Source organism: Phaseolus vulgaris, chromosome 5, assembly GCF_051622355.1.
Source record: "Phaseolus vulgaris cultivar YP4 chromosome 5, ASM5162235v1, whole genome shotgun sequence".
In the NCBI taxonomy this organism is placed as follows: domain Eukaryota; kingdom Viridiplantae; phylum Streptophyta; class Magnoliopsida; order Fabales; family Fabaceae; genus Phaseolus; species Phaseolus vulgaris.
In genome coordinates this window covers 20,763,522-20,907,700 of record NC_143502.1, presented here as the reverse complement: position 1 = coordinate 20,907,700, position 144,179 = coordinate 20,763,522, and the positions used below count along the sequence as shown (strand labels likewise).

Genomic DNA, 144,179 nt, shown 5'->3' with positions numbered 1-144,179 from the left:
AATGTAGTTAAGATAAAAGATAAAGAGATATTTTATCTGTTATCATATTATGCAGAAGATGAAAGATATAATTATTATTGTTTAAATCTGTTATCATATTATTCTAAAGATGAAGAGATATTTTATCTCTTGTGATAATATGCAACTTAGTTATTTATTAATTAATACATATTAGTTACATATTAATTAATAGTTGTTCGTTGAAAAGATAAAGTTGTTAAATAAGAGAAGCATCGTGAGTAAGGGTGCACACGTAAACAAAATATTTTCCTGCTGTTAGCACCTGAAGATAAGTGGTGCCCCGTTAGCATGTGGTTTTTCTGTTGTTATTTTATGCTTTCAGTAGAGATAAGACTCTCATGAGAGAAAGTTGTTAAACGAGTAAGCTATAAAAGGTGCTTGAGACCGCAGGTAAAGGGACATTGTTTCTAAGACTGAAACTGAATACTTATTTGATTTTAGTAAGCTCTTACTGACTTGACAATCGGAGTGTGATAAACAGGTAGAACCTCCTCTATTTCAATGGAGCCACATTCCACTACAACGCTACGTAGAACAGATTGCAGTGGAAACAGACCGGAGCTAAAGCTTGTCACCAGAGTTAACTAGTGAGAAAGTTAACCAACGAGAACATTTGGCGCCCACCGTGGGGCCCGATAAAACTTGATCCCTTAATTGTGTTTGAGTTTTCTAGCGATATGAGGAACACTAGGCAAGGATCTGTGGGATCTGAAAGAAGTGAGGTCACCACCTTACAACAGCTCATGGACACCGTAAGAGCTCTCCAGGAAGCCAACGAGCAGTACAAACGAAAACAGGAGTGGATCCAACAAGAAGCTAAAGCCGAGCAGAAGAGGCTAATGGCAGAAGCTAAAGCTGAGCAGGAGAAGCTCATTGCGAAACTCAAGATGAGCAAGTACTTAGGCAAAATCAACTTATGGCTGAGATAGATGTAAGTCACTGCCAGATACTCCCATTCGTCTTTATTTTGCAGGCAAAAATCGGGAAATTAGCTCGGTCATTGTGTAAGAGAAAGATAGGGTCTAGAAGCCGGTCTAATTTGTGAGCAAGGTGCTGCAAGAGCCAAAAGCGCGGTACCAAGCCATCGAGAAGGCCACTTTAGCGATGGTATTCACAGCTCGGTGGCTCCGCCACTACTTCCAGAGCTTTACTGTGATAATGATGATTGATCTGCCCATCCGCAAGGTTCTTCAAAAGCCCAACATAGCAGGTTGGATGGTCTGTTGATCAGTTAAGTTATCCGAATTCAATGTGCAGTATGAACCCCGGGGGCCTACCAAAGCCAAGTGTATGCTGATTTCATGGTAGAGTTGTCATCTGAGGGTCCCCAGCCTGATCCTAATGACTTCCAGTGGGTCCTTTTAGTGGAAGGATCCTCTAACCAACAGAGGAGTGGAGCTGGGGTCATTCTAGAAGGGCCAAGTGGGTTGTTAATCGAGCAAGCCTAGAGGTTTTCCTTCAAAGCCAACAACAACCAAGCTGAGTACGAAGCCTTGATAGCCAAAATGTTGGTAGCTGTTCCCACCGGTTGACCAGGGTCGTCTTCGTGCGTGGCTTGTCCTCACGAGCTATGGCACCCTCGTTCCGCTCCGTCTGTGAATACCTGAAAAGAAGTGAACAAAGGGGCGCCCTCGCGGCCGTTTGCACTCCGACGATCAAGTCAGCTAGCGAGAAACATCAAAGGTGACACACCTCCGTATCAGAACACCGTGAAAGGATGCTCTGAAGGTGGTCGAAATACTGAATAGCTAGTACTGTGTTGCCCTAATTGCCTTGTGCTCACAGTGGGTGCGCAGCGAAAACAACTAGGGTTTGTGCTCTGTGTAACTTATGAGAATTAGGTCAAAAAACTCTTTTTTTCAAACGACCCAAGGTCCCTTTTTATATACCTTCTGCATTTAAAGCGCGTTGAAGCGCATTGAAGGCTTATAAAAAATGTGCTTTGAAACATTTGATACGTAAACTAAATTATCGCGTACCTTGGCAAACTTTCACTGAAACCTTTAATGAGCATGTGTGCATTGCCACGTGCCCTTCTGACTTGATCGTTATTCTGCACAGAGGGTCCCATAGCGCCACAACCCAATCTTAGGGTTAATCGATTGTGTGGGTCCTCCTTCCTTCGAAGTGCTTTTGGCGCGTAGGTTGACTTTCTGGGTGCCAACTCATGCGTCCCAATCACTGGTCACTTGCCCTGGGGGTGTATCTACCTTTCTCTCGTACCACGCACGTGGTTCTCCCCTGGTCATGGCCCTCTCATGGGTCGTATCTGTACCAGGGTCTCCCAGCAGTGGCGTGGATACTTCACGAGTCAGGATATCCGCTACTAGTGCTAGAACTTATGGCCTTGAAGCCACCTTTTTCTTCTCCTTGCTACTGTTCTGGACTGTCGTGGCCCGAAGCCTCCTTGTGACGTCTTAGCTTGGCGACGCCCCTCTTTGGGCGATGCCTCTCTTGGGCGATGCCTTTCTTGGGCGATGCCTCTCTCGGGCGATGTCTTTCTTGGGCGATGCCTCTCTTAGGCGACGCCTTCTTTCGGAGACTGTTCTTCTTGGGCGATGTCTTTGCTCGGCGATGCCTTTGCTTGGCGATGTCAGACCACCTAATCTTCCATTATCTAACACGTTGATGACACACAAAGCGGCGACAACCGATTATGTATGCCGCAGAACGCCACTTCCATAAACGGCGACTATGTTGCCTTCTTGACCGTCCACCTTTCTCCTGTCCACGTCATCACACCCGATGACCTGATCGGTACAGTAGCCAAGGAGTTGGGTGCTCGAAGTTTGTTGGTGAAGAATGACTCGTTGTTGGTTATTGACAGGTCACGGGTGAGTACCAGGCTAAGGATTCGCAGTAAGCCGCGTACCTCAGGTATGTTATGCCTTTGAAAGCAGCTTTCTCCACGTTCGAGCTAGTGCATGTCCTTAGATAATAGAATACCCGAGCAGACTTATTGTCCAAACTGGAAAGCTCGGGGAAGGAAGGCCAACAGAGGTTAGTCATTCAGGAGACCCTGAAGTCGCCCAGGATCGCAAAAGGGGAGCTAGCCGAGATCCGTCGTGTGGAAATCTTGGGGTTAAGCTCAGGACAAGGGAGGAGGCACAGATCATTGACCCAGGAGACCTTGAAAGTTCCTAGGATAACCACCTATGGATTGTTAGGAGATGAGTCTCTGGAGGTCCTGCAAGTCAACACTGTGGAGGCATGGATAACTCCATATCAACGTTACTTTGTTGATGGTTTGCTTCCTGCAGAGCCTACAAAGGCAAAAATGGTTAAGAGGAATGCGAGAAAGTATACTCTCATAGATGGAAAGTTGTTCCGTCATGGTTATACCCACCAATCCTCACTTGTGTAAGTGGGCATCAATGTACCCGCATCATGGGGGATGATGGAGGAGGGCCCAAGCTCACCACACGATGAAAGCCAAGCCTCCAAGACTAGACGGTCTAGCCTATGATGAGGAGCGTCTAGACTCAAAAATGAGCGTCTAGCCCATGAAGAGAAGCGTCTAGGCCATGATGAGGAGCGGCTACATAAGGAGCGTCTAGGCCATGATGAGGATTCCTTCTAGACCGTCTAGCTTCACATACACATGGGTCAAAGCTACGGTTTTGGGAAGAGAAGACCTTTGTAATTGTTACATAAAGGCCCATTAGGGGTGATTAGTATTTAGAATAGTGTAGAAAGCATATTTGTGTGAACATTCTAGAAAGACCATGGAGGGGGGGTGAGCATAAAAACTAGACACACCCCTCCCCATGTGCTCATTTGTGCACCCATGTGCTTCACATTTACATTTCATTTGGCTAGCATTAGGGTTGCATTATGGTCCTCCTTAGCCTATAAAAGGAGGAGCCTACACCTTGTATTTTCAAGTTTAATTGAGTAAGGTTATGCTGCCATTTTTGTGCACAAGCTTTACTTCTCCTAGAAATCTAGGCTCTAAACTTCAATCCTTTCACCTTTTTCCCTTGAGCTGGCCGAACCACTCAAACACCATACTCATCATGCACCTACAAGGCCAACACAACTCTTAGGAGGGTCTTGATCATCTCACCCATTGCTTCCGCACCTTATTTTCTACTTTGATTCAAGAAGAACACATGAAAATGCCATCATTTGGTATCATGAGCTTTTGGTTCTTCAAGATGAGTAGCTTGGTCTTTTAAATTTTCAGTTCTTCTTTATTTCATATTGTCATTTAAATTCCATACTTGTCTTGCTGTTTTTTACTTTTTAAATTGTTCTTGGTGTGCTTATGGAAGATCCAACCGAAGCACAATTGTTCAATTGATCTTGAACAAATTCTGTGCAGCTTGTGATAGGATTCCTTACACCATTGAGTGGCTGTTTTCTTTTAGGAATTTGAGTCCTTATTGCTTTCTTAATTTTGCTTCATTTTATGCTTTGAGTCTTTATTTTCTGAATCTATAAATGTTGTGTCAAGTCATGTGAATCCATATTTGTCAACAATTCTTAGTAGTCCTATTATTGGCTTGATTGTTTCTTGCTTTTGGGTCTCTTTAAATTGTTTGAATCTGCTGTTCTTTGCTCCTTTGGTGCCTTTTTAATTTTTAATTTGAGTTCATATTGTGTTTAGATCATACACAATTCTATTTCACAAATTTCCATTGTGTCTAAACTTTGGTATCTTGCTGTTTTTGTTTTCAGTTTTCAGATTCCCCTGTTTACACCTTCTCTGTTTTGGCTGTTTTAACCCAGAAAAATATTTCCACCCATAGAAAAATTCTGATTTTCTGGAAAATGCAAGTTTAAAGTGTTATAGAAAAGACAAAAAAAGAATTAGGTCAAAAGAAGCAACAGAAAAAAAATGATAAATCTTACAAAATCAGAGTGCAAATCTTGAGCACTCCAGCTGGCCTAACCGAACACCAATTTTGCAAAATTTATTAAAAAAAAATGGTGCATCCGTTTTGATTGAATCCAAAGCCAGATTTTAGATAAGATCCTGAGTATCTTGCATAACAAATTTCAGAGCCAAATTCCAAAAATACAGATCAGCATAAATCGGGGAACAAACACGTTTTCTGGCCCACAACATTTTCCAGTGGTGCTGTTTTTTTATTTGGTCATCTAATCTAGTGCTTTTCTTTAGGAATTCTTTTGTGTGCCAACCTTTTATTGAGTACCTTTAATTGTTTGCTTTAATTTCTTGAATCTCTTTCTAAGTTGTCATATTATAAATCCTTTTGGTGGTACTGTTTTCTTTCAATTAAATTTGTTTCTTGCTTTTGTTCCTTGACCTCTCTTTTTGGGTGCTGGAATTTAATTTCTCCCTTGGTGCTTATGTGCATGGAATTTGACTTGGTTTAAGGTTTAGCCCTTGTGAATAGGTGCTGGAAATTGGAGAATTAAAGGCAACATTCTAAGGAGGAGACAAAGCCAAATCCGAAACAAGCTTTCTTGAAACAAACACTACAAACACTTAGGAGATCAACAATCAAGACAACAAAGAAGTGCACTAACCAAAAGGAGGAACAACAAAGGGAGTTTTCTTATTTCCTTTGCAACTTGGTTTATTGTTAATTACCTCTTTTAATTACGTTTTAGACGGTGAGTGTGTCTTCAAGGGCTCAAAGTGTCCAAGAAGCCTCACCTAGGGCCGAATAGTATAGCATTCTTGATTAGTAATTGTTACTTGTTTGTAATTGCTTTTTCTTTTGCTTAGTTAAGTGACGCTTTGCATGGTTATTTTGTTAAGTTTGTGTTAAACCGACTAGCTTTGTTGATTAGTAGCTTGCATTGTTTTCTTGCATTGAAAAAAAAAAAATTGATTTCTCAACTTATTTGTGTTCTAAGTGTTTCACTAAGAGAAAGTCTTGTGTGAAGATATTGGAGGATAGTTTTTGGCAAGGAAAAGGCTTGGTATTTAAGTAGTCCTTTGTGACTCACCTCCCTTACCTGGAAAACTACCTTCTTTAACTTTCCTAAACTTTCTCAAAGTAAAACACCTATATACACAAAGCTTTAGCCATGTCTTCTTCTTCTCATTCTACAAAGTCTATTGGAAGTGAATTAAAATCTTTAAAAACTCTTTTGAAAGAAGTTTCACAAACGGTGCAATCAATTGCATATAGACAATTGGAGAGTGAGACTAAACTTAATGTTTTGACTAAAGCAAAGGATGAGAAGTCTCACATTCTAAAAAAATTACCTTCTCATGCATATATCTCTAAAGATCATGATTCTTTTGGGGAGGGAAGCATTAGAGTAAATGATTATTATCAAGCACCCCCTAGAAGACATAGAGGAGATAGAAAAGAACAAGAAAACCCAAGAGAGGTTAGGGTAGACCAACCCCATTTCCATGGAAAAGAAAATATAGAAGCTTGCCTAGATTGGGAAATGAGGGTAGAAAAATTGTTTGCTTCCCATAAAGAAAGAAAGGAAAGAAAAATACAAAAGAAGAGAGGGGAAGTCGAAAGGGAAGCTAAAGAAAAAGAAGAAAAAGAAAAGCATGAGAAGACCCTTGAAGAACAAAAGGCGTGGGAGAAGAATGTTCCTTCCCACAAGGTCATTCAACAAGACCAAAGATTTAAAAATACCTTTGAAAATATGTGTCTTGTTGAACAACCTCAAAGCCTTACCTTTTGTAAAGGAACACTTGCAAGCCTAAGTGAAAAAGAAGAGTCTTTAAAAGAAGCTTGCATAGATAAAAATGAAATAGATTATTTCTCATATGTGCTAGGATATCACCAAGTGAATGTCAAGTTTTTTATAAGCATCTACAAAAACAATTTTTTATGTGAAGTAGTGCCTAAAGAAACTTGTCATGTCTTATTGAGACAACCATTGCAAAGTGTACAAATCCTTATAAACAATGGTTGTCACAACGAGACTATCCTTACACATAAGAGAAAAAGTCTTCATGAAGGAGAACTCATGGGACAAATTAGAGTTGATAAAACTCTAGAGCTTTTAAAAGGAAAACTTTTGTCCCCCATGAGAAAAGAAGTTCAAAGACATTACCTTAGGTACAATTCTTGTTTTCAAAATACGCCCAAGGCAATGTCTCATAAACTCTATACTCCTTCACCTTTTGCAAATGATCCTTGGGAAGATATAAATTTCCTATTAAAACTCCCTAGGACAACAAAAGGTTGTGATTCAATCTTCATGGTTATGGATAAACTCTTCTCTAGAGAAGTGATACATCTTCATGGTTTATCTTCAAGCATAGTGTTGAATAGAGTTCCAAATTTCGCAAACCATGATTTGAGGATTTCCTTTGGAAAACTTGCAACTAAATTGCACACTTTAAATTCTTATCATCCTCAAACGCATGGTCAAAATATATTTGAAAATCTAGCTCTTTCTACTATGCCTAGAATAATCATGAAGTGCACACACAACTCTAGAGGTGAGCAAACATACCATAAAGTAGTTCACAAAACTACTTATATTTCTACTTTTAAAGTTATGTGTGGGTTCAATCATCTTTCTCCTTTTAAGTTGTTACCATCGTCTATAGGATTTATGCCTAAAGAGAAAGTAACCACAAATGAACCTTTTAAAATACATAAGATGATTAGAGACCACACACAACCATTAAAAGAGAAACTTTGTCCAAGGTTGCCAAAACCAAAAGAAAAGCAAAAATGGCAACCTAGTAAAATTAATTTGCAAACTAACACCTATGCCTTATTTGATTATTTCTATAGGTGGACGTTTGATCCAGGAGGACAAGCTTTGGCGAAGCAAAAGGTTGCTATCTGAGATCAAGTCTGTAGATCTGAGGATAGATCTTTTCCCGAAGGAGGAGATGATGGACACCATCCAGCCACAACCATCCCCCTAGTTGAAGAAAAAGCTTTGGATTTGAGGACAAATCCTTTTCAAGAGGGAGGGGATGATGGAGGAGGGCCCAAGCTCACCACACGATGAAAGCCAAGCCTCCAAGACTAGACGGTCTAGCCTATGATGAGGAGCGTCTAGACTCAAAAATGAGCGTCTAGCCCATGAAGAGAAGCGTCTAGGCCATGATGAGGAGCGGCTACATAAGGAGCGTCTAGGCCATGATGAGGATTCCTTCTAGACCGTCTAGCTTCACATACACATGGGTCAAAGCTACGGTTTTGGGAAGAGAAGACCTTTGTAATTGTTACATAAAGGCCCATTAGGGGTGATTAGTATTTAGAATAGTGTAGAAAGCATATTTGTGTGAACATTCTAGAAAGACCATGGAGGGGGGGTGAGCATAAAAACTAGACACACCCCTCCCCATGTGCTCATTTGTGCACCCATGTGCTTCACATTTACATTTCATTTGGCTAGCATTAGGGTTGCATTATGGTCCTCCTTAGCCTATAAAAGGAGGAGCCTACACCTTGTATTTTCAAGTTTAATTGAGTAAGGTTATGCTGCCATTTTTGTGCACAAGCTTTACTTCTCCTAGAAATCTAGGCTCTAAACTTCAATCCTTTCACCTTTTTCCCTTGAGCTGGCCGAACCACTCAAACACCATACTCATCATGCACCTACAAGGCCAACACAACTCTTAGGAGGGTCTTGATCATCTCACCCATTGCTTCCGCACCTTATTTTCTACTTTGATTCAAGAAGAACACATGAAAATGCCATCAGGGGAGCTCCATAAAGGCATTTACGGGAGTCACGTCGGAGGAAGGGCTCTCTCTTTGAAGGTCGTCCGAGCTGGGTATTATAGGCTGACTATTAAGGAGGATTGCCTGAAGTATGCATAATGATGCGAGTAGTGTTAGAAGCATGCTGATTGGCATCACGCACCAGTCGAGGAGTTGCGGTCAATCTATAGCCCATGGCCTTTCCATACTTGGGGGATAACAACTTGGGTCCTTTCCCTTTGGCAATTCGTCACATGAAGTATCTCATAGTAGCCATTGAATACTTCACGAAGTGGATTGAAGCCGAACCAGTCGCACAAATAAATGCTTATAAGGTGCAACATTTTGTGTGGAAAAACATTATATGCCGTTTTGGGATCCCTAAACACTTGGTGTCCAACAATGGAACCCAGTTTGCAAGTCAGTAGTTGTGCAAGCTATGCACGAAGCTTGACGTCAAACAAATATTTGCTTCGGTAGAACACCCTCAGATGAATGGTGAGGTTGGGTCTGCCAATAAAGTCTTTCTTAGAGGATTGAAGAGAAGATTGGATGATGGCGGAGCCCCAAGCCACACACAACCACATAATAAGTAGGATGAAGACCTAAAGGTTGTTTATTGATTTATTTGCAAATATGGGTCTAATTGAGCTTTTATTTATTTTTGTAGGCCCAATCAAGAGGATAACTCTAGGTTGAAGGAATTTACAAACATATCCAAGAAGACCTCCAACTCATCAAAACATAAACGAGAGCTTTGGTTAGAAGAACACAAGAAGACTGAGTTTCTACTGACTAGTCAACATTATTTCTGGGTCAAACTTTAGCTTAAACAAATTGTATAAAGTTGTTTAGGATTTCATGGACCATGTATTGGGCCTAGTAGCATAAAATAATTGGACCAAATATTTGGGCCAAGTAGCACAAGTTTTTGGGCTTGTTTTTGGGCCAATAGTAAAATAGGCCTAGTTAGGGTTAAAAGTGACTAGTTGGGGGTAACAATTGAGCTTCTTTGAGTCCAATGTAACCCTAAAACGTCTAGGGTATATTGGAGGACGAAAATTACCTTTGCATGGAGCACATGGACGTTCACATGACAGCCTAGGAGTGGAGAGGATTTAGCATGGAAGGTGTGAGCTCAACATGGAAAGAATGACTCAACATGGCACCTTCTCATTGGAGATTTTTATTTTGAATTTTCAAATTTTGGCTCCAAAATTTTCATCCCTCTCTCCTATAAATTGAGGTGCTTGGCTATCATTTTATAAGATTAATGAATGAGTGAAATTGCTGCCAAAGTTGCTAGCCTTTCTCACTCCCTTGTCTTGCCTCTTTATGATAGACACTTTAATCTTCTTCTTCACCTAGCTCAGGTGATATGGCCCAACCAATCACTCTCCCTACCTATCATGCACCTTAAAGGAAACCATATCTCTATATGAGTCATTCTTGTTCATCTCTTCCATTGAAGCTTTCGCCAATCCTCTCCAAAATTCAAGAAAAGAATTCGGTCATGAAGGCACATTTCCATCACTGGAGAAGGCCAAGGGAACCTGGTCGGAGGAAGTTCCTCGAATTTTGTGGGCTTATCACACTACTCCTCAGTCAACAACTAAGGAGACGCCCTTCAGTTTGGTATATGGGTGAGACGCTATTATACTAGTAGAGATCCAAGAGAGCTCTCTTTGGTTTCAGAACTTCGTTATTGAATAGTCTAACGAAGGAAGGAAGGTGGACCTGGATCTGCTAGACGAAGTGCGCGAGCAAGCTCGCATTAATTCTAAGGCACTAAAGAAAAGGGTGGAGTTGAGGCAAAAGACCAAGTTGAAGCCTCGTCAATTCCGGGTTGCCAACTTAGTGATACGAAAGGCTCACCCCTATCAGTTGGAGAATAAGTTGTGTCCGAAGTGGACTGACCCATTCCGTATAGTTGAGGTGCTCGGGAATGGAGTTTACAGGCTCGAAACCCTCGAGGGGGGAGCTATACCTCGAATGTGGAATGGAGAAAATCTCAAATTTTATTTCAATTAAGACATTTTGTTATTGCTTTCTTTATGAGCGATGTAATGTTTAAGGGGATACTCTTTTTCCCTTACGAGGGTTTTTTAACGAGGTCACCCAATGAAAAATTGTTCTTGAAAGATGGTGCATTAGATTTGTTTATTTGTTAGCACACATAAGACGACCTTCCTCAGAAAGATTATTTGAGTAGGCGCCATGTGTGTATAACTGATTGTTTGATGCCAGATAAGGTGACCTCTCTCGGTGAGATTATCCGAGCAGGTGCTCTGTGTGCGAATTGTGTATCTATTGACAGATAAGACGACTTGTCTCGATAAGATTTCAAGTGGGTGCCCTATGTATCTATTGACAAATAAGACAACCTGTCTCTGTAAGATTCTAAGTAAACGCCCTGTGTATCTAGTGACAGGTAAGGCGACCTGTCTTGGTGAGATTATCCATGCAGGCGCTCTGTGTCCGAGCATAAGGTAAGGCGACTTGTCTCGGTGAGATTATCCGAGTAGGCACTTAATGTGTGAATTTTTTATCCATGATCAGATAAGAAGACCTTTCTCAGTAAGATGATCCGAGTAGGCGCCCTGTGTGTTAATTGGTTATCTGTTATCAGGTAAGCCGATCTTCCTCGGTAAGATGATCCGAGTAGGCGCCCTAAGTGTAAATTGGTTATCTGTTATCAAGTAAGACGACAGTTCCTCGGTAAGATGATCCGAGTAGACGCCCTGCGTGTAAGTTGATTTTATGTTGGCAGGTAAGGCGACCTCTCTCGCTGAGATTATTCGGGTAGGCGCTCTGTGTGAAAATCGGTCATCTATAGGCAAGTAAGATGACCTAGCTCGACGTCAGTACGACCACCCGAGTTCAGACTCTCTTCAGATGAACATTGTGACTAAGTTGTCTCAATGTATGGTAAATATTCAAGTAAGCACTCCGCACAGCAAAATCGGGTGAGATCGAGATATACAACTATATATGTCGAGAAGGAGCACTGACTTGTTGTAGTTGTGGGTGTATAGTTCATCAAAAGGTTAGTTCTTTGTTAGTCGAGGACTCCATAGTTTTTCATGCTTAGATTTTGCCTAAGTTGCATTCTTGTTATCTTTATTACTTTATGCTTAAGAGGTAGAATTGGTGCACGAGATTCTCTTATGTTGTTAGCACCATGAGTAAAGGTGCCCGTAGGTAGAATATTTTTTTTATTAGTTGAGATTATATTCTCGTAAGACTCTCCACTTAGCCAAGCTCAACTTGAGCTTGGGGGGCTTATGTATTGGACAGGAATGCTCGAGACCTCAGTCCAGGTATTTGGGGAAGGTCAGCTCGTTGTTTGGGCCCAAGAGGTGGGTCATGAGCTCGACCCAGATGTTGGTCAGCCTAGAAAAGGTAGTTAAGATAAAGAGATATTTTATTTGTTATCATATTATTCTGAAGATGAAGAGCTATTTTATCTCTTGTGATAATATTCAACTTAGTTATTTATTAATTAATACATGTTAGTTACATATTAATTAATAGTTGTTGGTTGAAAAGATAAATTTGTTAAATAAGAGAAGCACAATGAGTAAGGGTGAACACGTAAACAAAATATTTTCTTGTTGTTAGCACCTGAAGATAAGTGGTACCCCGTTAGCAGGTATTTTGCTGCTGTTATGTTATGCTTTCAGTAGAGATAAGATTCTCATGAGAGAAAATTGTTAAACGAGTAAGCTATAAAAGGGGCTTGAGATCGCAGATAAAGGGACGTTGTTTCTGAGACTGAAATTGAATACTTATTTGTTTTAGTAAACTCTTACTGACTTGATCATTGGAGTGTGATCAACAGGTTGAATTCCCTTTGTTTCCCCGAAATCAAGTTCTAGTGTAACAAGATGTAGAACAGATTTCAAAGGAGACAAACCGAAACTAGAACTTATCACCATAATCAATTGGTGAAAAGATTAACCGATGAGAACAACTATAAGTAAATTTTTTGAGGTCAATAGAATAGAATAATCATCATATCTCTTTACTATAACAAAATGTCATAATTTTTCATATATATATATATATATATATATATATATTCAAATTTAGAATTTCCAAAAAAAAAATAATTTTAATTCAATCATAATCTAAAATCATTCAAACGGACTATTAGTGTTTCATTAGAAAGACTACGATAAACGTGGACCTTTTTTTACCCTCTATCTGGAAAACTCAAAAATCAAGCAGGCAAAACAATGAAAAAAACATATAAAATTGTTCCTTCCTTTTTTATCTTTTCACTTGTACACAACAAAAAAATATCCTTACCTTTTTTTTTTGTTCATTTTCCTTTAAAACAAATAATTTAATTTTTTTTTGTACTGGACTAGAGCGTTGGGCTCGATGGTCAGGTGATCGGACATCGGTGCCTGCGTGGAGGAGATAAGCTCGATGGTCTAGTCAAGTTAATGGGCCACATAAGTGGACCCTAAGAATGCGTGTGTTAAAACCCGTATATACGTAAGGCCTAATCAGCGAAAATACATGTTGTGTGTATAGTACATTTGGGTCTAGCACAAGTAAATACACACTAAAGATGCCTAGGCCCAAGAGTACTAGGGTTTTTAGGGGTAAGCTGCATGCATGATACGTAAAGGTTAGAGCGCCTACAGTGATAGATGGGCCCCATAATGCTGGTACATGAGTTGGTACCTTGACGACCAAACTGTTAAGATTATGCACTCCAAGGAGGAAGATTTTGTGCGGTTGTTACACTAAGATTGTGTGACATCGTAACAGAGTGTCTTCCCATCAAACCTACTTTCACTCGAGATAAGATTCTCGTGAGGGAATGGTTGTTACAATGAGGTAGCCTAAAGTAGTCTATAAAAGGGATTCGTAATCCCTGGTAAAGGTACACCGTTTCTAAGACTGAAACTATTCACTTACTCATTGTTTCTTAGCCCAGTACTGACTTGATTATTGGAGTGCAATCAACAGGTAGGACCCCCTTCTGTTTCAAACGGAACCGCGTTCTAACATCCTAGGGAAAGAGCAAATTCCAACAGAGACAGACAGAGTCATAACCTGTTCCCAAAGTCAACCGACGATCAAATTAACTGCCAAGAACAATTTTATTTCGCTTTTTCTTGTGAACCTAACATAACTTATCTCTGCAAGAAGTAGTTGGACCTCTTATCACTGGTTACAATATAATAATTTTTTAGAGAAAACATTGATTAAAAATAAAATATTTCAAATATTTAAATTTAAGGACCAGTAATAAATAGTAATATGCTTCGAAAATAGAAATTTATTTTTAAAAATGAAAAATCCTTTTTTTTTGAAAAAAAATATCAAAACGAGATATAAGTAATATTTTTTTGAAAAAATGTTTTTCATTGAACCATTTTTTAAACTAGTTTCTAATCCATCCATCAATTTTCATACCAATTTTATTTGTTCATAAACTAGATTAAATGGATTTATTAATTTTTTGATTGAACTAGCAAGCCTTGTTATTATAGTTTCAAACTTAAAATCCCCGCAACGAATATATGTACTACCATTAGCAATAAGATTAAATTTTGCTGCCTTATTTTTATTTTACCATTTAATGCCCCATCTTTAGAACTTTAAAATAATAAAATTTTACCAACATAGCAGAAAAATAATTATATACACAGTTAATTAATCATGGATTAAATATATTTTTCAATACTATAATATAAAATTGATTTTTTTAGTTCAGACTTTACTTTCTATATACTTATTTAAAAAATTATTGAAATTAAAAATGAAAATCAATTTTGCACTATCGAAATATCGAAAAGGATATTTAATCCATCAATTATTTGGAGACGTAAATTACGAAACGTTAATCTTTTTCTTTGTCTAGTAAATTTAATGAAATGATTAATTAACATATTCATTTATTTCAGTTCTTAAACTTTAAAAAGTAATTTAGTTCAGGGTCACATATAAAATATACTCATTCCAAAATTTTCAGTTCTGTCTTATGATTATTTTCTTTAGTGTAGAACAACTTTAGTTCAGAATAAAGGGTTAGAGCACCTTATGATATTTATTATTTTTAAGCAATATAATATTTGTTCTGTACTAAAACAACAAATATATAAGTTTATTTTATGAGTTGGTATAGATTTTTAAGTTTTTATAAAATAAAATAAAAAATAAGTTCACAATTGCATGCCTTTATAGTTGAAGTGACTATTTTTTTATATAGAAAAAATATATTATAAAAGATACAATTGTAATTAGCTTTGATCATGTAAGAGATTTAAGAGTTTGGAAAGAAAGGAGAACCAAAAAAAAAAGGACGAGAAAGGAGGAACATAGAACGTCAAAAATAAAACAGAGTGATAAAAAGAAATAATTTTTTAATTTTTTTAATTTATAGATAAAAATTAGTTTTAACTTACAGAAAAATATTTATTGTTCACTTTTATATCTTAAAAAGTCTTGAATACATATTATAAATTTCAGTAATTCATTTATAAAATTGAGTATTTTACCTGAATTTTTATTAAAAACAATTATATTAAGTGTTTAAATATTTATTTATTTATTTACGTCTTTGACGGAATGAGGTGTTATTCTTACTTTTACTTTTTAATTTTAAATTTACTAATTAATTGTTTCATTCTATCACCTTGCTCTTTCCTTTTTCTTGAAGGAGGAGACGAGTTTAAAAAGATGAAAAAAAAAATGATTTGATTGACAAGTTAAACACATATCAACGGTAGCAAAATCAAACGATAAAATACTTAAATAAAAATAAAAATGATTATAAATATCAAATAATTTTTTAATAAAAGTTAAATTAAAATATTTAAATTTATAAATTAATTGAAATAGAATTAAATCTATATTATATAATGAAACATTGACGGGGATGTTGAATAAATGATATTGGTGAAAGAAAATGTTAAATGAAGTTTAAAGTGATATGCGGCACCGACATCTTTGATTATGGATGGAGAATTTTTTACCAAACCTTACCATCACCAACTTCTGGACTTGTGGGACCATATTTCACTCACTTCATATCTAAACTTCCTTTCATGTCTTGACACTTTACATTATCCTAAATTTTATCAAACTTTTCTTTAAATAATTAACTCACTATTATTATATCACATTTATTTATTTATTACTCATTTCTATTCAACTTTCTTTCTCTATATATCTCTAACACACAATTTAAATATAAATTTTTAATTTTTCTTCTTCCATGATTTGTAGCGGTCTTTAATGTAAATTTAGAATTCACATAGTACTCAAACTTTATCTTTTATTAAAAATAATATAAAATTAGAAAATATTATTGTTCTCGCCGGTTGACTCGCTTCGTCGGTTGACTCGAACGATAGCCTTTGGCCCTCCTATCTTTGCCTAAGAATCGTACTTCCTCGATCAAAGAATCTCTCACCTGCAATCCGACGCTCAAGTCAGTATAAGGGAAAAGAAACACCAAGTGTATAAAGTAGTTTCAGTCTTAGAAACTGTGTACCTTGCTAGGGTTCTTAGCACCCTTTATATAGGTTGAAACTAGGGTTTACATCTGTTTCTGTTACCCTTGTCTAGGGTTCCTTGGGGAACGTCCTTGCATCGTTATTTACATAATCTTAGCGTATTTGGCACATAGAACTTTCCTTAACTGGAGTGCAACGACTAATAGAGTGACCGCTAGGGTACCAACTTGTGTACCTAATCTCTGGCGCCATTTGTTTCTGCAGGTGCCCTAAGTATTCACGTGCCATGCATGCAGCTTCCCCTAGAAACCCTAACCCTAATGGGCCTTAGTGTCTCCAAGGATTATTTACTCGTGTCGCGCCTGTATGTGCTATACACACCACGTGCATGAATCTCTCGTGACTTAGGCTTCCCTCTTATCTGATGTTTAACAGATAACTTAGTATAATTCTGGGACCCACCTTACGTGGCCCAATATAACTGTTCAGACCGTCATGTCCGATCTCTCCCTCTTCTGGCGAGGTCTGATGTCGATCTCCAACGTTGATGTCTATGGTACTGTTCCTGCCGGTTGACTTGCTTCGTCGGTTGACTGGACGGCAGCCTTTGGCCCTTCTATCTCAGCCTGAGAATCGTACTTCCTTGATCAAAGAATCTCTCACCTGCAAAGACAAAAGGGTGCCTTGAGGACCGTTTGCACTCCGACGCTCAAGTCAGTAAAAGGGCAAAGAAACACCAAGTGTATAAAGTAGTTTCAGTCTTAGAAACTGTGTACCTTGCTAGGGTTCTTGGCACCCTTTATATAGGTTGAAACTAGGGTTTATCTTTGTGTTGTTACCCTTGTCTAGGGTTCCTTGGGGAACGTCCTTGCGTCGCTATTTACATAATCTTAGCGTATCTGGCACATAGAACTTCCCTTAACTGGAGTGCAACGAATAACAGAGTGGCCGTCTGGGTACCAACTTGTGCACCTAATCTCTGGCGCCATCTATTTCTGCGAGTGCCCTAAGTATTCACGTGCCATGCATGCAGCTTCCCTTGGAAACCCTAACCCTAATAGGCCTCAGCGCCTCTAAGGATCATTCTCTCGTGTCGTGCCTGTATGCGCTATACACACCATGTGCATGGATCCCTCGTGACTTAGGCTTCCCTCATATCTGATGTTTTAACTGATAATTAGGATAATTCTAGGGCCCACCTTATGTGGCCCAATGTAACTGTTCAAACCGTCGACGTCCGACCTCTACCTCTATTGGCGAGGTTCTATCTCTCCTTCTAACATCGAGGTCTATAGTACCGATGTTCAAAGACTGACCAATACCCTGATAGGTGTGTCTGGGGCCCACCTAACGTGGCCCCCTTCCACTAACAGGCACCAGTGTGCGATGTCTGAGGTCAGTCACTGGAGTTGATGACCGAGGACTGGTCGGGACAGGTACCGATGTCCAAAGACTGACCAATACCATGATAGGTGCGTCTGGGGCCCACCTTACGTGGCCTACTTCCACTATCAGGCACCAATGTGCGATGTCTGAGGTTAGTCACTAGAGTGGATGACCGAGGACTGGTCAGGACACAAGCCCCCTAGTCTCGAGTTGTAACTTGTTTCAGCGAAGAGACTAAGTGATTACCCTGGGCAACCTACGTGGCACTAGGTAACTGGATGTGAACAGTACACCGAAGTGACGTCTCACCATACTTTCTAGATCAGTGTACACGTGGCAAGATCAACGGCTATCACTTGTTGGCGCTTGCGCTTCTTCGTATACTGTTCAAACCTTTAAACCCTTACGCTCTCTTCACTGTTTCATTACTTTCACTTAAGCGAATCATTTCTCAAGCATTTCTTCAAAACGCTCTCTCTTCTTCTTCCAAAACTCAGAACTTCAAACCTTGCTTGATCAAAGCTATGAACTTTACTTGTTGCTTGCTCTTGCTTTATGATTTCGCTGCCCATAACATGCCATAACTGTTCTGGGACTGTTTATGTTTTCTACATTTTAGGTTTTCTGCACTTTACATTTCCTCTGTTTTTCGTTTCGTATCTCTGTTTTTCTATGTTTTTTTGGGTCGCGCCCCCAACTTCTTCTGAACCTTCGTTTTCTTCCTTTCTCTTATCTCTTTTTAGCTTCCTTTTTTAGATGGCCAGAACAAAAACAACACCGAACCCTCCACCTTCCATTAACTACCAGGCCCTCTATCGATGGGCCCCCGAAGCCCTTCTGGCTGAGACCTCCAACTTCTCCTCCAACCAAGACGTCATAACATACAAGGAGGCTGAAGCTTATGAGAAGTGTCGTGTCTTTGGGAGGGACCTGTGAGAAGGGCGAACCAGTGTGTGTTGACGATCGTGCGAACCCAGCTGGAGGCCCTTTCTTCTTTATGTATTCCACCATTTTCAAGCGGGTCAAGCTTCGCTTGCCACTTACGGGTTCAAACGCGTGTTGCTCACGGAGGTCAACATGGCCCCTACCCAACTGCATCCCAACAGCTGGCCTTCGTAAGGGCCTTCAACATTCTGTGCAACCACCTTGGCCACACACCCTCCGTGGATGTCTTCCTGTATTTCTTCGAGGCGAAGAATCCTAGCAAGAGGCTATGGTTGAGCTTCAACGGAGTGGCGAGGAGAGTTCTCCTCACTCTATTTCAGCAATCCTACAAGGGCTTCAAGAAGAAGTTTTTCAAGGTGAGCAGCAGCGTCCACGACCCTACCCTTCTAGACGGATTTCCCCTCTATTGGGTGAAGAACCCTGGACTAAAAAAGCCTAGGAGCCTTGAGGATTTGACCCCACCAGATCGTGAGATGTGCTAACTCCTTTCGGGTTTGGGAGCGGTGTTTGACACTGCCAAGCTGATCAAGCTTGAATTCTACGCCAAAGCTCTTAAGGGCTATATTGGTACTGTTCATATATATGCTTCATCTTTGTCTTTACCTTTACTTGTTCATTATTGTCAATTGCATGCTGTGTGGAGTTAGCTTCTTACGCTTTGTTGTTTCTATGCAGACATGACTCTTAACGTGGAGAGGAAGAAAAAGTTGGTCGATCTACTCGCCAAGCGCAGGGCTGCTGTTGTCGATGTGGGCACTTCAACCCCTACAACCCTTCCTTCCCCTGCTACCTACGTGCCAAACTCATCAGCACCAGCTCATGTTGAAAAACGAAAGGGGGTGGTGGTGGAGACAAGCTCAAAGGACGAGGACACCGGCTCGGGCCTTGTATTCAAGAGGCACAGGGTGATGACACCGTGGCGCCTTCGCACTCTGCATCTGGCAGACTTACTCCAACCTTTAGGGACAACCCTCCAAGTGCTTCCTCCCCTCGCGACCTTATCGTGCATGAAGGAGGGGGGCGAGCGCTCCTGAAGATCGTCAGGCTCTGCCCGCTGTTGAGCTTCCCCCATCATCCAACAAGCCCTTAGACGCTTCCAAGACACAGAAGTGGTGGAGAGCCTTGGTGGGAACCTCCTCCAAGACCGCGTGGCTCAAGGCCTTGGGGATTTCCTCATTGTGTCCAACCTTGCTCTGAGTAAGGCGGAAGACGTACAAGACTCGCAGGTTGAGACAACGAAGCTGAGGGAAGAGCTAGCTCTCCAAGCCAAGGCCCTCTCCAATCGTGAAACGACCATGTATCAGGAGCTGGCGAATCTTCGTAAATTAGAGAAGGAGGTCAAGAGGCTTCTCTTTGAAAAGTCCCAGGAAGCCCTTGAATCTGAATCGAAGATCTTGCTTCTCTGCAACAAGGTGGTCGAACTGGAGGAGAAGGTAAAGGAGGTGCAGGCCAAAATGGCCAAGCTAGAGGAGAGGGTCACCCAACGCAAAGTCCAACTGGGGCAAGTGGAGGGGGAGCTGGCTGAGAAGGTCGAACTCTTCAAGAAGACAGAAGAGAAACTCAACAATGACGTCGTTGATGCTTATGGCGAGGGGTTCCAAGATGCCATGGCTCAGTTTGCCTGGGTGCATCCTGAGGTGGATCTTTCCCCTTTCGCAGAGTCGAAGTGTGTTGTTGATGGGCAACTCGTGCCCAGGGAGTAACTTCTTTCTGTAATTTTTAACTTCTTGACGAACAGTTTTCACCTTGTGTATATGTATATATATATTTATGAGCATTTGCTCTTTCTTTGGTCTTTTTGTCTTAGTTGCCTTTTCTTGCATTAACTTCGACTAACAGCGTCTTCGACATAGATTCACCTCTTAGGTAGCGCGCTTAACTCCATATGCTTTAACTTCCTTTGACCTTTGTTGTCTTCAAGGTATGTGCGCAAACTCTCGGCCTAATCTTTGTCGTACGAGGATAAGGAAAACTCCTCCTACTGCTTTTATTTTTCTCTTGCAAGATACGAGAAAGGTCTCCTTGCCGATCTTATCCCTACCCTCTTCAGGTCGACGGGAATGCCCTGCTGGTAACACTGGTGAACCACACCACTCTCGACCTTGGCTTACAAACAAGGGAGAAGTGTATCCTTTCGATCTCGACCCTGCGTTACGAGGGTAAGGGTGAATTTAACTGGCGGACCATACTGTTCGACCCTGACGTTCCCGCAGAAGAAGGACGCTCACTCAGGAACCATACTATTCTCAGTCTTGGCGTTTCTAACCCAGGAGAATGGTCTGTAACTAACCTCGTCCTTGCCCATGGGATAGGGGAGGATGTAACTGTTGAACCATATTGTCTGACCTTGGTGTTCCCACACAAGAGGGAGGCTCACTAAGGAACCATACTATTCCCAATCTTGGTGTTTCTAACCCAAGTGAACCGTTCTTGTCTGACCTCGTCCTTGCTGTACGAAGTCAAGGGACAGGTTCTTAATAACTGACCGCTACCTTGCTATATGAAGTCAAGGGACAAGTCTGAATCACTGACCACAACCTTCCTATAAAAAGTCAAGGGACAGGTCTTTAACGGTTGAACCATACTGATGTGATTCCAATAGCCACATAGAACAAGATTCTTGACACTTTGAGGAATCACCTTGAGCTGGAAAATGTAGAGGCACTTTCTTAGAAGTTGGATCATAGTTCTAAGATCAAGAACTCACCAAAACAAGTACCAAATCCCAAACTCATTTGGATGAACCAAATATTGTCAAATTGAATCAACAAAGGAGAAGGAAAAGAGCAAACCGAACAGAAATTAAAAAACTAAACAGAAAATAGATGCTGGAAAATTAAAGAAACCGAACAAAGACAACTCAAAACTCAAGGAAACAAGAACAAATTGAAGAAGAAGAAAGGAAGGAGAAGAGAATGCTCATGAAGATGGAGGAATGGTTGGATGATCACGCCACTAGAAGAATGGATGCTCCTAGATGAGTGTGGAAGCCGCCACTTGAGGAAACCATGGTCCTTCAAGATAAGACTAGAGAAGAAGCTCAAAGCTCTCCAAATGCTCACTCCAAGTTTGAGTATAGTTTCTTTAGATAAAATTCAAATCTGAATTTTACAAAGGAAGCACCTCTATTTATAGCCTAAGGTGCTGAAAAATAGGTGGGAAATTTCAAATAAACTCATTTGAAATTCCCACCAAAAACAAGTCACATGGGAGGTGTGACCTTTTTCTACTATGACACCTCCCAAAAACTATACCTACACCACTCTCCTAAGTCACATGGACAATGTGACTTTATTTTACATTTTCACACACCTTTATTTAATAACCACACCTCCTAAAACTATACAAGAGTATTTCAAAGCTTGGCCTTGCCCCTCATGGGATGGATTTGGGCTCTTTGGGCTTTGGCCTTCTTGGGCTTGGGCTTGGGCTTTGGGCTTGGGCCTCATCTTTATTTTATGTCTTCTTTTAATTTTGAGAAGACTAGAAGGAAGAACTTCAAATGTGAGGGTGGATGTCCTCTTCCTCCATTAATAAAAGCCTCCTTTATTTGATTCTCATCATACTCCTCGAGTTGGAGAGAATTCGTCCACGAATTCTGAATCCCTGCATATAACAAAGTCAGTTTAGTTTTACAATTAAAAGTGGAAGAAAAATGTAAACATGACTTAGTATTTTTAAATAATGGGATTTCAGAAAAGGAGGTTCTATTAATCGACCAAGTTGGTAAAATTTGTTTGGGAATGATGTGATGTTTTGGAAAAAGACCTCTTAAATGGTGACAACCATTAGGAGGTATGAACAAATTATCCCTAACAGTTTTTAACCAAGATGGTGGTGAAATAGGAACCTTGGGTAAGGAAAAAGATAAGGAAGGAAAACACCTTGGAGGTGAAAGGATTAGATCCATGTCAACTTGGCCTTCTTTGTCTTTTTCATTTTTACTTGTGGGAAGTGGGTGAGTTAGGTCTTGTTTTACCTTCTTTATCTTTAAGATTTGCTTTTGTGGACAATGAAGAGCGATGTGCCCAAAACCTAAACATTTAAAACATTTGATATTTGAAGTTTTGGTAGGTGATTTAGGAGTAGAAGGATTTGTAGTAGAAACTTTTTTTGGAAACATGGTTTGTTTGGAAAAAGTGGAAGGAGAAATTTGAGTAGAAATTTTGTTTGCATCCTTCCTAGAAGAGTTGTACAAATCATCATCATGAGTATTTTTGCAAGTTTTTTTCAAAAGATATGATTCTACCTTGATGGCTTTGTGAAACACTCTCTTTAAAGAAGAATATTCTTTTAATTCTACAAAGTCTCTAATATCTCTTCTCAAACCACGTACAAACCATTTAATCTTTGACTCTTCATTAGCATGCATATTCATTTTAGTCAAAGTTGTTTCAAAATCTTTAAAGTATTCATCTACCATCCTATGTCCTTGAGGAAGCCTTTGGAACTTCAACAAGTGTTCCTTCCTAGAAGGAGGAACAAACCTCGCGCGCATACACTCTTTCAAAGCATTCCAAGAAACCACGGGAGGTTTCTTGCGATATATAATGTCCATTACAATTTTATGCCACCATTCTTTGGCATAGCCCAAAAAGGATGAAGAAACTATCCTAAGTTTATCGTCATCTTGGACCTTATACACATGAAAATAATGGTCAACCTTAGTCTCCCATTCTAAATACACATTAGGATCACTATCACCATTAAAACTAGGGACTTTTTTACAAGCAATGTTGAACACTTGGTGATATCTTTGGTCACGGTTATAGCTCTCTTCATGAGAATGATGGTGATGCCTCCTTCTTCTATGTTCTTCTTCACCAAGGACTGAAGCTTTGGAAGGAGAATGCTGTTTGTAAGATGCACCACTTGAATAGTCAGCCATTTTGCAAATAAAAAACAGCAAACACACAAAAACAGCAAACAAGTTAAAAATTAGCAAAAACAGTGAGCTTTGCAATTGAAACTGCCGAAGTGAATTTAAGGCTGAAAAAGATATCACTCTCAAAGAAATAATGCTCTTGCTCCAATCTGATCTTGAGGCCTTGGAATCCTCAAATGAAATATGTCAAAGCAAGCACACCAATCTTAAGAGCAAACCACCACAAAACCAAAGAAACAATAAAGACAAACAAGAAAAGGTATAAGCAAGGAAAGGTAATTGCAAAAGGAATACTATATGTAAGACAAACTCAAAGAGTAAGAATGAAAGACAATCAAGAAAATAAAGAACTCAATGAGAAAAGTAGGCACACAAAAGAATACTTAAGGAAAAGCACTAGAGTAGATGAAGAAAACAAAAAAATTAGCTACTGGAAATTTTTTTTTTTTTTTTTATGCAAACTGTGTTTGATATTCACTGATTTAACTGGAACGTTTTAGAGCGAACTGGATTATGAAATTTTTACCACAGAAACTTCAAGATGTTAACTCAAAAATGGCACTGGAATCAATTAAAAACAGTAAGCCAATTGAGAGAAATAAATTTTTTAAAATCACTGCCAGATTACCGTATTTTTTTCGGCAGGAATGTACACTTTTTTTATTTTATTTATCATTTTTTGTGTACTTCATATTTTTGAATGATTCTTTTTTCTATTCTTTTCTAACACTTTGAATATCTCAAATCCAGAATTTCAGAATTTTACAGTACGTAAATCAGTTGCAATAAGGAAAAACAGTAAGCACTTTTTTCAGAAACAGAGGAATCCTAATAGGAATAAAAAACAGAATGATGAACTAGCAAAGACATAATAGAAAATGATGTATTGGAACTTGTATAGGTCTAGAATACAAGTATGAACTCAATTCTAAAAAGAAAATGCACAAAGGATCAACATCAATTCAGAAAATTATATGACACTAAAGCAAGAAACAATCAAAACAATAAAAGTACTACTAGATGTAATAACATATATGGAATAACATGACTAAGACAAAACTTGACAAGATTCAAAAATTAAAAGACACAACACAAATTGTAACAAGTGAAAGGAAGCTTAAGGTAAACTCTAGGAAGGATAATGCCATTCCAAAAGAGCAACCATACTCATAAGAATTATGAGTGCTATAAACCTTTCCACAAACACTTGGAGCAAAAGAAAAAAAACAGCAAGAATACTCAATTAAAAATGCTAAAACAGAAACTTAAATTGCAAGAAATTAAAAAGCTCTTGAAATAAAGTGCACACAACTCAACAATTAAACAAGAATGAACCTAAGACTCATGATACCACATGATGTGATTCCAATAGCCACATAGAACAAGATTCTTGACACTTTGAGGAATCACCTTGAGCTGGAAAATGTAGAGGCACTTTCTTAGAAGTTGGATCATAGTTCTAAGATCAAGAACTCACCAAAACAAGTACCAAATCCCAAACTCATTTGGATGAACCAAATATTGTCAAATTGAATCAACAAAGGAGAAGGAAAAGAGCAAACCGAACAGAAATTAAAAAACTAAACAGAAAATAGATGCTGGAAAATTAAAGAAACCGAACAAAGACAACTCAAAACTCAAGGAAACAAGAACAAATTGAAGAAGAAGAAAGGAAGGAGAAGAGAATGCTCATGAAGATGGAGGAATGGTTGGATGATCACGCCACTAGAAGAATGGATGCTCCTAGATGAGTGTGGAAGCCGCCACTTGAGGAAACCATGGTCCTTCAAGATAAGACTAGAGAAGAAGCTCAAAGCTCTCCAAATGCTCACTCCAAGTTTGAGTATAGTTTCTTTAGATAAAATTCAAATCTGAATTTTACAAAGGAAGCACCTCTATTTATAGCCTAAGGTGCTGAAAAATAGGTGGGAAATTTCAAATAAACTCATTTGAAATTCCCACCAAAAACAAGTCACATGGGAGGTGTGACCTTTTTCTACTATGACACCTCCCAAAAACTATACCTACACCACTCTCCTAAGTCACATGGACAATGTGACTTTATTTTACATTTTCACACACCTTTATTTAATAACCACACCTCCTAAAACTATACAAGAGTATTTCAAAGCTTGGCCTTGCCCCTCATGGGATGGATTTGGGCTCTTTGGGCTTTGGCCTTCTTGGGCTTGGGCTTGGGCTTTGGGCTTGGGCCTCATCTTTATTTTATGTCTTCTTTTAATTTTGAGAAGACTAGAAGGAAGAACTTCAAATGTGAGGGTGGATGTCCTCTTCCTCCATTAATAAAAGCCTCCTTTATTTGATTCTCATCACATACTATTCTCAGCCTTGGTGAACTTACGCAAGAGGGATGCTCACCGAGGAACCATACTATTTCCGACCATGGTGTATCACTTCAAGGGAGAGGTTCATTAACTGCTGAACCATACTATTCTCAGCCTTGGTGAACTAACACAAGAGGGAGGCTCACCGAGAAACCATACTATTCTGACCTTGGTGTATCACTTCAAGGGAGAGGTTCATTAACTGCACTGCACAAGTTATTTCTTAACTGAATAACTGAAATTTTATTGGGTGACCTCGTTAAAAAAACCCTTATAAGGGGAAAAGAGTGTCCCCTTAAACCGTGTACAATGCAAAACATCTTAACTAAAATAAAACTTAAGGTTGATCGTGTTCCAAGTACGAGGGATCGCACCACCTTCTAACGTCTCGAGCCTGTATGCTCCATTCCCAAGGGCCTCTTTCACTCTAAAAGGACCAGTCCACTTGAGGGATAACTTGTTTTCTAGCTGGTACAGGTGGGCCTTTCGCATCATCAGGTCGACGACTTGGAACTGCCGAGGTCTCAGCTTGGAGTTGTACTTGTACTTCACCCTCCTCTTCAAGGCTTTAGCCTTAATCCTTGCTTCCTCCCTTACTTCGTCCAATAGGTCCAGGTTCACCTTTCTCTCTTCATTGGACTCTTCGACCACAAAGTTCTAGAAACGTGGCGAGTTCTCCTGGATTTCTACTGGAATCATTGCGTCCGAACCGTACACCAAGCTAAAGGGTGTTTCTTTGGTTGTGGACTGGGGAGTAGTGTCGTAAGCCCACACAATTCTAGGAACTTCTTTTGCTCAGGTCCCTTTAGCTTTGTCTAGCCTTCTCTTCAGACCCCTGAGCAGAACTCAGTTGGCAGACTCGACTTTCCCGTTTGTCTGGGGTTGTTCAACCGATGCGAACACATGCTTTACTCCCAGCTCTGTACATAACTTGTCCAATTGCTGGCTTGCAAACTGGGTACCATTTTCCAACACCAACCTCTTTGGGATTCCAAAGCAGCGGCACACTATGTTCTTCCACACAAAGTGTTGGATCTTATGAGTTGTGATCTGTGCTACTGGCTCAACCTCTATCCATCTTGTGAAGTACTCTATGGCAACCACGAGGTACTTCATCTGCTGCACTGCCAAAGGGAAGGTCCCAGAATGTCGATCCCCCACGTATGAAATGGCCATGGGCTGTAGATCGACCTAAGCTCTTCTGGAGGCGCCTTGTGCCAGTCGGCATGTTGCTGGCACTGTTTGCACCGCTGTGCATACCTCGTGCAATCTTCCCTCATGCTTGGCCAGTAATATCCTGCACGAATGGCCTTCGACGAGAGGGATTGGCCGCCGATGTGGGTACCGCATATCCCCTCATGCAATTCTTCCATAATGCGCAAGCATTGCTCATCAGTTACACATACCAACATAGGGTGGGTGAACCCATGCCTAAACAACTTTCCATCAATCAAGGTGTACTTGCTCGAATGTTTCTTTATTTTCTAGCCTTTGTGGGCTCTAGCGGGAGTATCCCATCAGTCAAATAGTGTTGGTAGGGTGTCATCCAAGTTTCTCTTGTTTCAACTTGGTAAACCTGCGACGACATCTCCCAACAACCGAGTACATGCTTATTCTGGGTGTTTTCAACGTCTCCTGCGTTAAAGACCGATGACTCCTCCTCACTCCCTCCAATGTGCTCATCTGCTAGACCTCTGCCATATTGTCTGTGATAGTTCGAGGTGTCCTCAGGGTCTCTTGAATTACTGTCCTATGTCTGCCCCCCTTGCTCGAACTAGTGAGCTTTACAAGCAAGTTTGCTCGGGCATTCTGTTCTTTGGGCACGTGGACTAACTCGAACACCTCAAATGTCTCCTTCAGAACTTGGATGTACTTTAGGTATGCGACCATCTGAGGGTATTTAGCTTGGTATTCCTTCGTGACCTGACCTGTGACTAAACTCTTCGCCAACAAACCTTTCGCTCCCATCTCCTTAGCCAGCAGCATTCCAGCGATCAGGGCCTCATACTCTGCTTGGTTGTTACTGGCCTTGAAAGCGAACCGTAGGCCTGCTCAATTAGCAACCCATCTGGTCCTTCCAAGATGACACCAACCCCACTACCTTGTTGGTTGGAGGAACCATCTACAGAGAGCACCCATCTAAAACCTGCTCCTTCTTGGTGTGTGGCTGCCGAGGAGAGCTCTACTACGAAGTCAGCATAAACTTGGCCTTTAATGGGGCCTCTAGGCTCATACTGCACATCGAATTCTGATAGCTCATCGCACCATCATGCCTACCATATCTGGCTTCTGTAAGACCTTGCGAATTGGAAGGTCCGTCATTACTATTACGGTAAAGCTCTGGAAGTAGTGGCAAAGTCTTTGCGCTGAGAACACTACTGCTAGAGCCACTTTCTCTAAGGCCTGGTATCTCACCTCTGAACCCTGCAACACTTTGCTAACAAAGTAAATTGGCTTCTGCACCTGGTCCTGCTTTTGCAGCAGAACCGAACTGATCGCCTTCTCTTTAACTGCAAAGTATAGGCGGAGGGGAGTACCTAGTTCTGGCTTGCACAACACTGGTGGACTGGCCAGGTACTCCTTCAATTTTAAAAACGCCTTTTCGCACTCTCTGGTCCATATGAACCTACTGTTTCTCTTCAGGCACTAGAAATAAGGATGCCCCTTATCTCCTCCTACTGCTACGAATCTGGACAGAGCAACCATGCGCCCTGCCAACTGCTGCACCTCCTTAATCGAGATCGGGCTCCTCATTGCTATTACCGTAGCGCACTTCTCAGGATTCGCCTCTATCCCATGTTCAGTGAGTAGGAACCCCAAGAACTTGCCTGTTTCAACCCCGAATACGCACTTCTCTGGGTTCAGCTTCAACCTGTACTTGGCTATTGTGGTGAATAACTCCTCCAGGTCTACTACGTGTTGTTCCCTATGCTGGGAGGTGACCACCATGTCGTCTACATACGCTTGGACATTTAGCCCTAGCATGGGCGCTAACACTCTGTCTATCAGCCTTTGGTACGTCGCCCCTGCATTTTTCAGCCCAAAGGGCATCACCTTATAACAGTAACAAGACAGCTCTGTCATGAACGCCTTCTTGCACTCGTCCCTGGGGTGCATCATGATCTAGTTGTAACCAAAAAAGGCATCCAGGAAGCTGAGCAGTCCGCAGCCGGACACACTGTCTACCAAAGCATCAATACTGGGCAACGGGTAGGAGTTCTTCGGACAGGCCTTGTTGAGGTCTGTGAAGTCAACGCACATCCTCCACATCCCGCTGGCCTTCTTCACTAGTACCACATTGGCCAGCCATTCAGGGTACTGAATTTCCCTGATGTGACCAGCCTTCAACAGTTTCTCTATCTCTTCGCGGACGACCTGACGCCTCTCCTCGTTGAACTTTCGTCTTCTCTGGCGAACAGGTCGGACCTGGGGTCCATGGTGAAACGGTGGCACAGGAAGTCAGGATTTAAGCCAGTCATGTCAGAGGCAAACCACACAAAAGCATCAAGGTGTCGTGCTATGACCTCGGCAATCTAATCCTGTGTCCCTTGGCCCAAATATTTTCCAAGCTTGAACATCTTCCCACCAATCTCTCGCTCTAGCACATTTTCGGTGGGTTCGGGTCGTCTCTCCCGGGCCATCTTTGTGCGGGTAACCCCTTCTTCCCTTGGAGGTTGAGTGGTAACAGGGAACACTCATCTCGTCGTCTTGAGGCTATTCTCGTAACATTTCTTAGCCTCTTTTTTATCAAACTTGATGGTGATCACCGTACCCTCGAGGGAAGGCAACATCATCTTCATATGCATCGTAGAGGCAATCGCTCCAATCCTGTTCAAAGCAGGTATACCTAACAGTATATTGTAGGCTGATGGGGCATTAACAACGAGATACCTGATGTTGGCAGTGCGTGAAGTTGTGCCATCTGTGAAGGTCGTCATCAGCTCTATATGCCCACGTACCTCCACTTGGTCTCCAGCGAAACCGTACAAGCAACTGGTATAAGGTCTCAACTGCTCTAGAGACAACTGCAACTTGTTAAAGGTCGACCAGAACATCACATCGACCGAACTTCCTTGGTCTACGAGGATGCGATGCACCCTTCTCCCTGCTGTAACTACCAAAATTACTACCGGGTCATTGTCATGTGGTATGACATCCTGGCGATCAGCCTTGGTGAAGACGAGGTCGACATCGGGAGTCTGATCTGTCTCCTGTACCTCCATTGCCATTACCTCTTGCGTGTACTTCTTCCGTTGGGAGGCGGTGCATCCTCCTCCTGAAAACCCTCCAGAGATGGTGTTGATTTCACCATGAATGGGCACCTCGTGCCCCTGATCTACCCCTGCGGTTTCCAACGCCTGATCGTCTTGCGGCTCCTAGAGGTAGTCCTTTAAGAAGCCGCTTTTCACTAGCTCATCCAGTTGGTGCGCCAGGGCCAAGCAATTGCGTATGTAGTGGCCATACGCTTGGTGGAATTCGCACCAAGCGTCCTTGTTGGGCCCCATCTTCCTGTCGGTCTTTGGAGGTACCTTCAATTTTGCTACTATGTTAGGAATAGCAATCAACTCCTTGAGTTCTACACGAAAATTATGTTTTGGGGCGGGTCCCTTCGCGTGCACGTCCCCGTCTAGGGCCTTTCATAGGGTTTCCCCGCACCCTTCTTCTCTGTGGTCGCCTCGTGCACCCTAATGGGCTTAAGTCGACCTGTTGATCGAGGTCAAACATAACTGACGAGACCACATTTCTTTGTGACTCGATCATCCGCAGCGATGTGCGCCAAAGCTCAACGCCTGATCTCGTTGAACGTCTTTGGGTAGAACCTTAGCAGCGATTCACTGAAAGGTCCTAGAAGTATTCCCTTGACGAAGGCGTGCACCGTCATGGCCTCATCTGTGGGTTTCAACCTCACTACTTGGACCCCAAATCTGTTCAAGAACTCCTTTAAGGACTCTTCCTAGAAGCAAGGCAAAGTAAACATTGTGGAGGATGCACTTTCTAGAAGATATACTTTGCTAAAACTTTTAAGTTCTCAATATCTTGGCTTTGATCACATTAAGGAACTTTATCATGATGACCTTGATTTTTCTCTCATCTATAAAGAGTGTCTTAAGGGAGGACACAAAGATTTTTTTATACAAGATGGCTTTCTTTTTAAAGGAAAACGTCTTTGTGTCCCTCAAAGCTCTATTAGATTATCTCTTGTTAGAGAAGCTCATGAGGGGGGTTTAATGGGTCACTTTGGGGTTGCTAAAACTTTGGATGTGTTGCATGAACATTTCTTTTGGCCTCATATGCATAAACATGTTCATAGTTTGTGTGATAAATGCTAAAGCTAAATCTAAGATGCATCCCCATGGTTTATACACTCCTCTTCCTATCCCTTCAATGCCTTGGGTTGACATATCTATGGATTTCATCTTAGGATTACCCAAGACATCAAAGGGAAAGGACTCCATTTTTGTGGTAGTGGATCGTTTTTCAAAGATGGCTCACTTTATTCCTTGCCACAAAGTGGATGATGCATGTCATATTGCAAACCTCTTCTTTCAAGAAGTGGTTCGCTTGCATGGGATCCCTAGATCTATAGTGTCCGATAGAGATCCCAAGTTCTTAAGTCACTTTTGGAAGACCTTGTGGGGCAAGCTTGGAACTAAACTTTTATTTTCTACCACTTGCAACCCACAAACTGATGGTCAAACCGAGGTGGTGAATAGAACTTTGGGACAACTATTGAGATGTTTCATTTCGGGGAATCCTAGAGTGTGGGAGAATTTACTACCCCATGTTGAGTTTGCATATAACCGTGTAGTAAATTCTACCACCTCACATTCTCCTTTTGAGGTTGTCTATGGGTTTAACCCCTTAACACCTCTTGATCTTCTTCCTATTCCCATTCTTGGAGATGTCTTGTGCAAAGATGGGGATGAAAAGGCTTCTTTTGTGAAAACTTTGCATAAAGACATCAAGAAGAGAATTGAGAAGAAGGTTGGCAAGTATGCTGAACTTGCCAATAAAAGGAGAAAAGCATTGTTGTTTAAGGAGGGTGATTGGGTGTGGCTTCACTTGAGGAAGGATCGTTTTCCTACTCAAAGGAAGTCCAAACTAATGCCTCGTGGGGATGGACCTTTCCAAGTCCTAAAGAGGATTAATGATCAGTGATCTAACTCCTTTTTCTGTAGGTCTCCAGAATTCGTGGTCGAATTCTCTCCAACTCGGGGAGTATGATGGAGATCAAGCTCAAGTGGACATGGAGGCCAATCATCAAGAGCAAGAAGAGGTTGAGGCTCAAATGGAGGACGCTCATGGAGGTCAAAGCCCACCTCAAAGGCTTACAAGGAGCATGTTCAAGGCTTTAGGAGCTAATGGACGTTTGTTTTCTCTTTTTGTAATTTCTTTGTTTGAAGGTGCTTAGAGGGAAACATAAGAAACCTCTTTTGTCAAAGCATCTTTAGGTCTTTAGTATAGGAGTCTTAAGGGGGTGTGCGTTTAGTAGAGAGGTGTAGAAATAATAGGGAGGTGCCAAAGTGAGAGAGGAAGTCACACTTCCCTCATGACTTAGGATTGGCGCCACTTTCATTTTATTTAGGGGGAATTAGCATTTGTTTTAGTTTACATTTCAGCACCTCCTAGCCTATAAATTAAGGTGCTGCCTTTGTATTTTTCAGATTTGAATTTTGAATTAGAGAAACTATACTCAAATTTTGAGAGAGAATTGGAGAGCTTTGTGCCTTCCTCACTTAGTCTTATCTTGAGAGTTCTTGGTTACCTCAAGTGGCGGCTTGCACACTCATCTTGGAGGCTCCATCCTCTAAGTGGCGTGATCATCCAACCATTCCTCCATCTTTATGAGCTTTCTCTTCTCCTTCCTTCCTTCTCTTGTTATGTTCATGTCTTAGCTTTGATTCTTTGCTTTTTCAGTTCGGCATTTTCAGTTCATTTGTGTTTTGCTTCGGTTCATTTTCTGCTTTGCTGTTCTTCATTGTTTCTTCTTCATTTCTAGCCTATTTGTTCGGTGCAATTCTGTTCTTGTGCTTTTTGTTCGGTGCCTTTGCCTTTTCTTCCATTTTGTTCGGTTCAATTTGACAATACATGGAACTTCCATATGAGTTTGGGTTTTGGTACTAGTCTTGGTGAGTTCTTGAACTTAGAACCTTGATCCAATTCTATGAAAAAGTGCCTACCTCATATCCAACTCAAGATGATTCCTAAGAATGTCAAGAATCATTCATAATGTGCTATTGGAATCATATCACAAAGGGCGCCTTGACGGCCGTTTGCACTCCGACGCTCAAGTCAGTATAAGGAAAAAGAAACACCAAATGTATAAAGTAGTTTCAGTCTTAGAAACTGTGTACCTTGCTAGGGTTCTTAGCATCCTTTATATAGGTTGAAAATAGGGTTTACCTCTGTTTCTGTTACCCTTGTCTAAGGTTCCTTGGGGAACGTCCTTGTGCCGCTATTTACATAATCTAGCATATCTGGCACATAGAACTTCCCTTAACTAGAGTGCAACGACTAATAGAGTGGTCGTTTGGGTATCAACTTGTGCACCTAATCTCTGGCGCCATCTGTTTCTGCGGGTGCCCTGAGTATTCACGTGCCATGCATGCAACTTCCCCTGGAAACCCTAACCCTTAATGGGCCTTAGTGCCTCCAAGGATTATTTACTCGTGTCGCGCCTGTATGCGTTATAGACACCACGTGCATGGATCCCTCGTGACTTAGGCTTCCCTCTTATCTGATGTTTAACTAATAACTTAGTATAATTTTGGGACCCACCTTACGTGGCCCAATATAACTGTTCAGACCATCGACGTCCGATCTCTCCTTCTTCTGGCGAGATCTGATGTCGATCTCCAACGTCGATGTCTATGGTATCGATGTCCGAAGACTGACCAATACCCTGATAGGTGCGTTTGGGACCCACCTTACATGACCTACTTCCACTATCAGGCACCGGTGTACAATGTATAAGGTGAGTCACTGGGTTTGATAACCGAGAACTGGTTAGGACAATTATTTTAACAACGATATAGTAAAAGACATTAATTTATAATTATGATTATATAAAATACAATTTTAAAATGGTTCATCTAATTGTTTCTCTTTCAATAATAATATGGTAAAGAGAAGATATCAATACACTTTAAAGTTATTAAAAGAGTTGAGTCCAGTTAGCGATCCGAATAATAGTAATTATAATATAAAAAAAGGTAAAAAAAAAATGTTAAGTTGATGCAGCAACGACAAGTGAAGCCACTAGTACAAAAATAAGAAAATAACACTCATTATTTAATGCGATTCAGCGCTTAAACGCATTCGTAAAAAACGCGGTGACATTTTTGAAATTATTTTGATTTACAAATGCGGTTTTTAAGTTTAGCCGCATTTGTAAATGGTTTTTACCCTAAAAATTTTAGGCGCTCAACAGTTTCGTTCATTCTCCGTTTACGCTCATATCTGTTCTTCGTTTTCTTTGGTTGCGAAGTTCTGCATTTTCGAAGGTACGTAACTGCATTGCCCCTCATTCTCTTGTTTCCATTGCTCCTAACAACTGCATTGAACTCCAATGGCTTTCGCTTTCCATATTGCTTTCGTTTTTAATGGGTTTCGCTCTGCATTTTGAAGGTGTACTCTTCCATTGCTTCCGCCGCTGTCGCATTTCGCTCTCGCCGCTCCGCCACTGCTTTCGCCGCCGCTGTTGTGTTTCCTCTTCTCCCCTTCCACTCTTCACCAACAACGTGCCCCTAAAACCCCAGCTCATTCAGAAGAACATATAAATGCGAGCTCATTCAGAAGAATATACAAATGCGGCTATTTCAAATAACCGCATTCGTAAATCGCATTTACAAATGCGGCTCTATAGCCGCATTTGTATTTCTCTGATTTACAACTGTTTGCTGATCAAATGCGGCTCTATAGCCGCATTTGTAAATATAAAATAGTCGCATTTGATTAGCATTTCTGCGCTACTGAGCAGACAGCGCGAAAAAAGATAATAGCTGTAGGGAAAACACGTGCATGTTGCATGAACATTATTTTTTTATTATTTATTCATCATTGTGTAATGATAATACTTTATTTAAATAATATGATGCTATACAACAATTATCAATATTTTTTATTTCCTTTTAATATATGGATATGTTATTTTTAAGAATCATTATGTAGATATAATAAATGATTGAAATGAACAATAATTCTTTTAAAATGATTAATGGAGTAACTTAATTTATGTATATAATGACAAGTAAATTTTTAGACATGTGAAGTTAACTCTCCTTTATACAAAGAAAATGATAATTTGATAACTCAGAATTGTATAAAATTTTTAATATGATGAATTTAAAATTAAATATGTATAATAAAAAGTAAGTTTAGAATTAAATGATATAAAAATATTAAAATAATAATATTATGAATTGTAACGTGATTATATAAAAAAATACATATACCTTTATTCAATTATACAGTTAAAGAAAACTACTTTCATATACAAGAAATTTGTTTTTTTAAATAAAAATACTATTTTTTTTATAAAGACTATTTTTTTTATAACAGTATCAAAATAAATTTACTTTTAAATATGTTGGGATACTCATTTTTGTGTGAATTCATGTAATAATTTGTACTGATACCAAAATTAAAAAAAAAAATCTTTATCCTTTTTTTCTTTCACGTAATTTGAACTTACTTGCTTAAAAAACACAAGTATGAAGCAATGTGGTAGATGTTGTTGATTAGTATATTATATAGTGCAAAAGTTAGAGTTGGCACGCACCTGTGGCCCTTTGAAGAGATACTGAACAGTGTGCATTCCATTGGCATTGACATAATATTACAGCTGGAAAAGACGCGCCTTGCCCCTCATTTTATATTGGAATCATAAAAATGCATGTAGTTTTTGGTGAACTCATTCAATGTATTATTGTATTAGGAACAAACAAGTAGTTTGTTAGTTACAACTTGTGACTATGTGTGTGTGAGAGATTGACAAGTTCTGGGTTCACTTGTTACAGAGTGACAAGTTCCTTTCTGAGTTTCCTAGATTCCTGACAAGGGTTTAAGGTTGTGGGTACTTGATGTTTGGAAAAAAGTCGTGGCCTTTACTCTCATTGGAGAATGTCTGAATCTGCTTGGCACTGTCGTTAAAGTAGAATGAAGGAAAATATTGGGCATTAAAAGAGCCAGTAACGTGTCTTTGGAATGTGAGCATGATTTGCAAATGAGGTTGGTCTGAATAGTTCAGAAGAGCTCTCAGGAAGGAAAAGAAAGAGCCTTGCTTTTTCTTTGCTTTTTTTTTTATTTTCTTTGGAGAAAGTGAGAGAAACAAGGTCAAGGAAATTTCTTTTCACCATCTTTGTCATATTGGAAATAGTTTTTTATTTTTTCTGGAAGAGTCTTTGATGGTTATGGAAGATTTTGGCATGCAGTGAGGAGCTAGTCACCAGGTTCATTTGGGGTTTGCCAAAGTTTTCTTTGTTAACAAGTAGTATGTATTTGTGTCTTATGCTCAAACCTTGGAGTCAATGAAGGAGAGATTGGAAATTAGAGCTTCCATTGGGTCCTATTCCTTTGATCTGTTGTATCTTTGTATTTGTATGTAAATTAGTAGTCAGGACCACTACTTGCTATTGTCTGTTGATGAAAGATATTGCCATTAGAATTTCTAATTACGGGATTCAGTATTCCCCCATTGATTTATAGCCTGATTAAGGGGTGCACTATGAGTTCTGTTTGTATAACTTTCCAAGGAGATCTTTGATGAGACTATGTCTCAAGTCCATTGAAGAAGTTGGCCTGTGACTTTGTTAGGCATAGCCATAGCCATATTAAAGGTTTGGTCTGTGATTTGGGTGTTTCAAAATGGAAAAAAATGTACAAGAAACAAGGTCATTGGCCTTGACTCCTACATGGTCTGTTGCTACTGTGTTGACTGTCTTTGTTGCTGTCTCTCTGCTTGTGGAGCGCTCCATTCACCGTTTAAGCAATGTAAGTAATGGTTAAACTAGAATCTATGTTGGTTCTTGATGTTAATTTCTCGTTTGTTGCAAAAAGTTGCATGGTAGAAGTTGTAATTTTGTTCAATTTTCAAGGCATTTTTTTGCAAACTTGTGGTTAAGACTCAAGCTACTATCAGACTTGTCAATGAGTGGAGAAAGGGAAGGGTAGAGGTAAACAAAATGAAAAGAGAAAAAAATGAGTATTTCTGGGCGGAATGTAACTCTAAATAGATTTAACAGGATATGCATTAATTGACATGGAAAGAAGTTTTCACTCTCTTCATATGCATTTTCACTGGCATGTGTCGATTTATATTTTTCATTTTTTGTTTAAACTTTAGAGCTTGATTCTGGCTTAATCACATACTTGTCTTACTTGTGATTGAATCCGTTCTTAGTGGTTGCCTTTGGCATGAATTCTGATGTGTGATTATGTTTTTCTGTGGCTGCAGTGGCTGCGGAAAACTAATCGAAAACCGTTGCTTGCAGCTTTAGAGAAGATGAAGGAAGGTGTTGTGCATTAAACTATACTTGTATTGTATTGCCTTCGTTTTAGATATAAACAAGAATTCTTACTGATCAGTTCTCATTATTTTGGAATTCTATCTTCAGAATTGATGTTACTCGGGTTTATATCACTCTTATTAACAGCTACCTCACGCATGATAGCTAATATTTGCATTCCATCAAAGTTCTACAACAGTGCTTTTGCTCCATGCACTCATTCCCAGATTGATGAACAAATGGAAGAGAATGGCTCTGAAGAGCGTAAATTACTGACGGCTTCTGCTTATCATGTATTTGGAAGGATGTTAGATGGAATAAATAGAAGCACTTGCAAAGAGGCATGAGTAATATACCTTACATGTATAAAATTTGACTATCTCTGGCTTTTACTGCTCTAAATTAATGTAGTTAATTTGCATTTTTGTTATCTTGCTCAGGGTTATGAACCATTTGTTTCCTATGAAGGTCTAGAGCAGTTGCACCGGTTCATTTTTGTCATGGCAGTAACTCATATATCTTACAGTTGTCTTACTATGTTGTTGGCCATTGTGAAGGTGAGTCATTGTTTCTATTTTTAGATTAAGCATGTCTGCCACTTATAATTGTTGCAAAAAGATGGTTAATGTGTGGATTTTCTTCTTCAAAATGCGCTTGCGTTTTCCCAATGCTGATACAAAATAGTTTGATCCATTCTAAATAAGTTTTTATACAATGTGTATTACATTTATGTTGTCAGAAAAGGACTACCATTATGCCTTTTTCATCTTACTTATGGATCTTGGGTAGCTTTTGATGAAATACTTTTTGCTAACTAATGATAGAATTAAGTTGTGGAGTTTGAAAATTGATAAAATTGGCTTATCAAACCTAAAGATCTAATTGCCACAACTAGGTTGTATGTAATATATATATATTTTTTGTTAGCATATTCACAAAGTTCAGCTGCTTTCTACTATGTTAATTTAATTGGGGAGCACTCTTTAGTGTGTTCAAGGTTATTGGTAGAATCCGTAACAATATATGAAAATGTCTTACCATGTCTGTAGAATATCTTATATTATCCTCTAGAATTAGTTTCCCATGTTATCTCTTAGGATTTGCTACTGAATTTCCTTATAAGCATAGTGTGCAAAAGAGCAGAAAGAAAATGTAAGGTCTCTAGACAATTTAAGAGTTCATAATTGTTAGAAATATGGGCCTTAAACAAGAGGAAAGTGAATTGTTTATGAAAGATTTTCACAAATGTTGAAGGTAGATTGAAAGTAGAAATCAGTTCAGCTTTGGCAAAAACACCACAGATCTCAGAACAACCTCTGAATCTGCACAACACCAGTCTTTACAGAAATACAGTAGTCAAGTGAGAAAGGAATGAATTACACCTCTGTACAATCTCAGATTGAAGAAAAAGAATACAATGCAAGTCATATTCCACTCTTAGAAAAAGATCCAAAGCTTGGAAAAACTGTTTTGAAAGTGTTATCTTGAATCAATAACAATCAGGAGCGTATATCCACTAATTTATACTTCAAACAATTATTAAAAGCATTTAATGTAAGAACCAAAACAATTTTAAATCAATTAAAACAGATTCAATCAACTTAACAAAATTCTGTTAAGGATTTCAAAAAATCAACCGATTGAAAACACAAAACAATCGGTTTAATTGGCTTGACAGCAAGGTCAACCAATTTCATGCTTTTTCAAATTCTTTTCAAAATACTCTAAGTTTAAAACAATCGGTTGAATCGAAATTTCCACAGAGTCTTCAAACAATCCACTTGAATTTGGAGACATCAAAACCCATGTTCAAGAATAATCTCTTCCAAATCACTGACATCCAATACTCTAAGCTTATTGGGCATACCAGAATAATTAGGAAGAAACATGTGACTAAAAATGACAAGGAAAAGTGTATATAGGTAAAGGTAATGTATAAAAAATTATATACAATACCACAAAAGAAGTATAGAGGATGTTGTATTATTCAATCAATCAAAGTAAAAGTATGGAGATTGTTCCTACGAAAAGTAACTAATTAATCTATGAAAATGATTTGGGCATTTTTTTTATAAAATAAAAAATATGTTCTATCATGTATATTTTTTCTTATTTTGAGTAAATGACCAATTTAATATGAAGCCCTCCTAATTTAGTCATTGAAAGAGTGAACAATCTTATTTATTACATGTGTAAAAAAATTCAAATTAGTTCCTGATATCATAGCTTTAAGACAAAATTATCCTTGATTGACGTTAAATTGGTCTTTAATTATATTTTAATGGCTAAATAATTCTATAAAATCTAACAATAAGACAAAGTTGTTGAACTTTTTACACATCAGGAACTAAAATAAGCCTCTGAGAGGTAAAGCATTTAGGTTTTTATCATCTTGGATTTTGTTTGACATAATAATACTAGTAGTTTAAACCAGATTCACAGTTGGAGAGTGTGGGAGGATGAGGCTCACATGGATCGGCGTAATTCATTATCTGGTTAGCTCATTGCTCTTTGAATGAAAGCTATTTCTATTTCTCTTATGTTATCCTTTTTAGTCCTTTGAAATATTGTTTCCAGTTATATGATTGAATATACAAACTTGCAAAGCACATCGATCAGGTTTGTTATCCTATAATGCATCTCTTCTCGCAATTATGTAGTCGTTGCAGATAATGCAATCTGTTATATAATTAAAATCCAAAAGCATTTCTGTGTTTGATCTCTCCCCTCCATTCTCCTAATTCACTTCACTGATCCTGTTGAGCAATTATATTTGCATTTTGCCTGATAGTTGTTCCTGCTGGTTGACCCCAAAGCGTCTCCGTGCCCTCACAACAACCTTCACGTCCAGGAATCCCTCTCTCACCACGGTGCTTTCCTCCTCATGGATCACCTGAAAAGAGACAACGAGCGCCCTCGCGGCCGTTTGCACTCCGGGCAAAGAAACACCAAAAACTCTAAACTCTGAGAGCTCTGTGTGTGTACTCTTTGTGTGTGTTATTTGCACTAGAAATGCGTACCTTATTATTCTGTTGGTTGTTACCCTTTATATACTCTTTAGTGTTTCTGCTTCCTTCGCTAGCTGTGACTTAGGCTTACTGTAGGTGCATCTTAGCATCGCTCTCGCCCACTCTTAGGACCATTTAGCGTGCTAGACCCCCTTCACTCGAGTGCAACCCCCCACGGGATGACCACTTGGATGCCAACTCATGCACTCAATCTCTGGGTCATCCGCCCTGGGAATGTCCTGTCTTATTCACGTGCCATGCATGTAGATTACCCCTGGGATGCGACCCTTACCAGTCGTCTCTTTCCCAGGGGCTCTTTGATTGTGACGCGCCCTACCGCCTCGTCCACACCCCATGCATGAACCTTCTGTGACCTTGACTTCTCCCTTACTGAGTGCTGGAATGTGGCTTGGAAACCACCATTTTTCGGCTCAGCTTTACTGTTTGGATTGCCGAGGTCCGAGGCCTCCACGTCTCGCACCTCGATGCCGCCCCCTCCTCGGCTGCCCTTATCCATGAACTTACTGAGACTCTGGCCTGTCCAGCCAGTCTACTAGTGGACCCAGCCTTCGGGGCCCACCGTGACTTTGGTCAACGCCCAAGTCCAAGGACTGGTCGGTACAATAGCCATTGAAGTTAAATAAACAAGCATTTTGGATGACCAAAACCTCCCAAGATTTCATCCAGAGATTTATGATGGATGGAATTCTAATTGTAATATATAAATGTATCTTTACATGTGAGATCTAGCTTTTACGACAATCTGTCCATGATGTAGTATTATATTACATCCATCATCACATTTAGTCAAGAGTTTGATCCCTGCTTTAATATTAACTTAGTTCTTATTCATTCTCCACACTCCCAGCTCAAGAGCTTCTGCAAGGGAGCACATTAAAAATGTTCATACATCTATACTTGACAGTGTGGTAGTCTTTTAGGAGAGTTGGTCATTGACAGAAAATACGTGGTCATGGTCATGAAATGCATATTTAAACCATATTTAGTAGTTGATTTTTCAATTCTTTTGTTTCAACAGAGATTTCAAGAGAGCTGACTATGAGAAGGCAATCAACCTTTGTCAAGTCTCATGCATCAAATCCATTGTTCAAAAACAGTACCCTTATTTGGGTGGTAATTACATGTCTCCCCTAGTTTTCTTGTTTCCATTTGGTTTCATTTCATTAATGTATTTTTAAAATTCCCCTCTTTAGTTCTTAAACTTATTTGATGAAGAAACAAGGAAGATATGTTAATCAAAATATACAGAAAAGATTTTACCATCTTTGCATGCTTAACTTGGGTTAGATTTCTCATCTTTTGATCAAATTGTTTTCCCAAACAAGTTATGTTATGCAGCAGGAGTTTGTTGCAACGGTCAACTAAATTGGATAAATCATTTCAAAGTTCTTTTCTCAAGGAAGCAAATCGAAATTTTAATGATTACTTTTTTGAAGTTGTCAAACTTATGGGAATTCAATTTGTGGTTCTCCGAATACTAAATGCTAATAGTACATTATCGGCCTTTTCTGAGAACAAACATACTTTATATGAATCTTTTATTCTGAGAACAAACTACTCAATTTATATATCATTTTAATCATCAAGTTCTATGCAAATTCAGGTTTCCTTTTGAACCATTTACTCAGTATAATTGTATATCTATCTAATTTTAATTTACTTAACCTGCAGACATGCTTTTTCCGACAATTTGCACATTCTGTGGTTCGTGCTGATTATCTTACACTTCGCAAAGGCTTCATCATGGTACGCAGTATTGCAATAAAATTTGTCTTTGGTATAGATGTTTTTTTTTCACAAGCTATTTAATGTGGTTCTCATCTCATAATTATTATGTTTTCCCTAAGTTCTTCGGCTAATATGTTGCTTAAACTCTTGTTCTTGCCGGTTGACTGGGTTGCCGGTTGACTCGAGGTTGAATGCCCCTCTTCTGTATCTACCTCTTCTGGAACTGAGTTCATGAATCCTTGTCGCACCAGAATGAGGTTCCGTTGAGATAGAGGACGCCCTACCTATTGATTACACTCCGACGATCAAGTCAGTTAGGGTTCACCAATCAAGAATGTGTATAAAAAATAGCGTACCTTTACTTGGAGACTTACTGATGGCATTGAGCTCTTCTCTTTCGTGATTTTTGGGTGGTTTACGGAAGCTTAGTGGTTTGTTGATGGATCAAGGCCCTCCTAGGAGGTGTGGCTGCCTTGGAGGTGCAGGAAGAGTAGGGAATTTAGGAAGGTTCGGCCAGCCCCTTTGGAAGGTGAAAGTATTGAAGATTAAGACCTAAATTCTAGGCAAGGGAGTAATATATGACTCAAGTTTGGCAGCATAACAATACTCAATTTAATCTTACAAAAAGAGAGTCAAGCACCTCCTTATATAGGATTGAAGGGCTGGAATTTGAAGAGTCAAATGCAAATGAAATGCTAGCCAAATTACATGCAAGTGTAAGCACATGGAAGCACATGGAGCACATGGCCACCTAGCCTTCACATGGTCGACCTAGATTAGTGTGGTAGGTTCTAGAAACCGTAACTAATCTAGGTAATCCTAATTTAATCCTAATTTGCAGAATTAAACAAAGGTTCACAATGCTATGCTATTTGCACCACAAATAAAGCTATGCTACGCTTGATGGGCTTCTCGGAACAACAACTCTCTTGGTCATGGACCTTGTTGTCCTAGACGCTCTTGTGGTGCCCTTCATGCAAACATCAACTCTCTTGGTCATGGACCTTGTTGTCCTAGACGCTCTTGTTGGTGCCCTTCATGCAAGGTTGATCCTAGACGCTCTTTTGGTTGCTTTTCATGCAAGGTTGGTCCTAGACGCTCTTGTGGTTGCCCTTCATACAAGGTTGATCCTAGACGCTCTTTTGGTTGCTGGGGCCTCTTCCATCATCCCCTCCCTTTTGAAAAAGGATTTGTCCTCAAATCCATTGCTTCTTCTTCTTCATGGTTAGGGGGATGGATGTGTATGGCTGGATGGTGTCCATCATCTCCTTCTTCTTGAGAAAATCTATCCTCAGATCCACAGTGGTGAGCTCGGATAGCAACTTCTTGCTTCTTCAACTATGCTTGTCCTCCCGGATTGAACTTCCATCTAGGGGAATTATCAAATAAAGCAAATGAGTTTGTTGAAGTAGTTATATAAAAATCAATTTTATGAAGTTGCTATTTTTGTTTTTCTTTTGTTTTTGACAACTTTTTACAATATTTCTCTTTTGATCGTTGTATGTGTTCTCTAATCCTCATTTTAAAATTTTCAATATTTGTTACTTTTTCCTTAGGCACAAGTCCTTTAGGAAATGGTAACAACTTAAAAGGAGAAAGAGAATTAAGTCCACATACAATTTTAAATGTAGAAATATTAGTAGTCTTGTGGACTACTTTATTGTATGCATGCTCATCTCTAGAGTTGTGTGTGCACTTCATGATTACTCTAGGTATAGTAGAAAGAGCTATGTTTTCAATTTCATTTTGACCATTCTTTTGAGGATGATAAGAATTTGAAGAGTACAACTTAGTTCCAAGTTTTTCTAAAAGTATCCTCAAAAAATGGTTTTCGAATTTTGGAGCTCTTTTCAATACTATGCTTGGATATAAACTAGGAAGTCCTATTACTTCTCTAGAGAAGAGCTTATCCATAAAAATGGAATCAACACCTTTTGTTGTCCAAGGAAGCTCTAATATAAAATCTAGGTTTATGTCTTCCCATGGATCATTTGCAAAAGGTAAAGGAGCATAAAGTTCATGAGACATTGCCTTAGATGTATTGTTAAAACAAGAAATGTATCTAGGGTAATGTCTTTGAACATCTTTTCTCATGGGTGACAAGAATTTTCCTTTTAAAAGCTTTAGAGTTTTATCAACTCTAATTTGGCCCATGAGTTCTCCTTCATGAAGAATTTCTCTTTTATGTGTGAAGGTAGTCTCGTTGATACAACCTTTGTTCATGAAAATTTTAATTCTTTGCAATGGTTGTCTCAATAAGACATGACAAGTTTCTTTAGGCACTACCTCACATAAAAATTTGTCTTTGTAGATGCCTATAGATAACTTGACCTTCACTTGGTGAGATCTTAGCACATATGAAAAATAATCTACTACATTTTTATCTATGCAAGCCTCTTTTTAGGATTCTTCTTTTTTTACTAGGCTTGCAAGTGTTCCTTTACAAAAGGTAAGGCTAGGTTGTTCAACAAGAAGCATATTTTCAAAGGTATTTTCAAATTTTCCTTCTTGTTGAATGACCTTGTGGGAAGGAACACTCTTCTCCCACGCCTTTTGTTTCCCAAGGGTTTTCTCTTGATTTTCTATTTTTACATTTTCATCACTCTCACTAGCTTCTTTTTCTTGGCTACTATTCTCATTTTTGTCCCTTAAGATCATAGATCTTTCATTGGAACATTGAGATGCTAATTGATCATTACCAAGGTATGTAAAACATGGAATTTTTCTAGTTTGAGTCTATGAGATATGCTTGGATAGGTTTTGGGAAAGTTCTAGAGATGTTTCTTTTATATGTTCTTCCCCTCTATGGAACTCATCCTTGTCATAAGAAACATAGTATGAACTTTGTTCTCGACTTGATTGTTTTCTCAAAATTTGTTTTTCAACTTTAATGCTAAGTTGAATCAAGTCATTTAAATCTCTATAAGGTAAAAGTTCAACTTTGTTTCTTATCTCAAGTTTGAGACCACTTAAAAACCTAGCTATGGAGGTATGGTTGTCTTCGTTAATCCTTGCCCTCTTAATATATGACATCATCTTTTGCCAATATTCTTCTACACTCATATCTCTTTGATGAAGTCTTTGGAGCTTGTCCATCAACTTCCTATTGTCAAGCGAGGGAATATGGCGACATCTCAAGGCTTCCCTAAGGTCATTCCAATATGTAATGGGAGGGTCCTTGTGGAGATGTCTCTTTCTTTATAGGGCATTCCACCAATACATAGCATCACCTTGAAAACTTAAGGTAGCTAAGGGTACTTTCTTTTCTTCACTCACATGTTTGTAAGAAAACAATTGCTCTACCCTCATCTTCCAATATAGATATGTTTCTTCATCTTCTTTTCCATAGAAATGAGGTAGCTCTACCTTAACTTCCTTTAGGTTTTCTTGTCTCTCTTTTCTAGCTCTCCTAGGGGATGGTTGATGATATTCATTTATCCTAAGACTTTCTTCCCCAAAAGAATCATAAACTTGAGAGCTATATGCATGAGAATGTAATTTTTTTGAAATTTGAGACTTCTCATCCTTTGCTTTAGTCAATTCATTAGTTTTGGCCTCATTCTCCAATTGTTTAGATGAAATTGATTGAATATCCTTGGAAAGTTGTTTTAAAAGAGATATCAAGGATTTCACATCACTTTTAAGAGATTTAGAGGAGTGAGAAGACATGACTAAAACTTTGTGTTTAGAAATGCTTTACTTTAAAAAAGAAGAGGAAAGTTAATGAAGGTTGCTTCCCAGGTAAGAGAGGTGTGCCATAAAAGACTACTTAAATACCAAGTCTTGCCTTAGCCAAAAACTATCCCTCAAAATCTTCACACAATTCTTTCTTTAGGTAATTCACTTAGAACACAACGAGGATGGAGAAATCAAATTTTATGCAAGAAAACTATGCAAAGCTATTTAACAACTAAAGCAATTTATCAAAGCTTTAAACAAAGATAAGCATAAGCAAATTAAGCAAAACTAAGCAAGTATTGACGTAAGGAAATCTAGCTAAAGCAATTAACAAAGTTAATCTACAAAGCTTTAACTAGTCGTTTCCTAGGTGAGGCTTCTTAGACACTTTGAGCCTTTGAAAACACACTCACCGTCTAATTTGTGATTAATCCACTAATTAACAAGAGTGAAAAGTAATTACAATTCAAGAAATGCAAAGAAATTAAATTGCACAAATTAAATTTCAGCAAGGCACTCCTTTGACTTGTTGTTACTCTTCTTTGTTGTGTCCTTCAAAGTGTATGGTGTATTTTGGTATTTGTGTTTGTTGTTGCCCCTTGCCTTGATCCTCTTATGATTTAAGCAATTAAATTCTCCAAAACAGTACCTACCAAGTAGAGCTAGACTCTCCTCAAGTAAAATCCCACTCAACAAGCACCAATTGATATTTATCCACCAACAAATTTAGAGGTCAAGAAAAGAAAGCAAGAAACAATTAAAATTTTAAAACAGCACCACTGCAATTGGATTTAATAATGTGACATAACTAGAAGGAGTTCAGAATGAATTGGACAAGCAAATAAAAATAGGCACTCAAATAATGGATGACACACAAAAGGAACCTAAAGATTGACACTAGAATTGATTTGAAAAACCAAAACAGAACCACTAAAAATATTGTGGTCCAGAAAGCGTGACTTAAATGATTTATGTTGAGCTGGGTATTTTGTATTTGTTTCTGAAAATTTAAACACAATCAATTCAGTTTCTTAACAAACTTTTGGCGTTGGTTTCACTCCAATCACATGTGCCAATTAATTATGATAATTTTTTCAAAAACAGTGTCCAATTACCGCCAGGTGTAGCGTCAGAATGCACACTTCTTTTGTATGATTTATCTTTTTTTTTTCTATTTTGTTTTTTCAACTGATTTTTTTTCTTTTTGTGCTAACACCTCAAACTATTGAAATCCAGAGGCTCATAATTTTCTTATGACGTATTTAATTTTCATAAAGCAAAACAGCCAAAACAGATTTGTGAAAACAGAGGGTTATGAAATCTGGAATCAAAACAGAAAGATATACTTCAAAAAACACAACGAAATTAATGTGATGGAATTTGTGTGGATCTAGCACACAAATATGAACTCAAACTAAAAAAAAAAATGCACCAAAGGATCAAAACAAAACAAAATTTTGATTAAGCACTCAAATCAAAACAAGAAACAAATGAATCAAGAAAAGTACTACTAAGATTTGTTGACAAATTTGGAATCACATGACTAGACAAAACTTATAGATTCAGAAAATAAAATGACTCAAACACATCATATGAACCAAATAGAAATTCAAGCAAGACTCAAATATCCTAAAATAAAAACAGCAACACAATTCACCATGGATCCTACACAAAAATTGCAAATAAGATGCTCAAGCACAAATTGAACAATTCTACCGATTGAAATGCTTAGAAGAGCATCCAACTCAAATTAAAAATGTAAAACAGCAAGACAACTTGAATAAAAGATGAACAACTTGAAGATAAGAAGAACTCAAGCAGAAAAATGAAAAGAGATACTTATCTCTTGAAGACCATAGCTTTAGATACCAAATGATGGCATTGAGCTCTTGTCTTTTGTGATTTTTGGGTGGTTTGCGGAAGCTTAGTGGTTTGTTGATGGATCAAGGCCTTCCTAGGAGGTGTGGCTGCCTTGGAGGTGTAGGAAGAGTAGGTAATTTAGGGAGGTTCGGCCAGCCCCTTTGGAAGGTGAAAGTATTGAAGATTAAGACCTAAATTCTAGGCAAGGGAGTAATGTATGGCTCAAGTTTGGCAGCATAACAATACTCAATTTAATCTTACAAAAAGAGAGTCAAGCACCTCCTTATATAGGATTGGAGGGCTGGAATTTGAAGAGCCAAATGCAAATGAAATGCTAGCCAAATTACATGCAAGTGTAAGCACATGGAAGCACATAGAGCACATGGCCCCCTAGCCTTCACATGGCCGACCTAGATTAGTGTGGTAGGTTCTAGAAACCGTAACTAATCTAGGTAATCCTAATTTAATCCTAATTTGCAGAATTAAACAAAGGTTCACAATGCTATGCTATTTGCACCACAAATAAAGCTATGCTACGCTTGATGGGCTTCTTGGAACAACAACTCTTTTGGTCATGGACCTTGTTGTCCTAGACGCTCTTGTGGGTGCCCTTCATGCAAACATCAACTCTCTTGGTCAAGGACCTTGTTGTCCTAGACGCTCTTGTTGGTGCCCTTCATGCAAGGTTGGTCCTAGACGCTCTTGTGGTTGCCTTTCATACAAGGTTGGTCCTAGACGCTCTTTTGGTTGTTGGGGCCTCTTCCATCACTTACTCTCCTTTTATTGTTGCACATGCAATATGCAACCATTCTCCCTGGAGATAAGTGAATCTTAACTGAAAATATACTAAGCACGTTAATCTTTTATCTGTAACAGAAAAACCACCTGCCACGGGCACCAATGATCTTCAGGTGCCATTTGTAGGCCCCTTTTGTTACTAACGCATCTCCCTATTTTAATAGGGTTATATCTACTAGCCACGTGTAACAGATATGCAACAGAAAACACCAACAAGAAATATCGCCATATACCCATAACAAACATGTAAAACAATAACAACATTATATTCACCGCCCCAAACATATCTATAAGTTGGTGCATATATAAAATTACTCTACGTAACGACCCTTTCTCACACTTTGGGCCTTCCCTAAAAGGCCATCTACACGGGTCTCACCCAGGCCCAACGACCGAGTTGACTTCCTATACCTCAAAGAACCGAGCATACAAAAATAATACCGAGAGCCGAGCACTGGTTAGTACAACTCTTATCCCACCATATATGTCTAGATGCAGAATTTAACAAACTTTTATCTTTTCTTGAGAAAACTCTGGTTTAAGTTCCTAGTGGAAACTGAAAAAGCCTATTTAAAAATAGATACTTCATGCACTTGCATAATATTAGTTTCCTACCATCTGATTTTAAGACTGTAATTGCATGAATTGTAATTTTAAACAACAATCCCCAATGGTAGTTGTAGGTCAGGTTTCGTGGAACCATGTAGTATATGTGCACTACTATTTTTTGAATATGAACTACTTGCTATCTTTTCATTCTTCATGGCAGAATCACCACCTTTCACTAAAGTATGATTTCCATAGCTACATGGTTCGGTCTATGGAAGAGGAATTCCAAAGGATAGTTGGTGTGAGGTTAGTAATAGTCGAGATTCAGCAGTCAGTTTCATGATTTTCTCTTCGGACACCAATTTCAGTCATTAAAGTATTATAACTTCTCTAGTGCATTTTTATGTGCATTCCCATTATCTTAAATTTTCAAGATGACCTGTTCTAATAGTAAATTGTTGGAAACAAGATATCCATTTATTTGTATTTAGTGTTTCAAGAGGTAGTTTAATTTTTCTATGCTATATTCATTGCAAATAGTAAGAAGGCAAGAATATAATGTCTTAAATTCTTAACTTGAGCATGTTGGACTTATTCTTGTTACATTTTTATTGCTTTAGTTTTTCAGTAACTGATTCTCATGAAGAAGTTGAAAGCTGATTATGTCTGTAAAATCTCTTGCAGTGGCCCGCTCTGGGGATTTGTTGTTGGCTTCATGCTTTTCAACATTAAAGGTATAGCCTATTTATAAGCTGTCCAGGGGAAAATTAGTTTATAATTCCTTGATTTTAATATGCTTCCTCACTGTCCCTTTGCTCAAAAAATCTCCTTATGCTTATACTTTCAGTCCCTTTTCTCTGCAAGATTCACTGAAGCATTGTGGTAAGTTCATTCTTGGTTTTGCATGCTGTTGAAACTTACAAATGGTTATTTTTTGGGTGGTTTATGCAGGATCTAACCTATATTTCTGGATAGCTATTATTCCTGTATCTGTAAGTTACTTCGTTATTTTCTTTGTTTCCTTTTTTAGTTATCCTAATTCCATCAAATGCCATTGTGGTGGATAAACTGAACTTTTAAACTTTTGTTCCACAGAACCATTTAGATGCTGTAAATGGCATGTGGTTGGTTCTTTGTGGAATAGTTGGTGGGTTTTTCTATGGAATTTGAATAGAATACACTGTTTTTTGGTAACCTGCTTAAATTATGGCCTTATTCACTGAATGCTTTATGATTTTTATATGATAGATAAATTAGTTGAGTAAATTATTGAAGACCTTCAACAATAAAATCATTATGTTTCATGCACAGCTTGTGCTATTGGTGGGAACAAAGCTACAGCATGTTATTGCAACCTTGGCGTTGGAGAATGCTGGAATTGCAAGGTTCTTCCCAGAAGCAAAGTTGAGGCCTCGTGATGAACTTTTTTGGTTTAACAAGCCTGAACTATTGTTGTCCTTGATCCATTTCATTCTCTTCCAGGTTGGCCATGGTTCGTCTACGTCTTATGTGATAATTTCTTACTCAAATTTGTTATTTTCGTATTAACTTCTGATATTCTTTGTTCCTTTTGGCAGAATGCATTTGAGCTGGCTTCATTCTTTTGGTTCTGGGTACTTCCTTGTCCATTTTACAACCTAGAATTAGACATGGAGTAATAGGAATCATATTGTTTTAAGGTTGAGTTATAAATAGTTAAATTGCTTCGACATAAATTATCCAAAATTCTAAGCAAGATTCAGTTTTAGGGAGTTAAAATGAAATAAGACACAACTATATATTTGTGTTAATGAATCATAATACAGATAGCAACTTTGAGATTTTGCATTTGACTAAACCAGCAAAATGTGTTTTTTTGACTACAGTGGCAGTTCGGATATGATTCTTGCTTTATTAGGAATCACCTTCTCCTGTATTTAAGGCTAATATTGGGGTATGGAGAAATAAGCCTTTTCCCCTTATTCAAGATTTTACATACAATACTTGTGTAAACTAATTCAATAAAGAATTGACATGCGATTTTTTAAATATAAAATAGCTACTTGGCGTGGACATTTAATGTAAAATGCCAGCATTGGATATTTACTGTCTTACTTTACACTAATCGACAAATCAACATGCACCTTATATCTCAACTTTGCAGGTTTGCAGGACAGTTTCTTTGTAGCTACAGCACCTTGCCACTATACGCACTTGTTACACAGGTAAAGGAAATATAACAATAACAATGTCTTACTATGGATTTGTTTGATTCTCTTCTCATCTTTTGGTTTTAAAAGCTGTTTTCTTCAATAGTTCCACACTACTCAAAAATCAATTTCTCATCCAAAGACAAGGAAGTTTTGAAAATTGCTTCTTAAACTTATGATTTAAAATCCAAAGAACAGAAACAAATATGAGAAGTTTTCTCATCTTACACAACTTTTCCATTAATTACACTACCTGTCTTGCATGACCCTCTTTACCAGTTGATGGTACAACTTTGTTTTAAAAACTAATAATTTTTTGAAAATGTAAATCACACACACTAGAAATGACTAGTTTTCAGTTTCTGGAAGTCTCAAATTATACAAATGGCATTCCTTAATGATGAATAATCCGTCTTGTGTTGCATGAAAAATGGATTTGATACACTGAGTGAATCATTTTAGTGAAGGGCTTTTGCTTTGCCACTGTAATGTTCCATGCAACAACAGCTTTTCAATGTTTATATCAGATGGGAACAAACTATAAGGCAGCATTAATCCCACAGAGGATAAGAGAAACAATTCATGGATGGGGTAAAGCAGCTAGGAAGAAGAGAAGGCATGGTATGTTCCCTGATGACTCCACCATTCATACAGACACAAGCACTGTGTTGTCCATTGAAGAAGATGATCAAGTAATTGATGCCCCTGAAGTAGAATTACCACCAGTCACGGCTGTTACACCTACCCCTTCTCCCATTGCTAATGAAACTTCAAGCAGGGCTGTTACACCCCTCCTAAGACCCTCTGCCTCGATATCTTCTGTGCATAGCAGTTCTAAAGCTGAAGTAATTATAAGATGCTCCTCTATGCCAAATGGGAGTTAAACTATGTGCAATGGAGGAAAATGAAAAAAGTTAACTAGTATATTGACGAAGATAGTATGATTATCAAAGATGTATAATAAGATGACTACTTCTAGTTCCCTTAAAAAACAAGGTTAATAGTGCTTTTGGACATTATTAATTTATGTAGGACAACTATAGAATATGGTGACTTTTGTTGGCATCAAGCAGAACTGGAGTGTGAAAAAGTATATCATAATTGTTTTTTGGATTTGAAATAGTGTAATTTGTTAAATTTGATTATACATTAAAGAAAATGGATTTCAATGCAGTCTGCAGAAAACTCCTTCGTCCTTATGGAGAGTCCATGGCTATGGATGCACTATTTATGACAATCTTTATTATACAAATTGCATAATTTGATACTTACCATGTTACATGAAGAAATTAGTGTAATTCTATCATATGAATTACGTCATTCAATAAGTATCCCCTCCTACCATCTCATGAGTTAACCAAACATTTACTATGTCTTTGTACGTAAGAAAAAAAAATTAGACTAATACAAAATATAAGTAAATTTTAATCACCTTTCATATTGACCATAGTTTATAATTTAGTTTTTCACGCAAAGGAAAATGAATAATATAAAAATAATCGTTTTAGTTTTTTGTAACTTTAAAATTGATTGATTACCATGTAGGATTTTGTACTTGATAATTAAAATGTTTATTTATATAATATTTTTTTTTTAAAAAAAACTTTCATGTTAAGTATCACTATGCAACTTGACATCTCTGTTATACTGACACTTCAAGTAACAACAATCATTTGTCATCACATGAAAAAAGTATTATTAAAAAAAATACAAAAAAAAATATGGAAGGACTAGACCAAAACTCATATGTTAACAAAAACAATACATAGATAGACTATATTTATTCATAAAGAATTATAAGAACAGATGAAAGCCTATTATACCAATGAAATGATTCTCTATGAATAAATCCTAAATTAGCCAACTTATCAGCACCCGCATTTCCTTACGAAAAATATGAGTAACCCTAAACCTGATTTTCTCACAGTAATTAAGACAAGTATTTCATTGTTTAGGAAACATCCATGGAACATTAGTCCTAGTAGTAAATGCAACACAAACCAAGGCAGAATCACATTCAAGTCATATGTTAACAAAAACAATACATAGATAGACTATATTTATTCATAAAGAATTATAAGAACAGATGAAAGCCTATTATACCAATGAAATGATTCTCTATGAATAAATCCTAAATTAGCCAACTTATCAGCACCCGCATTTCCTTATGAAAAATATGAGTAACCCTAAACCTGATTTTCTCACAGTAATTAAGACAAGTATTTCATTGTTTAGGAAACATCCATGGAACATTAGTCCTAGTAGTAAATGCAACACAAACCAAGGCAGAATCACATTCAAGTCATATACATTAGTAAGCTCAATCTTTTGAGCTTCCTCCTCAGCAACCATAGCTGTTTGTGATGGAAGAGGCCCAAGCTCAGGCCCTAGTTCAAGCCCAACAACTAGGTCCATGGCAAAGAGGATTCAAGAAGATTGGGACTCTGCTGAGGGGAGTATGAGAGTTAATGATTATTATCAACCTCCACCAAGAAGAACTAGGAGAGAGAGCCACAAAGAGACTAGGGTAGACCTACCTCATTTTTATGGAAAGGAAAATGTTGAAACATATTTACATTGGGAAATGAAAGCAGAACAACTTTTTGCTTGCCATAATGTTAGTGAGGAGAGGAAGGTGTTGAAGATGGGAAACTTTGATGTGTCAAATCCTCATGAAGCCTGAAGTTGTGTTGTGTTTTAGGTTTAGGTTTTGTTATGGGGTTTAGAATCCTTGTAAGATCGGTCTTGATTCTCAAACAAAGCTTATTTCAATCTGTTTTAAAGATTAAAGTGTTTTTCGATCCAAAGGGAAAAACAATCGATTAAAGTTTCGAGACAATCGGTTGTTTGTCACTTAGCTGGCAAAGAAGTTTTGAAACTGTTTTTTGAATCAGTTGTATAACTGTCAAAGTCATTCAACAGGTTAAATCACAGTTTTAACCAATTAAATGTAAGTTTTCATAACACCATTTTGAAAACCTGTTTTAACTGATTTAGTTGTTCAAATCTGCCTTCAACGGTAGCTTTTCAAGGTTTATAAAAATAGTCTTCTTTCCGATGTTTGTTGATTGATGAACAAGAGAAGTTTGATATTCTGATTTGAGATTGATTTCAGAGATTACCAACTGTTTGTGAACAGATGTTTTTCCAAGTTTAGCAAGATTGTCTTTGAGCTTGTTGTGATTCAAGAACTGATCAATAGGGTTTCTGGTGTACTGTAAATCCAGGTGTTTTCTATCCTTGTTTAGTTTCATGTAATTGTTCATATACTCTATAAAACTGTTGTAAAATCCTGTAAAGTTAGTGTGATTCTGGCTTGAGGTGTTGGTTGTGTGCTAAGAGGGTGAGTAGGCTTTGTGGGATTCAAAGTCACCTCTTTGTGGTGTGTGTTTGTCCACTAAGCAATCAACCCTAGATTACTTACAACACCACCAAAGAAGTGACCTTGATCCCCTACACACTTCCTTTGGCTCAGCACAACACCACTAAGAATGCTGATCTTGACAACCTCAAGAACACACAGCACTTCTCAGCTTCACACACAGAGTTTCTTCAAAAGTACAAAGGATTACACTTGTTACAGAAAAAATCTGAAATCAATACAATATGAAAATCCTATATCACACTCTCTTTGATCCAAGCAATCTCAAAAGCAATCTTCAACTCTTCAAAAAGCAAAATCAGTGAAAAACTCAAATCTGTTTTTCTCTAATTAAATCTAAGTTCTTGTTTGTTACATAATCTGAACAAACTATTTATTGCATTCAAAGACTGGTCAAAGCATTTAAAACTGGAGCGTAAACAGTTATAAAATCATTTAATGCTCAGTCAAAGCACAAAACAGTTTTCTGTTATGGTCCCAAAACAAACAATCGGTTGAATGCTCGAATCAATCGGTTGTTTTGGTTTGACAGCAAGTCAACCATCAAAAACAGTTTTCAACCTTTCTAAAAACACCTAAGTATAAAACAATCGGTTGTTTCGACAAAGCAACAGGTTGTTTTTCACTTAGTTTGAAAAACACTTTTCTTTTAAAAGGTTTGAGAATGCTTAAGCTTTGGATTCAATCAAGAGTGGATTTAACACATAAAATCTACCCTAGATCCTACCTAAAGACAGCTCAGCAACAGCAAGCTCATCCTTCAAAGGGTTTGGATTCTTCAAAGCTTGAACACACTTGATTGAACAATCTCCCCCTATTTGATGAAGACAAATCCCTAGTTACTTGTGTTGGATTTGATTGAATCTGAAGCAGTTCCTGCAAGACAAAGTTTAAGCAAAGCACCATATCTCTGATATAGGGTTAGAGTAAAAACAGAAACAGTATCTCAGCAGTTTAAAAACTAGCAGAAAAAGGTTTACTTAAACACTCATAAACCACATAGAGTTTTGTAGAAATTAAAAGATAAAGAAAGACAACACAACATAAATTCTCCCCCTATTTGTCTTCACAAATAGACAAAAAGAAGAGATAAAAAGATAATTATTCCAGATCATACAGAAATTTAAAATAGAAGCAATTAAACTGATACAAGACCAAAAACAATCGGTTGTTTCGTGAATTCAACTAGTTGTTTTTCCTTTAATATTCCTTGCCATACTGGAGTTCAAAGATCTGATTCTGAACAGCTTCTATATGTTCATCCAAGGTCATGAACCGTGTATCCATGCTGCTGAACCTATTGTCTATACTCTGGAAGTTGCTTACACACAAATCATGAAGATTTCTTTGATTCTCGGCAAATCCATCAAGCCTATTGACCATATATCTTTCAAAAGAAGACATGGATGGCATTTCATCTCTTTGATTCCCTGCACTGGTTCCAGCACCTAGATTGGTTTTAGATTGCTCTTCTTGATGAAAATCCATGTCAGCAGCGTGATCTTCTTCATCAAAATCAGCAGCTGCAGCACTTGATGAGGCACCATGATCACCATCTTTGCTCACCCATTTCCCACTTATTTTGGTGAATCTCATCTTGCTAAGAGAGCCATTGTTCATCTCTTGTGTTGACTTGACAAGCTCAGATGTCTCATCTTCCAAACTCACTTCAAAATAAAGCAAAAATTTAGAGATCAAAGCAGCATAGGGATAGTGATAATCACTTAACCTCATGGCTTTTTGCATGTTCTCTTTGATGATGTGGATCCAGTTGATTCTGATCTTCTTCATGATGCAGTAGATGTACATTAGGTCCTCTTCTGTTAGGACAGAATGATTGCTCCCCCTTGGAGTAAGAATCCAAGTTAAAATAAGAGCAAGCAACCTTTCATCTAGCTTTAAGCCTCCAACAGAACAAGTTCTCACTTGGGCATTTTGATTCTTCAAGCAACTCTTGTAGTATTGGACTTTGTTGAAATCATCCACTACTCCAAGATTTCCCTTGTTGATTCTTAGGCCAGCATATTTCAAACCAGCAATAGCAGTCCACACATCATAAGTGATCTCCATGTCAACTCCCTTCACATGAGAAACAAGGTTGTTTCCCTCAAACTTGAGATTGGTGTAGAACACCCGAATCAAGTCAGGGTAGATGTTTCCCTTCATCTCCAGGAATCTTCTTAGAGATTGATCTTTGAACAGCTTCCTCACATTGTCTAGCTTTTGGCTTTTCAGCAAATCAAAGGAAACAACTTTGGGGTTGTTTATCACCTTTGTGCTAGTTTCAAACCTATACCTTTCAATGAGCTCATTGTCTCCAGAAAACCAGCCCTCTAATCTCCCTCCATACCTCACTGCTCTGGTTTTGACCCTCTTTAATGTAGGAGGAGTTGATTCCATGACAATAGAAAAAGGGGCAAAAAAGACTCACACAAGGAAAGCAAGAGTTGTTGCAAGAGATGGCTTAATTGGTTGTTCTTGTGAGACAGAACAGCTGCAACAGAATTTAAAGAAAACACAGAACCAAACTGCATTCAATGATGTGAGTGGGTTTCATTTTTTCAGAGAGAAAAGACTTGATCAAGACCTGCACAAAAAACGTCAGAAAAAGCAGAAAATCACATGGTCATCACATGTGATCTTTGACTAGTCATAAAAGCTCTTACATTTTCAAGATTTTGGAATATATTCCTTTATGACATGTTGTAACTTCCTTCAGAACATAAACAGGCTTTCAATACAGCTTTATTGACCCAAATCCTTTCGTAATTGATATCTGCAACAGACAGAAATTAAAAAGAAATTAAATCCATTCTTTCACAATGATGTTAGATACAAAACAATCGGTTGTTTCGAGGAAACAATCGGTTGTTTCGAGGAAACAATCGGTTGTTTCGAGGAAACAATCGGTTGTTTTTCTGCAGCAGCAAAACAGATTTTGAATTTTTAATCATGAGTAGAAAGGATTCAAACCAGATGTATTTGAACATTTTAAAAGAGATATTTAAGCATGAATATGAATCTAAGAAGGAATTAAAGATAGAGATAAGGAAGGTCTTATCCTTTATGATGTTCCTTCAATGAGTCATATGCCTTTTGATCAAGAAGCCTCTTTTGACTATTGAGAGCCTTGGACTGATACATAACATTGATTCAGCTTCAATGTTAGTCTTTTTCTTCCAAGAACCTGATCAGATGACTCAGTTCCACATATTCCTCTAGATTCCCTAGATAAACATGAATTCAAGCAACAAGGTTTGGTCCCCTTACAAATGTGGGTCCACATGGTTTACTTTTATCATTTGAAACCTCACAACCTTTAGGAATCCATTTCATAAAGCCACTGGGAACAGAAAATTTTCTTATTTTGCAGAATCTAACATAATGGCCTTTCTTCATGCAATAAAAGCATGTAACAACCGGTTGTTTCGACTTAACAATCGGTTGTTTTACTGGCTTTCTTGAAAAACTTTTTGAAAACTTATCTTGCTTGTTTTGTGGATTAAAACCTAATCCAGCTCTTCCAAAAACACAGTTTTGAGATGCCAAGACATTCTTAAAGTTAGATTTTCCTTTTGAAAGCTTATCCACAGTACTTACAAGATAGTGCACTTTCCTTTCAAGATTTTCACAATTTTCACAAATGAGAGTGTCACACTTGCAAGAAGAATTGTTGCAATGTGTTTCAAGATTTTAAAAATCCCTTTTTGATTTTTCCAGCTCTTCTTCAAGTGCCTTAACTCTCTTTTCAAGCCAGTTGTTAAGATCTTTCAATCGGTTGTTTGAAAGAACCAATCGATTAGCTTCATCATGTGTTTCTTGAAAAGCTTCAAGCAATTCACTATAATTTTCTTCATTTAAAGAAGCACATGAACTTACTTCACTTGAGCTACTTGACTCATCATCTCCTTCAGCAATCAAGCATATGTTTGCCCTCTCTTCTTCACTTGATGATGAGCTTGATGAGGAGACTTCATTCTCATCACAAGCTATGTAGGCCCTTTTTGACTTTCCCTTCTTTTCTTTGTAGCTTGACTTTTTCTCCTTGCTTTCTTTGTTTGGGCAATCTGCCTTTATGTGCCCTTGCTCACCACAACCAAAACAGGTATAGTTATTGGAATTAAAATCATTGGATTTTTTGTTTCCATACCTTTCTTTGTTGGTGTCTTTGTTGCGGTTCCTTTTCAAGAATTTGTTAAACTTTCTAGATAGCAAACTAAGGTTCTCTTCATCACTTTCATCACTGAATTCTTGCTTGCTTTTGTGCTTGACATCTTTTAAGGCAATACTCCTTACATGCTTGTCTTCGCTTTCTTGAACATTGAGTCGATTCATTTCTAACTCATGTTCCCTAAGCTTGCCAAACAAAGAAGCCACAATCAATGATGTTAGATCTTTAGATTCAGATATAGCATTTACCTTAGGTTGCTAAGACCTATCAAGACATTTGAGGATCTTGATGTTTAGCTCTTCTTTTTCAAAGGTTTTGTCAAGGCTCATGAGATGATTGATGATGTGCGTGAACCTTTTATGAACTTCAGCAATTGTCTCACCCTTGAGCATTCTGAACATTTCATACTCTTGGATTAGAGTATGCTTTCTAGCTCTTTTCACCTCATTGGTACCTTCATGAGTTACCTCCAAGGTGTCCCACATTTCCTTTGCTGATTTGCATTGAGAGACCCTGAAAAATTCATCTGAATTCAAGGCAGAAGTTATTATGTTTTTAGCAATGCAATCAAATTTGGTCTTCTTACTTTCAGAATCAGTCCATTGAGACCAAGGTTTTTCAATGGAAGATCCATCTTTTTCAAATTTTGGAACAAAGGGGCCATTTTCAATTGCATCCCAAATACCTTTGTCAAGTGATTCTACAAAAATTTTCATTCTGACTTTCCAAAATTGGTAGTTCAAACCACAAAACAGAGGTGGTCTGTTGATTGAAGCACCTTCCCCAAAAGGTAGTCTATCAGCCATTTAAAAACAGTTTTGGGATCACACTTGAATAAATTTCAATAACCAAGCTCTAATACCAATTGTTAGAATGTATGGCTTTAAACTAGAGGGGGGTGAATGGTTTAAAGAGGGTTTTCGCTAACTTTTAAGTCTAGAATGAAATTCCTTCGAGAAAACTTGAATCAGAATTCAGTTTGCCAAAAATATAAAGCAAATAAGCACAGCACCAGAAAAACAATCGGTTGTTTCGCAGAAACAATCGGTTGTTTATATCAGTTCACAAATATAAAACTGAATTTAAAGAGTTCAAAGGATAGAGAGATTGAACACACAGGTTTATACTGGTTCACTCTTAACCAAGAGCTACATCCAGTCTTCCCAGAAACCACTAGGGACTCCACTAAGCAATCAACCCTAGATTACTTACAACACCACCAAAGAAGTGACCTTGATCCCCTACACACTTCCTTTGGCTCAGCACAACACCACTAAGAATGCTGATCTTGACAACCTCAAGAACACACAGCACTTCTCAGCTTCACACACAGAGTTTCTTCAAAAGTACAAAGGATTACACTTGTTACAGAAAAAATCTGAAATCAATACAATATGAAAATCCTATATCACACTCTCTTTGATCCAAGCAATCTCAAAAGCAATCTTCAACTCTTCAAAAAGCAAAATCAGTGAAAAACTCAAATCTGTTTTTCTCTAATTAAATCTAAGTTCTTGTTTGTTACATAATCTGAACAAACTATTTATTGCATTCAAAGACTGGTCAAAGCATTTAAAACTGGAGCGTAAACAGTTATAAAATCATTTAATGCTCAGTCAAAGCACAAAACAGTTTTCTGTTATGGTCCCAAAACAAACAATCGGTTGAATGCTCGAATCAATCGGTTGTTTTGGTTTGATAGCAAGTCAACCATCAAAAACAGTTTTCAACCTTTCTAAAAACACCTAAGTATAAAACAATCGGTTGTTTCGACAAAACAACAGGTTGTTTTTCACTTAGTTTGAAAAACACTTTTCTTTTAAAAGGTTTGAGAATGCTTAAGCTTTGGATTCAATCAAGAGTGGATTTAACACATAAAATCTACCCTAGATCCTATCTAAAGACAGCTCAGCAACAACAAGCACATCCAGCCTTCCATCATCCTTCAAAGGGTTTGGATTCTTCAAAACTTGAACACACTTGATTCAACATAAACCTTGTGTGTAATTCTCTATATCTTTTCTCTTCATAACTGTTTGATATTTCCGCTGTCATAAACAACCAGTTAAATCGTAGTTTTAACCGATTATAATTCTAATATTTGTTTCTGTTTGACTATTTGATTAGCCTTCTGAATTGCTTTTCTGAGTTGATTGTTAAAGGTTCAATATGAAGAAAGTATTTGCGAAAATCTTTTATAAACAATTCACCCCCCCTCTTGTTCTAGCCATCAATCCTAACAGAAGGTACCCTTAGCCACTTTAAGCTTTAAGGAAACGCTATGTATTAGTGGACAACCCTAGAGAGAGATAGACGCCTCCATAGGGACCCTCCCATAGAATATTGGAATGACCTTAGGGGAGCCTTGAGACGCTGCCATATTCCTGCATACTACAATAGGGAGTTAATGGACAAGCTCCAAAGACTCCAACAAAAGAACATGAGTTAGAGAAGTATAGGCAAAAGATGGAGTTTTACATGATGAAAGCCTCTATTAGGGAGGAAGAAACCACCACCATAGCTAGGTTCCTCAGTGGTCTCAATCTTGAGATAAGGGTTAAAGTGGAACTCTTGCCCTAAGGGACTTGAATGACTTGATCCAACTTTGTATAAAAGTTGAGCAACAAAATTTGAGAAAAGGATCAAGTCGCAAGGAGAGTTCTTACTCTAACTCTTATCCCAAGAAAGAGTATAGAAGAGAAAGGGAGGATAGTATTTCAAAAGATAAACCCAAATAAACTCCCAAAAGTGTAGGAAAAGATGTGTCTACCTCACAACCCCGTAATAGAGATATCCAGTGCTTTAAGTGTCTTGGTAGAGGTCATATAGCATCCCAATGCCCAAATAGGAAAACCATGATCTTAAGAGAAAGGGGTGAGTATAGCAGCCAAGATGATGAGTCTAGTGGGGAAGAAGAGAAAAAAGATAGTGAGGGGGCATATCCTTGTGAGGGAGAATTAATGATGATCCAAAGAACCCTCAACAATCACCCTAGTGTGAACCATGAAACACAAAAAGAGAACATCTTTCATACAAGATGTAAAGTTTTAGAAAACATTTTTTCTCTCATTGTGGATAGTGGTTCTTGCAGCAATTGTTGTAACACTAGGATGGTTGAAAAACTTAATCTACAATTAGTACCTCATCCAAAACATTACAAACTTCAATGGATCAATGAAGATGGAGAACTAATTGTAGAGAAGCGAGTAAAAGTCGGTCTTTTTGTGGGGAACTATAAAGATGAGATTTTATGTGATGTAGTACCCATGGAAGCCTGTCATATCTTATTGTGAAGACCATGGCAATTTGATAAGAAAGTTATGCATAATGGTCTTACCAACGAGATTACTTTTACTCATAAGGAAAAGAAATTTTTACTTTATCCTTTAACACACTCACAAGTGGTAAAGGACCAAATACAAATGAATCAAAAAAGAGAAAATGAGAGAAAAAAAAATAGAAAAAGCAGAAAAAGACCTTAGAGAGAAAATTGAGGTATGGGAGAAGAGTGTTCCTTCCAACAACGTCATTCAGAAAGAAGAAAAATTTGAAAATAAAATTGAAAAGATACTTCTATCTGAACAACCTTCGGGCCTCCTTCTTTGTAAAGGAACAATTGCATGCACTGCCACACTTTCTAAAGTTTGTGAACTACCTCCTCAAGTCCAAAAACTTTTAAAAGATTTTGGTGATATATTCCCTAAGGAAGGACCCATTGCACTTCCACCTGTTAGAGGTATAGAACACCAAATAGATTTAGTTTCGGGAGCTAGTATACCAAATAGACCGGCTTATAGAACTAATCCTAAGGAGACTAAGGAGATAGTCACAAGTTCAGGAATTGTTGGAGAAAGGTTGGGTTCAAAGAGTCCAAGTCCTAGTGTTGTACCTGTTTTATTGGTGCCAAAGAAAGATGGCAAGTGGAGAATGTGTTGTGATTGTAGGGCCATCAACAATATCACCATCAAATACAGGCATCCAATTCCTAAACTTGATGATATGCTTGATGAATTGCATGGGTCCACTATATTTTCTAAAATTGATATAAAAAACGGATATCACCAAATAAGAATCAAAGAGGGTGATGAGTGGAAAACTACTTTTAAGACCAAATTTGGATTATATGAGTGGTAAGTGATGCCTTTTGGACTCACTAATGCATGAGGCTTATGAATCATGTCCTTAGGGATTGTATAGGTAAATATGTAGTAGTTTATTTTGATAATATATTAGTATATAGTCAAAGCCTGGAGTCCCACCTAAGTCACCTTAGGGAGGTTCTTTTTAGTGCTTAGGAAAAATAGTTTGTTTGTTAATATAGATAAGTGGATTTTTTGTGTAGATAGTGTAGTGTTTTTAGGTTTTATAGTAAACAAAAATGGTGTACATGTTGATGGATATCCAATAGGAGAGGATTTTATTAATGAAGGAAGAGGATTTTCACCTACACATTTGAAGTTCTTCCTTCTAGTCTTCTCACAAATTAAAAGAAGTCAAAGAGAAGATCAAGCCTAAAGATAAAGAAGTCTACAAACGCTCAAATAATAGGCTTCATTTTGAATATCTCTCTTTAAGTAGAAAATATATAGAATAGTCTTTAGGAAGGTGCTTAGAGGGAAACATAAGAAACCTCTTTTGTAAAAGCATCCTTAGTTGTAGTTTAGAAATAGTAGAAGCTTAGGGGGGTGAACTTAGTAAGGGATGCTAGGGGGAGTGTAGATATGAGTTAGGAGGTGCCAAACTAGGAAGGAAAGTCACACTTCCTTCATGCACTAGTTGGCGCCGAAATTACATGTCATTTAGGGGCACATTTGCATTTGATTAGCTTTGCATTTCAGCACCTTATAGGCTATAAATAAAGGTGCTTGGCTTGTACAAATCAGATTTGGAATTGGAAGTAAGAAAACTCTACTCAATTTGAGAGAGAAATTGGAAGAGCTTTGGTGTCTTCATCAAGTCTTATCTTAGGTGTCAATGGTGAACCTCAAGTGGCGGCAACACACTAATCTTGGAGTATCCACACTCTAAGTGGCGTGATCACTCACCTATTCTTCCATCTCCATAAGTTTTCTATTCTCATTCTTTGTTTCTTCTTCATGTTCATGTTCTAGCTTACTTGTTCTTCAATTCTGTTCGGTGCCTTTGCTGTATTTTCAATTCTGTTCGGTATTTTTCCTTTCATTGGCTGAGTTCAATTGTTGTTTCTTCAATTCTTGTGGTTGTGATTCAATATGACAATACAGGACTTCCATGTGAGCTTTGGTTCGGTGCAAAGTCTTGGTGAGTTCTTGAAGTAGAACCTTGATCCAATTCTAACTAAAGTGCCAATTCATGACCAACTCAAGTTGTTCCTAAGAATGTCAAAGAATCATGTATTCTTGCTATTGCATTCACATCACATGTTGACCCCGAGAAAATCAAAGTCATCCAAGAGTGGCCAACCCCACAAAAATGTAAGAGATGTTTGGAGCTTTCATGGTCTAGCAAGTTTCTATAGGAGATTTGTTCCTAACTTCTCAAGTCTAGCTTCACCACTCAACGAGTTAATGAAGAAAGACACTCAATTTTGTTGGACGGAGAAGCATGAGCAAGCCTTTCAAAGGTTGAAAGCTCAACTCACTAATGCACCCATTCTAGCTTTACCAAACTTTTTAAAAACTTTTGAGCTAGAGTGTGATGCATCGGGAGTAGGAATAGGTGTTGTGTTGTTGCAAGGTGGGCACCCAATTGCATATTTTAGTGAAAAAATTCATGGTGCTGCCCTCAACTATCCCACTTACGACAAAGAGCCCTATGCACTTGTGAGGGCCCTGCAGACTTGGGAACACTATCTAGTCTCAAAAGAATTTGTTATACATAGTCTTTGAAATATTTGAAGGGTCAACACAAGTTGAACAAAAGACATGCAAAGTGGATGGAATTTCTTGAGCAATTTCCATATGTTATCAAATACAAGAAGGGCAATACAAATATTATGGCAGATGCTCTATCAATGAGACATGCCCTCTTTTCTAAACTTGGAGCCCAAATTCTTGGATTTGAAAACATACCTGAACTTTATAAAGAAGATCATGATTTTGCACCCACTTTTGCTGAGTGCCAACATAGAGCACAAGGAGGTTTTTATGTTTCTGAGGGGTACTTATTTAAAGAAGGAAAACTTTGCATACCCCAAGGAACACATAGAAAACTCCTTGTAAAAGAAGCACATGAAGGAGGACTTATGGGCCATTTTGGAGTTGATAAAACTCTTGAGCTTTTAAAAAGAAAATCTTTTGGCCACACATGAGAAAAGATGTCCAAAGACACTGTCATAGATGCATTTCATGTTTAAAAGCTAAATCTAAGACAATGCCTCACGGACTCTACACTCCTTTACCTTTTGCAAGTGCTCCTTGGGAAGATATAAGCATGGATTTCATATTAGGACTTCCTAGGACACATAGAGGTTTTGATTCCATCTTTGTGGTAGTGGATAGGTTTAGCAAGATGGCTCATTTCATATCCTGCCATAAAGTGGATGATGCTAGCAACATCTCTAAGCTCTTCTTTAGAGAAGTGGTAAGACTACATGGTTTACCTCTAAGACCATAGTTTCGGATAGAGATCCTAAATTTGTAAGCCATTTCTGGAGAACTCTTTCGGAAAGGCTTGGAACTAAGTTGAATTTCTCAACTTCTTGTCATCCTCAAACTGAAGTTGTAAATAAATATCTTTCCACTATGCTTAGGTCAATCATGAAAGGAAACCACAAATATTGGGATGAGTACCTTCCTCATATTGAGTTTGCATATAATAGAGTAGTTCATAAAACTACTAACATTTCTCCATTTGAGGTTGTGTGTGGGTTCAATCCTATTACTCCTTTGGATTTGTTACCTCTACCTAATCCACAAGATTTTGTGCATAAGGAAGGAATAACAAAGGCTGAATTGTAAAGAAAATGCATGAGAGGTTTAAGAACAAAATACAACAACAAACAAAGAAATATAGGAAACATAGCAATAAGGGGGAAGAGAGAGGTGATTTTTTAGGAGGGAGATTGGGTTTGGCTTCACCTTAAAAAAGATAGATTCCCTAATCAGAGGAAGTCTAAACTTAGTCCCCGGGGTGATGGTCCCTTCCAAGTTCTCAAAAGAATCAATAATAATGCATATCAAATTGACTTGCCTGAAGAATATGGAGTACATACTACCTTCAATGTTATGGATCTAACACCTTTTGCAGTTTGTGAAGGTGAAGAGACAGAAGCATGTGATTTGAGAACAAATCCTCTTCAAGAGGGAGGGGATGATGGAAGAGGCCCAAACTCAGACCCTGGTTCAAGCCCAACAACTAGGTCCATGGAAAAGAGGATTCAAGAAGATTGGAACTTTGCTACTGATGGCACAGAAACGTTTCTTTATATCTTCATAGAGGACCACAAGAAGTAAAGCCCAAGCCATGAGAGCTAGTTTCTTTATTTGTAATTTCAGTAAAATAGGGTTCCTTTAGCATAATGGGGGAGATGTGCTTATCATTGTAGCTTGAGTAAAGCCTTTTAGGTTAAGAAGTTAACCTAGTTTCTAGAAGTTTGCTCCTAAGACACGACATTGACTTTAGTCAAAACCCTAGTAGCCTAGCAGTCGCTCTTTTGTGTATTTCCCATCCTACCCTTGCTTCTTGCTCTCCAAGGCACCATCTCCTATAAATTGGGTGTTTTGGCTCATGTTCTATAAGATCAATTTTATGAGTAAAATGCTGCCAAATATTGCAAGCTTCTACTCCCTTGTCTAGTCTCTCTCTAGGTTAGACACTTTGATCTTCACCTCCACCTTTCTCCAAGTGATATGTCCCAACCAATCACTCTCCATACATTTCATGCACCTACAAGGAACTCATAGCTCTATATGAGTATTCCTTAATCCATCACATCCATTGCTTCCACCACCATTTTCAAATCTCCAAGAACTACAACCCATCAGTTTGAACTTCACAAAACACAGAGAAAGCACTAATAAACCTCATCATACTCCTACGAAAAATACCTCCACAAGTAACAAGACCAGGATATTCCCTAGCAGCCCATCAGTGTTAATATTAACTCTGCCTGATGAAGGGAACTCCCATCTAACAGGAAGAGCACGAAGAACTTTACTGTTGAACCTTGTGATGTTCAATGTTTTGAAGAATCCAAATCCTTTGAAGGATGTTGAAGCCTCTGCTTTGCTTGTTGTTGCTGTGCTGGTTTAAGCTTTGTTCTGGGGTAGTTTATATGTTGTAATCCACCCTTTGATTAAATCTCAAGCAATTAGCATCTCAATCTTTGTGAAAGTAAAATGTTTTTCAAACTAAGTTGAAACAACCGATTGTTTTGTCGAAACAACCGATTGTTTATACTCAGGTGTTTTGAGAAAGATTGAAAACTGTTTTTGAATGGTTGAAACTGTTAAGTACCAAAACAACTGATTGATTCGAGGAAACAACCGATTGTTTGTTTTGGAACCATAACAGAAAAACTGTTTTGTGTTTGACTGAGCTTTAAATACTTTAACTGAATACGCTCCAGTCATTAAATGCTTTGACCAATCTTTTAAAGCAATTTAAGAGTTTGTTAAGATTTGATAACAAACTACAGCTTTGAATATATTAAGAAAAACAGATTTGAGAATTAAGAATCTTTTTTTTGACAAAGTTTTTCTAAGAGTTTTTCAAAGTGCTGAGATTGCTTGAGAGTTTGTGATTGATCAAGGTGCTGGAATAGGATTCTACTTGTATTGATTTCAGATATTCATCTGTAACAAGTGTAATCTTTGTAATTTGTTGAACAATTCGTTTCTGTGTTTTGTTGAGATTGGCTGTGTGTTCTTGAGGTGTTCAAGATCAGCAATCTTAGTGTTGGCCAAGGAGAGTGTGTTTCTTGAGGTGTTCAAGGTCATTCTTTTGGTTGTTGTGTAAGTGATCAAGTGGTGATTGCTTAGTGGATATCCTCAGGGTTTCTGAGAAGACTGGATGTAGCTCTGGATTTGGAGTGAACCAGTATAAACAACTGTGTACAATTTCTCTATCCCTATCTCTTTAAATTCAGTTTTGTCATTTTGAAACTGGTATAAACAACCGATTGTTTCACTAAAACAACCGATTGTTTTTCCAGCTTTGTGCTTTTGTTGTTTGTTTTGAAAAACTGAATCCTTAATCAAGGTTCTTTTGAAGAATTTTCATTCTAAGGTTAAAAGTTTACAAAAATCTTTCTTAAACAATTCACCCCCCTCTCGTTTAAGGCCATATATTCTAACAATTGGCATCAAGAGCTTGGTTCTTGAAAGTTATTCAAGTTGATCTAAAAAAAAATTCTATGGCTGGAAAACTATCTTTTGATGAGGGTGCTTCAATCTACAAACCACCTTTATTCTGTGGATTTAATTATAAATTTTGGGAAGCAAGAATGAAAATCTTTATTGAATCTATTGATCAAAGAATTTGGGACTCAATTGAGAATGGTCCTTACATTCCAAAGTTCAAAAAGGATAACTCTTTCATTGCAAAACCTTTGTCCAAATGGAAAAATGATGAATGTAAGATGGCTCAGCTTGATAGGTCCGCTCAAAACATTATAGCTTCTGCACTAGATACTAATGAATTTTTCAAGATATCAAAGTGCAAAACTGCTAAGGAAATGTGGGAGACGCTCAAGGCTGCTCATGAACCAAAGGAAGCAATGACAAAGAGTCAAGCAAGAAGGAAGAGAAGGCAAACTAAGAAAAGCCTCAATCTTTGCTTAATGGCCAAAAGGGAGGATGACTCAAGTAGTGTAAGTTCATCAAACTCCTCAAATTCTGAAAATTATGGTCAATTACTTCAAGCCTTTCAAGAAACGCATGAAGAAGCCAACTTGATGGAGATCAAGCTCAAGTGGACATGGAGGCCAATCAACAAGATCAAGAAGAGGTAGAGGCGCAAATAGAGGACGCCCATGGAGGTCAAAGCCCACCTCAAAGGCTTACAAGAAGCATGTTCAAAGCTTTAGGAGCTAGGGGACAATTATTTTCTCTTTTTGTAATTTCTTTGGTTGAAGGTGCTTAGAGGAAAACATTAGAAACCTCTATTGTTATAGCATCTTTTAGTCTTTAGTTGGGAGTCTTAGGGGGGGTGTGTTAGTAGATAGGTGTAGGAGTAGAATAGGAGGTGCCAAAGTGAAGGAAGAGGTCACACCTTCCTCATGCATTGTTTTAGGCGCCGATTCTAGTAGCTTTTAGGAGGGAGTTTTTGAATTTGTGTAGCTTGCATTTCAACACCTTAGGCTATAAATAGAGGTGCTCCCTTTGTATTTTTCAGATTGGAATTTAGACTAAAGAAACTATACTCAATTTTTGAGAGAGCATTGGAGAGCTTTTGAGCCTTCTTCTCTAGTCTTATCTTGAAGGATCCATGGTGCCCTCAAGTGGCAGCAGCACACTCATCTAGGAGCAACCATCCTTCTAGTGGCGTGATTATCCAACCTTACATCCATCTTCATGAGCATTCTTTTCTCCTTCCTTCCTTCTCTTTCAATTGGTCAAGTTTAGCTTGTGTTCTTGAGTTTTGGTTCGGTTATTTTATGTTTCTAGCAGCTGTTCTTCTTTTCTCTGTTTTTGGTTTGGTGCATTTCTGTTTCCAACACTCCTTTTCAGTTCACTTGCCTTTTAATTCATTTTTTTCGGTTCATTTTAGTTCTTGTTCAATTCTATTCGGTGCTTTTGATTTTTACCTCTTTTTGTTGGTTCAATTTGACAATATGAGGAACTTCCATATGAGTTTGGATTTGGTGCTAGTTTTGGTGAGTTCTTGACTTAGAACATTGATCCAATTCTAAGAAAAAGTGCCTAACAATTGTCCAACTCAAGTTGATTCCTAAGAATGTCAAGAATCATTCATATTGTGCTAGTGGAATCATATCACAACTGATTGGCTCTCTTGAACAATCGGTTAAAAGAAAAGAACAGCTGGCTTGAAAACAGAGTAAAGGCACTGGAAGAGGATTTAGAACATTCAAAAACAGATTTTGAAAATCTGGAAATCATTTACAAAAATTCCTCTTGCAAGTGTGATACTCTAGTTTGTGAAAATTGCGAAAATCTTGAAAAGAAGGTCCATTATCTTGTCAAAATAGTGGATAAGCTTTCTAAAGGACAATCCAACTTTGAGAGTGTGCTAGCATCTCAAAATTGTGTTTTTGGAAAATCTGGATTGGGTTTTAATCCACAAAACAAACATAGATTTTCAAAATCATTTTCAAAAATGCCAGAAAAACAATCGATTGGACCATCGAAACAACCGATTGTTACATGCTTCTATTGTATGAAAAGAGGTCATTCTGTGCGATTCTGTAAAATTAGAAAACATGTTGTTCCTAAAGGGCTTATGAAGTGGATTCCCAAGGGAAATAAAGCTTTTATTGATGAGTATAAACCAGATGGACCCACATTCATAAGGGGACCAAACCTTTGTACTTGAAAATCTCTTTTGTAGGAAATCTTGGAGGAGAGCAAGCAACTTTGGTACTTGGACAGTGGATGCTCCAAGCATATGACAGGGGACAAATCAAAGTTCCTGAGAATATCCTTCAAGCAAGAGGGTCATGTCACCTATGGAGATAACAACAAAGGAAGAATTCTTGGAAGAGGATCCATAGGAGATGAGAGCATCCTGGTGATTCATGATGTGCTCTTTGTTGAGCATAATCTGCTGAGCATTAGCCAACTTTGTGACAAGGGATATCAAGTGATGTTCAAGACAAACACATGTGAAATCTGACTACCCAACACCAAAGAGGTAATGTTGGTAGGTAAGAGAGTTAATAATAGGGGTGGCAAAGCGGGTTAGCCCGCCCCACATTGGCCCGCCCCGCACTTGGCCCGCAAAAATGTGGGGCGGGTTGGCCCGCCCCGCAAATTTATTGCGGGTTAGAATTCCCACCCCGCCCCGCATAAGAGCTGGCCCGCGGGTATGCGGGCCAGCCCGCATTTTTTTTTTAAATTAAATATTTTTTTTTACATTTTGTTCTTAAAAAATTGTCAAATTAAACCTATATATTTGTTACTATCAAATTCAATTTTTTTTTCTTCCTTTTCAAACATAGTCAAACATCAAAAAATTAAACATTAAGATAAATATCAAATATCACTATTCTTCCACTTCCAAAACATTAAACATACTTAATTTCAAAACATAAAACATAAACATAAACATTAATTAAAAAACATTAAACATAAAAATTATTGACATTCTTCTATTTCAATAACATTGGATGTCGCCTTAGAAGAACTTTCATCCATTTTTTCATAATTATAATCTTCCCCGTCATCTGCACACATTAAAACAATGACATTTTTTTTTCTTGCGGGTTAGTAGGCCAGCCCGCCCCGCCCCGCTGCTGACCCGCGCGGGCCGCGGGCTAATGCGGGGCAGGCTAATGCGGGTTAGCGGGTTGAAAAGGTTAGCCCGCCCCACGTTTTTTACCTGCAGGCCGCGGGCCAGCCCGCATGGCCCGCCCCACTTTGCCATCCCTAGTTAATAATGTGTATCTTCTAGATATCTCTTCACCATGTTCAATTGGATGTCTTCTATCCAAGCAAGATGAATCTTGGCTTTGGCATAGAAGAATTGCTCATATTCACATGAATCATTTGAACAAGCTAATATCAAAAGATCTTGTGATTGGGCTGCCAAAACTCAAGTTTGAGGGGGATCACATTTGTGAAGCTTGCCAAAAAGGGAAACAAGTGAAAAGTTCTTTTAAAACCAAAAATGTTGTCTCTTCTTTGAGACCTCTTGAACTCCTTCACATGGATCTCTTTGGACCCTCTAGAACTATGAGTCTTGGTGGAAATTATTATGCTCTTGATATTGTTGATGATTTCTCTAGGTACACTTGGACCTTGTTCTTGGAATCAAAGAGTGATGCCTTTGCTGCATTCAAAAAGCTAGCAAGAAGACTACAAAACACAAAGAACGGCAACATAGGATCTATAAGGAGTGACCATGGAGGAGAATTTCAGAATGAGAAGTTTGTCAAGTTCTGTGAGAAGTTGGGGATTCTGCACAATTTCTCTGCTCCAAGAACACCACAGCAAAATGAAGTTATATAGAGGAAGAACAGGTCTCTTGAAGAGCTTGCAAGAACAATGCTTAGTGAATCATCACTTCCTAAGTATTTTTGGACAGATGCAATGAGTACCTCTTGTTGTGTGATGAATAGGGTACTTATAAGGCCCATTTTGAAGAAAACTCCATATGAACTTTTCAATGGAAGAAAGCCCAACATCAGTCACCTTAAAGTCTTTGGCTGTAGCTGTTTTGTTCTCAACAATGGAAAGGAAAGCTTGGGAAAGTTTGATGAAAAAGCTGACCTTGGTATTTTCATTGGTTATTCACTCACAAGCCATGCATATAGAGTCTACAACAAAAGGTTGATTACTGTAGAAGAATCAGTTCACGTTGTCTTTGATGAGGTAGATCGCAGAATCAGTTAGATTCCAAAGATCAGTGCTAAGGAAGATGAACATAGCATCAGTTTGGAGAAGCTGGAAATTTGTGCAGAAAAACAACCGGTTGATTCGCATAAACAACCGATTGAAATTCTGCAACAGAGTGGGCTGCCCAAAGAATGGAGGATTCCTAGAGATCTGGCAGTGGAGAACATCATAGGGAAGATAAAGGAAGGTGTCTCCACACGTAGCTCCATCTCAAACTACTGCAGGCACACAGCTTTTGTCTCTCAAATTGAACCAAAGTCAATTGAGGAAGCTCTCAAGGATGAGAAGTGGGTTGAAGCTATGCATGAAGAGCTAAATCAGTTTGAAAGGAATGAGGTATGGGTTCCTGTCCCTAAAACTTATGAAATGAATATTATTGGTTCGAAATGGGTTTTCAGGAACAAGCTAGATGAGGATGGAGTGATCACAAGGAACAAAGCAAGTCTAGTTGCCAAAGGCTACAATCAAGAAGAGGGCATAGACTATGGTGAAACCTTTGCTCCTGTGGCTAGATTGGAGGCTGTAAGGTTGCTGCTGGCCTTTGCATGTATGAGTGGTTTTAAACTCTTCCAAATGGATGTAAAGAGTGCCTTCTTGAATGGCTACATCAATGAGGAAGTCTATGTAGATCAACCACCGGGTTTTGAAGATCACAAGTATCCTAACCATGTCTTCAAGTTGAAGAAAGCTTTGTATGGACTGAAACAAGCTCCAAGGCAGTGGTATGAGAGGCTTAGCAACCTTCTGCTATCTCATGGTTATGAAAGAGGAATGGTAGACAAGACTCTCTTCATCAAGAAGTCAAATGCAGAAATAATTCTTGTGCAAATCTATGTTGATGACATCATCTTTGGTGCTACACAAGATAGATTGTGTGAAGAATTTGTGGCTGCAATGAAAGGTGAGTTTGAAATGTCTATGATGGGAGAACTATCTTTCTTTCTTGGATTGCAGGTTAAGCAAACAAAGGATAGGATCTTCTTAAGTCAATCAAAGTATTGCAAGGAGATTCTCAAGAAGTTTGAAATGGAAAATTGCAAAGAAGCAAGCACTCCAATGCCATCAAGCTGTTACATGGATGCGGATGCTGCAGGAAAGAGTATAGATCAAACAAAATGCAGAGGTTTGATTGGATCCTTGCTTTATCTAACAGCTAGTAGGCCGGACATCATGTTTGCGGTGTGTCTATGTGCAAGATATCAAGCAAATCCTAAAGAGTCACACTTCAAAGCTGCAAAATGAATTCTGAAATATCTCAAAGGAACATCATCTGTAGGACTATGGTATCCTTCTCACTCTCCAATACATTTAATTGGTTATTCAGATTCTGACTTTGCAGGTTGCAAGCTAGATAGAAAAAGCACAAGTGGCACTTGTCATCTTCTTGGCTCAAGCCTAATCTCATGGCATAGCAAGAAGCAAGCATGTGTTGCTCTCTCTACTGCTGAGGCTGAATATATAGCTGTTGGTAGCTGCTGTGCACAGATTCTATGGCTCAAACAACAACTTGCAGATTTTGGTTTACAAATCAGCAAGGTTCCCTTGATGTGTGATAACACAAGTGCAATCAATCTTACCAAAAATCAGATTCAGCACTCAAGGACCAAACATATTGAAATAAGACATCATTTCATCAGAGATCATGTGCAAAATGGGAACTGTGAAGTGAAGTTTGTGGAGGCCAAACTGCAGCTAGCTGACATCTTCACAAAACCATTACCAAAAGAGAGGTTTTTCTTCTTAAGAAATGAGTTAGGTATTCTTGATCTTAATAATCTCTCTTAAATCTGTTTGTGGTACATGTTAAAGTCTATTTGTGAAGACAAATAGGGGGAGAATTATTGGTTCTTGTATATCTCTGTCTGATATTGCACAAAATGTTAAAAACTCTGATATAAAAGTGTTTTCTGCTGCTGCTGATAGAAACAACAGATTGTTTCGTGTAAACAACCGATTGTTTCGTGTAAACAACCGATTGTTTATCATGTTTTATTCTTTAAATGAGTTAAAATCTAACTAGCTGTTGTAAGAAGCTTTGGATAGTATAAATGCTTTTTCTGCAGGAACTGCTTCAGATTTAATCAGGTACAACACAAGCACCAGGGATTTGTCTTCATCAAATAAGGGGAGATTGTTGAACCTTGTGATGTTCAATGTTTTGAAGAATCCAAATCCTTTGAAGGATGTTGAAGCCTCTGCTTTGCTTGTTGTTGTTGTGCTGGTTTAAGCTTTGTTCTGGGGTAGTTTATATGTTGTAATCCACCCTTTGATTAAATCTCAAGCAATTAGCATCTCAATCTTTGTGAAAGTAAAATGTTTTTCAAACTAAGTTGAAACAACCGATTGTTTTGTCGAAACAACCGATTGTTTATACTCAGGTGTTTTGAGAAAGATTGAAAACTGTTTTTGAATGGTTGAAACTGTTAAGTAACAAAACAACTGATTGATTCGAGGAAACAACCGATTGTTTGTTTTGGAACCATAACAGAAAAACTGTTTTGTGTTTGACTGAGCTTTAAATGCTTTAACTGAATACGCTCCAGTCATTAAATGCTTTGACCAATCTTTTAAAGCAATTTAAGAGTTTGTTAAGATTTGATAACAAACTACAGCTTTGAATATATTAAGAAAAACAGATTTGAGAATTAAGAATCTTTTTTTTGACAAAGTTTTTCTAAGAGTTTTTCAAAGTGCTGAGATTGCTTGAGAGTTTGTGATTGATCAAGGTGCTGGAATAGGATTCTACTTGTATTGATTTCAGATATTCATCTGTAACAAGTGTAATCTTTGTAATTTGTTGAACAATTCGTTTCTGTGTTTTGTTGAGATTGGCTGTGTGTTCTTGAGGTGTTCAAGATCAGCAATCTTAGTGTTGGCCAAGGAGAGTGTGTTTCTTGAGGTGTTCAAGGTCATTCTTTTGGTTGTTGTGTAAGTGATCAAGTGGTGATTGCTTAGTGGATATCCTCAGGGTTTCTGAGAAGACTGGATGTAGCTCTGGATTTGGAGTGAACCAGTATAAACAACTGTGTACAATTTCTCTATCCCTATCTCTTTAAATTCAGTTTTGTCATTTTGAAACTGGTATAAACAACCGATTGTTTCGCTAAAACAACCGATTGTTTTTCCAGCTTTGTGCTTTTGCTGTTTGTTTTGAAAAACTGAATCCTTAATCATGGTTCTTTTGAAGAATTTTCATTCTAAGGTTAAAAGTTTACAAAAATCTTTCTTAAACAATTCAACCCCCTCTCGTTTAAGGCCATATATTCTAACATTTACCACAGTACGAGCATTAATATATTTATATAATAATTAAATAAGATTTTTTTATTCAATGTCTTTGCACCAATTTTCATGTAAATGTATAATTTACTCCACCTTCATACATTAAAATATTGTTTAATTATACATATAAGCATATACATATCTAGTGTCCTATGACAAAATTAAAAACATGATGTACTTTGTTTAGGATTTAGGCATATACATATTGTTTTGATAATCATACAGTATCCTATGACAAAATTAAAAACATGATGTACTTTGAGGTCAATAAGCACTACAAAAAATATGTTTATTAACATGGGTCAAAAAGTGACATTAGCTATAATAAATGGACGCAAAAGTGTACTTATCATTAAAATTTGGAAGCTAATATGCTCGACATAAAAATAGTGGCGGGTGTGTGGGTCATAAGTGATGTGTTTTTTGCGTAGGCCTAGCCTACATGTTCCCCACACAAAATTATATTTTATATTGTTTATTTAAAGAAGCGTGGGCTTAGCCTACATGTTGCCCACACAAAATTATATTTTATATTGTTAATTCAAAGAAGCATGGGCTTAGTCAACGGATTAGTCACACAATTTTTAAACAAGCATGAACTTAACCTTCATAATTTTATTACATATTTAAATTTAATTTAAATATATATATATATATATATATATATATATATATTATGTTTGTGTAGGCTTAACCTACAAAATTTTAAATTTTTATTATTATTTATTATTTATTATTTATAGTTTCAGTTGTGACCGTTTGACCCACGCAATTTTTTTTCTTTTTTTTAGTTTATGTCAATATAACCCACACTTTATTTTATTTTTTTTAATAATGAAGGCTTAGTGGATACTATTTAGGGTTTCTAGCATCACCTTCACTTTCTTTTGTGGTTAATTTTACTATTTGGTGTAGTGAAGCCTGGGAGTTGTAGCAGTCGTTGCATGAAAAATAATGTGCAAGAGCTCATTATTCTTAAAAGTTTTAGAATAGAAATATATCCTAGGAAGGTGGCATCCTATGTTCCTATTTTTTTTTTTCTCTTTTCATTAGTTTAAATGTAATACAGAAGGGGCAACTAAAGGTTCTTATGATATATCTGGTTGTGAGGATATTTTTAGAAATACTCATGCTTCCATTGTGGTTTGTTTCTTTCATATCTTGCGTTCATAATGCTTTATATGCTGAAGTGTGATTCTGGAAATGGAACTTGTAATTTTCATTGGATGAACTCATTTTAATTGAGTATAACTCTCAACTTGTTATTTATGCTAGATCCAATGCTTATATTTTTTTCTTTTAATCTTTATGACAGATCACTAAATTTTTTTGTAAATAGTATTATTATGTGTACTCATTTTTCGTATATTTTTAGAGAGGATTATCAATGTGTTAATCAAGTGTTAATGAAGTTGCTGAGTTTAATTATAGATCTCAAGGTTATACTGATAGGAAATTGTTTCTACTGAACTTTTCAATGATAAATTTGATATACCCTTTTGCAGGGTTAAGGATTAGTAGGTGTGAAGTTTAGTTCCCATTATGTTTTTATTCTCTTTCTTTGTGATATTTCTATTAAAAGATATATAATGGTGTAATTCCTAAAGGATTGCTCGAATAACACGAAACGAATGTCTATAAACTTTTTTCTTAAGAAAAGTTTGTGTTGCAAGATATGAAAAGCAAGCATAGAATCTAAAGAACGGAAGATCTTATAATTGATCACAAGTTGCAAGTTTGTGAAAGGTTATAATTACACAAGAACAAAAATTGAATTTGTTCTGGTTGTGGCCATAACATGATATCCTAGCATAACCCATTTGTCAAAAAGTAAAACTACCTAAAGAGCTACCTTAATCATAGGGAACCTTTGTTGAACATTGTATATAGTAAATATATACAAGGAGAAGAACAGAACTCGGGTGGAAAAATTAAGCACCTTAACAAAATTCTAAATCCTCCTGAAGCCCTGTTAAAATTCATCACAGAGAAAATAGAGCAAGAAAATACTTCATTGCGGTGCTTGTGCAAGTCTCTGCATCTCATTTTGGTCTCCCAGGGTTTCAATGAGAAGAGGTGAAGCATACTGTGCTGTTCCATGCTCTTCAGAATCTTGGCAAAATGAGAGAATGATGGTGTCTATTGACATCTCTACAACTGCAAAGAAAAGAGTTGCAACAACATATCCAAGAGCCCAGCAAACCTGCATTGCACAAAATTACAATTCAATTTAAAGGGAGAATTAGTATAGATATATTTTCTGCAATATTTTGCTGCTCCCCATCCTTTAAGTGAGCATGTTATCCATTATGGTCATGCTGAATGCATATAAAGTCAATCTTTTACTCAGTGGTGTAGAGCAACAAATTTAACTCTCCATGATGAAAGAAAAAACAAGTCCCATAAATTTTGGAACTAAAACCTATGGGCATGCTAAAATATTTTGACCAACTACACATTCTATTGGTTAAAAATTGAATTACCATATTTCATGCTTTGGAACCATTATTGATTTTCAAGCCCAACTCTTACAAGATTATAAACATACCACAACAGGCAAAAGTGGAGATGATATCTTGTCATGCGCTGATCTGTACTTGTGCGTGTCCAGCATGAGGAAAGCAAAAACAGCACTAGAGAGACTGACACACAATTTTCCAAGGAACAAAATAACATCTCCAATCACATTGACACGTCCAATCCGTAGGATGTTATTCATGATCAATTCGGTTGCAACAGCAGAGGCGTTAAAGAAACTTTTACCCGTTACAGCAATCTGCAGATGTGAGGAAGACAAGTAAAATGCAGAAAGACAAATTAATTAATTATACAAGTCTATTTATAAACAACATGCCAACATTAAAAAAGTTGTTTGCCCCATGTTTTTAATTAAAATCAATATGAACACATGAAATATCTATATGTAATCCTGCCTCTCCCATACTTTCTGATTACAATAAGGACAAGGCAAAAGTATATTAAAGTTGGCTTTTCCATCTTGTCTGTCCTTATCTGTTAAATAACAGCTGCTCAAAATTAACATGCACATATCCATCTGCAAGGTGCAGACATAAATGATTTATGGAAGATTAACAAAAATTACCATGATGTAAGCATTTCGGTTCACTGATTTGATGGTCCACCCAATACATCTTTGAAAGCATTGAGAAGATTGGTAAGCAGCCTTGCCAATCCAGCTATCAGGTACATGACTGGAGACTTTTAGTTTCCGGCGAATAGATTCGAGCAGAAAGCGGATTGACTCTACAAATGATACAGTCAGAGAACCAAGAGCCACAGAACCAAGACTGTAAAACATAAGCCTCTTCATGGAGGACAATACTGAAATAAAAGGAATTTCAGGCTGCATTGAGAAAGATGAAATACATTTAATATCATATAAAGGATAATTTGTAACCATCAAAAGAAAAAGGTTTAGTCCATTGATAAACCAAATTCCAATCAGCCAAACAGACAAAAGCCTGATGTTTGTCATTTAGTCTAAATTTGGTCTTTATTATTTTGAAGCTAAAAATTTGCCCTGGCACAAGGAAATTTACAATCTAGCTAAGCCCAATAAATTATTGTGATAAATTGATACTTCCTCTTTCCCATATCTTTAGATGCTAGCACCACTATTATTGAGATATTAAACAAGGATATATTAGAGAGAGAAAAACATTAATAGAAAAAGGTACTGAGGACAATTTAGTCCAAATATAATAATACTCTACTTCCATTAAATATTTCTTAGTCTATGGTTAATATCCTTAAACATCAAAGATATGAGGAGATAGTAAAATGATATTCATATTTCAACAATTTCTAATCCTACACCAGTATTCCTTATACTGATTAAGAATCATTTCTGAGCCAAAATGCGAACTGCCTCTTTATGACTGGGACTACAAATTATTCAATCTCATTAAACTTTAGTAGTTTTTTCTTCATATAACCTTTCCTTACCACATCATCAGAACTATACAACAACCACCACCCAATCCCAGATTGTGAGGTTGATTCCTCGGTGAAACAGTGCCATTGAACTTAGTTGAAAACCAATTTATTAGTGATGTTATAAACCATGAAATCTCCTTTAATAATTCTCTGTGGTGTTCTTTTCGGTCTGGTTCTATCCATTTTCATGGAGCTAAAAACTCACGCAATCTACTTTGTTACTGTTACATCCTCAGAATTATGGCAAAACAAATTCTTCTGAATTGTTCATTTCTTTATTAGCATGGTATTTTGACTTACAGATGCTTCACCATGGGCCCAATAATAAGAGGCAACAGATCCAGCAATCACTGTTGACAAGCAAGCTATGAAAAACTGTGTAGCCCAATAACAGCCAAATAGATGAAAAAGGATGGCAGCTCCAATATGTGGTGTGTAATGAATGCTATATCCACAACACCGATCACATATCACCTTTTTCTCAATGAGGTAATACGTGCAGCAGTTAGAATTGCAGTTGTTCTGAACAACCTGACCAGAGCTGAACAAATGAAGAGCAGCAGAAATCCAGAAGATATAGAAGACAGCAAGGATACCATAAGGTATAATTGGAAAAATAATAAGTGCTTGAACTTCTCCTATCATTTTTGCAGCAACCTGTGAGCAATATTTGCATTAAAATCAATTGAATTGATTGTCTACGTCAAAGTGTCATAAGGGAATCAATGCTGTAGCATCATTCCTCAATTATTAATAATTCTAGCATTGCTATGTTGTATCATACTATGTGACTAAGGGCTCTGTTATGTGACAATTTTGTGAAAGAGAAGTCATTCATAACTTAGTGACAGCTGGATGTAAAAACTAACATATTACATGGATTGTAGGTTATAGAAGTTATGAAATTAATATTCCATAAGCAGCACATATATCACACATTATCAATAGATTGTTATGGTGTCAACAAAAAATAGCATTGGCAGAGTAAAGGATAAAATATTTAAGCATCCATTCCATTCATTAAATAGTTAAATAAGAACACTGGATGATCAAATTGACCAAATTTTGGCTATGCTGTGAATACCACTGCTGCCAGATGCAGACCTAGCAAGATTAGCATTTACCTGACTTGGAGTGTACAAGCACTCCAATTGCTTAATCTAAGTAACTAGCAAGTACTCATTACAACTTCGAGAGAAGACTAGTCTGCCACAAATTTTACTGTTTGTATTTTCTCTTAATTACTTTAACCACAAAAACTAATAGAAAAGGGGGATGTTTCTAAATGTTATTGTAATAACATAAACTAATCCACTTTACTGAGACCAAAACAGGCATTTTTTCTCTGGAAAAGTTAACACATTATTCCCTTGAACTTTTCACCTTTTTTCCATTTTTCAATTAACAAAGCACCCCTTAAGTTACTTCTATTTTTGTAGTGCTCTTTTTTAGTTAATTATAATGGAAGTTATTGTTTCCTTTACATAATAGCCCATTGTGGTTTAGCACTTTCTCAACAACGGCCATGAAGCTTATTTTTATCATCAAACCTCCTACGGAGAAATAAACACTAGGGAGGTAGATTGAGGAAGTTTTGGAGTGCTATTAGTAAACTTAAAAGAACTTAAACCCTATTTTTTATTTCTGTCAGAATTGTTTAATTTATTTGAATGGTCAGCTTGTTAGAATAGGTTAACTTATCTTTCTTGTATTGCCTATCTATCACCTATGTGTAGGTCGCTCATATCTTTTCTTAATATCTCAAATGTAAGGATCCTTATAAATATATGAATAAGCTAAAAGATTATTTTTCTCTCAAGCATTCTTTCTATTTTCACTCTCAAGTAAAGGTATCAAGGCTAGTCTGTTTGTCATGGTTTGATGGTGATGAGGACATCCAAGCCCAAGGGCATGGTGAGGAGGAACTTGACCAAGACATAATTCCAGACTTAGGTGAACCCATGACAAGAGGAAGGCTTAGAAAAGCCAAAGAGACATTACAACACAAGGTGACTAATCTTTTGGAGGCCCAATTGTTGAATGAGCCACACTTTAAAAAGACTAAGCTGATTACATGCACAACATGCTCGGAATATTAGAATAAAATAATATTATTATTTTGCTTGGAGTTAGGATTTGAACCCAAAACCAATTAGGAAGTATCAACTTATATTTTTATTTTATTTACTTACAAACGAGAAGAGACCTATAACTAAAATTGTATTTATACACTTTTGGAATTCATAATGAAGATGAATGTTTTGGCAATTCAAGAGAGAATATATCTCTGTTAGGGTTTTTCCTTGCATCTTGCGATCTTATCAAGAATTCACCAATTCTTGTGACGATAGGCTTATCAAACCTTGTTTGCGGCACCTCCCTTTATCCAAGTTTTCATTGTTACTGTTTTTAATTGATTCCATTCTGTGTATAATCTACTTATTTTAAATTAGAAATTTGTGTATTCACTATGTATAGGATTTAAAATAATGGCTTAAATATGTTTTTAGTATTCCAAATTGGGGACATTCTTTCTTTTGTTCCTCCCATTAAAAAATTTCATTTTTTAAGTCCTTTAATTTTGTGAAATGCTATTTTAGTCTCTGGTATTAGAAGGCGTTAGTGACATTGATTATCTGGAAAATAGTAGTCCACTCTACATTTGCCTCGTGGATTTAATTGAGTGACATAGTTTTTTGGAAGTTATTTAAGTTTTAGTCCTCCAAATTGGGTACACAATTTCTTCTGGTCCTCAAATTAAAAAATTTCTTTTTTTAGTCCTTCAATTTTGCGAAATGTTATATTTTAATTCAAGGTTGGATGACACTAGTGACATTCCCTTTATGGCATCACTGTTCGAAATCTCAATCAACCTTATGAAAACACCTCACACCACCAACCTTTCTCATTTCACTCCATAGTCCAAAGTCTCGGTCAAAGATGCAATAACCCCAAAACCAACCAAAACCTTTTCATTAGAATCATACTACATCACACAAGTTCATGTGCCTCCTCCACCGTGCCCAATATTGCTAAAACGTTACTAGAGAGTGAAGTTGCATCGCCAATGACAAGTGTCATGTAGACCACCGTTTGCCACATCACTAATGTCACTAACCTCACTCAGGGACCAAATATCATAAAACAAAACCAAAGGACTAAAAATGATTTTTTTTAATCAGTGGACTAAACAAAGCAATGTTACCCAATTCAGAGGACTAAAAACATATTTAAGTCGTTAATAAACTTCCAAAAAATCATGTCACTCAATTAAATCCACGTAGCAAATGCTTAGTAGACCATTGCTTGCTATATCATCAACGTCACTAATGTCATCGAACCCCAAAAACTAAAAATAGCATTTTGCAAAATCAAACTGAAAATTTTTAATTAGATGACCAAAAGAAATAGTACCCCCATTTAGAAGACTAAACACATTTAAACTTAGAATAATTGTGCCAGTATTGCTATTGATGGTGTAAATATCTTTGTAATGTTTATAGATGGTATTATGATCAATGAAGGGGGCAAAAAAACAAAAAATGACACTTAGAAGTTGATTCTTTAGAAGAGATTAAGAAGTTGGATAAGTTCTACATGGTTATGATCCTTTGTGCCATGAACATAGATTTTGATCATGTTTCGGACCAAATCTTGATCAATCAAGAAATTCCATCAACAAAAAGCCTAAGAACACGACTACTTTGTGTTCTCACTCTTACCAATAGAAATCTTCACGATTATGTTAAATCATCTGCCATGGTGTCTACTCTCAAGAGGGGAGGCACTGTAAATAGAGGAGGAAGAACTGATTCAGAACGTCCCCAATGTTCTTATTGTAAGAGAATGAGTTATACTCAAGAAAATTTTCCTCTTTACATGGTTTCCTTAACAAGACAACCAATGGTTGAATCCAAGTTTTTTTATTATGGGGAATATCTAAGGTTAAAATCCAATAGCCAAGCACTATCTTCCACCTAGGTTGGTTTGTCAACAACTTGCATTTCTCAAACAATGGAAAGTTAAAGTCCATGAATACTGTGCTTTTGTTATTATTTTCGATAACAATTGATTCAATCACTTATTTTTAATATTTTCCGATATTGTTCTTATGTTCTTGAATTCATCATTGAAGTTGAACATGAGACATTTTCACGTTCCATAGAAAATACGTCATTCAATCTTTGGTCTTGATCTTACAAAAACCTGGAACAAATTGATTCGCTCTCATGGCCAATTGGATTTGATGGGATTGTAGGTGAGGATTCACCCTTCCATACTCCTTATAAGGTTCCCTTGTTTGGTATGTATAGTAAGGCTTAATCCATGACTTATATGAATCATTTTAGTGTCAATTAGTAAGGAAAGCACTCAATTTCACCAATTCGCCACAAAATCCTCTGAAAATTGTCACCAAATTTGTCACAAAACCTAACTGAGAGATATGAATCAGTAAAATTTTGGTGCAAAAGTTGACCAATTGTTGAGGCTAGTCATGGTTCTGGTTTAGTGGAGTTGATCGTGGTGCTAAATTTGATTGTGGTTCTGGAACTATTTCTAGTGTTAATACTAGTTCAAAATGGCTTGGTCAAAATTCTAATGAAGGTGCCTAAGTTGTTGTTGTTGGTTATGATCCTTTGAAGCATTTGTTGATGTGTCACACTGCTAGTTCGAGTATTGGTTCTAGGGCTTAGGCTGATTCAAGATCCTAGTTCAAAATTGGCTCAACTCTTGAGCAAGATTTGCGTGGCACTCAGTGAAATTTGGTAAAATCATCATGGTGTGAAAATCACAAAGGTTTTACATCTTTCCTCTCTCTTTGTTGTCGTCATTGTTCTTTTAGTAATAATGAGTCTCTCAAATGAGAGTAGTTTGACCTTTCTCCACTTAAATTGTTAGATAATATTAGATATTATGAGATATTTAGATATTGTTAGATATTGTTAGATATTTCTATTTATGTAATGAGTTTAGCTCATATATTTCTTTTTCTATATAAACATAATCTTATGTGTTCAACATACACAAAAGATTTACCCTATTCTTTCTTTTCTTTTAATATGGTATCTAGAGCATAGGTTTAGCGTTCAATTTTTGTTGGTGAACTCACTGTTCACTGGAATTTTCCAGCCATCGCACCACCATCTCCTTGACGCTGGAGCCTCACTAGAGCCTTTACTGTTGTTGCTGCTGCCAATTGGCCAATGACTAGATTCGTCCTTGTCATCTATGGCTTCTTTTGCTGCCACTATGTCGGATCCGTCTATTTATACTAATTATGTCAATGTTCATCTCTCCAGTGACAAATTGGATGGAACCAATTATAACACTTGGGCATTAGATATTAAATTATGGCTTAAGAGTCAAGGTTATGTTGATCATCTTACTCGTCCCAATGTTGCTAAAAATGAGTTGAAAATTGATGCTCAACTATGCATTGTTATCAAATCTACCATTCACTCATCTTTAAAACAAAATTTCCATACCTATGAGACATATTCAGAAGTTTGGGAACAAGCAAAATTATTATACACCAATGATACTCAACGTCTTTATGGTGTGTGTCAAAAATCTCTTCACAGTTGTTGCTCCCAAACGTCTTGAAAGTACATTGGCAGAATATTTAGGTAAAATTCATGCTCTTCTTCATGATTTTGCCTTGACTCCTTCTCAAGAACTAGAGCAAAGATCTAAGTTCTTCATGTTATTGGGTTTACATGGCCTTCCTGATGATTATTTTCATGTTCGTCATCAAATTTTGGGATCTCTTATCACACCCAATTTTACTTCTACTTGTTCTACCCTTTTACGTATGCTAGGTAAACACACTATTGATATAACACCTCATGTTGATGATTTTTCTACTTTAGTCTCTCAGCATAATAATTGTACTCGTCATCACAAGTCGGACAAAGGGCATCACAAGTGTGACCATTGTGGCAAACTTGGTCACAAAATTGACAGATGTTATCCCTTACATGGTCATCCTCTTAAATTTGTTGCAGTTGCCCAAACTGCTCTTGTACAACCCTGGCCAACTTTCTATTTTCAATGAATTTCTTAAATGGTATGAGGATCGTCAGAACCCTAGTTCCACTACTTCTGTTGCACATTCAGGTACATCTTTTGTTGGCCTCACTCACTCTACTTCCCTTGGCCCTTGGGTTCTAGATTCAGGTGTTACATATCACATTACTGGTAATCAATCTTTTTTCTCTTCCATGCCTACTATGGGTTATTTACCTTCGGTTACCATGGCCAATTGATATAGGGTACCATCACATGGTGTTGGTACTATTAATCTTTTTCTTTCTTTATCTATTGATAATGTTTTCTTATGTCCCTAGTGTTGAAGATAGGCTTTGATGTCTCCAAATCCATGAAGATTGGGTTTTGGGTAGTTTGAATATGTAATCCACTCATAGATTTGATCCAAGGTTGTTTGATTTTAATCCTTTTTAAAAATATGTGTTTTCAAAGAGAAGTGGAAAATCAACCTATTGAATTGTCGTTTCAACCGGTTGTTTTACACTTAGGTTTTTTAAAAGGATTTGAAATTGTTTGACTTTGGTTGACTTTGCTGTCAAACCAATTCAATCAGTTGTTTCAAAAAATCAAATCGATTTTTTTTTTAATTTTCTTAACAGAATTCTGTTTAGTTAGTTCAATCTCTTTTAATTGATTTAAAACTGATTTGACTATTGCATTAAATGTTTTTAACAACTGATTGGAGTATATATAATCTGTTTTACGCTTCTAGTTGTTATTGATTCATAAGATTGCTTTTAAATCAAGTTTTTCCAAGATTGCTCAAGGCATTGAATTCTTTCTAAGAGTGCAATAGGATTGCACTGTATTTTCTTTTCTTTTTTCAATCTGTGATTGTATCATGTGTGATAATTCCTTTTCTCTTAACAATTGTATCTCTGTAATAATAATTGTTTGTGTGCAGATTCAGAGGGTGTTATGAATTCTGTTGTGATTAGCAAAGGTGGTGTGTGTTCTTGAGGGGTTCAAGATCACCACTTTGGTGTGTGTTGTAATCAAGGCGTTGTGATTGCATAGTGGAATTCTCAAAGGTTTTCTGGGGACTGGATGTAGCTCTTAGCTAAGAGTGAACCAGTATAAATTTACTGGGTGAATATCTCTATCCCTCATCTCTTTAAATCGGTTTTTGTTTTCAATTTATAAGTACTGATATAAACAACCGATTGTTTCGCAATAACAACCGGTTGATTTTATGTTGTTTCTATGAAAATTGTTTTTAAATTCAGCTGAACAAATTTTATATTAATTGATTCTCTTATGCCTTCATTGTACCTTAAAATTTGCGAAAATTTTATAAACAATTCACCCCCCTCTTGTTTAAGGCCTATAATTCTAATTGGCATCAAGAGCTAGGTTCTTGAAAGTCATTCAAGTTTTGATCCTAAAATCTTATTTTCATGGCTGATAAACTACCCTTTGGAGAGGGTGCATCTATTAATAGACCACCTCTATTTTGTAGTGTGAATTACCAATTTTGGAAGGTAAGGATGAAGATCTTTGTAAAATCAATTCACAAAAGGAATTTGGGATGCAATTCAAAATGGTCCTTTTGTTCCTATGCTTGAAAATGATAAAGTGGTTTTTAAAAACCTTGGTCCCAATGTACTGAGCATGAAAGCAAAAAGGCTCAATATGATTGTATTGCAAAGAATATTATTACATCTGCCTTAAGTTCTGATGAGTTTTTAAGGGTATCACAATGTGAATCCTCAAAGGAAATGTGGGATACTCTAGAAGTCACACATGAAGAAACAAATGACGTGAAGAGAGCAAGGAAGCATGCTCTTATCCAAGAATATGAGATGTTTAGGATGCAGAAAGGGGAGACAATTGCTGAAGTACAAAAAGATTTACCCATATTGTGAATCACCTCATGAGTCTTGGAAAGATGTTTGAAAAAAGAGGAACTCAACATCAAAATCCTCAAGTGTCTAGACAGATCTTGGCAGCCCAAGGTCACTGCCCTCTCTGAATCTAAAGATTTAACATCAATGACCACAGCTTCACTATTTGGGAAGCTCAAAGAACAGGAATTGGAGATGAACATGTTGAATGTTCAAAAAAATGAGGAAAAGCATGTGAGGAACATTGTCCTGAAGACTGCTGGACATAAAAAATGTCAAGACTCAAGTGATGACAATGAAGGAGAAACCCTGAGCTTGCTGACCAGGAAATTCAGTAAATTCCTGAAGAAAAACAGCAACAAGAATCAATCTTCCTACAGGTATAATAGTAAGAAACTTAATGATTTTAATTCTAACAAATATACCTGCTTTGGATGTGGTGAACAGGGACATATTAAAGTTGATTGCCCCAACAATGAGAATAAAAAAAGAGGAGCAAGCAAGAAAGGTGAAAAGAAAGGAAAAGCCAAAAAAGTCTACATTGATTGGCAAGATAATGATGTTTCTTCCTCTAGCTTATTTTTAGGAGATGAAGAAGCAAATCTTTGCTTGATGGCAAAAGAAGAAACTGATGTAAGCACTGTAAGTTCCAGCACTTCAATTAATTTTGAAAACTACAACCAACTTCTTGATGCTTTTAAAGAAACTCATGAAGAACCTAATAAGCTGGCCCTTTCAAAAAACCGGTTAAAAGGCTTGAATAATTGGATGGAAAATAGAGTCAAAGCATTGGAAGAAGAGCTGGATAACTTGAAAAATGATTTTGAAAATCTGGAACTGATTTACAAAACTCTTCTTGCAAATGTGACTCAAGTGTTTGTGAAAATTGTGAATCTTTTGAAAAGAAGGTTCACTATCTTGTGAAAACTGTGGACAAACTTTCTAAATGCAAATCTAACTTTGATATTGTTCTTTCTTCTCAAATATGTGTCTTTGGTAAAGCTGGTTTGGGTTTTAATCCACAAAACAAGAAAAGTGGTGTTTCAAAGCCTTTTTCAACCTTCTTTGAAAAACAACTGATTTAAAAGTCGAAACAACCGGTTTTTTCTGTTGAAGATGGATGAAGTTTCTTTTCTACCAAGTCTTAGTGTGAGTTTAATGAAGAAAATAACTAGTTTGCTTTGAAGTTTATAATGTATGTATTGGACCAGAGTAGGAGAACTCTGTACTCGGTGATCGGACATCAGCACGAGAGAACTTTGTACTCGGTGGTCGGACATTAGTATGTTTAAGGTTTCCTTTTGCTTCATGACCTATCCTATTTGCCAAATCAAGGTAGTAAGAGCAAGCACAAGAAGTGATTAAATGATTTTTAAGGTTTTCTCAAGAATCAGGTTACTGCACAAAAATAAATGTTTGTTTGAAAATCAATAGGTTTATTATTGTTCTGCTGAAAGGATTTTCGAAATTCTGTTAGGACACCAAAATGCAGTTCATTAGTATGTTTAATTCTGCTCAGTGATCGGACATCAAAATAGGAGAACTATGTACTCGGTGGTCGAACATTAGTATGTTTAAGGTTGCCTTTTGCTTCATGACCTATCCTATTTGCCAAATCAAGGTGGTAAGAGCAAGCACAAGAAGTGATTTAATGTTTTCCAAAATGCTTTTTAAGGTTTTCTCAAGAATCAGGTTACTGCACAAAAATAAATATGTTTGAAAATCAATAGGTTTATTTTTGTTCTGCTGAAAGGATTTTCGAAATTCTATTAGGGCACCAAAAATGCAGTTCAGTCAGTTATTTCAGTTAAGCTGAGCTGACAGTTTTCCTGAAAAATAATGTTTTTATAACAGCTTTTTAACTGTTTTTTGAAAAGTTGTTAGAAACTGATTTCTATATAATGAAAGGTTTTTCTCACATGAAATGTGGTCGAGCAATCACAGTTTTAACATAGATCAAGTGATTTTCAGAATGAGAAAAAAGATTGAATGAGTTTTTGAAAGGTTTTTCAAAGAGATCTTCAAGTGTGCTTGTTCTAAGAGAGCCTTGATCTTGGTGAAGGTGCTGGTGCGGTTCTGCTGCAATTGGGACAACTGGTTTTTTGTTTTTGCATCTTCTTTCCGGTGTTATCATTCCTTTAATTCTTATTTGTAAAGGTAGTTGTGTTAGTCACTCCTTGATATGGTTTCTTGAAGTGCAAGGTGTGCTGAAATAGGGTTTTTCAACTTTGGTTGTATTGTTCTTGTAGGGTTCAAGAACTGTTGTGTGTGTTGTAATTGATTGCAACTGGTTTTTAGTGAATTCCACCTTGGAGTAAGGTGAAACTGGATGTAGCTCATTATGAGTGAACCAGTATAAAGTGTGCTTGCCTTATTCTTCTCATCTCTGCACTCTTTTCTGATTTTTGAATACTCTGTCAAGAAAGAAATCTGTTCATTTAAAATTGAACCAGTTATTTCTGGGTTTACTCAAATTGTTCTTCTTGATCTGGAAAATCTCTTTAATCATAAACAAAGCCTTTTGAATCTGAGTTTTTAATTGTTTTAAGGACAAACAGTTTCTTCATTAAATCTTGGTTAAAGATTCATCTTCTTTGAAGATTTGTGGTGTAAGAACTTAGTTGATCTCGTGGTATAAATTGTGTTCTTCAAGCTGTTTGAATATCAACCAATCTAGTTTTATTAACTTTCTTTGTTTGATCTCAATCTCAATCTGAACAAGTTCCGATTCTGTTAAAGTGTATTGAAGAATTAATTTGTTCCTTTTAAAATCAATATGTTCTTTTTTTCTTCTGATAAACTGTAAACCAGTTTGTATTTGCGAAAATTTTATAACTTCAATTCACCCCTCCCCTCTTGAACTTAGACACTAATAGACCCAACAGTTTCATGCTTCTACTGTATGAAAAAGGGTCTCTCTGTCAGATTTTGTAGAGTTAGAAAATTTTTTGTTCTCAAAGGTATTCTAAAATGGGTTCCTAAGAATTCTAAGAGAGTTGAAATAAATAGATAGAATGTATTTCTAATTTATCTTACAAATGTCATTACAATCTCTATTTATAAATTGTTTTACAACCTAATTAAGAAAAGAAATAATAGGTAATGAAAGCCAGAAATAATGGGTGTTTAAAGTTGTACAAATCAAATCAAATCACTAACAAATCTGTCCTAATAAATATAGAATGGAATATGCACTTAATTACCGCATAATTCTCCTGATTATGCAACACTCCCCCTCAAGTTGGTGAATGTATATCTATCACGCCCAGCTTGCAAGTAAAATCTTCGAATTGTTTTGTAGGAAGTCTCTTAGTAAACATATCTGCCAATTGGAGTCTTGAAAGGATGTACTCAGTGGCTATAAGACTATCATCCAACTTCTCCTTAATAAAGTTTTGGTCTATCTCTACGTGCTTTGTACGATCATGTTGAACCAGATTGTGTGCAATACTGATAGCGGACTTATTATCACACACCAAGCCCATAGGAGCTTCATATTTTATTTTTAGGTCATCAAATATGATCTTCATCCATAACAGTTCACACACCCCTTGAGCCAAGGCTCTAAATTCTACCTCTACACTTGATCTTGCAACTACATTTTGGTTCTTGCTCCTCCATGTCGCCAAATTTCCACACAAGAACATGCAGCAGTCTGTGGTGGATCTCCTATCAACAATCGATCCTGCATAGTCAGCATCAGTATATACTTTCATGGATAAGTTTTCCCCCTTTTTGAATAGCAATCATTTTCCTGGAGAGGCTTTTAAGTACTGAATAATTCTATCTACTGCCTGCAAGTGTCTTTCTCTTGGATAATGCATAAATTGACTAACCACATTAACTGCATAGGTTATGTTTGGCCTAGTGTGTGATAGATAAATGAGTTTTCACACAAGTCTTTGATATTGTGTCTTCTCCACTTTTAGGTTTTCCTCATCATTCTCAATCCTATGATTTTGCTCTATTGGCACTCCAGTGGTCTTACAACCCAACTTACCAGTCTCTTTGAGAAGATCAAGGATGTATTTCCTTTGAGAAATAAAGATGCCTTGTCTCGAGTAAGCAACCTCTATCCCAAGAAAGTACTTCAGCTTCCCAAGATCCTTCATCTCAAATTGAGCAGCTAGTCTCTCCCTCAAATTTGTTTTTCAATCTCATCATCACCTGTAATAATTATATCATCTACATAGACCAAAAGTAGAGTGAGTTTACCAATCTGAGAATGTTTTATAAACAGAGTATGGTCGCCTTGGCTTTGTCGGTACCCCAAAGATACCATAGCTTGAGTAAACCTTCCAAACCAAGCACGAGGTGATTGTTTAAGACCATACAAGGCCTTCTTAAGTTTGCACACCTTATTTTCTTCATTAACATTACCATAACCAGGTGGAATCTCCATGTATACTTCTTCCTCCAAGCTTTCATGCAAGAAGGCATTTTTAACATCAAATTGATGCATCGCCCAACCAAAGTGTGCTGCCAGGGAGAGAATAATCCTGACTGTATTCATTTTTGCAACTAGAGCAAAAGTCTCCTCATAATCGATCCCATAGGTTTGAGTATACCCTTTTGCAACCAACCATGCTTTATACCGATCCAATGTGCCATCAGACTTGTACTTAACTGTGTATATCCACCTACAACCCACTGCTTTCTTATCTTTTGGTCTCTCTACAATCTCCTAAGTCTCATTCTTTTCTAATGCGCTCATTTCTTCATTCATGGCTCAAATCCAATTCTCATCTTTTAAGGCTTCTTGTACTGATGTAGGGATTCTAATAGAATCAATAGCTGAAAGGAAACTCCGGTGCTGCATAGAAAGTTTTTATGTAGACACAAATTGGGATATAGGATATTTGCCACAAGCTTTTTTTTCTTTTCTCAAGGCAATAGGTAAATCATTTAGGTTAGGTTCAAAAGTAGTATTTAAGGTGTCCTCAAGAGTCTCACAGGTATGAGTTCTTACCTCTAATTCGGACAATTGAAGTTCTTGTTCGACCAGGGCAGGTTCTTGTTGCCTTCGCTGATATTGTTTTCCAAAATATTTGTCTTCATTATTCTTCTCTAGTAATGATGGTGGTGCAGGGTCTTTGTCATCCTCCCTAAGAATGAAATCCTGCAACAAAGGAAAACGTGGCAACTCAAGATTCTCAGTTTCTTGAATACTCTCCCCCTGAAGCCGAGAACTAGGAAAGAAAGACTTTGTTTCATGAAAGGTGGACATCCTTGGGAACATAGACTTTACGACTTTGAGAGTGATAACATTTGTACCCCTTTTTATTGGGGGCATAACTGATGAAGACACATTTGATGGCACGAGGATCTAACTTACCTCGATAAGGACTATGAACATGAACAAAAGCAGGACAACCAAAGACACGATTCTGAAGATTAGTCAACATGGGAATAAAAGGATAAAATGTGGTCATAAGCTGAATAGGAGAAACACCCTCTAGAACCCGAGAGGATAAGTGGCAGTCAAGACAGCTTCCCCCAGTAAGATCTAGGAACAGACGTTTGGAAAAGTAAAGCTCTAGTAACTTTAAAGAGATGACGATTTTTCCTTTCAGCAACCCCATTTTGTTGAGAAGTATCCACACAGGTTAATTCATGAACAACTTCATTTTCCTAAAGGAACTTGGAAAGGTTTTGGTTCACATATTCTTTTCCATTGTTAGAACGCAATCTCTTAATTGGACTTTCAAATTGTGTTTGAATCATTATGTAAAACTTTACAAACAGGTGAAAAACTTCAAACTTATCTTTCATGAGGAATATCCAGGTAACCCGAGTACAATCATCAATAAATGAAACAGACCATTTTGCACCCGAGATATTAGGAATAGATGATTGGGTATATCTATCTTGTAGTATATGTTGATAACATTGTTCTTATAAGCAGTGATAACCATGGCATCTCACAAGTAAAATAACACCTTTGTCAACACTTTCAGACCAAAGATCTTGGCAAACTCAGATATTTCTTGGGGATTGAGGTAGCACAATCCAATATTGGTATTGTTATCTCTCAAAGAAAATATGCATTAGAGAAAATTGGGTTGATGAATTCGAAATCTGTTGATACTCCCATGGATCTCAATGTCAAACTTCTATCCTATTAGGGGAGCCTTTTTCAGATCCTAAAAAGTACAGAAGATTTGTTGAAAAATTGAACTATCTCACTGTTACTCGTCCTGATATTTCCTTTGCAGTCAGTGTGGTGAGTCAATTTCTTAATTCTCGTGTGAAGACCATTGGAATCCAGTCATTCGTATACTGAAGTACATTAAAGGCTCTCATGAAAAAGGTTTGTTATATGGTCACAATAACCATACTAAAGTAGTCTGTTATTTAGATGTTGATTGGACAGGATATCCATCTGATAGAAGATCAACTTCCGGTTATTGTGTCTCCATTGGTGATAACTTGATCTCTTGGAATAGCAAAAACAAAGTGTTGTGGCGAGATCTAGTGCAAAAGCATAATCTAGAGCTACGGTTTTGGCTACTTGTGAGCTTACTTGGCTTAAACAGTTACTTAAAAAATGCAATTTGGAGAGGTCACTCAAATGACACTTATATGTGATAATCAAACTCCTCTTCATATTAGCTCAAACATGAAAGGACCAAACATATTGAAATTGATTGTCATTTCATTCGAGAAAAGATTATATCAAGAGATATCAAGATTGAGTTTGTTAATTCAAATAATCAATTAGCATATATTTTTACTAAACCCTTACGAATACGTAGGATTAATTACATTTGTAACAAGCTGGGTACATATGATTTATGTGCACAAGCTTGAGGGGGAGTATTAAATATTATTAGATATTATGAGATATTATAGATATTGTTAGATATTTTTATTTATGTAATGGGCTTAGTTCATATGTTTCTTTTTCTTTTAAAATAAATAAGGCTTTTTCTTCCTGCATCCCTACGTTTTTCTTCCTTCACCCCCACAATTTTCTAAATCTCGAAACTGGAAATTGGGATCTGGGAGTGTGCTACTGATTCATCAATCCGGAACTAAATTATTTTTTTGTTCAGATGAGGGGGTGTTCCGGAAGCAAATTTTGCATAAATTATTGATTTCCAGATTGTTGAATCCGGAAGCCTAACTTTGTTACGGATAGGTGGATTTGGAATGCTTTTTTTTTAATTATGGATTTCTGAATCTGGAATGCATATTTCTGTTACGGATTGGTGGATCCGAAATGCTTTTTTTAAATGATGGATTTTTTAATGTAAAATGCATATTTTGAATTACGAATTGGTGGATCCGAAATTTTTCCAAATTTCATAATCTAGAATGCAAAAAAATAAATACAGTTCAAGTGCATTTTAGGGTTTTTAAAAAATAATAGGGACAGTTTGGTCTTTGCATAACATTGTGGGGTGCAGGAAGAAAAATGTAGGGGTGCAGGAAGAAACTGCCTATAAATAAATGAGACAAATGGGCTTACACATTTTAGTCAATTCTCCACATAGGAAGGGAGCCTAGAAACCCAACAAGCAAAGCAGCTTAAAACTGGCTTCATTGAAAATGTGCAATAATAGATGTAGGTAATGCATTCACCTTAATTTTTTAACAATCACCAACTTCATGACAAGAGTTCATCTGAAGCAATTTTCGCATAGAAAAGAATGTTTGTCTTACATAAGAGATTATTAAAAATGCATGATAAATCTGACCCTAATCAGAAGTTCAGCCTCAGAAAATATTTTTTAGATTAAAAATACACATAATTGCAATCAGAAATCAAACAATGAACCAAACAATAAACTCAATCATGTTTCATAATTGCTTTTAATAAAGTTATGCTTGCCTTAAGGACCGAAGTTGCCATAAGGATGCGCTGAACAATAGCAATTGATGTAAGAAAGGCAACAAGCATGATAAAGCTCATAAGGACTGTGACAACCCGTAGATGAGTCATCTCCTTCAAATGATATATCAATAAATATAAATCATCAATTTAGAGACACAAAATAAATACATAAGAACACAATCAAGACGATACTCACCCTCACATATACATGAATGTAAGGATCATGCTCACCAATAATGGGGGAAATAGCATCATTTCCTATCCAGCCAACTGAAAGTCAAGAATTAGGCATTAGGAATTTTTGTTTGATTGGTGCTTGCTCAAAATCTAGAAAAAGAAAATATTTGGCTAGATGATTCAAAACTAATAGAAGCAAGCACAATAGATTTCAAATTTAATCACCAATACACTATGTGTGTTCGTTATACACATACTTTCATCCTACATTTGAATATTTTATGAGTTGTATTCCACACAAGCAAACATTTCATTATTCATTGTTCCAATGCCAAAAAGGCATAGAAGATCAGGGATATCTGGATCATTTCCATGTTCCAATGAATGGCTATACAATCAAATACAAACTCAAAAATTATCTGCATCATCTAATAATTTTATAACAATTCAAAATCTAATATTTAATAAAAGAAAATACATTACAAATAAATTCTCTGGTTCTTTTCAAAGGACTCCTGCCTCATACCACCGGTCATAATTTACTATAATTATGTGTAGAAAACTTCTGGTGCTGTTCCAAAAATTCATTTTCAATTTTTGGTCTAGATTACACAAGTAAATATGTGTTAAGTGTCTAACTATAAGTTTGCAACATGTGTCAAACTAAAAATATGACCAGAGAAGTGTTGTGTGCTTTGACTGGATACATGAGAGAGGATGCAAAATTACAGCTGATGCAAGGGTGTTTATGTTAGGATCCCAAACAGAAAACCCAGAATCCCTCCCCAAACACAACAAGAAGAAAGAAAACTCTGTTTTATTACAGTGCAGAACAGAACACCCAAAAAGGGTTACAAAGGAGAATAGCTCCTTTCACACAGGTTTAATCCTGTCAACTTCTTACAACAATTCAGCCCCCTCTCCACAACAGGTTGGTCTTTATTTAAAGACCCCCTCACCTCAACTAACTAACCTAACGACTAACTAACCCGCTCACCCTCTATTTTTAAATTTCCTTCTCTGATATACCCTCCAGGTACTGTCTTTATTTTTCTGCCTAACATTACTCCTTTCTGCCAAAACAACCTTGTCCTCAAGGTTGAAATCAGGAAACTGCTCCTTGATGATAGCCACATCCTCCCATGTAGCAGTATCATTGTCCCCTTCCTTCCATTGAACTAAGATTTGTGGAACGAGTGCTCCTTGCCTGGATATGTCACGTCTATCCAAAATTTCTCTTGGATAGAAGTTCGCAGCCTGTCCCTGAAATTCTTGAGGCAAATCCGGATATATTTGGTGTTGTCCCACTGCCAACTTGAGTTGAGACACATGAAAAACCGGGTGTATTCGAGCTTGTTCTGGTAATTGTAGTCGAAAAGCCACCGGACCCACTTTTGCTATAACTGAAAAAGGCCCATAATATCTAGCTGCCAGTTTAGGATGCAATCGACTAGGCATAGATAGTTGGCGATGCGGACGAATTTTCAAATACACCTTATCTCCTACTTTAATTGGGGAACTTTTTCTGTGACGATTAGCGAACTTGGACATTTGATCCTGCGCTCTTCTTAAATGAAATCTGAGTTGGGTCAGGGCCTCATCCTTATTCATTAAATCTTGTGCTACCGCCTCCACCATTGTTTCCCCTGGAACAAAACGAGCCAACGAAGGAGGAGGTCGTCCATATACCACTTCAAAAGGTGTACACCTTGCTGCCCCATGGAAACTGGTGTTATACCAATATTCCGCCCAAGGAAGGAAAAATACCCACATTTTGGGCTGCTCTGAGCTAAAGCAACGAAGGTATGTTTCTAACGTTCTATTCAGCACCTCAGTTTGACCATCCGTTTCTGGGTGATACGCTGAACTCATTCTCAACGTCGTCCCCTGCAGCTTGAATAATTCCTTCCAAAACAGACTTAGAAACGTAGAGTCTCTATCACTGACAATGGAGGCTGGAATGCCATGTAATCTCACCACCTCTTTGACAAACACTTCTGCGACTGTCCTAGCAGAATACGGATGTTTAAGAGGAATGAAATGTCCATACTTACTAAGACGATCCACTATCACCAAAATCGCATCTTTCCCGCCTGATTTAGGTAGTCTCACAATGAAGTCCATACTAATCTCTTCCCAAATTACTTTTGGAATTGGCAACGGTTGGAGCAACCCGTGTGGGGAGCACGCTTGATACTTGTTTTGTTGGCACACTGCACACGCCTGGACATATTCCGTGACAGTCTTCTTAATGCCCATCCAATGCAAGGACTGTGCTATTCTTCTGTAGGTGCGGAAAATCCCTGAATGTCCTCCCATAGGTGTAGTGTGGTATTCCTGGAGCAGTTTGGGAATCCAACTCGAAGATGATGATAAGACCATCCTGCCCTTGTAATGTAGTCTTCCATTTTCCAAGGTATAATTCCCATGTGACTCCGGATTGCTTCTTAATTCTTCCATGATTTTCCTTAAAGTCGGATCTTGCTGATTTTCTGCCTCTATTAAATCAACATCCCGCCAGTAAGGTTTGGATAACACATTGATCTCCACCCCTCCATCCTCTTCCTCCTCCAACCTTCGAGATAATGCATCTGCCACCTTATTAGACGCTCCCGGTTTATACACAATATCAAATTCATATCCCAACAATTTGGCTAACCAATTCTGTTGGTTCTGAGTGGTGATTCTCTGTTCAAGTAAATACCTAAGACTCTTCTGATCCGTGTAAACCGTAAATTTCTTGCCTATCACGTAAGGCCGCCAATGCTGAATTGCTAATACCAAGGCCATTAATTCCTTCTCGTATATAGATTTTGCCAGCGAAGTCTCCGCTAACGCCTTGCTGAAAAATGCTATAGGTTTTTTATTTTGGGACAATACTGCTCCCAACCCAGTGCCCGAAGCATCGCATTCAATGCAAAACGGTTGGCTGAAATCTGGCATCATTAACACCGGAGCATTAGTGACCGCATTCTGTAACTGCTGCATGGCATTGGTACTATCCTCCGTCCACTCAAACTTCCCCTTTTTCAACAACTATGTTAAGGGTCTCGCCGTTCTTCCATAGTTATGGATGAATCTTCTATAGTAACCTGTGAGGCCTAAAAATCCTCTCAACGCCTTCACTGATTTAGGCGTGGGCCATTGCATTATTGCTGAAATTTTATGAGGATCCATCTGAACTCCCTCCCCTGAAATTACATGGCCCAGATACTGGACTTCTCGTTTACCAAACTCACATTTTTTGTGATTTGCATAAAACTGGTGCTGGATGAGAGTCTTTAGAACCTGTTTCAACTGTGTGACATGCTCCTCCCAAGTTCGGCTGTATATCAAGATATCATCGAAGAAAACCAGCACAAACTTCCTCAAGTATGAACGAAGAATGTTATTCATGGTGCATTGAAAAGTAGCCGGAGCATTAGTTAGCCCAAACGGCATAACGAGCGATTCATAATGCCCATGGTGAGTCCGAAAAGCCGTCTTTTGTATGTCCGATTCATGCATCCGAATCTGGTGATAGCCAGCCCGTAAATCAACCTTAGAGAAGTATTGTGCCCCATACAATTCGTCCAATAATTCCTCTATTACCGGAATCGGAAATTTATCCGGAATTGTCGCCTTATTCAAGGCCCTATAATCCACACAGAACCTCCAGCTACCATCCTTTTTTTTTACTAAGATCACAGGACTCGAATACGGGCTGTTGCTGGGTTTGATTATCCCTGCCTTTAGCATTTCGTCCACTTGCTTCTCTATCTCTGTTTTTAGCAGATGCGGGTACCTATACGGTCTGACATTAATCGGATCTATCCCAGCTTTAAGTGGGATTTTATGATCAATCTCCCTATTGGGTGGCAATTGCTTGGTTTCTTCAAAAACCCCTACACATTCCTTGAGAACATCTTTTAATTCGGTTGTTTGCTGCCCCGTCAACCCCACCATCTTCCTGTCACTCTCGATACGATATGCATTGGGTTGGTCTGCGCTCTCTAGTCCCCATATGAGGGACACTGCTTCGATCTCTGTCTCCTTGTTTAAAGCCTTAGGAGTCACCAAGGTCCTAGATAACTTGGGATCTCCTCGAATTTGCACCTGCTGGCCTTTAATGCAGAAATTCATTGTCAACGTTTTCCAATTGACTTTCACTTCACCCAACGTTGCCAACCAAGCTACTCCCAAGATCATATCCACCCCTCCTAACTCAAAAAGGAAAAAGGTCTCTTCAAACCTATAATTTCCCAGCTTCACCTTCACGCCTTGACAACACCCACTTGCTCCTTTCTTATGGCCATCACCTAACCTCACATTATACACCGGTGTGGACTCAATTGGTAATCCCAATTTGCTAACCAACTTGGCCGATATGAAATTGTGGCTAGCCCCACTATCAATCAACACCAACGTTATACTTCCCTGCACTTCCCCTTGTAACTTCATGGTGTTGGGTTGTGTTAACCCCCCAGCAGAAAAGATGGATAAATCCATCTGTAGACACTCCCTCTCCTCTTCTTCTTTTTCCACATCTTCCTCACTCTGTCCCCACCCACCATGGTTCACCTCTGTAGGGTCTCCCTCATCTTCTGCGCAGATGATAACCCTCAAATCTTTTTCTGGGCAGCGATGTCCGGGTCCGTAAGTCCCTCCACAATGGAAACATCTTCCCTCTTCCCTTCTTCTCACATATTCGGGATAGGGAAGGGTCCTGGACCCCTTGTTTCTGGGTCCTTCTCCTGGCCGAAACTCTCTACTGGAAGAAGACGTCTCCTTCCTTGCTGTGCTAATCCCACTGGATGAGCCTGGGCCACTACTCCCCTTATGCAAATCTGTGCGGCCTGTTATCCCGGTGCTTCCTTGATATCGCCCAAACGACGCATTATTCCTCTGCCCAAAACTGCTAGTTTTTTCTTCCCTGATGGACTCCTCAACATCCAGTGCAACCTCCATGGCTCTCATCAATTCTTTGGGGTCATGCGGTCTGATTTGGTTACGAATCTTGGGCTGTAATCCGGCAAAGAAATATCCCAGCAGCTGTTCCTCTCCTGTCTGTGGTGCTTGTGACACTAACCGCTCAAAATCTTGAATGTATTCATCAATTCTTCCATTCTGTTTGATCTTTGCCAGCTTCTCAAAAACAGAGCTTCTCTCCTTTCCCCCAAACCTCCTATTCAGCGCCATGGAAAACTCTTCCCAAGAAGGATTCTTGGAGTTCTTTCTCCAAAAACTGAACCAAGGACTGGCGCTTCCCTCCATACTGATGAATGCCAGTTTTAATCTTTCCCCAGCTGTCACATTCTGCACCTCAAAGAATTTTTCAGCTCTGGCCAGCCACCCCATTGGGTCCTCGCCCTCAAAAACCGGTAACTCCACTCTCCTACCCCACGACTTCATCTCTCCTTCATTCCTCTTTTCCCATTGGCTATCCTGTCTTGATGGTTCCTCCACTCTTTCCTCACCATTCACCGAACTCTCTCCCCCTTCCGACCTTCTATCTCCTTTCTTGAGATCCCGCAACATTTCTTTGATTTCTTTTAACTCCAGCATGCCTTCTTTCAGCCCCAGAATTTCTGCCCTTATTTCAGAATTCCATTTCAATTGTTCGCTGGTAAATTTCTCTACTGCTGCCATCCTCTGTTCCATCTCTTCTTCCTCACTCTCTGTTTTTTTTTCAGATCCGGCAGGTCGGACCAAACTGTTAGGATCCCAAACAGAAAACCCAGAATCCCTCCCCAAACACAACAAGAAGAAAGAAAACTCTGTTTTATTACAGTGCAGAACAGAACACCCAAAAAGGGTTACAAAGGAGAATAGCTCCTTTCACACAGGTTTAATCCTGTCAACTTCTTACAACAATTCAGCCCCCTCTCCACAACAGGTTGGTCTTTATTTAAAGACCCCCTCACCTCAACTAACTAACCTAACGACTAACTAACCCGCTCACCCTCTATTTTTAAATTTCCTTCTCTGATATACCCTCCAGGTACTGTCTTTATTTTTCTGCCTAACAGTTTATGAAAATGGTGATCTCAAAAACGAATAGGTTGGTTGTCTCCTGTATAGTGCTACTTCCTTAAAAATACATGCATTTGAAAATCTAAATGTCCTAGCAGAGATTCTAACCTTTAAGGTAGAAAAACATTGTAACTGATACCATTAGAAGATTAAACAAAACCACTGTAACACAAGGCATAGCAGAAACAAAGTGCCGAATCATCAGCAGCCAAATCACAGACAGAAACAGAGGTAAAATCCCTCCGCAAACAATCAGCACAGGCCATGACTTTCCTATGTCAGCCACGTATCTCTGCAAATAAACGTATTTGAAACTTCAAATTTCTGTAACACAAAATATAATGCTTAAAGGCAGATAAAATGAAAGAACGAAGCAAAGTTTTAAACAACTGTAATTAGTAAGAGCGAAAGTGTCAAAAAGGGTGAAGGAAAGGCAATGTGAAAATAGGTAGGGTATAAGATTCATAGCACAACACAATGCATATCAACAAGGCTCCATAATTTTTACTTGTTACAACTGTTGGGAAGCTCTACATCAATTACCTAAATTCTTGGAATGTGGCTTATATAGTTGTTGGATAATTTCACTTAATGTCAACTGACTTTTAAAATAAAATCTTACATCGTATCAAAACCTATAGCTCATCTTGGTGATTTCCTATTTTGGTAGGCTTGCCAGGCTTGGCAATTGATTTATAAGGTGAAATCTGATAACAGCTACCAACAGAACAGAGGAGATAAAACTTCATATAAATTTGCAGTCTTTGCTATCCTAACAACATATCTTTTCAGCAGAACACTGATATCTCTAGGACACCTCCTTGCCCCAGAAAGCTACTTCTTTTAATTTCTTGTTTCTTTTGTTACAATTTAAAACCAAGGGGCTATGCTTTTCCAGGGGAAAATCACACTCATAACATCAATTAAAGAAAAATGTAGAAAGCACAAAACATTAACCTTTAAGACAGCTGACTGAGAATTGATATATTCATGAATGGACTTATCAATAACAATGTCTTCTTTGATGTTAACTCCACCCATCTGCTGCCAATGCTTTAAAGATACGTTTGATGCTCTGGCGATGAACTGGCAACTCCAGTAAACTAGACAAAAAAAAAGTATGCTCTAATAATCAACAGCTTCATAAAACACTCATGTGTAGGATATGGACAGTTCCCTTACGCCCTGTCCACTCCCTGTGCCCAAAGACAAGTGAAAGGTAATGTATCCACACAACAAAACCATTAGCAAGCATGCAACAACCAGGGTTATCAATGGTGGAAGGCCAAAATTCTTCCATATAACCACACCATTGTAGTCTATGGCACTTCCATAGCAGGCCTCCCTTCACAAATTCCATATGGCAGGTGGCAAAAAATCCATCACACCATGATGCCACCATTTAACAACATTGGCAACAATGTGAAATTTATGAATGCATTAGGAATGCAAAAGTTTTCTCACCATTTACACTAGGAAATATGACAGGATAACAAGGGCCCTGAAGTTGAAGTGAAGAGTTTCTCATTTCTGGTGTAAGGAACTCAAAATAATCATAGTTCATATCAATCCAATCATTCAGTGAAACGTGAATATCTCCTTCAGGATAATCACACACCCAAGTAAGTGAATCTTCAGAAGGTATAGGGCAGTCCAGCAAGCATATACTGCGAGCATTGGCAAGTTTGAATTGGCTATCCTTCAATCCACTTTGATAAACCTGATTAGGATTTAGCCAGTATTTGAGCTCCAATTCTCGAAGATCTTGAGCTGCATGCTTCTGTCCACATACATTTCCTTTGTAGTCCAACCCATAAGTAAGCCTAGTAAGATATAAAACCAGTGAGAACAACTTACACAGCCATAACAACAAACGCTTGAAGAGAATTCCATGTTTCATGTTACTATACAATCATGTTTCATATCTTCTTTCAGACTTTCAGTTCCTCAGCAACCAATAAATAACAAGATTAGTAACGATAACATGCAATAAAAGAAAATCTAATAAACATAGGATTTTTGTGGTATATTAGTATAAAAAATTAGTGAAATTAAAGAACAAATTTTTTAGAAGAAAAGGTTAAGTAAAAAATGTTGGACCGCAAGAAATACCCCCTCCCCACATACCAACACAAACAAGGGAATCCATAAATTGTTAAAAGTTAAACGTCCATGGCAAAATTACCTAAAAGAAAAATTATAAATTAGCCCTTTGGTAAATAACAAGTCAATCTTTCATGCCTTAAATTTTCACTTAAAACTACAGCTTCCGATTACAGAAATTCCATTAGCACATTGCATAATCAGATAAAGCTGCAAACTTTAAGATCCTCGCCTTAATGGGTTTCCTCGGCTGAAAGCAAAGCTGGTGTTGACAATCATGGCGATCCAGAAAGCTATAAAGATAATAAGAACAGCTATGTCTCTGCATTTTCTGTTGTGCTTAATGATTCCACCCAAATGGGTGGTTCCATCACTTGAAGCGTACCTCCCTATGACTGCACCCAAAGGACCCCTCATTTTGAAGCCTTCGTATGTATGTATTTATTTAGCCAACTGCAAGTAACAAGCTTTAGTTCAGCATTTCAGGGAGAGATGTAGACAGACAACATAAAGAAGAGACAGAAGTGGAGTAGAAGGTAGGACACTGTTGATTGAAGCTTCTGTAGTGAGCAAGGGTTTAGATATTGGGATATAGAATATTGATAATGATTTAATGATTAAATTTTTCACTATTCACCCCATCATAAGACAAAGATATTCTCTAAAGTCTAAAGTACTTGTTAGAAAAAAGAAAATGCAATTTCTCCCAGTACCACATCATTTTATTTTTTATATGCACCTGACGTAACTTTTTACATTTAATTTTGCGCTTCTCATATATTTGTTTACGGACGGATGCAATATTTGGAAGTTACATATTTATCTATGGATATTGACTTTTGGAAGTGTCAATTTTGTTTATGAGTACGGTATCCAAAAGTAACAGTTTATTTATAAATATTAGCATTCGGAGGTGTCAGCTTTACCTACGAATATTAGCATCCGAACATGTCAGTTTTGCTTACCGATATTGTCATCCAGAACTAGCACTCTTTGACTACAGACATCTTTATCCGGAAGACACCATCATGCTTCCGGATATACATATCTGGAAGCCAATCATCTTAAACTTTTTTTTGGCAATGTGATGACTTTATTACTTTTAATGAATTAAAACTCACTAAACCAAACCAATTTAAAGAATATAAGTAAAATTAACATCAAAATGTATTTATAAGGTCAAAACAAAATTAAGTTATACTTAAAGTTCAACTTCAAACAACAACATCGTTCATGGATAAAAATATTACAATAATTATCCTAATACATAATCAATCATTCCTATGTGACTGTCTTCTGACATACACAACTCTATCATCCGTGAGGGTTGCCCTCCACCACATCACCATAATTGGGTGTGTTTGTTTCCATGGGAGAGGAGGGATGAGGTGTTTTTTGTGTTTGTTTCAAGGGTTTTGAGGGTAGGGGAGTGGATGGGGGAGGGTGAGTGATTTTTTTCATTCTTCACAAAATGAAGATATTTGTGGGGATTAATGTAGGATGGATGTATTTTACCAAAATATCCTTAGACATGCATTTTATTACAATATCAAAATTAAATATTACATAAATTTATTTATAATTTAAAAAATATTTAATTATACTATTAATAACAACATACAATTATAAATAATGAAAATAAAAAAATAAAAAAAATTATAATATTAACAAAATATATATAGTTATATAAAATAATAAATGAATATAATAATAAATATTATTTTCATAAATTTTAATATATTTAATAATTTTATTTCAATTTAACACAAAAATATTTTCTATTATATTTTTTAATTTTTTATTATAAAATATAAGTAGTTATGAATATTATATATTAAAAAATTTAATTAATTCAAACCTACACATAAAAAGAATCATAATTAATTATTCAAATATTTTTTAATAACAAGGACAAATTTGTAAACTTACAATAAACCATTATCATAAATCCACTTTATCATCCCTCAATCCAAACAACCTCACATATCCTCACACATTCTCTCTAATCCTCACAAATTCACTCCCTTCCCTCCCAATGTCTCAGTAATTCTATGACAAATATCTTATAACCATGAATGTCATAATATTAGACAAAAATTAACAAATTAACACGAATGAAAATGTTAATAGTTCATACATACTAGAGCAGGATGTTCAGGATGGGTCTACTGAGGATGCGTTGCCACTGGTCCTTGGGTAGGTGCTCTTGAGGATATGAGTACGGGACGATCATCCTCAGCCATGTCAATGACATATGGATGTGATACCGATCAAAACCACTCCATGTATTGTTGAACGCAGACACCAAGATAAGGTGTTACATCCATATTTTGTATGACATAATTATTGAAATTTAACCATCGTCGGTCCACTTCATTTGTAATGAGATCGCCATCTTTAACTACAGATGGGTGCCGAGGGATGATTTGCACATATCCATATTGACGGAGAACACATTCCGGAAAGTGCAATTGTCTCCACTTTCCAAGTCTCAAATAACTAGTGAATAACGATATCTGCTCAAATGGACGTTCTTCCCAGTGCTCGTCGTATGGGGAAAACTGAATGGAAGTTGGTGTCAATATATGTAGCTGCAATCGGACAACAACAATTGAAGGAACTTTCTCTGGTTCATACTTCCTACATCGGGGTTCTTCTTCAGAATACTGGGATTGCACACGTCTCATCCCTATAGATGGGAAATGCTCATAAATCAAACCTTGCAACAATGTTGCATAACCAGCTAGTTGTCTAGTTTGCGTAGCTACAATCTCCTAATTGCTCATACATGTGGATTAACCCAGCTAGTCCTCGATCTAAACTCATAATTTGCATGAACCAAACCACCTAAGCCACACATGTTTATTGCAGCCTCTATGCGCTCATGAGGTGCTCCTAACTTATTTATCTTTCTCCCATGAGAAACGACCTTCAGTTCACCATGATCCTACAATAATTAATATATAACATCAACAAATACATGCATACATACATAAGACATTCAATTATAAGACACTCGATTAAGGTTCATTACTTACCAAACAATCCCACAACTGTCTAGCCACGTGATCTTTATAATTAATCAGTAATGACTTATCCGCTGACCCTCCTGGATAACCTTCATCATCAATTTCAACTTTCTCTTGTTCAATATAATTTTCAAAGTCCTCATTTGGAACTAAAGTACTAGGACCACCACGCCTTCTTCTCACAGATGCAGTTGGTCGTACACAATCCGAATTAGTAGATCCTCCTCCTTTAGTCCTCACCATCTTACTATTCATAAAATATCATCAAATAAAAAATAAAACTGGTCCTCCAAAAAAATAGACACCTTGTTAAGGGTAATTTGAGGAACTAATAGTTCCAAATTAAAGACCAAATAAAACACTTGTTTAATCATAAAGAGCTAAGTGTATGCATACATCTAAGTCACAAAGGAAAAAAATTATTAAATTTTGTAAAAGAATGAAATATATTGGAATATTCAATAACCACAATTCTTCTAAACCAAATCAAGTGATTACAGATTTGGAATTCAAGTTCAAAGCTAATTTTTTTTGGCTAAAACAACCTTTCATAAAACTTCACTTACTTTCAACTTAGTCATACTAATACAAAATAAAATACTAAAACATTAATGAAAGAGGCTGATAGAAACAAAAGTTACAATCATTTCCATAAAACAAGAGCATTGCTTTTCATTCTAAAATATTTATATTAACATTTATATGCTTTCAAATACATTAATTAAGAAAGAAAATATAATCATGTGATTCAATTATTAGTCATATAATTCAATTATTAGTCATATAGTACTATATAGTTAAACCACCAAGATGTCGTGCCCACTTCAACAACATATCAGAAAGAGACTTCATTGAGGACAAAGATAGAACATCATTGAGAGCAGAAAAAAAAAGCACACAATAAACACATTCCAGATTTCCAAATCCGAACCTAATAAAAAAGACTTCCGAATTTGCTCATTTGCGGTGCATTAAGATATTAATATCCAGAACTCAATTGAAAATACACATCCAGAACTCATAACACGGACAAAAATATCCAGAATCCAAAAAAAACACGAAAACTCACCGTTCTGTAATGCATCTCCTTCTCTGAAGCCTTCTCGAAATGACTCAAAAACGCTGCCTGAACTATGCCTAAATTGTGCCTAAACAATGTCTGCGTGTGTGTGTGTAAGACTTCCATAAGAGAATCTAGAAGAAAGAATGAACAACACTGTACTTGTACAGGAAGAATCAGTCAAAATAAAAAAAGACCAAAGTCCTTGTCCTGTGTGGCTCACTTCATAAAGATACCCGAACTATGAGAAGTGTGTCGGTTCAAAGGAAAATTATGGGTCCTGTTGTGACTTTTGAAGCCGAGAATTAGATTCAATGAACGCATATTAATATTTTAATATTAGAAAACACAAAAATTAAATTTTATTATAAATGTAGAAACATGTTTTTACATGCATTGTATAAGTACATTATCATTATTAAGTCAATTTTTAAAAGCTTAGAGAGTTAATTTAATATTGTGATTATTTTTAAATATGACTAAAAATGTTTACATGGCCAATTGAGTAATTTAATTAATTTCAAAGTAAACAATAATAATTTAACAAATCATTAGAATCACCCTAGTGACAAAAGATTTAAATAATATACACCAAGTCTTAAACTCTAATATTATTCCGTTACTATTCATAAAAAAAAACTAAAAGAAATTAGCCCTTTAAAATACATTATAACACTAAATTTCTCCTTAACTAAAAAACAATCCTTTTTAAGAAGATTATTTCAAATTAATTAAGTAGTTAAACACTTGATGAGTGAATTTCGTTTATTAAGGGTTGCTTTTCAATTATATTTTTTTACACAAAAAATTAACTGATACAATTAAAATTTAAATAATATTAACTCATTTAATATTATATATTATAATAATTATATATATATATATATATGAGAATATATCATAAAAGTTATGACGTTAATACTTTAATTACTTCTTGAATTGTATAAAGGACATCATTCATCAAACTTCATTCATAAATATTTCTGCAGAGAAAAATAAAATAAAAATGCATAAGTCAAAACTAACTTATATATGAGTATAAGAATAAAAATTTCACAAATTAACTTACACATAAATTAATTTTCAATAATATTAAAAGTGATTTTTTTAATATATTTGGAAAGTAGTTAGAATATCTTCAATGTATATTTTTTAAAAACATTTAAGTTTTGTAAGGAATTTTTATTGAAGTATATTGATATGGTACAGTGAAAATCTTAAATTTAAAACTCGAGTCTTATTTAAGATTTTGAATTTTTTTAAAAATTATATACTTAATTTGATTTTCTAACTGATAAAAAATTTAGAAAATAAATATAAATTGTAAAAATATGATCCAAGGTCTCGGATTTAGTACGCATATACTAGTTGATATTGTTATAAAATATCATGAAAAAATATCATAAGAGTCTTGAAATTGTTAAAGGAAAAATACATTATTATATTTGAATATCGCAACCATCGATTTCATAAGAATATTCAACAAATTTATTTATTTTGACAAGATAGAGATGAATTAGTTGATTAATTGAATAAATAATTGTGGTCCTTTCCTTTCCTAATTTTCTTCCTACCATAAAAGGATAGTGACTCACTCTAAACATTAAATAACATCTTTCATGGATTAATGGTTTGTTGTGTCCACCCAGCCTTATGTTGAAGAAAAGTGGGTAAGAATGTTTGATATAGTGTATACCACTTATCAAATCAATTATTCATTAACTTAGGAATAGAGATAATTTTTATAATTTTTTATCAAATATTATACTAATAATAATTTTATTTGAATAATGAATTTTGTTTATCTAATTATTAAATAAAAAATTATATTATTGTACCAACCAGTCCTCAGTCATCGACTCCAGATAAGACCTCAGACATCGGACATCGGTGTTAGATAGTAAAGATGGGTCACGTAAAGTGGACCCCATAAACAATATCAGTTACCAGATAAAACACTCAAATACTAGAAAGCCTAAGTCACGAGGGATCTAGGCATGTGGGGTGTATGGCGCGACACAAGTAAAGAACCCTTGGAGGCGCTAAGGCCCGTTAGGGTTAGGGTTCCCAATGATAGGTTGCATGCATGACACGTGAATACTTAGGGCACCTATAGAATAGATGGCCTAGCAACATTGGTGCATGAGTTGGTACCTTGGCGGCCATTATGTTATTCGTTGCACTCCAGTAAAGGAAAGTCCTATGTGCCAAATTATGCTAAGATTGTGTCATAGCGGCGTAGGGACATTCTCCAAGGAACCCTAGATATGGGTAACAGAACAAAAGTAAACCCTAGTTACAACCTATATAAAGGGTGGTAAGAATCCTAACAAGGTACACTGTTTCTAAGACTGAAACTACTTTATACACTTACTGTTTCTTTGCCCCAGTACTGACTTGAGCGTCGGAGTGCAAACGGTCGCCAATGCGCCCTTTGTCTTTGCAGATGAAAGGTTCTTCAACCCTAAGAAGCTTGATTCAAAGGCGGAGACAGGCAGGCCAGAGACTGTCGTTCGAGTCAACCGACAAACGAGTCAACCGGTGAGAACATTTGGCACCCACCGAGGGGCTCGATAAAACAAGGTCCCACCAACAATCGTGTTAAGAGCTTACCAGCAATAAGAGGAGTACGAGGCAAGGATCTACCGCGCCATCAGGAGGGGACAACGTCACCATGCAACAACTCATGGAGACTATGCGCGTCCTCCAAGAGGAGGTAGCGGCGTCTAGGGTCGACCAAGAGCGTTTTCAGGTTGACCTAGCCACGCCACAGGAAAACAACGAAGAGCTACGTAGAACCAATGAGGAACTGCGCATGAGTTTGCAACAAGCGGGGGAACGCACAGTGGATGAGCGTGCCCCATCCATACCACCTAGGGCACGCCCCATGCCGTTCTCCCAAGTGATCATGGATGCTGTGTTACCAGCCACGTCCATGGACCCGAAAGTCACATTCACAGGTGTGGAAGACCCAAAGGCTCACCTCACAGTGTTCCACACCCAGATGGTGTTTACAAGAGGATCTGATGTTGTGCACTACAAGCTGTTTATGAGTACATTGGAAGGCGCAGCGTTGGAATGGTTTGTCAGTCTCCCTGACGGACACATTACTACCTTCGACCAATTCGCAACGCTGTTCAGAGAGTAGTACCTTATCAACAGGGCTCCCCCTTCGATCTCTTACGATGTTTTTGGCATAAAACAGTACTAGGGAGAGTCCTTGAAAGAGTTCTTAAACAGGTTTAGGGTCCAAGTGGTGAGGCTAAACTAAGGATGCAGCCATGACGGTGCATGCCTTCACTAAAGGAATGCTACCAGGGCCCTTTAGTGACTCACTGCTTAGATATTGCCCGAAGATGTATTACGAGATCAGGCGTCGGGCTATGGCGTACATCGTCGTGGAAGATTGAGTCATAGAAAAACACGACAACATCGACCCTGTCCTACCTCGAGTAGCAGGTCAACCTCAACCCATGAGGGTGCACGAGACGACAATAGAGAAGAAAGGCTCTGGAAAGTAGCAACCATATGAGACAAGGACGCCCCAAACAAGGGGACACACAAGGGAGGACGCGCCTCCCAGGCATAATTTTCGAGTAGAGTTGAAGGAGCTGATCGCTATTCCTAACATAGCGGAAAGGCTGAGGACGCCCCCAAAGACTAACAAAAAGTTGGGGCCCAGCAAGAACGCTTGGTGCGAATTCCATCAAGCCTATGGCCATGCCATACGCAACTGCTTGTCACTGGGGTACCAATTGGACGAACTAGTGAAGAACGACTTCTTAAAGGACTACCTCCTAGAGCCACAGGGGGCTCAGGTGTCCGAGCCCCGGGAGGAGATCAGGGGCATGAGGTGCCCATTCATGGTGAGATCAACACCATCTCTGGAGGGTTCTCAGGATGAGGATGCACCGCCTCCCAGCGGAAGAAGTATGCACAAGAGGTGATGGCAGTAGAGGTACAGGAGGCAGATCAGACTCCCGATGTCGACCTCGTCTTTACCAAGGCCGACCGCTAGGACGTCGTTCCACATGACAATGATCCGATGGTGATTTCGGTAGTGACAACAGGAAGGAGGTTGCATCGCGTCCTCGTGGACCAGGGAAGTTCGGCCGATGTGGTGTTCTGGTCGACCTTCAACAAGTTGCAGTTGTCTCCAGAGCAGTTGAGACCTTATACCGATTGCTTGTATGGTTTCGCTGGAGACCAGGTAGAAGTGCGTGGGCACATAGAGCTGAGGACAACCTTCACAGATGGCACGACTTCACGCACCGCAAACATCAGGTACCTTGTTGTTAACGCTCCCTCAGCTTATAACATACTCTTGGGTAGGCCTGCTTTAAACAGGATTGGAGCGATAGCCTCTACGAGGCACATGAAGATGAAGCTGCCTTCCCTGGAGGGGACGATGATCACTATCAAATCTGACCAGAAGGAGGCTAATAAGTGTTACGAGAATAGCCTCAAGACGAAGAGAGAAGTGTTCGTTGTCACCACCCAGCCTCCAAGGGAAGAAGGGGTCACCCGAGCAGAGATCGTCCGGGAGAGACGGCCCGAACCAGCGGAAGACGTGTTGGAGAGGGAGATCAGTGGGAAGAAGTTCAAGCTTGGCAAATCCCTAGGCCAAGAGACATAGGACCAGATCGCCAAAGTCATAGCGCGACACCTAGATGCTTTTTCATGGTCTGCCTCATACATGTCTGGCATAGATCCTGACTTCCTGTGTGATCGTCTCACCATGGACGCCCAGGTTTGACTTGTTTGCCAGAGAAGACAAAAGTTCAATGACGAGAGGTGTCAGGTCGTCAGAGAAGAGACAGAGAAACTGCTTAGCGCTGGCCACATCATGGAAATTTAGTACCCTGAGTGGCTGGCGAACGTGGTGTTGGTGAGGAAGGCTAGCGGAAAATGGAGAATGTGTGTTAACTTCACAGACCTCAATAAGGCCTGTCCGAAGGACTCCTACCCACTGCCCAACATTGACGCTTTGGTGGACAATGCGTCTGGTTGCAGACTACTCAACTTCCTGGATGCCTTTTCTGGTTACAACTAGATCAGGATGCACCCCAGGGACGAGTGCAAGACAACGTTCATGACAGAGCTGTCTTGTTATTGTTATAAGGTGATGCCCTTTAGGCTTAAGAACGCATGTGCAACTCACCAAAGGCTGATGGACAGAGTACTAGCGCCCATGATAGGGCGAAATGCCCAAGCCTATGTGAATGACATGGTGGTCACCTCCCAGCAGAGGGAGCAACATGTAGCAGATTTAGAAGAGCTATTCACCACAATAGCTAAGTACAAGTTGAAGTTGAACCCCGAGAAGTGTGTGTTTGGGGTAGAAGCAGGCAAGTTCTTAGGGCTCCTACTCACTGAGCGTGGGATAGAGGCTAATCCTGAGAAGTGCGTTGCGATCATAGCAATGAGGAGCCCGATCTCAGTAAAAGAGGTGCAGGTTGAAGCTATTCACCACAATAGCTATTCACCACAATAGCTATTCACCACAATACTTAGCTATTCACCACAATAGCTAAGTACAGGTTGAAGTTGAACCCCGAGAAGTGTGTGTTCGGGGTAGAAGCAGGCAAGTTCTTAGGGTTCCTACTCACCGAGCGTGGGATAGAGGCGAATCCTGAGAAGTGCGTTGTGATCATAGCAATGAGGAGCCCGATCTCAGTAAAAGAGGTGTAGCAGTTGACAGGGCGCATGGTCGCTTAGTCCAGATTTGTGTCAGCGGGGGGAGATTAGGGGCATCCCTATTTCCAATGTCTAAAGAGGAATAACAGGTTCGTATGGACCAGGTAGTGCAAAGAGGCGTTCCTCAAACTGAAGGAATACCTGGCCAGTCCACCAGTGTTGTGCAAGCCACAACTAGGTACTCCACTTCGTCTGTACTTCGCAGTTACAGAGCGGGCGATCAGTTCGGTCCTGGTGAAAGAGCAAGACCAGGTGAAGAAGCCAATCTACTTTGTTAGCAAAGTATTGAAGGGGCCTGAGGTAAGATACCAGGCCATAGAGAAAGCAACCCTGGTGGTAGTGTTCTCAGCGCGAAGACTTCGCCACTACTTCCAGAGCTTTATCGTGATAGTGATGACAAACCTTCCCATTCGCAAGGTCTTACAGAAGCTGGATGTTGCAGGAAGGATGGTGCGTTGGGCAGTAGAGCTATCAGAGTTCGACGTGCAGTATGAGCTCAGAGGGCCTATTAAAGGTCAGGTTTATGCTGACTTCGTGGTAGAACTATCTTTGGCGGCCACACACCAAGAAGGAGCAGGTTTCAGATGGGTACTCTCTATAGACGGTTCCTCCAACCAACAGGGTAGAGGGTTGGCATCATCTTGGAAGGGCTAAATGGGCTATTGATTGAGCAGGCCCTGCGGTTCGCTTTCAAAGCCAGTAACAACCAGGCAGAGTACAAGGCCCTGATCGCTGGAATGTTGTTGGCTAAGGAGATGATGTGATCCAAAAATACATAAAGATGACCAAGGATGCTACACTTGAAGGGTCATCTCAACAAGCGAATAAAGACTTCATCAATAAAAGAAATGGACAAGGCCCAAAGCATTTAAAGTTCTTCTTGTTAGTCTTATAAAAGGATGAGGCCCAAGCCCAAGAACCTCAAGGACAAATGTTCTCGCTGGTTGACTCTAATGACAATCTTACGCTCGCTTGTATCTTCCTGGATTCGCGCTTTCTTGGATCGAACACTCTGTACCTGAAAAGACAAAGGGGGCGCCCTGGCTGCAGTTTGCACTCTGACGCTTAAGTCCATACTGGGGCAGAGAAAACAGTATGTGTGTATAAAATTCTAAACTTAGAAACTGCGTACCTTTTTAGGGTTGTCAACACCCTTTATATACGTGGTAACTAGGGTTGCTGGGGTAACGTCCTCGCACAACTATTTCACAGTCTTAGCGTAATCTAGCACGTAGGACTGCCCTTAACTGGAGTGCAACGACTAACAGAATGACCACCAAGGTACCAACTCATGTACCAACCCTCCGGGGCCCCTGTTCTTTGGGCGCCCTAAGTATTCACATGCCATGCATGCAACCTACCCCTGGAAACCATAACCCTAATGGGCCTTAGCGCCCCTAGTGGTTCTTTACTTGTGTTGCGCCTGAATGCGCTATTCACACCACACACATAAACTCTTTGTGACCTAAAGCTTCCCCTTATCTATGGGTGCTTTACTGATAACTGATATGTTCTTATGGGACCCACCTCTCGCAGCCCCATTTGCTGTGTCAATGCTCAAGGAGTCATCGACCCTCCTGTATGCCCGATGACTCTTCGACCCTCCTTTGTGGTCGACGTTTGAGGATTAGTCAATACTCTCTAGTAGTCGACGTCTGACGACTGATCGACACACTAGCTTATACCGCTTGTGGGACCCAACTTACGTGGCTCCCCATTACTTCCACTCCTCGAGGTCCGATGACTGGTCGGTACAACAAACTAGCTCAAAATCCTTCATGCCTCAAAAGATTTCAAGGAGCAAGGCTAAAGTTTTGGTAAAGAGCATCAAATGCTTTCTCTTTTTGAAATTACCCTTTATAAATTTGTAAATAATATAGAAGTAGCTTTAGGAAGATGCCAAAAGAGGAAAACCAAAAGACACCTCTCATGTAAGGCTCTTAGGCGCTACTTTAGAGTAGGAACTAGAAGAATGACTCTTCCAACTCCTTTCTCTCTTAGGCGCTACTTTAGAGAAGGAACTAGAAGAGTGACTCTTCCAACTCCCTTGCCTTGTGATGGCATTCCTATGAGCTCTTCTTTGATTTTGATGATGATGGTTGCAGAAGCTTAGTGGAGGAGAGTGGAACAAGGCCTTCCTAGGAAGTATGGGTGCCTTGAAGGTGCATGAGGAGTAGTGAGGGTTGGAGTGCCTAGAAGGAGGACCATAATGCAATCCTAATGCTAATCAAAATGAAATGCAAATTTACATCACATGGAGCACATGGTCGTCCATGTGGAGAATCCTTCTAGAATGTGACCAAATCTTTAGCAAATCTAGGTCAAGTCTCATGGAATCAAGTTTATGCTATTTACACCACAACTAATACTAAGCTATCCTTAATGGACCTTCATGTAGCATATACAAGTTGCTTTCTCTCCCATCCATAGCTTGGCCCAAGTCTCCCATCCGTAGCTTGGTCATGGACCTAGTAATAGGTCCTAGATGCTCTCCCCTTCCTTCTAGACGCTCTCCCTTTAGACGCTCTCCACCTTGTGCTAGACGCTCCTTCCTTTGGCCTAGACGCTCCTCCCTTTGGCCTAGACGCTCTTGGTTTGGCTTTGGATGCTCGTGTCTTGGCTCTTGTCTTTTTATATGAGGTTGTGCTTGGCCCTCTTCCATCACCTTGTATAAATAGAGGTGCATGGTGCCTTGTATCATAAGTTGAAATTGAATTTTTTAGTAAAGAAACTATACCAAATTGGTGAGAGAGTTGTGTGAGACTTGTTCTCTACTCTTCTTCCTAGTCTTATCTTGGGAGGTTCTTGGGACTCTCAAGTGGCGACATCCACTCATCTTGAAGCTTCTCCACCCTTCAAGTGGCGTGAAATATTCCAAGGATCACCGACCACATAAGTCCATCTCCTTTCATCTTCCATAATTACCCATTTGTTGTTTTGTTGTATTTTTTCAATTTCAATCAGTTCAATTGTTTCCTTTTGTGGTTTCCTTTCATTTGCTGCACTTGTTCTTCACTTTGTTCGATTCCTTTCCATTGTACATGCTGTTCTTGTTTCGGTTTCCATAGAAACCCATTTCTATATTGAATTCTTAAGTTTCAATTGGTGGGTTTTGTTCTTTGTTGTGTTTCAATCGGTAGTTTTAATTCTTGTTGCATTCTTATTTCAAATCTTGTGTTCTTTATGAGTTCTTGAATAGTTTAGAATCTTGATCCAATTCTTGAAAGTGTCATATAATGGGTTTTCTCCTAATCAACTCATATCAGGAGATGGGTGCGAAAGGTTTGTTGGCAAAGAGTGACTCCTTGTTGGTCAGGGGTCAGGTCACGGGAGAATACCAGGCTAAAGATCCACAGATGGCCGCATACCTAAAGTACATCCAGATTTTGAGGGAGACGTTTGAGGCGTTCGAGCTAGTACACGTGCCCAAAGAACAGAATGCCCGAGCCGACTTGCTAGCGAAGCTTGCCAGTTCAGGCAAGGGGGCAGACAGAGGACAGTCATTCAGGATACCCTGAGGACACCTCGAACTGCCATAGATAATGCAGCAAAGGTCCAACAGATCAGCACTTCGGAACGGGTGAGGAGGAGTCATTGGTCGTTGACTCAGGAGATGTTAAAAACGCCTAGAATAAGCATGTACCCAGTTGCTGGGGAGAAGTCGTTGTAGGTTTGCCTAGTTGAAGCAGGAGAAACCTGGATGACACCCTATCAACGCTACTTGGATGATGGGGTACTCCCGTTAGAGCCTACAAAGGCTAGAAAAATAAAGAAAATTTCGAGCAAGTACACCTTGATTGATGGAAAGTTGTTCAGACATAGGTTCACTCACCATATCCCGGTATGTGTAAATGGTGAGCAGTGCACACGCATTATGGGAGAACTCCATGAAGGGATATGCGGAAGTCACATCGGTGGCCTAGATCTCTCATCAAAGGCCATTCACGTAGGATATTATTGGCCAACCATGAGGGAAGATTGCACAGGATATGCACAGCAGTGCAAACAGTGCCATCAACACGCTGATTGGCATAAGGCGCCTCCAGAAGAGCTTAGGTCGATCTATAGCCCATGGTCGTTTCATACTTTGGCAATCGACATTCTGGGGCCTTTCCCTTTAGCAGTGCGACAGATGAAGTACCTCGTGGTTGCCATAGAATACTTCACAAAGTGGATAGAGGCTGAGCCAGTAGCGCAGATCACAACCCACAAGATCCAACACTTTGTGTGGAAGAACATAGTATGTCGCTTTGGAATCCCAAAACGGTTGGTGTTCGACAATGGCACTCGATTTGCAAGCCCGCAGTTGGGCAAGCTATGTATAAAGCTGGGAATAAAGCAGGTGTTCGCATCAATCGAACACCCCCAGACAAACATGTTAGAATATATGGCCTTAAACGAGAGGGGGGGAGGGTGAATTGTTTAAGGGGTTTTTTGAAAACTTTTTAAGATAGAACAAAATTCTTTGTATGAAACTCAATCAAAAATTTAGTTAGCCAAGATATAAAGCACAAAACAGCAAAGCACCAGAAAAACAATCGGTTGTTTATACCAGCAAAGCAATAACAACTGAATTTAAATGAGGTTAAGGGAAGAAAGAGATACACAAACAATTTATACTAGTTCACTCTTAAACCAAGAGCTACATCCAGTCCCCAGAAGCCACTAGTCAATCCACTAAGCAATCAAATAAAGATTACACAAAAAACCACCAAAGAAGTGACCTTGAACCCTTCAAGAAACACACTTCCTTTGGCACAGCACACACCAAGAATGTTGATCTTGACAACCTCAAGAGAACACAACACTTCTTGGCTTACAACACCAGAAATTACAAAGTATTCAGAACGAATTACACTTGTTTAGAGAACAAACTGAAATCAATACAGATGTAATCTTATTCCACTCTCTTTTGAGAAAAACCAAAGTTGAAAAGTGAATGTTCAAAACTTGAAAGCAATCTTTCATAACTGAAAAACTCAAATTTGTTTTTCTTGTTTGTTATAAAACATAAACAAACTATTTATAGTTTTCAAAGAATGGTCAAAGCATTTAATATAGGAGCGTATTCAGTTGAAAATCATTTAAAGCACACTCAACTAACAAAACAGAATTTTGTTAGGCTTTTCAAACAAACAATCGATTGAAATCATGAAACAATCGATTGTTTTGGTTTGACAGCAAGTCAAACAACCAAAACAGTTTTCAATCTTTTCAAAAACACCTAAGAGTAAAACAATCGGTTGTTTCGACAAAACAACAGGTTGTTTTTCACTTACTTTGAAAAATACTTTAATCTTAAAAGATTTCAAAAAAACTTTAGCTTTAGATTCAACAAAGAGTGGATTACACAAATAAACTACCCATATCCTATCCTAAACACAACAACAACTTCAGCCTTGCATCAAACACTTGGATTTGGATTCTTCAAAGCCTTTGATCATTCTTGAGTAAGAATGCCTCCCTCTTGAGCAAGTGAAGGTTTTCCTTATCTAAGAGTTTGTACGCACATCACCGATACTTGAACACAATGAAGGTCGTAAGAAGGTAAAGCAGGTGGGAGAAAGCGTGCTACTTAAGGTGTGAATATGCGTCAAAGGCGTTGTTAGTAAAATTAATGCAAGACACGACTGATAACGACCAAGAAGAGAAAGCAGATTAAAGAAAGGAAAATTTCATAGATAAGTATGTACAACTTAACAAATTGTTCATCAAGCGAGTAAATTACAACAAAGAAAAGGTTACTCCTTGGCCACTAGCTGCCCATCAACGACCTGCTTCGTCACCTCAAATGGGGTGAGATCCATCTCAAGATGTACGCAGACAACCTGGGTTATGCCATCTTCAAACCCGACACCATAAGCATCATCAGCGTCGTTGGTGAGCTCTTCTTCAGTCTGCTTGAAGAGTTCGACCTTGTGGGCCAACTCCCCCTCTAGTTGGCCAAGTTGGACCTCCTGTTGAGTGGCCCTTTCCTCCATCTTGGCCATCTCGGCCTGCGTCTCTTCGGCTTTCTCCTTCAGCTCGATAACCTTGTTCCGAAGGGGTAGAATCTTCGAGTGAGCGAGAAGGGCCTCTTGAGATTTCTCAAATAGGAGATTCTTGATATCCTTCTCGATTTGGCAAAGATTCGCCAACTCCTGGTGCAAGGCAGTCTCGCGCTGGGATAATTTCTTGGCTTGAAAGGTTGATTCCTCCCTCAGCTTCAACACCCTAGCCCTCAGTTCTTGTGCTTGAGTTGAGGCACGACTAGATGCAATGAGGAAGGCCCCAAGACCCCTGGCCGCAGGCCCTCCCAGGGGATCTTTGCCCTTGCCATCTACTTCTCCACCTTGAAAGGTTTGGAGAACCTCTTAGAGGAAGGAGGGCAGATCAACAACAGGAGGCATGCCGTGATCACCCCAGGGGTGCTCTCCCCCCCGCCTTCAAGCACTACGAGGTCACGGGGGGAGGAGGCATTAGGAGGGTTCTCCTTAAAGGAGGGAGCGTGGCCATCTGAAGCCGAGTGTGATGGAGCCACGAAATCGGCGGCTCGTTTCCTTCGAAAGACAGGGCATGTGCAGGTATCCTTGTCTTCGGAGGCAATAACTTCCGGCACACCTTTCTGCCTCTGGTCGATGGGGGTTGGTTCAGGAGAGACCGGAGCAGAGGTAGCAGCAAGAGGGGTGCCTGCGGGAGTTGAAGTACCAACCTTGGCAAGAGTAGCCTTGTGTTTGGAGGTCAACTCGACCAATTTTCTCCTCTTCTCTTCGTTAAGCACCATATTTGCACAAGAAACACAATATTGAATCAGTAAGCACACAAGCAAAGATAAGTACACATAGGATAAGCGAAAGCAAAGGAAATGGGGGGTACCAATGCACTTCTTGAGGGACCCAAGGTAGTACTCGAATTTGATTAGTTCAGCGGTGTCAAACACTGCCACTAGCTTGGAGAAGAACTCGCAGGTTTCCCGATCGCGCGGGGTAAGGTCCTCCAGACTCCTTGGCTTTTTAAGCCCAGGTTTCTCTACCCAATAGAGTGGGAACCCATCTAGCAGGGCGGGGTCGTGCGCGCTACAGCATACCTTAAAGAAATTCTTCTTGAAGCCTTTGTAGGACTACTGGAAGAGAGTTAGGAGAACTCTCCCCGCCACTCCATTAAAACTGAACCACAGTCTCTTGCCAGGATTCTTCGCCTCGAAGAAGTACAAGAAGACGTCCACTGAGGGCGTGTGGCCGAAACGGTTGCACAAGATGGCAAAGGCCTTCACGAAGAGAAAAAACTCTATGCACTTGTGAGAGCCTTAAAGACTTGGGAGCACTATTTAGTTTCTAAAGAATTTGTCATTCATAGTGACCATGAGTCTTTAAAATACTTGAAGGGTCAACATAAGTTGAACAAACGCCATGCAAAATGGATGGAATTTCTTGAACAATTTCCTTATGTCATCAAATACAAGAAGGGTAGTACAAATATAGTGGTCGATGCTCTCTCAAGGAGACATGTGCTCTTTTCAAGACTTGGAGCCCAAATTCTTGGATTTGACAACATAAGTGAACTTTACAAAGAAGATCATGATTTTGCATCCATCTTTGCTAAGTGTGAACATAGAGCACAAGGAGGATTTTATGTGTTTGAGGGGTATCTTTTTAAAGAAGGAAAACTTTGCATACCCCAAGGACCACATAGAAAACTTCTTGTAAAGGAATCTCATGAAAGAGGTCTCATGGGCCACTTTGGAGTTGATAAGACTCTTGATCTTTTAAAAGCTAAATCTAAAACAATGCCTCATGGACTCTATACTCATTTACCTATTGCAAGTGCTCCATGGGAAGACATTAACATGGATTTTATTCTAGGACTCCCTAGGACTACAAGAGGTTTTGACTCCATTTTTGTGGTTGTGGATCGTTTTAGCAAAATGGCACATTTTATTCCATGCCACAAGGTGGATGATGCTCAAAATGTTTCCAAAATCTTCTTTAGAGAAGTGGTAAGACTTCATGGGTTACCTAGAAGCATAGTATCGGATAGAGATCCAAAGTTCATAAGTCATTTTTGGAAAACCCTTTGGGAGAAACTTGAAACTAAACTTCAATTTTCAACATCTTGTCATCCTCAAACAGATGGACAAACAGAAGTAGTTAATAGATCTCTTTCTAGTATGCTTAGGGCGGTCATGAAGGGTAGCCACAAGTCTTGGAATTAGTACCTTCCCCATATTGAGTTTGCATACAATAGAGTAGTTCACAAGACTACTAATATTTCTCCATTTGAAGTTGTATATGGATTTAATCCTCTTACTCCTTTAGATTTGTTACCCCTTCCTAATCCACAAACTTTTGTGCATAAGGAAGGAGCTACAAAAGCTGAATTTGTTAAGAAAATGCATGAGAGGGTTAAAGAACAAATACAACAACAAACTGAGAAATATATAAAACATAACAGTAAGGGGAAGAGAGAAATCATTTTTGAGGAAGGAGACCTAGTTTGGCTTCATCTTAGGAAGGATAGATTTCCAAGTAAGAGAAAGTCTAAACTTAGTCCCCGAGGTGATGGACCTTTCCAAGTCCTCAAGAAAATCAATAACAATGCATGTAAACTTGATTTACATGCAGAATATGGAATGCATGATACTTTTAATGTCATTGATTCGTCTCCTTTTGTAGGCAAAAATGAAGAAACAGAAGCATTGGATTTGAGGACAAATCCTTTTCAAGAGGGAGGGGATGATGGAAGAGGCAAAAGCACCAACTCAAATGCAAGCCCACCAAAGTGTAGAATTGGGCCAACCACTAGAGCTATGGCTAAGAAACTTCAAGAAGACTGAAATACTGCTACTGATGGCAGAGAAACCTTCTTATACACGTTCAAGACGCCATAGACTCTAGTGTAGAGTAGCATTTAAATTCTTGTCAAAATTAGCATAGGAAATTTCATTTGTATTTTTTGTTAAAAAGAAGATTGGTACCTAAATACTAACCTAGGTTTAAATTAGGGTTTCCTAAACTTCTAATTAAACCTAGGCCGGTCTAAAGCAAGCCCATTAGGAGTGCACATTCTAGATCCTTGAACATGCCTTCCATGTGCTTCCATTTAGGCGCCAACTTCAAAGTAGTGTAGTTTGAATTTCCCTCCTTTTTACTTTGATGTTAATCGGCCCTCACTTGCTATATAAGGAGTGGTTTGGCTCATGTTTTCACAAGATTAATATAATAGTGAATTGCTGCCAAATTTGAGCCAATATCACTACTTGTCAAAAACCTCCCAAGGTTAGACTATTGATCTCCAATTCTCACCCTACCAAAGAGAGATGGCCTCACCACTCTTATTTCATACCTAGCATGCACCTCCAAGGCCACCACACCTCCTAGGAGGGCCTTGTCCGTAGACTTCCATTAAGCTTCTGCAAAGATCGCCAACAATCCTCCAAGCATGAAGGCACTTTTCCATCACAAGGGAAGTGTGACTTGGTTTCTTTCTTTGGCACCTCCTAAATCTACATCTACACCTTTTTTTTGTGTCACATGGAAGGTGTGACTTATCTTTGCACCTCTTATATCTATATCTACACCTCCCTTTATGTTCTATTAAAAACTACTCAAAAGTAATTACAAAAAGAGACATTCAATGATGCTTAGTTGGCCCAGATCTTCTATTTGTTGGGCTTGAGCTGAAGCTTGAACTTGTATTTGGGCTTGGGCTTGGGCCTCTGCCATCATGATACGTAAAGGATTAGGGCACCTACAGAACAGATGGACCCCGCAGCGCTGGTACATGAGTTGGTACCCTGGCGACCATACTGTTAAGATTGTGCACTCTAAAGAGAAAAATTTTGTGTGGTTGTTGGGCTAAGATTGCACAACAACGTAACAGAATGTCCTCCTAGTAAACCAAATTTCAATAAAGATAAGGCTCTAGTGAGAGAGGGGTTGTGACAGTGAGTTAACCTAAAAATAGTCTATAAAAGGGAGTTGAGATCCCTGGTAAAGGTACGTCGTTTCTAAGACTGAAACTACTATCTTATTTACTCATTCTTTCTTAGCCATGTACCGACTTGATCATCGAAGTGCAATCAACAGGTAGGGCCCCCTCTGTTTCGACGGAGCCACTTTCCAACAGTAAGAAGAGGCACATAATCCACCAGAAATAGAAGGAGTCACCACTTGCCTTTGAAGTCAGCTTAATACATAAATTAAATCGTCTATACATTATTCTAAATGTATAACCTCAATTTTATAAAATTCCATTATTTCCATGAAATACATATGATTTAAATATTTCAAAAATTAATTGAATATATAATTAGTATTTTTTTTATATTTTGATAAGTGTTAAATTTATCTTTTTCAAACACATGTTTTGCATGCATGGATTGTTTTAAATCATAAAAAAGAACCAATATCAACCCTAGTGAGGTTAGGACAGATGTTGTTGGTTCCAGTCGGGCGTTCGACCTTTCTAACCAATTGCCTCGTTATCCTTAATACAAGTGGGTTGACCCTTGTGTGACCGAGTAGATCACCCATTTTCGAGGTTCATTTGTTATAGATGAGTTCATCTGTTATAGATAAGTTCATCTATAAGGTGTTCATGTTAAAACCTGACTCCCCTCCAAGTGATTGCAGTCGATAGTTGTAGTTTTTCAGAGCGTGTTTGTCACAGTCGAGAAAATGGTCCCCAAGACTTCTTTTATGTTTATACGTGTCTTTTTACATACCTACATATAACCTTTTCTTTTGACGAGTTCACGATCGGAGTCCTTAGGATTCCCAACGTAGCCCTGACCCAACTCCATCCTAACTCTTGGGCGGCTTTTCAAGCTTTTAGACTCATTTGTGATTTATGCTGATTGAGGTCGTCTCATCAATCTTTTTCTTTTTATTACAACTCTTGTTTGGATGGGATGGGTTGGCTTTCATTGTCGAGTCGCCCGGGTAGCATTCTTTTTGTCCTCTTTACTTTGTTCTATAAAAATTTCAAAAGTAGATATTTTAAAATCTTTGTAGTTTTTGATGTGTACCAATTGTCCTACCGTTGTGTGAATTTTTCTGGTATGTGGAATTTAAATTGCTTTTATACTTTCCTAAGTTTATTAACCATACTTAATTTCATTTTTGTTTGTAAGCATAATGGCTCAAACTGATCTTGAGGGGGTTAACATGATAAAACATTTACGTTGATAGGTCGGGAGACAAAAAGGCTAGTTGGTGGGGGTTCATCCACCCCATCATAGATTTGGTGCCTCCATCCACGACGATGAACGATTGTGGAAGCAAAAGAAAAGGGGAAGACCCGAGAAATCTCCTCGCCGATCAAACCCTCAGTCCTCACTGGGTGTATGCTCGGGATCGTCGTCCTTACTGGGGAACAATTCTAGATCGCTCGAGGTGGGTAGGTTGCACTTACCCCTGCTGAAGAAGAGACTATTGTCTCGACTCTGGTTGAGGACATGGTATTGATCGTCTTGGAGATGATGAGCCGATCTTTAGTGATATCCCAAGCGATCAGGATCGAAGTCCAAACGAACTCGGTTGCCGCTACTGAGAAGCTAAAGGAAAAGTTGGCTGATTTATAAGCTCTCTAAAGGTGACCTTGGAGGGCATGGGTGCCTTAGAAGAATATTCCTGCCGAGTCAAGGTTGAACTTAATAGCGTGTGGTCACGGAATGTCGCCTTTCAAATAGAGGTGAAAAACCTTGAGCAAAGTTGATGGAGGAGGGCCCAAGCTCACCACACGATGAAAGCCAAGCCTCCAAGACTAGACGGTCTAGCCTATGATGAGGAGCGTCTAGACTCAAAAAGGAGCGTCTAGCCCATGAAGAGGAGCGTCTAGGCCATGATGAGGAGCGGCTACATAAGGAGCGTCTAGGCCATGATGAGGATTCCTTCTAGACCGTCTAGCTTCACATACACATGGGTCAAAGCTACGGTTTTGGGAAGAGAAGACCTTTGTAATTGTTACATAAAGGCCCATTAGGGGTACTTAGTAGATAGGATAGTGTAGAAAGCACTTTTGATGGAAACATTCTAGAATCTAGGGTTGTGTGGCCGGTCATTGCACATGGCACATGGCTTAGAATTTAGATTTAATTTTGGTTTTCTTTTCCTTAGAATTCAGCTTAACATTTACGTCCAAGATAGCCTATAAATAGGAAGGCTATCTCATTGTATTTTTTCAAGTTTAATTGAGTAAGGTTATGCTGCCATTTTTGTGCACAAGCTTTACTTCTCCTAGAAATCTAGGCTCTAAACTTCAATCCTTTCACCTTCTCCCTTGAGCTGGCCGAACCACTCAAACACCATACTCATCATGCACCTACAAGGCCAACACAACTCCTAGGAGGGTCTTGATCATCTCACCCATTGCTTCCGCACCTTATTTTCTACTTTGATTCAAGAAGAACACATGAAAATACCATCAAAAGTCGTACTAAAATGATAAGAATTGGCTAACTATTAGTCATTTCTTATTCGAATAAGCAAATAAGGCTTCAACCAAAGATGTTGTCAACGGTTAGCTAGTATCATTGGATGATGCTGACAAGGATGAAGAGGAAGGTGATCAAGTTGAAGAGGTGTTCGACCCTCTCTAACTTGTAATTTATTTGTAATTTTTGTAATCCTTTGAACTTGGGATGTGGCTTCATGAACTTATATATATCTTTTATGAAGTTTGTATTCCAATCTTTTTACTTTATACTCTTCTTACTTTTTCTTTTTGCTTTATTTGATTTTTGACCACATGGTTGACTTTAATCACTTGCTTTACTATACTCACGTCTTGTTTAATTTTAATAAATTTGAATTCTGACCCAGCGTTTACTATGTTAACAATTCGACTGTGTAGGAGTAGTTGACAACCTTTTTAGTAAGTTGCAGGGATGAATTATTTTTTGAGACAAAGCTTCCTTACCCAAGCTAACTATTTAGTTTACCATTATTCGAGAGAGATTGTCACATTGGGGCAAAACTTCCTTAGCTGAAGTGTAAAGTTTTAGGGCATTCAGAGGGATTGCCATTTTTTAAGCAACATTTTATTAACCATGTCAACACATTATGCATATATTCAAGAGGGATTAGTTATTTTTAAGCAAGAGCTTCCTCGGTCGAATGGTGGAGTGTGTTGAGTGTGTGTTCATTACAACTGTAAAATAATAAGAAATTTGTAATTAAGTTTCTAGTTAAAACCTTTTTGGTCGAAAATCCTTCTTAGAGAGATAAAACAACCGAGCGAGGAAAGAGTGCACATGTCATCACTTATTAATTATTATAAAACTTGAGGTGTGACATTCCACATCCTCGGTACAATTTTCTCTTAAAGAAGTTCTAAGTAGTAAGCTCCTCCGACCGCTATGTCTCTAACTCGAAAGAATCCTGTCCCGACCAGTCCTCGGTCATCGACCCAGGGACTGACCTCAGACATCGCACACTGATGCTTGGTAATGGAAGGGGGCCATGTAAGGTGGGCCCCAGACGCACCTACCAGGGGATTGGATAGTCTTCGAACATTGATATCATAGACCCCGATGTTGGAGATCGACATCGGACCTCGCCAACAGAGGAAGAGATCGGACATCGCCAGTCTCAACGTTGTAGTGGACCACGTAAGGTGGGCCCTAGAGTTATGCTAAGTTGACAGGTAAGACATAAGATATGTGGGGAGCCTAAGTCACGAAGGATCCATGCATGTGGTGTGTATAGCGCATGAAGGCGTGACACGAGTGAGTAATCTTGAGAGGCGCTAAGGCCCATTAGGGTTAGGGTATCCAGGGAAAGCTGCATGCATGGCACGTGAATACTTAGGGCACCCATGAAACAAATGGCGCTAGAGATTAGGTGCACAAGTTGGTACCCAAGCGGCCACTATGTTATTCGTTGCACTCCAGTTAAGGGAAGTTCTATGTGCCAGATACGCTAAGATTCTGGAAATAGCGACGCAAGGACGTTCCCCAAGGAACCCGATGTTAGAATATATGGTCTTAAACGAGAGGGGGGTGAATTATTTAAAGGGGGTTTTTGAAAACTTTTTCAGCTATAACAAAATCCTTTGTATGAAACTCAATCAAAAATTCGGTTAGCCAAGATATAAAGCACAAAACAACAAAGTACAAGAAAAACAATCGGTTGTTTCTTCGAAACAATCGGTTGTTTATACCAGCAAAATAATAATAACTGAATTTAAATGAGTTTAAGGGAAGAAAGAGATACACAAACAGTCTATACTGGCTCACTCTTAAACCAAGAGCTACATCCAGTCCCCAAAAGCCACTAGGGAAACCACTAAGCATTCAAAACAGATTATACACAAAACCACCAAAGAAGTGACCTTGAACCCTTCAAGAAACACACTTCCTTTGGCACAACACACACCAAGAATGTTGATCTTGACAACCTCAAGAGCACACAACACTCCTTGGCAACAACACCAGAATTTAGAAAGTATTCAGAACGAACTACACTTGTTTACAGAACAATCTGAAATCAATACAGATGTAATCCTATTCCACCCTCTCTTGAGAAAACCCAAAACTTGATGTGAATGTTCAAAACTTGAAAGCAATCTTTCACAACTGAAAAACTCAAATATGTTTTTCTTGTTTGTTATAAAACATAAACAAATTATTTATAACTTTCAAAGATTGGTCAAAACATTTAATAGAGGAGCGTATTCAGTTGAAAATCATTTAAAGCACACTCAACTAACAAAACAGAATTATGTTAGGATTTTCAAAGAAACAATCGATTGAAACCACGAAACAATCGATTGTTTTGGTTTGACAGCAAGTCAACAAACCAAAACAGTTTTCAACCTTTTCAAAAACACCTAAGAGCAAAACAATTGGTTGTTTCGACAAAACAACAGGTTGTTTTCACTTAGTTTGAAAAACACTTTAAACTCAAAAAGGTTTTAAAACACATTAGCTTTAGATTCAACAAAGAGTGGGTTATACAAATAAACTACCTAAATCCAATCCTAAACAAAACAACAACTCCAGCCTTGCATCAAACACTTGGATTTGGATTCTTCAAAGCCTTTGATCACTTTTGATCAACACCCTAGACAAGGGTAACATCACAAAGGTAAACCCTAGTTTCAACCTATATAAAGGGTGCCAAGAACCCTAACAAGGTACACAGTTTCTAAGACTGAAGCTAATATACATTCTTGTTGTTTCTTTGCCCTAATACTGACTTGAGCATTGGAGTGCAAACGACCGCTAGGGCGTCCCTTTGTCTTTGCAGATGAGAGGTTTCTTGATCAAGGAAGTACGATTCTCGGGCGGAGATAGAAGGGCCAAAGGTTACCGTTGGAGTCAATTGGCAAAGCGAGTCAACCGACAGGAACATTTGGCGCCCACCGTGGGGCCCGTTAAAGAAAGGTCCCACTCACAATCACGTTAGGAGTTTTTACCAGAAATATGAGGAGTACAAGGCAAGGAACTGCTGGACCCACAACGATCATGGATACAGCGTTGCCAACCACGTCTCTGGGCTCGAAGGTCACCTTCACAGGAGTAGAGGACCCAGAGGCCCATCTCACGGCGTTCCACACTCAGAAGATGCTTACAGGAGGATCTGACGTTGTGTACTGCAAGTTGCTTATGAGCACGTGGGCAGGCGCAACGTTGGAGTGGTTCGTTAGCCTTCCCGACGGACACATCACTACCTTTGACCAGTTCGCGACGCTGTTCAAGGAACAATACCTTGTTAACAAGGCCCCCACCCGACTTTCTTATGATGTGTTCGACGTTAAACAGTACTAGGGGGAGTCCATGAAGGACTACTTGAACATATTTGGGGTCAAGGTGGTGAGGTTGAAACCCACTTATGAGACCATGACGGTGCATGCCTTTGTCAAGGGAATGTTGCTAGGACCTTTCAGCGAATCGCTGCTAAGGTTCTACCCGAAGACGTTCACTGAGATCAGACGTCGAGCGTTGGCACACATTGCTGCAGATGATCGAGTAACGGAGAAACAAGGTCTTGTCGGTCTTGTCCGACCTCGAGTGGCAGGACGACCTCAACCCGTGAGGGTGCACGAGGCGACCACAGATAAGAAGGGAGCGGGAAAACCCTACGAACGGACCCAGGCGGGGACGCGCACGCGAAGCATAATTTGTTACTGGAGCTCAAGGAGTTAATCGCTATCCCAAACATAGCGGCAAGATTGAAGGTGCCCGCAAAGATCGACAGGAAGATGGGGCCCAACAAGAACGCTTGGTGTGAGTTTCACCAAGCAAATGGCCACTACAAACACAATTGCTTGGCCCTCGCACACCAACTAGATGAGCTAGTGAAGAACGGGTTCTTAAAGGATTATCTTCAAGAACCGCAGAACAATCAAGCGTTGGTAACTGCAGGGGCGGACCAGGGGCACGAGGTGCCCATTCACGGGGAGATCAACACGATCTCATGAGGGTTTTCAGGAGAAGGGTGCATCGCCTCCTAGCGAATGAAGTACGCGAGAGAGGTAATGGCGGTAGAAGTGCAGCAGGTAGATCAGACCCCCGATGTCGACCTCGTCTTCACCAAAGCCGACCTCCAGGATGTCATACCCCATGACAATGACCCGATGGTGATTTCACTAGTCACAGCAGGAAGGAAGGTGCACCGTGTTCTCGTGGATCAAGGAAGTTCGGCTGACGTAATGTTTTGGACGACCTTCAACAAGTTACAATTGTCCCCATACCGGTTAAGACCCTACACCGGATGCTTGTATGGTTTCTCTGGAGACCAGGTGGAGGTGCGTGGGCATATAGAGTTGAAAACGACCTTCACGGATGGCATGACTTCAAGCACTACCAACATCAAGTATCTCGTTGTTAATGCTCCGTCGGCCTACTATATACTGCTAGGTAGACCAAATTTAAACAGGATTGGAGCAGTTGCCTCCTCGAGGCATATGAAGATGACGTTGCCTTCACTTGAGGGTACGGTGATCACCATCAAGTCTAACCAAAAAGAGGCTAAGAAGTGCTACGGAAATAGCCTCAAGACAAAGAGAGGGGTGTTCGTTCTTACAACCCAGCCTCCAAAGGAAGAAGGGATCACCCATGTAGAAACCGCTCGGGAGAAACAACCCGAACCCTCCAGAGACGTAGTAGAAAGAGAGATCGGTGAGAAGATGTTCAAGCTTGGCCAATCTTTGAGCCAAGAGTCGTAGGATCAGGTTGTCGAGGTCATAGCGCGACACCTTGAAGCCTTCGCGTGGTCTGCCTCTAACATGCCGGGCATAGACCCTGACTTCCTGTGTCACCGTCTCACCATGGACCCCCAGGTCCGACCAGTTCCCCATAGAAGGCAAAAATTTAATGAAGAAAGGCGTCAGGTCGTACGCGAAGAGATAGAGAAGCTGTTGAAGGCTAGCCTTATTAGGGAGATCCAGTACCCCGAATGGCTGGCCAATGTGGTGTGAGTAAAGAAGGCCAGCGGGAAGTGGAGGATGTGTGTTGACTTCACATATCTCATCAAGGCCTGTCCGAAGGACTCCTACTCGCTGCCCAATATCGATGCCTTGGCGGACAGCGCGTCTGGGTGCAAATTACTCAGCTTCCTGGATGCCTTCTCTGGCTACAACCAGATCATGATGCACCCCAGGGACGAGTGCAAGACAACGTTTATGACAGAGTTGTCTTGTTATTGCTACAAGGTAATGCCCTTTGGACTAAAGAACGCAGGTGCCACCTACCAGAGGTTGATGGACAAAGTACTAACACCCATGTTAGGGTAGAATGTCCAAGCATACATGGATGACATGGTGGTCACCTCCTAGCAGAAGGAGCAGCACGTAGCAGACCTGAAAGAGTAGTTCACCACGATAGCAAAGTACAGGTTGAAGCTGAACCCAGAGAAATGTGTGTTCGGGGTTGAGGCAGGCAAGTTCTTGGGTTTGCTACTCACTGAACGTGGCATAGAGGCAAACCTGAGAAGTGCGTCGCGATAATAGCCATGAGAAGCCCAATCTCGGTGAAAGAGGTGCAGCAGTTGACAGGGCGCATGGCTGCTCTGTCCAGATTCGTATCGGTAGGAGAGACAAGGGGCACCCTTATTTCTAGTGCCTGAAGAGAAACAACAGGTTTGTGTGAACCCAGGAGTGAAAAGAAGTGTTTGTGAAACTGAAGGAGTACCTGACCAGTCCACCAATGTTGTGCAAGCCAGAGTTAGGTACCCCATTCCGCCTATACTTCGCAGTCACAGAGAAGGCGATCAGTTCGGTTCTGCTGCAAGAACAAGACCAGGTGCAAAGGCCGATCTACTTCGTCAGCAAGGTGTTGCAAGGGCCATAGGTGAGATACCAGGCCTTAGAAAAATCTGCTATGGCAGTAGTGTTCTCAGCGTGAAGACTTCACCACTACTTATAGAACTTCACCGTGATAGTGATGACAAACCTTCCAGTCCGCAAGGTCTTACAAAAGCCAGATGTGGTAGGCAGAATGGTGCGATGGGCAGTAGAGCTGTCTGAGTTTGACGTACAGTATGAGCCTAGAGGCCCCATTAAGGGTCAGGTTTACGCTGACTTTGTATTAGAGCTCTCCTCGGCAGCCACGCACCAAGAAGGATTAGGTTTCATATGGGTGCTTTCTGTGGATGGTTCCTTAAACCAACAAGGTAGTGGGGCTAGTGTCATCTTGGAAGGACCAAATGAGTTGCTGATTGAGCAGGCCCTACGGTTTGCTTTCAAGGCCAATAACAACCAAGCAGAATATGAGGCCCTGATCGCTGGAATGTTGTTGGCCAAGGAGATGGGAGCGAAAGGTTTGCTGGCAAAGAGTGACTCTTTATTAGTCACAGGTCAAGTCACGGGGGAGTACCAAGCTAAAGGCCCTCAGATGGCTGCATACCTGGAATACGTCCAGGTTCTGAAGGAGTCGTTCGAGGTGTTCGAGTTAGTCCACAAACCCAGAGAACAGAATGCCCGAGCAGACTTGCTTGCAAAGCTTGCTAGTTCGGGCAAGGGGGCAAGTAGAGGACAATGATTCAGGAGACCTTGAAGACACCTCGAACTACCGCGAACAACGTGGCAGAAGTCCAACAAATTAGCACATTGGAAGGGGTGAGGAGGACTCATCGGTCGTTAATACAGGAGACGGTGAAAACGCCCAGAATAAGCGTGTGCCCGATCGCTGCGAAGATGTCGTCGCAAGTTTACCAAGTTGAATCAGGAGAGACTTGGATGACACCCTACCAACGCTATTTGGTTGATGATGTACTTCCGTTAGAACCCGCAGAAGCTCGAAAAATCAAGAAAAATTCGAGCAAGTACACCTTGATCGATGGGAAGTTGTTCAGGCATGGATTCACCCATCATATCCTAGTGTGTGTAAGTGGTGAACAATGCATGCGCATCATGGCAGAACTACATGAAGGGATATGCGGTAGCCACATTGGTGACCGATCTCTCTCATCGAAGGTCATTCGTGCAGGATATTACTGGCCAACCATGAGGGAAGATCGCACGAGGTACACCCAGCGGTCTAAATAGTGCCAACAACATGCTGACTGGCACAAGGCGCCTCCAGAGGAGCTGAGGTCGATCTACAGCTCATGGTCGTTTCATACTTGGAGGATCGACATTCTGGGACCCTTCCCTTTGGCGGTACAGCAGATGAAGTACCTTGTGGTTGCCATAGAATATTTCACAAAGTGGATCGAGGCCGAGCCAGTGGCTCAGATCACAACCCATAAGGTCCAGCACTTCGTGTGGAAGAACATAGTGTGCCGTTTTGGAATTCCGAAGAGGTTGGTATCTGACAACGGTACCCAGTTTGCAAGCCAACAATTGCGCAAGTTATGTACAGAGCTGGGAGTGAAACAGGTGTTCGCATCAGTAGAACTCCCCCAGACGAACGGGGAGGTTGAGTCTGCCAACCGAGTTCTGCTCAAAGGTCTGAAGAGAAGGCTAGACAAAGCCAAGGGGACCTGGGCGGAAGAAGTGACTAGAATTGTTTGGGCCTACCACACTACTCCCCAGTCCACAACTAGAGAAACACCCTTCAGCTTGGTCTATGGTTCAGACACTATGATTCCAGTAGAAATCCAGGAGAACTCGTCGCGTTTCCAGAACTTCGTGGTCGAGTAGTCCAATGAAGAGAGAAAGGTGAACCTGGACTCACTAGATGAAGTAAGGGAGGAAGCAAGGATTAAGGCTGAAGCCTTGAAAAGGAGGGTTGAGTACAAGTACAACTCCAAGTTGAGACCTCGACAGTTCTAGGTCGCCAACCTGGTGATGAGAAGGCCCACTCGTACTAGTTGGAAAACAAGCTATCTCCCAAGTGGACTGACCCTTTCAGAGTAACGGACGCCCTTGATAATGGAGCATACATGCTCGAAAAGTTAGAGGGTGGTGCGATCCCTCGTACTTGGAACGCGACCAATCTTAAGTTTTATTTTAGTTAAAAATATCTTGCATTGTACACGTTTTAAGGGGACACTCTTTTTCCCTCACAAGAGTTTTTTAACGAGGTCACCCAAATAAAATTTCAGTTATTCAATTGAGAAATATGCGTGCATTACAGTTAACGAACCTCTCCTTTGAAGTGATACACTAAGGGCAGAGGTAGTTTGGTCTCCCCAATAAGCCCCTCTTGTGTAAGTTCACCAAGGCGAAGAATAATATGGTTCTCCAGTTAATGAACCTCTCCCTTGAAGTAATGCGCCAAGGTCGGGAATAATATGGTTCGATGGTAAACCTCCCCCTTGCGCAAGTTTACCAAGGTTGAGAACAATATGGTTCAAACGTTGAAGGCTTGCCCCTCGACTTTTTATAGCAAGGTCGCAATCAATTATTCAAACCTATCCCTTGACTTTGTACAACAAGGATGAGGTCGCTAAGAGTCGTTCACTCGAGTTAGAAACACCAAGATGGGGAAGTATGGTTCCTTAGGGGACCTCCCTCTTACGTAGTAACTCCAGGGTCGAATAGCATGGCTCACCAGTTAAGTTCACCCCTACCTTCGCGTTTGAGGACCAAGATCGGGAGGAAACGCTTCCCCCTTATATAAAAGCCAAGGTTGGAAGCGGTATAGTTCCCTAGTATTATCAACAAGACATTCCTGTCGATCTAAGGAGGGTAGAGACGAGATCAACGAAGACGATTTACTTTGCAAGAAGAAGATCAAGAACAGCGAGAGGAGCTTACCCTCGAACATAGGTTGAGCTAGTTAAGGGGTTCGAGCGCAAGGTTAAAACGTGCTACCTAAAGGGCGAAACTAGGTCGAAGGCGCTGTTTATAGAAGTGAATGCAAAAAAAGGCAAAAAAACTCAAGTTAAAGCAGCTGAAACAAACAGTTAAACAAAGGATAAATACTCATAAAGTTATATGTACAAGGAGCAAATTGTCCTTCAAGAAGAAATAGTTTCAAAATGGTCACTCTCGCAGCACGAGTTGCCCATCAACGATGCACTTAAACTCAGTGAAAGGGGAAAGATCCACCTCAAGATGCACACAGGCAAACTAAGCGATGGCATCTTGGAACCCTTCGCCGTAAGCATCGGCAACATCATTGGTGAGCTCTTCCTTCGTCTTCTTGAAGAGCTCAACCATTTCGGCCAGCTCCCCTTCAACCTGCCCCAGCAGGACCTCGCGCTGGGTGGCCTTCTCCTCCAGCTTGGTCATTTTCGCTTGCATCTCCTCGACCTTCTCCTCCAGGTCGACCACGTTGTTGCGAAGAGGCAAGATCTTCGCTTCCAGTTGGACGACCTCGTGGCTCTTGTCAAAAAGGGCCTTCTTGGCGTCCTTCTCGGATTGGCGAAGGCTTGCCAGCTCGTTGTACATGGCGGTCTCATGGGAGGCGAAGGCCTTGGTCTTGAGGGATAGTTCTTTCTCCAGCTCCGCCATCCTAGCCTTGAGTTCTTCCGCTTCTTGGGCCCTACTCAGCGCAAGGCTGGATGCAATTAGGAAGTCCCCGAGGTCGTGGGCCACATGGTCTTGGAAGAGATTGCCACTCAAGCTCTCCAACACTTCCTTGTCTTGGAAGCGCTTGAGGATTTGCTGAAGCAGCATGAGGAGCTCGGGAGTGGAAGGCGTTTGTTGGCCTTCAGGGGCACTCTCCCCCCACCTTCTTGAATAACAAGGTGGCGCGGGGAGGAGGCGTTCGGGGGGTCATCCCTGAAGGTTGGAGTCCCACCAGATGAAGAGGGAGAAGGCGTCACGGCTTCGCCCACCCTCTGCCTTTTGAATACAAGGCCCGTGCACGTATCCTCGTCGTCCGAGTCAATGACCACCACCCCTTTCTGCCTATCGTCGATAGGGGTTGGTTCGATTGTTTGAGGGGCAGAGGTAGCTGAGGTTGGAGGAGTTCTGGGCGTTGAAGTACCTGTTAGAAAGTATGACTTTAAACTAGAGGGGGGTGAATGGTTTAAAGAGAGTTTTCACAAACTTTTAAGTCAAGAATGAAATTACTTCGCGAAACACTTGAATCAGAATTCAGTTTGCCAAAACACAAAGCAAATAAGCACAACACCAGAAAAACAATCGGTTGTTTCGCAGAAACAATCGGTTGTTTATACCAGTTCACAAATATAAAAACTGAATTTAAAGAGATTAAGGATAGAGAGAATGCACACAGAGGTATATACTCATTCACTCTAAACCCAAAGTTACATCCAGTCTTCCTAGAAACCACTGGTGTAAATAGCTTGTATATGCTACATGAAGGCCCATTAAGGATAGCTTAGTATTAGTTGTGGTGTAAATAGCATAAACTTGTTTCCATGTGATTTATCCTAGATTTGCTCACGTTCTAGAATGTTTCTCCACATGGCCGACCATGTGCTCCATGTGCTCCATGTGCTCCATGTGCTCCATGTGCTCCATGTGCTCCATGTGCTCCATGTGCTCCATGTGCTCCATGTGCTCCATGTGATGTAATTTGCATTTCATTTTGATTAGCATTAGGGTTGCATTATGGTCCTCCTTAGCCTATAAAAGGAGGAACCTACACCTTGTATTTTCAAGACTATTTTGAGTAATGAAATGTTGCCCAAGTGCCATTCAAATTACTCCCTTGCCAAATTCTCTCTAGAATTAGGTTTTTAGTATTCAAACTTCACCCCCAAATGGAGATGGCCAAACCACTCCAACCTTCACTACCTCTCATGCACCTTCAAGGTCACCACTCCTCTTAGGAGGACCTTGTCCACTCTCATCCATTAAGCTTTCGCACCACCATCAACAAAAATCCAAGAAGAGCTCATAGGGAATGCCATCACCTTTGGTCCAACACAACACCACTAAGAATGATGATCTTGATCCCCTCAAGAACACACAACACTTCTCAGCAATACACACAGAGTTTCTTTCAAAAGTACAAAGGATTACACTTGTTACAGAACAAATCTGAAATCAATACAAGATGAAAATTCTATCTCACACTCTTTGATCAATGCAATCTCTAAGCAATTCTCAACTTTTCAAAATCTCAAAATCAGTGAAAAACTCAAATCTGTTTTTCTGTATATAATCAAAGTTGTTTGATTGTTACCAAATCTTAACAAACTATTCATTGCATTTAAAGATTGGTCAAAGCATTAAAAACTGGAGCGTAAACAGCTAGAAAATCATTTAATGCTCAGTTAAAGCACAAAACAATTTTCTGTTATGGTCCCAAAACAAACAATCGGTTGTTTTCTCGAATCAATCGGTTGTTTTGGTTTGACAGCAAGTCAACCATCAAAAACAGTTTTCAACCTTTCTAAAAACACCTAAGTATAAAACAATCGGTTGTTTCGACAAAACAACAGGTTGTTTTTCACTTAGTTTGAAAAACACTTTTCATTTAAAAGGTTTGAGAATGCTTATGCTTTGGATTCAATCAATAGTGGATTTACATATAAATTCTACCCCAGATCCTATCTAAAGACAACTCAACAACAGCAAACATATTCAGCCTTTCTTCAACCTTCAAAGGGGTTTGGATTCTTCAAAGCTTGAACACACTTGGTTCAACAGTACCCACACCAGCAGCGGCCGCCCTGCGCTTGGCGAGCAGGTAGGCCAATTTCTTCATTTTGTCCTTGTTAAAACCCATATTTGCATGAAAACAACAAAGTCAACACAGGTAACAAAGACAAGGCAAGTTAGATGCAAGCAAGGGTAAGACGGAAAAGAGAAGAGTATCAATGTATTTCTTAAGATTCTTGGGGCTAAACTCACGTTTTAGCAACTTCAAAGTACTAAATGGGGTATGGAGTCCAGAGAGGAACTCACATACTCCCCGCTCCTGAGGGGGAAGGTCCTTGAGATTCCGGGGCCTTTGGAGGTTTGGTTTCTCCGCCCAGTTTAGGGGAAACCCATCTAAAAGGGCGGGAATCCTCTGGTTGCTTTGCACCTTGAAGAAGTTCTTCTTGAACCCCTTGTAGGATTGCTAGAACAGCGTTAGGAGCACCCTCCCAGCAACGCTGTTGAAGCAAACCCACAACTTCTTTCCAGGACATTTTGCTTCGAAGAAGAAGAAGAAAGCATCCACCGACGGCGTAGTTGGGCGGGGGCAACGTTCACCTCTGTCAGGAGCGCTCGCTCGAAGGGGGTGAAGGGTAGTCGAAGTCTGAGCCTTCGAAAAATGGTGGAGTAAATGAAGCAGAAGAGGCCTTCGGGGTCTGAGGATTCGTCAGCACACACCAACTCTTCTTCTCGGCAAGCCACTATCCTCACAAACTTGTCGTGGTCTTTGCCAAAGACGCGCGATTTATGACAGATCTGGTTTTTTCATATAAGCGGCTATGCTCTCAAGGGAGGTAAAGGTAGAAGTCTCCTCTAGAAGAGTAGCCGACGCCCAGTGATACAGAGACTTATAGAAGGTAGTGGAAGGAGGGGGAATTGGCGATAAAGATGGAACAGGGGATGGAGACGAAACTGAACTAGAGCTCGAAGGAAGAGCTGGAGTGGTTCCTGTTGGGTCATCTTAGATAAGGAAGCTAAAAAAGAAAAGAAAAAGATAAACTTTAGAGGAAGAAGGTGGCGTAACTCGACAGAACCAGAGAAAACTAGAAAGCCTACTCAAAGCGTAAACAGAGAAAATGAATGCACAGAGAAATGCAGAAATCATAAACAATCCCAGGTAGTTATAAGCATGTTACAAGCAGCAGAACCATAAATCGCAAGCAAAATCTCTGAGTAAAAATCATACCTTTGAATGTTGAGGTTTAAGGGTTTGAAGTTTTGGAAGAGAGAGGAGAGAGCGTTTTTCGCAGAAATGCTTAAGAGAAGGTTCACGTATGTGAAAGTAATGAAATAGTGAGGAAAGCGTAAGAGTTTAAGGGTTTGAATAGTGCACGAAGAAGTTCGAGCGCCAACAAGTCCTAGCTGTTGATCTTGACACGTGTACGCTGATTAACAAAGTATGGTGAGACGTCGCTTCGGTGTACTGTTCACGCCTGTTACCCAGCGCCACGTAGGTCACCCAACACGATCACTTAGTCTCTTCATTGGAACAAGTTACAACTCAAAACTGGGGGGCTTGTGTCCCGACCGGTCCTCGGTCATCGACCCAGGGACTGACCTCTGACATCGCACACCGATGCTTGGTAATGGAAGGGGGCCACGTAAGGTGGGCCCCAAACGCACCTACCAAGGGATTGGTTAGTCTTCGAACATTGATATCATAGACCCCGATGTTGGAGATCGACATCGGACCTCGCCAACAGAGGAAGAGATTGGACATCGGCGGTCTGAACGTTGTAGTGGGCCACGTAAGGTGGGCCCTAGAGTTATGCTAAGTTGACAGGTAAGACATGAGATATGTGGGGAGCCTAAGTCACGAAGGATCCATGCACGTGGGGTGTATAACACATGAAGGCGCGACACGAGTGAGTAATCCTGAGAGGCGATAAGGCCCATTAGGGTTAGGGTATCCAGGGAAAGCTGCGTGCATGGCACGTGAATACTTAGGGCACCCACGAAGCAGATGACGCTAGAGATTAGGTGCACAAGTTGGTACCCAAGCGGTCACTCTATTATTCGTTGCACTCCAGTTAAGGGAAGTTCTATGTGCCAGATACGCTAAGATTATGGAAATAGCGGCATAAGGACGTTCCCCAAGGAACCCTAAACAAGGGTAACAACATAAAGGTAAAACCTAGTTTCAACCTATATAAAGGGTGCCAAGAACCCTAACAAGATACACAATTTTTAAGACTGAAGCTAATTTACACTCTTGGTGTTTCTTTGTCCTAATACTGACTTGAGCGTCGGAGTGCAAACGGCCGCTAGGACGCCCCTTTGTCTTTGCAGGTGAGAAGTTTCTTAATAAAGGAAATACGATTCTCAAGCGGAGATAGAAGGCCAAAGGCTACCATTGGAGTCAACCGGCGAAGCGAGTCAACCGGCTGGAACAACATTTATTAAAATGAAGTATAAATTTATACTATAATATTTTAATTTATTATAAACTGTATTTCTATTTCTTAAATACTATAATAAACTTTATTTTTATTAAAAAAATTATATTGACTGTAACACATCTAACATAATAATTTACTATATATATTTTTAATAGTAATTATATTGAATATGTTTAAATCACGTGGGTATATTTTCATAAACTTTTAGATCACAATATATCAATAATTACATTAAAAAAAAATTATGTGTCTTTTTATGTATATTTATATTTATTAAAATAAATTATTAATTTATATTAATAATATAAATATGAATACAAATATTATTTATTTAATTTTTAATATTAAACATAAGAGAGTGTTTATGTTAATAATAAATAAATATCTTTAAATATATATTATATATTTATATTTATGATGAATAATTTACGCTGTCATATACTATAATTTTTAATTATTAATAATTTTAAAAAACATTGAAACTGAAAGAAGAGTTAAAAGTAATACATTAAAAGAGATATAAGTTAAAAAAAACTAAAATGAAAACAATATCGTAAAAAAACTAAAAATATTATCATTAAAATGATTATTCTAATTTATATATTTTTCCAGGTTGAATTTTGTCAAAAAAAGAAAAATTAACTGGTGAAACCTATTTAAGCAAACTTGTTCTCTAAAGTTTGCTTTTGCATTTTCAATCCCTGTTTTTATTCGTTCGTGGCAAATTTCGCACGTGCGTTTACTTGGAATGGTGTAACCGACTTTCTAAGGTAAAAGAATCGTTGATCGTAGTCGTCTTGGTCATCTGATAATTGTGGCTACTTCCGATTCTATTCAGTAATTTCGAACTTCTGACGAGTTTGTACCCTATCGTCCAGCGTTTAGGTTCGATGTAACCCATCAACGTTAGGGTTTATTTTTTCCTTGCCTGTTTTTATTTGATTTGATTTACTATCTACCTATCTACAGTGGTTACTCACTGTAACTATTATGGTTAATTAACTTTGTTTAATCCAATTTTAATATTTCAATTATCAATCACGAGCAGAGGGGGATTTGCGTAGCGGAATTTTGTCTGCGCCTTTCCTTTTGATAGAGTTCAGCATATTTTATAATGGTTGCTTGTGTTCATTATATTTAGTCATTTCCTTCCAGATTTTGTAATTTCAGATATCTTTCTTCTCTGTAATTTGGCCTTGTGAATTGTTGACTTTTTGATTTATTTAAGCCGGGTTTTGACATTGAGAATACTGCAACAGTTTGGTTGTATGATTTTTGGATTGTTCCGTGAGTTATGTCAAGTAATCATATTTAGTTTTCTATTATCCTTCAAGATTTACATATAAGTCATGGACTTGTTTGGTTCTTACCATGACAACGTGGTTTGTGCTACAGGCATACATCTGAACTGCTATTTGATGGTGGAATCCTGGCACAGGTTTTAGAAATGCAATATTTGGCTGGAAAAGCCAATGTGAAGAATAAAGAAAATGAAATCACAGGCACAGTTTCCAGAAAAGATATCAGGGCAGGTACCTAATCAATCAGGGTCTCAATTGCCTGGCCTTATTCAATTGAATGGAAATGCCCTGCATCAGATGCCAAATTTAGGTGTTTTTCCAACTATGGACCCTGAATTTATTAGAGCTCGGTCTTTTACGCTAGAAAAAATGTAAGTTTTATTTTTAATGTATTTGTAAATAGTTTACTTTTGGTACACATTCAATTTGGTGAACTTTGCTGAATCACATGAAACAGTAGTTTTATCTTTAGGGTAGGGTATTAATATGGGTAATGCATATTTTTCTTAGACAAAGCTAAGGCATACATTTTATACATAAGTTCATATTGGGAAATAACCTGTTGAAGTTATCTATAAAAGACAAGAGAAATAGTTTTTGATAGAGCTCAATGACTTTGATCATAATAAGACTTTATACTCCTCATGGTAAAACAAATGGAAATTAAAGAGTTTGAGAGCTTATTTATTCTGATATGTTTTTTAATGTCCAACTTATAAGACTTAGTGTTGAGGCTTTAAGATATTACAACAGATTCCGTTTAGTCTTTTTCATAATTTAATTGATTAACTTTGTATTAGCCAGTTCAGTCTATCGAAGTTGTTGACTAGAGCCCTTGTAGTTTAGGTGCTTTCTAGGTGAACTGGTTTATTGTCTTTCCATTATTGATTATATTAAGTGCCCATGGATCCATCTATCTTCGGTCTACTTAGCCTTAAAATTGTATAATATATGCATAAGATTGGACTGTGATAATATAATATCTGTTTTACTGTGTTTGGGAGCACGTCCAAAATAGGCTACACATGTCAGCTTCAAACTAATATTACTTGCTTTTTCACTTTTTTATATGCTTTTGACGTGATTGTTTTTCAATATGAGCACTTCTAAAATCAAACTAGCTCTTAGATATAGAATCATTCCCTTATATTACTAAATTTCTATAGCTTTCGAAATCATTCTTTCATGAGAAGTGATCAAAGAAGGCATGTCTGATTGTGCTTTCACCAAGCAACATAAGTTTCTGGAATAGTTAGTTTATAGCAATCTTTTACATTTTATGCTAATTTTACTTGACAACAATACACATGTTACTTGTTACCTTCCAGATGTAATATATTATTGCAACGGTACCAGCATCCAGTTACGGAAGCACATAAAAGGAAGGTTAAGGATCTTGCAAAACGTCTCGAAGAGGGCATGTTAAAAACTGCTATATCTAAGGTTTTTCCATGCCTCTTGCTAATTTTCTTGTACACTATTTGGCCGGATGTCATTGAAATTTACTTTTCTTCTTTTTAAATCCAGGAAATACTTATTCTGTCAGTTACAACATGGGATCTGTACATTGTTTCCTTGTCTAATCTTAGGATCTTTGTACTGTTCTCTGGTTTTATATTCTATTCTGAACTATTACAATTTTTAGTGTTGATGATGGTTTTGGATTTGTCTTTTAGGAGGACTACATGAACTTAGACACGCTAGAGAGTCGCCTATCTAATTTCCTTAGAATGTCATCTATGACTACTCACAACCAACATCCTCAGATTGTTAGCTCTTCTCCAATTGCTACAATGATACCAACCCCTGGTATGTCACATATTACAAATTCAACCATGATCACGGCATCTTCTGTGGATACCTCAATGATTGCTGCCAGTGGATGCAACAGTATAGCATCTCCATCTGTCAATAGTGTAAGCATGTTACCAGCAGGTGGCATGCTTGGCAGCACCTTAAATAGATCTGATGGTAATTCTGGCTGCTTTTATTCCTTAGTCCTTTCACTTTGACTTTCTTTTCCTGCATTATTGGGTCTACTTATTGCAGGATTGTCTAATGGTTACAAGCAGTCTTCTACAAGTTTTTCCATTGGTTCAGGAGGAAATATGGCATCGGTTGGGTTGCAAAGAATTACTAGTCAGATGATTCCAACTCCAGGATTTAGTGTCAGCAATAATCATTCATATACAAATATGGAAACTTCAAGTAACAACAGTTCTTTTTCTGGTGTTGATTCTTCATTACTGTTGCCAGCACAGTCGCAGCAGCAGCAGCAGCGGCACCAGAAGCTGCAAGATAGTGACCACAACAATCATACATTGCACAACCTTGGCAGTCAAATTGATGGTGGAAGGAGATCTGATTTACTGCAAAACACATTTGCATATCCAAATGGTTCTATAAATAGTGGGCTAGGTTTGATTGGAAACAGCATACAAATTGCAAATGAACTAGGCACTGATGACTACACTTCAGCATACTCTAATTCCCCTAAAAACTTACAGCAGCTCTTTGATCAAAATCAACAACCAGTAGTGCAGGGTAATATTTCTTAATCTTTTTGTTTGATTTTATGGAGTGTGAAATCAAAGGCCTTTTCCTCCTTTCCCGCCCTTCCTTGCAGTGGTATAATATTTTTTAGCTATATTGTTGTTGTTGGCTTCACATGATTTATGATAAAACTGTTATGAACCTTAATGTCAGATCGAGTGACAGACAGAATCCTAGACTAGCACAAGTTTTCCGAAAATTATTTCACATCATTTATGTTTCAATCAAGCCTGCCCTTTAAAAAGGTTACAAAGATATCCCAAACATTTACCCTATTGGTACATATTGATTAAAGTAAATAGATTCCTAATAATAGAATCATAACTAACAATTATCCTAATTGATAAAATAAAATAAAGGGATCCCTAACTAATATGACCTTATCTAAAAATTATCCTAACTAATGAAATAAGGATCTGAAATTAGGATTCTGATATCTAAATCTTACTAAGATAGAAAAAGCTGATGAAAAAAGATAAAAAATAAATCAATATTTAAATAAAGAGATATGATAGACCTAATTAGTAGTCCACATAAAAAATATAATGTTTTTGACCTAGTGGAAAAACGCTTGGTTGTTGTTGTTATTTGTTGGGTAATATGTCTATGTGCACACCTTTTCCTTTTGTTGAGGGATGGAAAGGTATTTTATTCTCTATACCAGTCTTGAATCTCATGCAAAGGGTAACAATCTCATTATCAGGTGACAGATATGGATTGATTAATGTTGACACTTTTACTTCTGGAAGCTATTATGCATCTGCGACATCCTCTGGTTCTATGTTGAACACTCAGAACATGAATGCTGTAAAATTGCCATCAATACCCATTTCCAGCTCACTCATAAGTGGTCATTCAAATTTGCACAGTATGAATCATACTGCTCATCACAACTCTCA

At 38.6% G+C, this 144,179-nt stretch overlaps 4 protein-coding genes across 20 annotated transcripts in view; 2 read left to right on the top strand and 2 right to left on the bottom strand.

The window, feature by feature from the left end:
• The first annotated feature begins 35,404 nt into the window (after window positions 1-35,404).
• On the top strand, window positions 35,405-52,181 carry LOC137835282 (MLO-like protein 11). Of its 10 annotated transcripts, none has more exons than XM_068643725.2 (15): window positions 35,405-36,664; window positions 37,128-37,185; window positions 37,288-37,520; window positions 37,620-37,736; window positions 39,614-39,674; window positions 41,227-41,321; window positions 41,880-41,954; window positions 49,042-49,127; window positions 49,506-49,555; window positions 49,773-49,813; window positions 50,133-50,303; window positions 50,399-50,434; window positions 50,687-50,754; window positions 50,965-51,025; window positions 51,538-52,181. In XM_068643725.2, exons 1-15 carry the CDS (start codon window positions 36,539-36,541, stop codon window positions 51,892-51,894), a joined length of 1,635 nt encoding a protein of 544 aa, XP_068499826.1. In that variant the 5' UTR covers window positions 35,405-36,538; the 3' UTR covers window positions 51,895-52,181. The 10 variants fall into 10 exon arrangements, 8 of the variants coding, with proteins under 8 accessions (XP_068499826.1, XP_090158258.1, XP_090158254.1 ...); XR_016520870.1 differs by having other exon boundaries at window positions 35,573-36,664; window positions 50,133-50,313; XM_090302127.1 differs by lacking the exon at window positions 35,405-36,664 and adding an exon at window positions 36,830-36,973.
• A 24,853-nt stretch (window positions 52,182-77,034) lies between these two features.
• Window positions 77,035-104,017, bottom strand: LOC137835281 (Plasma-membrane choline transporter family protein). 3 transcript variants are annotated; one of them, XM_068643723.2, is made up of 11 exons: window positions 103,860-104,011; window positions 103,549-103,769; window positions 102,678-103,036; window positions 102,171-102,316; window positions 101,322-101,505; window positions 95,221-95,294; window positions 95,022-95,135; window positions 79,596-79,952; window positions 78,442-78,702; window positions 77,887-78,114; window positions 77,035-77,541 (listed from the first exon to the last, which is right to left on the bottom strand). In XM_068643723.2, exons 2-11 carry the CDS (start codon window positions 103,731-103,733, stop codon window positions 77,350-77,352), a joined length of 2,100 nt encoding a protein of 699 aa, XP_068499824.1. In that variant the 5' UTR covers window positions 103,734-103,769; window positions 103,860-104,011; the 3' UTR covers window positions 77,035-77,349. The 3 variants fall into 3 exon arrangements, with proteins under 3 accessions (XP_068499824.1, XP_068499823.1, XP_068499825.1); XM_068643722.2 differs by having other exon boundaries at window positions 103,549-104,017; XM_068643724.2 differs by lacking the exon at window positions 95,022-95,135 and having other exon boundaries at window positions 103,549-103,880.
• Window positions 98,238-101,276, bottom strand: LOC150027523 (uncharacterized). Its single transcript, XM_090302155.1, has one exon. The coding sequence runs from the start codon at window positions 100,839-100,841 to the stop codon at window positions 98,238-98,240; it is 2,604 nt and encodes an 867-aa protein (XP_090158281.1). The 5' UTR covers window positions 100,842-101,276.
• A 36,037-nt stretch (window positions 104,018-140,054) lies between the features above and the next one.
• The window catches only part of LOC137835280 (histone acetyltransferase HAC1), a 20,704-nt gene continuing 16,579 nt past the window's right edge, over window positions 140,055-144,179 (top strand). The window contains exons 1-6 of one of the 6 annotated variants that reach the window (XM_068643717.2): window positions 140,055-140,196; window positions 140,822-141,098; window positions 142,056-142,170; window positions 142,404-142,698; window positions 142,828-143,271; window positions 143,984-144,179. The exon at window positions 143,984-144,179 is cut by the window's right edge and continues 1,597 nt beyond it. In XM_068643717.2, the coding sequence (XP_068499818.1) occupies window positions 140,917-141,098; window positions 142,056-142,170; window positions 142,404-142,698; window positions 142,828-143,271; window positions 143,984-144,179 (1,232 nt within the window). In that variant the 5' untranslated portion in view covers window positions 140,055-140,196; window positions 140,822-140,916. Of the gene's footprint in view, window positions 140,312-140,821; window positions 141,099-142,055; window positions 142,171-142,403; window positions 142,699-142,776; window positions 143,272-143,983 lie in introns of all 6 variants that reach the window. The other 5 variants (XM_068643715.2, XM_068643719.2, XM_068643718.2 and 2 more) reach the window with 5 other exon arrangements.

Bases quoted from the DNA above. Each gene is read 5' to 3' on its own strand.
- LOC137835281 (XM_068643722.2), bottom strand. From the start codon at position 103,733: ATGAGGGGTCCTTTGGGTGCAGTCATAGGGAGGTACGCTTCAAGTGAT. The intron at 102,317-102,677 runs GTGAGAAAACTT...TTTTTTGTCTAG, and splicing joins CATATTTCCTAGTGTAAATG to TTTACTGGAGTTGCCAGTTC. The intron at 79,953-95,021 runs GCAAGCATAACT...TATTGCTCACAG, and splicing joins TGGCAACTTCGGTCCTTAAG to GTTGCTGCAAAAATGATAGG.
- LOC150027523 (XM_090302155.1), bottom strand. From the start codon at position 100,841: ATGGAACAGAGGATGGCAGCAGTAGAGAAATTTACCAGCGAACAATTG.
- LOC137835282 (XM_068643725.2), top strand. From the start codon at position 36,539: ATGGAAAAAAATGTACAAGAAACAAGGTCATTGGCCTTGACTCCTACA. The intron at 37,186-37,287 runs GTGTTGTGCATT...TTCTATCTTCAG, and splicing joins TTTAGAGAAGATGAAGGAAG to AATTGATGTTACTCGGGTTT. The intron at 37,521-37,619 runs GCATGAGTAATA...TATCTTGCTCAG, and splicing joins ATAGAAGCACTTGCAAAGAG to GGTTATGAACCATTTGTTTC.